The sequence below is a fragment of the Hemiscyllium ocellatum genome, chromosome 1, assembly GCF_020745735.1.
Source record: "Hemiscyllium ocellatum isolate sHemOce1 chromosome 1, sHemOce1.pat.X.cur, whole genome shotgun sequence".
Lineage (NCBI taxonomy): Eukaryota > Metazoa > Chordata > Chondrichthyes > Orectolobiformes > Hemiscylliidae > Hemiscyllium > Hemiscyllium ocellatum.
Window position 1 is genome coordinate 13892181 of NC_083401.1, and position 144179 is coordinate 14036359.

The 144179-nt window shown below is 42.4% G+C and overlaps 1 protein-coding gene across 1 annotated transcript; it reads right to left on the minus strand.

The window, feature by feature from the left end:
- Window positions 1-321: 321 nt before the first annotated feature.
- On the minus strand, window positions 322-90545 carry m1ap (meiosis 1 associated protein). The gene is made up of 9 exons (XM_060833190.1): window positions 90288-90545; window positions 89299-89484; window positions 70157-70346; window positions 67194-67355; window positions 53038-53194; window positions 52118-52259; window positions 25261-25467; window positions 23077-23241; window positions 322-495 (listed from the first exon to the last, which is right to left on the minus strand). Exons 1-9 carry the CDS (start codon window positions 90543-90545, stop codon window positions 322-324), a joined length of 1641 nt encoding a protein of 546 aa, XP_060689173.1.
- Between the last annotated feature and the right edge of the window lie 53634 nt (window positions 90546-144179).

Consider the following 144179-nt stretch of genomic DNA (forward strand, 5'->3'; position numbering starts at 1 on the left):
GTTTAAATTTGGAATTCAGAAATGAAGGAGAAGTGCTTGCAAGGTTAAGATCTGCGCAATGAAAATTTATCCAGAAAATAAATCTAGAAGCAACTTGTATCATAACAGGCAGCACTGACTAGATGTAACATCAGAACTCCCATCAGAAACTCTGTAACCAACTATCAGGAAAATGCCACTCTACGTTTTCAAGCCAGAAAAATAGTTCTCCAAACTAAAGCGAATGAAATTTTCAACCCCTCTCTCAGAATAGCTAGTGGTCTCAGAAAATTGCGTTCCAATGGTTTAATATCAGTATGTGGCAAATTAAAATAAGATGCATCAGAAGCCTGTCAGAAATTCATCATCATCCTCTGGAAATGGGGCTGTTCTAGAAGAGCAAGTGCTCATAGGCAATGCAGGCCGGAAAGTCTTAGGCTGATTGGTAGATTGACAGACTAATGGGAGGGGAGCCACAGTCGCTTTTATTTTACTTTGGTATGGCCTGTTCTGTTGCTGAAGGAAAAACAAAGTAGAGATGATTAACAGTGTGTGACCATAGCAACATAATAGCATTTCATATTGACATCTGTGCAATTGCTTTCCTGCTCGCTGAGAGATCCCAAGATTCTTTTTAATGCTGTTTTAGCTGATGGGGAACAACTGGAATACAATTAGTGTCCAGAATAGAGGGGAAGGGAGGGAAGATCAGCAGCAAATATTCAGCAACCATTGTGCCCCACTTCCGCAACACCACGACTTTCTCGAACACCTGTATTTTAGAATCTGGCTAGAAATGATGGTTGTCTGTGGTCAATAAGTCCATCTAGGCACACCAAGATACATTTATAGAGTTCCTTTAATGTTGCAAGAGACTTCAAAAAGGCATCAGTAAAATTGGACAATGAGCCACAGAGAAGACATTAGGGCCAGTCCAAAAGACCATTCAATTTAGGAGCAGAATTAGGCCATTCAACTCAGGAAGTCTGTTCCACCATTTGATCACAGTTGATATGTTTCTCAATTCCACCCCCATCCCTACCCCATTCTTCGGTTTTCTGCCCATAACCCTTAGTCCCCTTACTGATCAAAAGCCCATCTATCTCTGCCTACTTGGCCTCCATAGCCTTCTGTCACAATGCATTCTGCAGATTCACCACCCTCTGGCTGAAGAAATTCCTCCTCCCCTCAGGTCTAAAGGGTTGTCCCTTCATTCTGAGGCTGTACCCTTGGGTCCTCGTCTCCTCTACCAGTGGAAACATCTTCTCTACAAGCCTCTCTGGATTCTGTAAGTTCCAATCAGATTCCGTGCTGGAGGTGATTTCCTTGAATTCCAGGAGCAGCAATTACTGTTTTATATGCTGTTGCATTGTTTTGGAACTTTGGAAAAAGAAAGTCAAAACCACAGCAGTTTTAAAAGAGAGAAGACCAGACAAAGGAAGCACATGGTGAGGTCAGTGCAGGAGAGAGAGATAGAGAGAGAGAGAGAAAACCTGCACAGTTACAAACCTACAATTCAGTTGCTGTCTGAATTCGTGTATCGCTGAACATCAGAGTGCATCTGGGAAAATTAACAAACAGTGAAATTCACAACTAATCTTGGAGGAACTGTTGGGCAAAGTTAACAGCACAGAATCAGATAAGTTAATTGTTGTTTTAAGTCTGTCCTAGAGAAAGGCTGCACTAGTGGGTACAGTGGATTCTATCTTGATTATATGATTTTGGAGATAAGTCTCTTGATTAAATTTAAAATATAAGCTATAGCTATTAATTTAACCTTGTGCAGTGTTTTGTAGAGAAATAAGACGGTGTTATTTTCTGGGTCTGTAGATTGTGAAGGAGGAAAAATGGCCTTTACAGTGATATGTCCTTCTTGTCAGATGTGGGAGTTTAAAGAGGGTTTAGGGTTACTGCGGATTATATCTTCCATAAATGCTGTTCAATGCAAATCTTATCAGATCAAGTGGATCAGTTGGAGAGACAAATAGAAGCGATGAGGAATTTGCAACAGCAACAGTATGTGATGGATCGCAGTTATAGAAAGGGAGGAAAGTCTCAGATACAGTCACATAGATGGGTTAACTCCAGGAAGGGTAAGAGAGGTAGGCAACTAGAGCAGGAGTCTTTTGTGGATATACCCATTTCAAACAGGTATGCTGTTTTGGAAAATGTAGGGGGTGATGGATTCTCAGGGGAACGTAGCACGAACAGCCAAGTTTCTGGTATTGAAACTGGCTGTAATGCAACAAAGGGTACGTCGGCTTCCAAGAGATCAATTGTGTTAGGGGATTCTGTAGTCAGAGGGTACAGACAGACGTTTCTGTGGCCAGCAGAGAAAAAGCAGAATGGTGTATTATTTCCCTGGTGCCAGGATCAAGGATGTCTTGGAGAGGGTGCAGAATGTTCTCACGGGGGAGAGGGGCCAGCAGGAGGTCATTGTCCACATTGGAGCCAACGACATTGGAAGGGAAAAGGTTGAGACTCTGAAGGGAGATTACAGAGTTAGGTAGAAATTTAAAAAGGTTCTCAAGGGTAGTAATATCTGGATTACTCCCAGTGATACGAGCTAGTGAGGGCAGGAATAGGAGGATAGAGCAGATGAATGCATGGCTGAGGAGCTGACGTATGGGAGAAGGATTCACGTTTTTGGATCATTGGAATCTCTTTTGGGGTAGAAGTGACCTGTACAAGAAGGACGGATTGCACCTAAATTGGAAGGGGCCTAATATACTGGCAGGGAAATTTGCTAGAACTGCTTGGTAGGATTTAAACTAGTAAGGTTGGGGGGTGGGACCCAGGGAGATAGTGAGGAAAGAGATCGATCTGAGACGAGTACAGCTGAGAACAGAAGTGAGTCAAACAGTCAAGGCAGGCAGGGACAAGGTAGGACTAATAAATTAAACTGCATTTATTTCAATGCAAGGGGCCTAACAGGGAAGGCAGACGAACTCAGGGCATGGTTAGGAACATGGGACTGGGATATCATAACAATTATGGAAACGTGGCTCAGAGATGGGCAGGACTGGCAGCTGAATGTTCCAGGATACAAATGGTACAGGAAGGATAGAAAGGGAGGCAAAAGAGGAGTAGGAGTGGCATTTTTGATAAGGGATAGCATTACAGCTGTGCTAAGGGAGGATATTCCTGGAAATACATAGAGGGAAGTTATTTGGGTGGAACTGAGAAATAAGAAAGGGACAATCACCTTATTGGGATTGTATTATAGACCACCCAATAGTCAGAGGGAAATTGAGAAACAAACTTGTAAGGAGATCTCCGCTATCTGTCAGAATAATATGGTGGTTATGATAGGGGATTTTAACTTTCCAAACATCGACTGGGACTGCCATAGTGTTAAAGGTTTAGATGGAGAGGAATTTCTTGTGTGTACAAGACAATTTTCTGATTCAGTATGTGGATGCACCTACTAGAAAAGGTGCAAAACTTAACCTACTCTTGGGAAATAAGGCAGGGCAAGTGACTGAGGTGTCAGTGGGGGAGCACTTTGGGGCCAGCTACCATAACTCTTATTCGTTTTAAAATAGTGATGGAAAAGGATAGGCCAGATCTAAATGTTGAAGTTCTAAATTGGAGAAAGGCCAATTTTGACTGTATTAGGCAAGAACTTTCAAAAGCTGATTGGAGGCAGATGTTCGCAGGTAAAGGGATGGCTGGAAAATGGGAAGCCTTCAGAAATGAGAGAGCAAGAATCCAGAGAAAGTATATTCCTGTCAGGGTGAAAGGGAAGGCTGGATGACTAAAGAAATTGAGGGTTTGGTTAAGAAAAAGAAGGAAGCATATGTCGGGTATAGACAGGATAGATCGAGTGAATCCTTAGAGTATAAAGAAAGTAGGAGTATACCTAAGAGGGAAATCAGGAGGGCAAAACGTGTACATGAGATAGCTTTGGCAAATAGAATTAAGGAGAATCCAAAGGGTTTTTACAAATATATTAAGGACAAAAGAGTAACTAGGAAGAGAATAGGGCCCCTCAAGGATCAGCAAGGCGACCTTTGTGTGGAGCCACGGAAAATGGGGGAGATACTAAATGGATATTTTGCATCAGTATTTACTTTGGAAAAGGATATGGAAGATAGACTGTAGGGAAATAGATGGTGACATCTTGCAAAATCTCCAGATTACAGAGGAGGAAGTGCTGGATGTCTTGAAACTCATGAAGGTGGATAAATCCTCACGACCTGATCAGGTGTACCCAAGGTCTCTGTGGGAAGCTAGAGAAGTGATTGCTGGGCCTCTTGCTGAGATATTTGTATCATTGATAGTCACAGGTGAGGTGCTGAAAAAATGGAGGTTGGCAAATGGGGTGCCACTGTTTAAGAAAGGTGGTAAGGACAAGCCAGGGAACTATAGACCAGTGAGCCTGACCTCTGTGGTGTTGTCAAGTTGTTGGAGGGAATCCTGAGGGACAGGATGTACATGTATTTGGAAAGGCAAGGACTGATTCGGGATAGTCAACATGGCTTTGTGCGTGGGAAACCATGTCTCACAAACTTGACTGAGTTTTTTGAAGAAGTAACAAAGAAGATTGATGAGGGAAGAGTAGTAGATGTAATCTTTATGGACTTCAGTAAGGCGTTCAACAAGGTTCCCCATGGGAGACTGATTAGCAAGGTTAGATCTCATGGAATACAGGGAGAACTAGCCATTTGGATACAGAACTGGCTCAAAAGTAGAAGAGAGGGTGGTGGTGGAGGGTTGTTTTTCAGACTGGAAGCCTGTGACCAGCGGAGTGCCACAAGGATTGGTGCTGGGCCCTCTACTTTTTGTCATTTACATAAATGATTTTGATGCGAGCAAAAGAGGTACAGTTAGTGAGTTTGCAGATGACATCAAAATTGGAGGTGTAGTGGACAGCGAAGAGGGTTACCTCAGATTACAACAGGATCTGGACCAGATAGGCCAATGGGCTGAGAAGTGGCAGGTGGAGTTTAATTCAGATAAATGTGAGGTGCTGCATTTTGGGAAAGCAAATCTTAGCAGGACTTATACACTTAATGGTAAGGTCCTAGGGAGTGTTGCTGAACAAAGAGACCATGGAGTGCAGGTTCACAGTTCCTTGAAAGTGGAGTCGCAGGTAGTTAGGATAGTGAAGAAGGCGTTTGGTATGCTTTCCTTTATTGGTCAGAGTATTGAGTACAGGAGTTGGGAGATCATGTTGCAAGACATTGGTTAGGCCACTGTTGGAATATTGTGTGCAATTCTGGTCTCCTTCCTATTGGAAAGATGTTGTGAAACTTGAAAGGGTTCAGAAAAGATTTCCAAGGATGTTGCCAGGGTTGGAGGATCTGAGCTACAGGGAGAGGCTGAGCAGGCTGGGGCTGTTTTCCCTGGAGCATCGGAGGCTGAGGGGGTAACCTTTTATAGAGGTTTACAAAATTATGAGGGGCATGGATAGGATAAATAGGCAAAGTCTTTTTCCCTGGGTTTGGAGAGTCCAGAACTAGAGGGCATAGGTTTAGGGTGAGGGGAAAGATATAAAAGAGACCTAAGGAGCAACTTTTTCACACAGAGGGTGGTACGTGTAAGGATTGAGCTACCAGAGGATGTGGTGGAAGCTGGTACAATTGCAACATTTAAGAGGCATTTAGATGGGTATATGAATAGGAAGGGTTTGGAGGGATGTGGGCCGGGTGCTGGCAGGTGGGACTAGATTGGGTTGGGATATCTGGTCGGCATGGATGGGTTCGACTGAAGGGTCTGTTTCCATGCTGTACATCTCTATTACTCTTTGACTCTATCTTCTAAACTCCATCAGTACAGACTGTGTCCTCAACTGCTTCACATATGACAAACCCTTTGTATCCGGGATCATTCCTCTTCTGGATTCCCTTCTGGTTTTTCATTCTCTCACGAGTGGGAACAGTTTCTCCAAGTCCACTCTGTCCAGCCATCTCATGATTTTGAGAAATTCTATCAGTTCTTCTCTTAAAAGTCTCTCCAAGGAAAACAATTCTCAATTTCTGTAATCTATTGTTGCAAATGAAATTTCTCATTACTGGAACCATTCTCATCAACTTTACCTGCACTTCTCCAATCCATTGACATCTTTTCAAAAGTGTGGTGGCCAGACGTGTACACAAAAATCCAGCTGAGGTCTACCCAGGGTCTGATAGAAGTTCAACATAATCTCTCTGCTATATTCTATGCCCCTTTTAATGGAGTCTTGAATACTATATGCTTCATTAAAAATCTATCCGTCCTGCCACTTTTAATGACTTATGCACATGTACACCCTTGTCTCTTTGCTTTTGCTCCTGCTTACAATTTAGAATAATACCATCTATTTTATGACAGCCCTCCATATTCGTTGTACCAAAATGTATCGACTTGCACCTCGGCATTCAACTTCATTTGACATCTGTTTGCTCTCTTCAAAACTCATCAAAATCCTCCTCTGTTTACAATGCCTCCATGTTTTGTATCATCTGCAAACAGTGAAATTGTTCCCTGTACAACAAAACCGAAATCACTAATAAATATTGGGAAGACCAGGATCCCACTAGCAACCCCTGGGGAATTCCATTGCAAATCTTCCCCTGAAAAATAACCATGAACCACGACTGCCTGTTGTATCTATATTGCTACGGGCTCTTTAATCCCATAGCTATAACTTTTCTAACAAGCTTATTGTGTGGCACTGGCTGACATCTCTCGGAAAAAGTCCAGCAAGTTAGTTAGATGTGATTTTCCCATAATAATTCCATATTGGTTTTTCCATGTGATTATTAATTTAATTATTAATCCAAAATAATTGTTTCTGGAAGCTTTTTTCCAATCACCAAGGTTAAACTGACTTTTCTTTTGTGAAGACCTGCCATAATAAGAGCTAATCAGGCACTTAACTGTGTGGTGATGGTAAGGTCAAGAACTCAAGGGGTAGAAGTTCCAGGCTGCAAGACCCCTGTTTGCCATCAGACAGCGGTAGCTCTTCACTGCTCAGTAGTGTCACTGGTACAATAGTGACTGGTGCCAGTATGGCGCCAAGGTAAGAATCTCAAAGATCTGGATCACGTGAGTAATGGCAGAGCTGGGGTGGGGTGGGGCAGGGGCGGGTGCTTGGGCTTTGGCAGCAATGTGGCTGTCAACTCGCTCAATTAACAGAGAACAATTAAGAATTAAACACATTGCCTTGGGTCTGCACTCGCATGTTGGCCAGACTAGGTGAGGATGACAGATTTCCTTTCCTGAACTAGATGGGTTTTATGGCAATTGATTATTTTGTTATATGTTCTTCATTAGACTAGCTTTCTTTTATTCCAGTCTTTTTATTGACTTCAAAGTTCACCATCTGGCAAGGTGGGAATTAAACCCAAGAGCTCAGACCATTAGTCTGGGCTTCAGGAGTACTAAACAAAATACCAAAAGAACCACAGATGTTGAAATCAGAAACAAAAAAACATAATTTATGAGAAAAACTCAGCAGGTCTGGAAGCATCTCTGGAGAGAAATCAGAGTTAATGTTTCTGGTCCAGTGACCCTTCAGAACAGTTCTAAAATACTAGCCTAGTGACTTTACCACTACACCACAGCCTTCCCAGTGACACATGAAAGACTTATAAAAACTGACAAAAAAACATGTTTGTGATGCATTTTCTCCTCCTGTGTGAACTATGGCAAGAAATGTAATAAAATATTGTTGAAATAAATAGAACAGAATCTTGATATTGAGAGAAGGTTTGTGATTTTCCGCTAAGCTTTAAATGTGAACTTCTGAATCTCACAATTGAGCAGTGACTATCTTATTTCCATGCATTTGCATTTCATTAATAGGCAGACTCATCTTATTTATACACTACTTCCAATTCTCTTCTTCCTCCTGAGAAACTAGATATCACAGATTCCAGATATGAAAATCACAGTGAGGACACGATGGCTACAGATTACCAATTGCCTGTCCTTATCCATTATCCAATTATCTTAACACAATGTCCCTGTATACTCCATGAACACCATCCTCTATGACCCTTTGTCCATGCAAATTAGGCATCAGCAAACCATCTGTTTAATGACAGGAAGTGAGTTATTTGCTGCAGTATTCCTTGCCTCTAACCTGCCCTTGTAGCCGTTGTATTTATATGGTGAATCCAGTTGAGTTTCTGGTCAATGGTAACCCCAAGGATGTCGATAGTGGGGGATTCAGTGATGGTAACACAACTGAATACCAATGGTTGCTACCATGCGATGGGTAGATTGCTTCTTATTGGAGATAGTCATTGTCTGATATTTTTGTGGCATGAATGTTATTTGCCACTTGTCAGTTGATGCCTTGATATTGTGCAGATCTTGTTGCATTTGCAAATGGACTGCTTCAGTATCTGAGGAGTTGGGAATGATGCTAAGCGTTGAACAACCGTAAGTGCATATTCCCACTTCTGACTTTGAGGGAGGAAAGGTCATTGATGAAGCAGCTGAAGATGGTTGGGCCTAGGGCACTGCCGTGAAGAATTTCTACAGACATGTTGTGGAGTTGACTGACCTATAATAACCACAAACATCTTCCTATGTGCTGGGTATGATTCCAACCAGCAGAGGGATTGTCCTCTGATTCCCATTGATTTGAGTTTTGTTGGGGCTCCCTCGTGTTACACTTGGTCAAATCCAACCTTGATGTCAAAGTCTGTCACACTCCCCTCACTAATGGAATTCAGCTCCTTTGTCCATGTTTGAACCAAGACTCTAACGAGGTCAGGATCATTACCTTACGTCTCATGTTAGTTAAGCAAATGTATTTTGACGCAGGTCCTTTAAGGCATCATCTGAGTTCTCTATTTCAAAAACCCATTCCATCACTAGCACTGGAAGACAATGCTTTGAAGCTGCCACATTTGCCCATTGAACGTGTAAGAATATGGCCTGTGATATTCAAGCGAGCCCTTGGCTTACTGGCAAAATTTTACCCACCAACATAGCACAAATCTTTGGTTGTACATCTGGAAAAGGATTTTATTAAATTCATTCACAAGATGAGGGTATCATTGGCTAGGTCACCATTTATTGCCCATTTCTAATTAGCCAGGGTGCAGTTAAGAGTCAACCACATTGCTGTGGACCTGGACTCACATGTAGTCCAAACGAGGTAGGGATGGCAGTTTCCTTCCCTAAAGGAACCAGATGGGTTTTTTCAACAATTGAGAATGTCATATTAGACTCTTAATTTCAGCATCTTCCATGATTGGATTTTAATCTAGGTCCCCAGAGCATTATGTGGCTCTCTGGATTAAAAGCCAAATAATAATATCACTAGGCCATTGCCCTGCCTTAGAGCATCCTATGGATGCATGAAATTGGCATGCTTAGGAAACTTCCATGCCACACTCCTCAGTCTCAGATTCTCCCTCTCAATGCTCAAAAATAAAAGACATTGTAGTAGACAGCTCATAAAATAAGCAGCATTTGATTTTCAAGTTGCAAAGCTCTCCTGGTATTTTCAGTTGTAGCAATCCAAATTCTATTTTAGTTTACATTTCTGAAAAAAAAACGTGTTGTCTCTTTCAAAAAACGACAGCGATTACAGCTCCACCAGCAAGAACTATAGCCTCCAGAAACAGAAATAGCACACCAGTATCCACCAAAGAGGCAGAGAATAGTGAGACCACAGAAGAATGGCTTTCTCTGTAATTTTCTTCAACTCTCTGAATGATATTCAGTTATTGATTAAGGATTACCCCAGCCATCATTACCAAGCTACACCCATCTGTCAGGGGAGGACTTGTGTTCAGAAGTGGTTAACCTATTGCTGGTTCTGGGAGAAGAGTAAGTCCTGATGTTGCACCATTCCTTCAGGTACCCACTGGTACCCTATCTGCCAGTCTGTTGAAAAAGTCAGCAATCGTACAGTGCAGCTTTGGACTGACAGTCATCCTGGTGTACAATGAGCTTCGAAAGTTATAAAATACAAGGGATGCTGGTAAACTCCGGAATATCTGCTGAATGGTGAGTTATTCCAGGAATGGTGTATGGTAAGATGGGGCAGCATTTGGAAGTGAGAAGCACCATGGGTGGGTTTGGTAAAATACAGCAAGAGAACCCGCTCGGCCTCATGGTGAGATACCCTCCAATAAATCTGATGCAACTTGGACTTTGCCAAAAACAATGAGATTCAGCCCAAGATTTCTAATCTGATATTACTGTCTTGAGAACTATAGCCTGTTGTGGTGATCAGTTAGATAAAAGGCTGCCCTCCTCCAACATTTCTCATCATATTTTTTGAGCTGTGTGGCCTTCTGAAGTCCATGCACAGTGACTTCTGGCAGCAAAAATCAATATACCATTGTGCCAATTGTGCAAAACTACTGAGCAGCTTTGTAGCTATGAAGCTTAGACAAAATGCTGCTCTCCTGCCTGCCATCTCGCCCACAGGTTCCTCAGGTCCCTGCTTATGAAACCGGATCAGAGATCTCATTTCTGCATCATATTTTTGGTAATAATGATGGAATATTAGAATCAGAAATAATTCTTTACTTGCAATGTCTGATTTTCAATATGGCATCAGAATATCATGGCATCTTTGCCTCTCCTTCTGCGCAATTCCATGAGAATGGCCCCAAAAACTTGAGCATAATTAACAAAGTGAAGAATTGTGAGCCATGACAGGCTGGGTGCCATGAATCTCAGTTGATCAAACGCTTTAACAGCAATTCAGAAAATTCTGTCTTTGTTTTCATTTTGATTTAGTAGCTATCTAAGAACAGTCATGATATAACAATCTGAAGCTCCAAACTATAGGCCAATTTCAAATTTCAAACCTAATAATTAGCTTTAATGCTCACAAGGTTGGTAAAGTACTGAAAATAGAACAAAGAACCTTGAAATGTGATACAGGTATTTATAAATTACAATGGCACTTAAGCTTCTTTGCATGTAATTTTTATGATCATGTGAAATAGTATTCTACCTTGAAGATTGGTCATTCCTGCACGTTTGCAGAATGAATGTCACAAAATATTTGTGGCGGCACAGTGGTTAGCACTGCTGCCTCACAGCGCCAAAGACTCGGGTTCAATTCCCAACTCGGGAAACTGTCTGTGTGGAGTTTATGCATTCTCCCTGTGTCTGTGTGGCTTTCCTCCGGGTGCTCTGGTTTCCTCCCACAGTCCAAAGATGTGCAGGTTAGGTTAATTGACCATGCTAAATTGCCCATAGTATTAGGTGAAGGGGTAAATGTAGGGGATTGGGTCTGGATAGGTTGCTCTTCGGAGGGTCGGTGTGAACTTGTTGGGCCGAAGGGCCTGTTTCCACAATAAGTAATCTAATCTAATCTAAAATTTCCTCTTCTAATTTGTACTACTGCATTTGTATTTATTTTGGCCCCTGAGCTGCTGGCATGTTTTCTTAGCTGCAAGCTTTAATTGCTATGTTTAAGACATTATAAAAATTCAAGCTATTGCTGTTTACAGACTCAATGAAACAGATTTGTCAGTACTTTGTTGCTTCCTAGCTGTGCTAATGATCAGCATCAGACTTAACTCGCAGGAATGATTTTAACTGATCTGAATGGGTACTAAGGAAGTGGTAATACCTCAATGCCAATGAATCTCTTTTAGAAGAGCAACAGCTGAGTAACTATAGTACATAACCATTTCAAACATTGATCACCAGGTTTTGGGAAACTATGAAATATGTTGGATGTTAATTGATATTTTGGGATATAACTGGTTGGAGTGCTGACACAGTCATAGAGACCCTGTAAAGTTATTTTAAATTATTTTTGTTGAGGGTGCAAGTGCAGAGATTTTCCACTGGGTCTTGCAGAAATAATCAGGACCGGTGCTTTCTCAGCCTGAAATAACTTTACAGAGGTCAGTATCCCGTCACCAAGTCACCCTTTATTTATACCTGCACAGTATATGGCCAGCTAGATCAGAGCCAGTCCCTAGAGTGAGGAGGGTCTTGGAGATTCCTGTTAGTATTTGTCAGCCAGGGCTCCTTGAATAGCCCAGATTAACAACCCCAATCAAGGATTTCATACTCAATGGGATCCACCTTGCTGACATTCTAATTACCAAATCCCTCCACCCCTAATCTTCCATAGGCAATTTTATTATTTTATCTTCCATCACTACAATCAAATACCACAATATTTGAACAAAAGCAAAATAGTGCAGATGTTTGAGATTTGAAATAAAAACAGTGGAGAAGAAATTCAGCAGGTCTGGCAAAATTGATGGACAGAGGCACAGAATGAATACTTCAAGTCCAATATATTGCAATATTTTAATTTGTAATTTAGATTTCATACAAAGGTGAAATGGTGTTGTAGCGATAATGTCACTAGACCAACAATCCAGCAGCTTCTGGAAACATGAGTTCAAATCTCACCATGGCAGCTGGTTAAAATTTAAATTGGCTAAATAAGTTTTGAATTAAAAAGCTAGTTCCAGTCATGGTGACCAATGTCTCAAAATCTATCTGGATCATGAAGGGCCATTATGGAATGAAATCTGCCATTCTTACTTGGTTTGATCTGACTCCAGACCAATAGCAACTTGGGTGACTCTAAACAGCCCTCTGAAATGCAATGCAAGCTACTTAATGCAAAGGTGAATTAAACATAAGTAACAAATGCTGGTCATGCAGTTTTCTTTAACTGACTTGTGTGATATGGCTAGCAACATATATTCCCTGCCCTAGTTATCCTTGAGAAAGTGGTGGTGAGCTCCAACCTTTAACAACTACAGTCCACAATACCACTAGGGAGGGAATTCCATGAATGTGACCCAGTGACAATGAAACAATGGAGATATATTTCCAAGTCAGAATGCTGAATGGTTTGGAAGAGAATCATGTAACAACTTGGATTTCAGAGAGTTTTAAATCAGTTTGTTAAGGGAGAGGGTTTGATTGCTATTACCTAACATCTATTGCCTAACACTAGTTGCCCTTGAAAAAGTGGTGGTAAGCTGCCCGCTGCAGTCCATGTTCTGTAGGAGTACCCACAATGCCATTAGGAAGAGGTTCCAGGACTTTGACTCAGCGATACCGAAGGATTTAAAGTGGCTTGGAGGAGAATTGCAGCTGGTGCTGCTCTCCAGTATCTGCTGCCCTTGTCTTTCTAAATGGAAAAGGTTGTGGGTTTGGAAGATGCTGTCTAAATGTGATGGATTAGGACTCTGTTGCTGTTGATCAGTAGTGGTGCTGCTGAGCCACTCTTTGTGGTGGACATTCAAATTCCCCACCCAGACTACATTCTGCACCCTTGCTACCCTGATTGTTTCCTCCAAGTGTTGCTCAATATGGAAGAGTGCAGAGTCATCAGTGGAGGGAACATAGAAGGTGGTAACCAGCAGGATTTTTTTTTATCCATGTTTGGCCTGATGCCATGAGACTTCATAGGTGTCAGAGGTAAACATTGAGAACTCTCAGGGCATCTCCCTCCCAACTGTATATAACTATGATGTCACCGATGCTGGGCCTGTCCAGGACATACCCATGGATATTGATTGTACTGTCTGGGACATTTTTTGTAAATTCCCTGAGTATGACTATTATTTGACCAGTTTAGGAGACATTCCTTCAATTTGGCACGACCTCCACCCACCCATCCACTAATATAAGTGTGTTTTCATAAAAGAAAAATGAAAAAAAAATTGTTTTGTGTTCTGGGGCTGCTTCAGACACTGGGAGAATGTGCAAACTCCACACAGTCACCCGATGCTGGAATCAAACCCTGGTCACTGGTGCTGTGAGGCAGCAATGCTAACCACTGAGACACCATGAGAAAAAATTAGCTTAGAATATAAAGACAAAAGTTTCTGCTGAAGAAGGGCTCATGCCTGAAACGTCGATTCTCCATTCTCCTTGGATGCTGCCTGACCTGCTGCGCTTTTCCAGCAACACATTTTCAGCTCTACCACTCAATAGATCTTGGGTGATTTGTTCCTTAAATCTATCTACACAGCTTGGTTTTGTAATCCTTTAAACAGTTGCCTAATAAAAACTTAACAACTATCAGTTCTAATATTTTTACCTGATATCCCCTCTCCCAATTTCAATGTCTTTTGGGGCCAAGGTTTCCAGACTCTCTCAGAAAAGTTATTTCCTTATTTCACTTTCAAGGTAATAGCCTCTTGTGCCTGACCACTCTTCCAGAGGAGAGAGATTTGTTACATCTTGATAACTACTTCAAATGTCTTAAACCCTTCAATTAGCCTACTCACTACGGTGAATTTGGTCCTTAAACTGATTCTGTTTTCATAAATTTGAATTTTCATCTTATTGAGGTGATCCATTTGAGTGGAAATTTAGAAATTCTAAAAAGAAAAAAATCACTGATAGGTGTATGCTATCGGCCACCAAATAATATCACATTGGGTTGGGAAATAAACAAAGAAATAACTAATGCCTGTAAAAATGGTATGGCAATTATCATAGGGGATTTTAATTTACATTTTGATTGGTTAAACCAGGTCAATTAGGGCAGCCTTGAGGAGGAGTTCATTGAATGTATCAGCAATAGTTTCCTTGAATAGGATGGAATGGAATCTATGAGGGAACAAGCTGTCCTAGATCTGGGTCTGTGTAATGAGACAGGAATAATTAATAATGTTATAAATAGGGATCTTCTTGGAAGGAGCAATCACAGTATGGTTGAATTTAGAATACAGAATGGAAAGTGTGAAGATAAAATCCAATACAAGGGTTCTGTGCTGAAACCAGGGAGACTCTAATAGGATGAGGGAGGGGTTGGCGAAAGTAGACTGGAAGCAAAGTTTTTATGGTGAGATAGTTGACGAACAGAGGAGGACTTTCAAAGCAATTTTTCAAATTGCTGAGCAAAAGTATATATGACTGAAAAGGAAGGACTGTAGGAAAAGGGGTGTAAGGAAATTGATGTGTAAGGAAATAAGGGAGGCTATCAAATTGAAAGAGAAGACATAAAAAGTGGCCAAGATCAGCAGGAAACTAGAAGATTGGGAAAGCTTTAAAGGTCAACAGAAAGCACAAAAAGAGCAATAAAGAAAAGTAACAAATCCCTTTGGTGTAGAAACAGTCCATTTGGCCCAACAAGTCCACACCCACCCTCTGAAAAGTAACCCACCCAGACTTATTCCCCTCCCCTATTACTCTACATTTCCTGTAACTAATGCACCTAACCTACACATCCCTGAACACTATGGGCAATTTTAGTGTGGCCAATTCACCTAAGCTGCACACATTTAGACTGTGGGAGGCAACCAGAGCACCCAGAGGAAACCCACGCAGATATTGGGAGAATGTGCAAACTCCACACAGTCACCCGATGCTGGAATCAAACCTGGGTCCCTGGTGTTGTGAGGCAGCAATGCTAACCACTGAGACAGCATGAGAAAAAAACTAGCTTAGAATATAAAGACAAAAGTTTCTCTAAATATATGTAAAACAAAAAAGAGTGGCTAAAGTAAACATTGGCCCTTTAGATGATGAGAAGGGAGATTTAGCAATAGGATATAAAGAAATGGCCGAGGCATTGAATAGGTATTTTGTGTCAGTTTTCACAGTGGAGGCAATGGATAATACACCAGTAATAGACAAAGAGATGAAGGTAGGTGAAGACCTGGAAACAATCATTATCAGAAAAGAGGTAGTATTGGGCAAGCTAATGGAGCTAAGGGTAGACAATCTCCTGGCCCCAGTGGAATGCATCCCAGGATGCTAAAAAAAGTTGGCGGGAGAAATAATGAATGCACTTGTGGTAACTTTCCAAAATTCACTGAACTCTGGGGCAGTTTCAGCAGATTGGAAAACAGCAAATATGATGTGGGAATCATAGACCAGTTAGCTTAACTTCTGTAGTGGGGAAACTGCTTGAGATTATTATCAAGGAAGAAATAGCAAGACATCCAGATAGAAATTGTCCCATTGGGTGGATACAGTGTGGGTTCATGAGAGCAGGTCATATTTAACTAACCTTTTGGAATTCTATGAAGACATTGTGAACACGGTGGACAATGGGGACCAAGTAGATGCGGTGTATCTAGATTTCCAAAAGGCATTTGACAAGGTGTTGCACAAAAGGCTACTGCATAAGATAAAGATGCAAGATGTTACGGGCAAGGTATTAGCATGAATAGAGAATTGTTTAACCAACAGGAAGCAAAGACTAGGAATAAACCAGTGTTATTCAGGTTGGCAATCAGTGATTGGTTGGTGTCCTTCAGGGATCAGTGTTGGGACTGCAATTATTCACAATTTACATAGCTGATTTGGCATTGGGGACCACATGTAGTGTGTCAAAGTTTGTGGATGACACTAAGATGAGTGGTAGAGGAAAGTGTGCAGAGGACTGTGAAGCTTTGCAAAGGGACATAGTTTAAGTGAGTGGGCAAAGGTCTGGCAGAGAATACAATGTTAATAAATGTGAAGTCATCCATTTTCATAGGAATAACAGTAAAAAGGACTATTACTTGAATGGTAAGAAATTGCAGCTGTGCAAAGAGACTTCGGAGTCCTTGTGCATGAATCACAGAAGATTGATCTGCAGATACAACAGGCAATTAAGAAGGCATACAGAATTTTGTCCATCATTGCTAAAGGGATTGAGTTGAAAAGCAGGGAGGTTATGTTTCAGCTGTATAGGATGCTGGTGAGGCCACAACTGGAGTACTGCATGCAGTTTTGGTCTCCTTAGTTAAGAAAGGATGTACTGGCACGAGAAGGGTTGCAGAGGAGGTTTACTAAGTTGATTCCAAAGTTGAGGGAGTTGGTATATCAGGAGAGACTGAGTAGACTGGAATTATATTCATTGGAATTTAGAAAAATGAGAGGGGGGGAATCTTACAGAAAAATATAAAATTATGAAGGGAATAGATAAGGTAGGCATAGAGAGCATATTTCCACTGATGGGTGAAACTAAGACAGGAAGGCACATCTCAAAATTAGAGGGAGCAGATTTAGGATTGAATTGAGAAGGAACTTCACCCAGAGGGTTGTGAATCTATGGAATTCCCTGCTGAGTGAAATGGTTGAGACATTCTCAGTAAATGTTTTTAAAGCTAAGAAAACATTATGGCTGCAAGGTATTTTGTAAATGTCATTTGTTTTGTTCATTGTCTGTATAGTGTCTTTCAAGTTCATTAGCTGCTGTTTTAGTGTATTGGTGGGTTTGTGGCTACCATGATGCCAAGAGGTCTGAGTAGTCTGGCAGTCATTTCTGAGATGTCTTTGATGTAGGGGAGAGTGGCTAGGGTTTCTGGACGTGTTTTATTTGCTTTTTGGGGTTTGTTGCTGAGAAATCGGCAGACTGTGTTCATTGGGTACGCATTCTTTTTGAATACACTGTATCAATGATTTTCCTCTGTTCTGCATAGTTCCTCTGTGCTGCAGTGTGTGTGGCTCATTGAAACAATGTTTTAATGCAGCTTCATTAATGGGTGTTGGGATAATTGCTTCTGTAGTTCAATATTTGGTCAGTATGTGTTGTTTTCCTGTAGACGATGGTTTGAAGTTCCCCATTGGCTGTTTGCTTCTCTGCATTACTGCCTTTGCTAAGAACCGTGATATTGGAGATCCCATGGGTGTTCTGTTGGTTCATGTTGTTGAAAGTGAAGTGGCTGGTAAGGCATACATCCGTTTGCTTGACAATATTGTTTTTGCTGATGAAATTGATGGTGTTTGGTGTGTGTGTGCCTTTGGTTCTTCTAATAATGTAGTCAGTGTTTCCTTGGCCAAGTTGATGGCGATGGATGTGAACAGGGCTGTTACATCAAAGGATCATTATTTCATCCTCTTCTATCTTGGTGTCTTTGGTCTTCAGGAATTCTTGGGTGGAATGAATGGAGTGGCATGAGTCTTCTACTAAATGTTTTAGTCTTTGGTGTAGCGTCTTGGCCAATCTAAGTTGGTGTTCCAGCTAGCGAGACTATGGGTCTCAGGGGGGTTCCTGATTTGTGAATTTTTGGGTAATCCGTAGAAACGTGGTGTGTTGGATCTGTCTGGTTTCATTCATAAGGCCGCACCTGGATGTTTACATGCAGTTCTGGTCACAGCATTATAGGAAGGATTTAGAAACTTTGGAAAGGGTTCTGAGGAGATTTACTAGGATGTTGCTTGGTATGTAGGGAAGGTCTTACGAGGAAAGGCCGAGAGAACTGTGGCTGTTTTTGTTGGAGAGAAGAAGGTTGAGGAGTGACTTAATCAAGACTTATAAAATAATTAGAGGGTTAGATAGGGTTGATAGAGAGAGCCTTTTTCCACGGATGGTGAAGGCTAACATGAAGGGACATAGCTTTAAATTGAGGGATGATAGATTTAGGACAGATATTTGGGGGTAGTTTCTTCACTCAGAGAGTAGTAGAGGCATGAAATGGCCTGCCTACAAAAGTAGTAGACATACCGATATTAAGGGCATTTAAATGGGCATTGGACATACATAGTGGAACTGTGTAGGTTAGATGGACATCAGATTATTTTCACAGGTTGGCATAACATCGAGGGCCGAAAGGCCTGTACTGCACTGTAATGTTCTATGTTTTATGAATGTATAAGGGGTGTGATTTAAATATACTTTAATTTTTTTTTGACTTTGGAGTTTTTAACTTGAACTGATTGCATTTGGGTTCTGTATGGATTCTGAAATGGTTTAATGATTAACTTATAACTATTTTTATAGACATGATGATTTATTTTGAAACACAGTGTGAGAGAATTTTATGAGTGAAGAAGTTAAACAATTGTGCGTTAGGCTTCAATTTGGAAGGTCAGGGATTAATTACTTTCTGCAAGACTAGATATATAAATTGCTTCCCAAAAAGGGATTTGATAGTTTAAAATTTTTTAAAAATAGTTTAAGAGTTTAGTAAAAGTTCCAGAGTAGCAATGCTTGGTTAAATAATGAAGAGGTTATTAGACGCTGAGAAAGTTTGTTTTTATATGACAAATCAGGAATAGCATCAGCTGGGATCATAAGTCCCCATGGAAGCTATACCTCTCCACTCACTCCCATCTTGCCAAGCTATATCCTCCTACCTATTTCTCCATGCTCTAATGCCCCCAACGACAAGTTATGGCATTTCCATGCCCTTTTACTCGCTATATTGTGCAGAAGCAATCAAATCTCCAATAAAAATAGGATGTCAGAAAGAGCTTTTAAAATTATTCAATACTTTCCACCATGTTAAAAGATTTTTGAAACAGTTTGTGTTTTGTGGTCTGATTCAAGCAGAGAGTAGGCAGCCACGTTCCTCAGCTCTGCAGGTGTGTCTTCAGGTCAGCTTTGCCCAATGACAAATTTTTGCTTGGTTTTTCAACAAGGACCAGTTGTGTGTGTTCTCGACATGGTAACAACTTCTTGATTGTTTCCAAGGTGAATGGTCACACATTTGTGTTTGAACAATACAGGAGAAACATCCAGCCTGTGATAGAAAACACGTCACTCTTCCTCCTTCCCTTTTATGAGGAAATGAGCATTCCAAGAAATTAGCTACTCTTTTTTTTGAAAGGAAAAAGGATTTTAAAAAAAACTTTTCAGAGATACTAAACGAGTGAATCCTCAATGAATAATGCTCTGTTCACAATCCCAGGTCCCGAAAGGGATCGTAAGGGAAAAGAAGAACACTCCATAAACATCTGTGATCTGGACTAGTGCCAGAATTGTATTTCACTGATTTTTTTTTCTCTTCTTTCCCTACCTCTCTAATACTTGTCTCTTGTTTCTTAATGTCTGCCTATAGGTATTTTTTAGAAGTTAAAGAGGATTATGTTAGTATTTGTTTCTTTTACACTGAGTTTGTCAGTCAGGTAAATTGAGGAATTTGGACAGTTTGATTAAATCTTTTCACATCTGTGATGGCTCTTGGAATCAAATTATTTGATTTCCATTTCATTACACCAGTTTTTCATAATAAAGTTTGCAGGCTCTTCAGTTAGGACTTTGAAATAAAGACAATGTAAAAGTGGACATTGAATTGGAATAAGTGATTAGGTTAAATGGATAAAGTCCAGGTTTGGACCACAGAATTACCACAGACAATACTAGAAACTATTATAGCATTCCTTCAAGTGGAAGAGCTGTCAGTGACCACGTTAAAAGAGATCATAAAAGAAAGGTTAACTGAATTGTAAGATAAATTAGAAATGGAGTTGTTTGCCACAGCTAAGAATGCAAACATACCTGAAGAACTCGCACAACATTTGGGTTTAATAGAAATAAAAGAGAAACTGGACTCTCAAGTAATGAGGCATCAGAATGAGTTCATATTGAGTTACAATTTAAGCAGTTTGATTAAGAAAACGGAACTAGACCCTTAAAATATCTGAATTTCAGAGAGAAGAGTAAGATAAGAAAAGGGAGATGGAAGTGAAAGTGATGGAAGTAGAAAGGCTGGAATGAAGCATGTAAAAAAGAGAGTTATTCTTACCACTAAGATTCTGGTCTCAGTCAGTTCAGCTGGATCACATCCCAGCAGTATTGTTCCTTTCTGGACCAGTATTGGTGCCAGTGTTCCATGAAAAAGTACCCTTCCATCCAACGACACCTTCTTCAGCCATCACCATACCATATGTCAATTTGGATATGGCGTGGGACATAAGCTAGAGACTATAAGTTTTGAAGTCTTATACTTTAATTTACTTCCTAGTACTTTCATACAATACCTCTTGCCTACACTTCACTATGTTTTTGGTCCCAATATCTTGCCAATCTCTGTGGTGCAATTAGTCAGCACATTTGGCTGTTAACCGAAAGGTTGGAGGTTTGAAACCACCCAGGGATGGAGTGCTCAATGTTCTCACTCCAACTGCTTTCTTGGGGCGGCACTGTGGCTCAGTGGTTAGCACTGCTACCTCACAACACCAGGGACCCAGGTTCAATTCCAGCCTCGGGCGATTGTCTGTATGGAGTTTGCACATTCTCCCAGTGTCTGCGTGGGTTTCCTCCAGGTGCTCCGGTTTCCTCCCACAGTCCAAAGATGTGCAGGTCAGGTGAATTGGCCATTCTAAATCACCCATATTGTTATGTGCATTAGTCAGAGAGCAATGGGTCTGGGTGGGTTATTCTTTGGAGAGTTGGTGTGGACTTGTTGGGCTGAAGGGCCTGTTTCCACACTGTAGGGAATCTAATCTCATATGGATCACAATGGCTGGATCCACCCATTCCATCTTCATTATCTCTTTGAGTTTTCAGACCATGTCATATTGGCATGAGAAAGATAGCATGGGGAATTTATACAAAAAATAAACTTTGGCCACAAGTCTATTAGGCCATGATCAGCACATAATATCCTAGTGTTTTTTTTTCTTAAGATTCATCCTGAGCAGTTCTGTGATGTAGGACTCTGTTCTCCATAGGTCACAAACTATTCCTAAATGCATACCAAGATTAACATCAACTGCAGCTGGAGGTCTATCAATTAGGTGAAAGCTGCTCTATGGTCTGCCTGATACTTACTGGTCTTCCAATGACTGAGGTTGCAGACTGGAACATTCAAAGTGGAGGACTACGTACTCAGGGGTGCACTAAAGCTTTGTGTAGTCACCACAAGGATTCAGTGGGAAAACTCACTGTCTAACTTCATTTAAGCCATGATATGCTGAGGAACTCGAATGTGTAGAACCCATCTGGACTGTGTGCCTTACCAACAATGTATATTGTGAAGACTAACAATAGTGAGGGATCTCATATTAGAATTTCCAATTTGTACTGGTTTCCCATCAGGCTGTATGGCTGACTTTTTTTTGTTTCGTTATTCACTCATGAGATGAGGGCATTACTGGCTGGGTCAGCATTTGCTGTCCCTATGGAATGTATTTTGAAAATATTATGACTATTACAATCATACTGTATGGTCAAGTTAGACTTTATTGCAAATTCTGCAATATTCATTAAAATGTTTCGTAAAGCATTTTATTTTCAGTTTGAGAGTGGGAAACTTGGATTGGAAACAACTGTGATTAACCTCTCAGACAATGAACCGGGGGAATGGTTTTGAGGAACAAAGAAATGGCAGAGGAGTTAAATATGTATTTACCATCAGTCTTTATGGTGGAAGACCATAAGAAAGATAGCACAGAGGTGCAGCTGGTAAATAGGAAGCCTAATGAAATGTTGGCCCTTATTTCAAAGGGATTGTAGTATGAGATTAGGATAAGTCTCATCTGGATTCTGTGAGCAGTTTTGGTCTGCTTATTTAGGAAAGATATGATTTCATTAAAGACTTTTCACAGAAGGTCCACTGGGATGATCCCTAGTATGAAGGGACTGCCTTATGAGCAAAGACTAAACAGGTTGGATCTCTACTTACTGGAATTTAGAAGAATTTGAGGTGATTTTACTGAAACATGTGGGATTCTTAGGTGGCTTAATAAGGTAAATGCTCAGAAAAGGGTGCTAAATTAATTCTGCGATGAGGAGGAATGTCTTCTCTCAGAGAGTTGTGAATCTTTGGAACTCTTTGCAATAGAGAGCTGTGGGGAAGAATCCTTATGCATATTTAAGGCTGAGATAGATAGATTGGAATCAAGGGTTATAGGAAAGAGCAGGAAAGTGGATGAAAGAGGAATGTTGGATCAACCATGTTCCTACTGAATGATGAAGCAGGTTCAAGGTGCCAAATTGTCTATTCCTGTTCCTATTTCTGTGTTCTTATTTTCAAACTGTGTAAGTCAAAAAACAGCATAACATCTCGATTCTGCATCATTCTTACAGAGGGTGTACCTGTATCACTAATTACAGAATTTTCCACACCTGTTCATTTTACCCTCTTCTCCTCTCTCTGGACACCTCGCTCAGCAAGGTGAAATGGTCCACATTCTGCTCCTCGGATGCTGCCTGACCTGCTGTGCTTTTCCAGCACTACTCTAATCTAGATTCTGATTTCCAGCATCTGAAGTCCTCACTTTTGCCCATACAACTTTGTCTGCCATAGATTAGTCTATATTTTAGTTTGTTGTAAGTTTATTTATTTTTCTGTGCATGAGCCTGCTCTCAGCATTAGAACAGTGGACAAAAATTTTAAATATTTATTTCTTTAAGCTTACACAAGCCAGTACAAAAATTATTATGGAACAGGGTCTGCTTGTTACCTTCCAGGCAGGTTCAAAGGTGCACACCCAGACAAATTAGGAACACAGTGTGGGAAGCATGAATAAAGTGAATATAAATACCTGTCTGTATGGCTGTTCAGGATGATTTTGTTCCTTACGTTGTACTTGCTTTGGTTGCTGACGGTAAGGAGTTCTGACCAAAGTTCCTCTGAGATGTTTATACAGATTACTTTTGAGACACTGTGGGTTCAAAGTTGATTCCACATCTAGCCCTTCCAATATGCCCTGTAAGAATACCAAATAAACGTTGTTTTGTGAGGTTATGGATCGCAGAACACCTGAAGAGTCAGTGGGGAACATATTCCTGCTGGGACTGTGATGAAATGAATGTTCCCAAGAAGCTAGCTACTCTCTTTTTTTCTTTCTTGAACCTGTGCATTAACATATTACTTCCATATCTAAGCATCATACCAGCACTGAAATTCATATGCCTTAGTACTCACTGTCTACTGTAATAGTGCCAGATGATTGGAGGGTGGCAAATGTTATTCCCTTGTTCAAGGAAGGCAATTGGTATAACCCTGAGAATTACAGACCAGACAGTGGTGGGCAAATTATTGGAAAGGATTCTGAGACAGAGTTTATAATTATTTGGAAAAGCATAGTTTGATTAGAGGTAGTCAGCATGGCTTTGTGACGGGGACTGTATGTGTCACAAGCCATACTGAATTCTTTGAAGATGTGACAAAACACATTGATGAAGGTGGAGCAGTGGATGTGGTGTACATGGATTTTAGCAGGGGATTTGATAAGGTTCCCCATGGTAGGCTCATTCAGAACTGCAAATGTGTTGCTGGTCAAAGCACAGCAGGTTAGGCAGCATCTCATTCAGAAAGTAAGGAGGCAAGGGATAAAGGGAAATTTGTCTGTCTGGATACAGAATTGGCAGGACGATAGAAGACAGAGAGTGGTAGTAGGTGGAAAGTATTCAGCCTGGAGCTCGGTGACCAATGGTGTTCCATAAGGATCAATTCTGGGAACTCTTTGTGACTTTTATAAATGGATGAAGAAGTGAAAGGGTCAGTTAATAAATTTGCCAATGACATGAAGGTTGATGGAGTTGTGGATAGTGTGGAGGGGTGTTGTAGCTTGCAACGGGACATGACAGAATACAGAACTGGGCTGAGAAGTGGCAGATGGAGTTCAATCTGGAAAAGTGTGAAGTGATTCATTTTGGAAGGTCAAATTTGAATGCAGATTGCAGGGTTAAAAGCAGGATTCTTGGCAATGTGGGGGAACTGAGGAATCTTGGGGTCTGTATCCATAGAGCCTTCAAAGTTGTCATTCAAGTTGGTAGGGTTACTAAGAAGACATATGGTGTGTTGGCTTTCATTAGCAGTGGGATTGAGTGCAGTGGGATTGAGTTTAAGAGCCACAAGGTTATGCTGCAGCTCTATAAGAGCTATGGTTGGACAACACTTGGAATATTGTGTTCAGTTCTGGTCACCTCATTGTAGGAATGATGTGGATGCTTTTGAGAGGGTGCAGAGGAGATTTACCAGGATGCTGCCTGGACTAGAGGGCACATCTTATGAAGGAAAGTTGAGGGTTCTAGGGCTTTTCTCATTGGAGCGAAGAAGAATGAGAAGTGACTTGATAGATGTGTACAAGGTGATGAGAGGCAGAGAATAGAGTGGATAGCCAGAGACTTTTTCCCAGGGTGAAAATGGCTTTCATGAGGGGGTATAACTTTAAGGTGATTGGAGGAAGGTATAGGCAAGATGTCAGAGGTAGGTTCTTTACACAGAGAGTGGTGGGTGCATGGAATGCATTGCCAGCAGTGGTAGTAGAGTCAGATACAGTAGGAGAAAGTGAGGACTGCAGATGCTGGAGATCAGAGCTGAAAATGTGTTGCTGGAAAAGCGCAGCAGGTCAGGCAGCATCCAAGGAACAGGAGATTCGACGTTTCGGGCATAAGCCCTTCTTCAGAATGGATGCTGCCTGACCTGCTGCGCTTTTCCAGCAACACATTTTCAGCTCAGATACAGTAGGGCCATTTAAGTGACTCTTGGATAGGCACATGGATGAAAGTAAAATGTAGCGTATGTAGGTTAGTTTGATCTGAGAGGAGGATAAAAGATCGGCACAACATCGAGGGCTGAAGGGCCTGTCCTGTACTGTAATGTTCTATGTTTATTTGTGTGATAGCCAGACTTTTAAAAGTAAATTCTATTTGTATGGAAGTGTCAGTACCCTCTGTTACCTCCTTTCAAATCTACATGAATAATCCACACAGTCACTCACCTCTATATTATTTAGAGCTGTTTCTGGTGGTTCATCAGATCTGTAAGGAAGATCACAAGGTAGAAGGAGTTCTTGCACTGCTACAGGCTTCACCAGGAGTGTCAGTGAGGTGGAAGGCAATATGATGTAATAGGAGTTCACATGAACAGACCAACTGGGTCCCACAACCTGAGGTTCTGAACGAGCGAGAAGCATCAAGTCTTTTTTCTATGATATTAAAAGAAAAAATGCAGCAGTACACGCAACTCTCCAAACAACTTGGCAATCAATAAACACTTCTTGAAATGAAGTCCAATACAACAAGGCATTGATAACAAGATAATTTGTTTTTGTCATGGCTGTCCAGGGCTAACTCTCCAGCTCTTCTTTGAAATATTATCGGATTGCATACTGTGGCTATGTTGTGGCTTTCAAGGGTGTGTTTTGTCTTGGTTTCTTTTAGAAACAGATTGGGGGACCTGCGGCGGGCAGTCTATGAGAAGACTTCTGAGGCCTTGGGGATTTTTTTAAAAATTGGAACAATAGAAACAACCCGAGTGGGTGTAGTTAAACTGTCACAGATCAAGGATTTTTAGTTAGTTTTCAGCAGTTGGAGTTGAGATCTTGAAGAAGTGGAAGCTATTTCTCCCACTCTCGATTACAGAGAAAAGCTGGGGTTCTCCTCCTAGGTTACTGAATTGCATGTGAGACAAAATCTGATTTCTGAATTTGCCTTATTCCAAGGGTGTGTTTGTGGGATGTTAGTACATTGAAATAGTTAATTAGTTTTAGTTACTGTATATTACTCTGTTAAGTTTGCCAATAGAGTTGTTATTCCAAGTTCTTCTTTTCTTTGTTGTATTTTAACTATAGTTTAAATAAATTATGTTTTGCTTTATGTCCAGTAGTTTGACCAATCAAATTGCTTCCAGAACATAACTCCTGACATTTACCTTTCAAATAAGAAAAAGTTAGGGTGTAGGTTACATTCTTAATATATTTGAGTTGTTCTGATCTGGTCCATAATACTTACAAACATTGGAAAATGTGATGCTGGTGTTTATCATCTTATTTAAAAAATAGCATTTCCAGGGTATAGTACTGCCAGTGCAGATTATTTGTTCAAATCCCTAGACTGGGGCCTGAACCTATAACTAAATTCCTGACTTCAGAGGAGAGAGGGTTGAGGCACAGCTGAAAAATTGAAGAATTCAAGTTATTAACAACATTATTTCCTACCAGTTCAATGCAATATCATTGGATTTGTTCGCAAGCTATCAGGAAGCTAAATGGTGGCACAATGGTTAGCACTGCTGCCTCACAACGCCAGAGACCCTGGGTTCAATTCCCACCTCAGGTAACTCTGTGTGGATTTTGCACATTCTCCCTGTGTCTGTGTGGGTTTCCTCCAGGTGCTCTGGTTTCTTCCCACAGTCCAAACAAATGTGCAGGCTAGCTAAATTGCTCATAGTGTTAGGTGTAGGGGAATGGGTCTGGGTGGGTTGCTCTTCGGAGGGTTGGTGTGGACTTGTTGGGCCGAAGGGCCTGTTTCCATCCTGTAAATAATCTAGTCTAACATTGTCTCAGCCACAGATTTTCATTGATAGCATCTTAACAAACAACATCCTAACAAACGTACACCATCATTCAATGTGAAACTACAGATATTCTCTTTTACCAACGCTTGCAATTCTGACATGTATGTATCAATGTTATAGAGTCATAGAGTCACAGAAATGTACAGCATGGAAACAGACCCTTAGGTCTAATCTGTCCATGCTGACCAGATATCCCAACCCAATCTAGTCCCACCTGTCAGCACCCAGCCCATATCCCTCCAAACCCTTCCTATTCATATACCCATCCAAATGTTGCAATTGTACCAGCCTCCATCACTTCCTCTGGCAGCTCATTCCATACACATACCACCCTCTGCGTGAAAACGTTGCCCCTTAGGTCTCTTTAATATCTTTCCCCTCTCACCTTAAACCTATGCCTTCTAGTTCTGGAATCCCCAACCCCAGGGAAAAGACTTTGTCTATTTATCCTATTCATGCCCCTCATAATTTTGTAAACCTCTATAAGGTCACCCCTCAGCCTCCGACGCTCCAGGGAAAACAGCCCCAACCTGTTCAGCCTCTCCTTGTAACTCAAATCCTCCAACCCTGGCAACATCCTTGTAAATCTTTTCTGAACCCTTTCAAGTTTCACAACATCTTTCCAATAGGAAGGAGACCAGAAATGCATGCAATATTCCAACAGTGGCCTAACCAATGTCCTGCAACATGATCTCCCAACTCCTGTACTCAATACTCTGACCAATAAAGGAAAGCATACCAAATGCCTTGTTCACTATCCTATCTACCTGCGACTCCACTTTTAAGGAGCTATGAACCTGCACTCCAAGTTCTCTTTGTTGAGCAACATTCCCAAAACCTTATCATTAAGCGTATAAGTCCTGTTAAAATTTGCTTTCCCAAAATGCAGCACCTCGCATTTATCTGAATTAAACTCCATCTGCCACTTCTCAGCCCATTGGCCCATCTGGTCCAGATCCTGTTGTAATCTGAGGTAACCCTCTTTGCTGTCCACTACACCTCCAATTTTGGTGTCATCTGCAAACTTACTAACTGTACCTCTTCTGCTCACATCCAAATCATTTGTGTAAATGACAAAAAGTAGAGGGCCCAGCACCGATCCTTGTGGCACTCCACTGGTCACAGGCCTCCAGTCTGAAAAACAACCCTCCACCACCACCCTCTGTCTTCTACCTTTGAACCAGCAAACTGTACCCAAATGGTTAGTTCTCCCTGTATTCCATGAGATCTAACCTTGCTAATCAGTCTTCCATGGGGAACCTTGTCGAACGTCTTACTGAAGTCCAAATAGATCACATCTACCGCTCTGCCCTCATCAATCTTCTTTGTTACCTCTTCAAAAAACTCAGTCAAGTTTGTGAGACATGATTTCCCACGCACAAAGCCATGTTTACTATCCCGAATCAGTCCTTGCCTTTCCAAATATATGTACATCCTGTCCCTCAGAATTCCCTCCAACAACTTGTCCACCACTGAGGTCAGGCTCACTGGTCTATAGTTCCCTGGCTTGTCTTTACCGCCCTTCTTAAACAGTGGCACCACCACGTTAGCCAACCTCCAGCCTTCCGGCACCTCACCTGTGACTATTGATGATACAAATATCTCAGCAAGAGGCCCAGCAATCACTTCTCTAGCTTCCCACAGAGTTCTTGGGTACACCTGATCAAGTCCTGGGGATTTATCCACCTTTAACCGTTTCAAGACATCCAGCACTTCCTCCTCTGAAATCTGGACATTTTGCAAGATGTCATCATCTATTTCCCTACAGTCTATATCTTCCATATCCTTTTCCACAGTAAATACTGATGCAAAATATTCATTTAGTATCTCCCCCATTTCGTAAGGTGCTTTATATTTAATATTACTTGGAGGACTTAAACTTTTAAAGATTGTGGAAAGTTTATTTCATTCAAGTTCTGTGGACATACCTGGAATGGTTTGTTTACAAGAGGTCATTATAAGTTCACCGTGAACATTGAACTTTTTTAGAAACAAGGCTTCCTAGAAATCTGATAACTAGTGATAACGTTACTTTGCTGTAGATCCTGTTGGGGCTGTTTTGAATAAAGACTGGCTTGGACAGGTGTTTATTTTTTATGGTAAATTTGGAGAAAAGCCTGCTAAGAACCAGCTGATTGATTAATTATTTTTATATCATTCACAGGTTTTGGGTGTCACTGGCTAAGTTAGCATTTGTGGCTCACCCCTAATTGCCTAGAGAGTAGTTTAGATTCAATCACATTGCTGGGCTGTATTTGATGACACTGATGCATGCGTAACATGTACCACTTTGAATCACGAGTGTGAAGATTTTGAGGAGGTGCAGGCGGAGAAATCAACCCTGGTGTGCGGGCAGACAGGCATGGAGGAGAGATAGGGGAGGGAAGATCAGGATTAGTTGGAGGATGGGGAGCAGGAGTGGAAGGTGGGGAGAGATTCGGACAACCCGGTAAGAGGAAGAGGCAGGGAGATAGAGAGATATGGGGCAAAAAGGAGGGCCCAGGAGTTCAGGGATTGTGGAAGTGAGCCGGGGAGAGGGATTCTCAGCTCCTGGGCCATTCTTGTTGTCACCACCCCGCATCAGGTTTTCAAATCTTTCTGAAATAACTCCACAGAGGCCAGTATCCCATCACCAAGTCACCCTTTAATTACATGTGGAGACTCCGTAACACAGATCCAGCTCCCTCAGAGCCAGCTCTGAGTGAAAAGAACTTCTGACACTCCTATTTATTTTTAAAATTTCTTTCTGAGTCAAGCCTCCCAAAAATGGCATGATGCCAGAAATGCTTAGCCCAACTCAAAAACAACTCTTGCAAGTGAATTTCTTTAGGAGTGTGCTTTTCTCTCATCACCTTGAGAGGATTCCACTGAAGCCAGTATCCCACCACTAAGTCACCTTTTATTTACACGTGGAGAGTCCTTGACACTGATCCAGCTCCCTCAGAGCCAGCTCTCAGAGTGAAAAGAACTTCTGACACTCCTGTTTATATCTGTCAGCCAGGGCTTCCTAATTGGGGCTGCCAATCTGGTCCAATCAGGGAACATATATTCTATGAGGTCCACCTGGATAACAATCACTACAACCCTACCCCCTGAGTCTGAGGACTTAGGCCAATTTTTTTTTCTCTCTAGCTTCTTCTGGGGGATTTAGCATCAGGTCAAGTTCCTCCAACTCTGCCTCTAATACCAGTGCCATGTAACATACAGTAGCTTGCCTCTTGCGTCAGGAGGGTCTTGGAAAAAATCATTCTCCTTTTCAAGCAGCAAAGGCATCGAGGTAGTGATATTCATCCAGTCCATCTCACATTCTGAGGTATCTTCAATGCTAGATGGAGAGGGAGAACCCACAGATCCCAGAACAGATGGAAAGGTAGTCGAGGAGTTGGGCAAGTTTTGTTCCTGCACTGTTTGTGAGTTTGTCACTTTCATATGGTCCACGTGCATATTCAGGACCATCGCACCTACACAAACTTTATATGTCTCTGGACCTGACTTCATTTTCAACATGCCTCTTACCCATGCAGGGACATTCTCATGGTTAATTTGGACTGCTCTTTCTGCCACACGATTCGTTGATGGATGGTATAACCATGTCCTAATATGAAGAATAACATTTGACTTCGAAAATATTCAAATTCCCTGCTGGTAAACAATGGCCTATTATATGTAACTGACACTTCTGTGAGTCTCTGTATTGCAAAAGATGCATGCAGTTTTTCTATCATCATTCATGTGTTTGACAAATGAACTCCAAGCAAGTCCAGTCATTTTGAGTGGGCATCGATAATTACTAAGAGCATTGAGACAATGAAAGGACCTGCATAGTCGATATGTAATTGAGTCTCGGGTTCACCTGACTATTCCCATAAATGTGAAGGAACTGCTGGTGATAAGTTTTGTCCTAGTTGGCACTCTGGGCACAGCCCCACCAATGCAGCAATGTCTATATCCAATCCTGACCACCATACAAAATGTTTTACCAACATCTTCATTTTGGTAACCCCTAGGTGACCCTGGTGGAGTTTAGCCAATATCTGGAGGCAACCTTTGCTCAGGTCATTCAGTCTTGCTCCCAATAATAATATGCCATCCTGTACTGTGATCTGGTCTCTCTAGGTCCAAAACGGTTTCAATTCTGGTTGTGACGGCTCTTTGGTTTCTCCCATCACCACCAGCTGTTTCAATTTTGCCAAGACTGGATCTTTCTGCATCCAAAGTCTGATATTATCAGCTATGACCGGATGTGTGTCCAGAAAATTTAAACCATTATGGATTCTTCCATTAGCTGTAGTATCGGTGGTGTATCCGCCAGCAGAAGTGGCTCAATGCATCCACATTTGCTCCTTGGCCTCCCGGACACTTTTCTAAGTTGCAATTATACACACTTAGTATTAGATTCCATCACTGAATCTGGCCTGAAGCTATGGGTGGTACTGGCTTGTTCTCTTTAAAAATCACACAACACCAGGTTATAATCCAACAGATTTATTTGAAAGTACTAGCTTTCCGAGCGGTAGCTACCTGATGAAGAAGCAGTGCTCTGACAGCTAGTACTTCAAAATAAACCTGTTGGACTATAACCTGGTGCTGCGTGATTTTTAACTTTGTCCACCCCAGTCTAACACCAGCATCTCCACATCTTGTCCTCTTTAAGTAGACCTGGCAGGGGTTATTATTGCAAATTTACATCCATAAAAGCATTGGTGGAACTTTCTGACTCCAAATATGAGCGGCACGGTGGCACAGTGGTTAGCACTGCTGCCTCACAGCACCAGAGACCTGGGTTCAATTCCCGACTCAGGCGACTGACTGTGTGGAGTTTACACATTCTCCCTGTGTCTGCGTGGGTTTCCTCCGGGTGCTCCGGTTTCCTCCCACAGTCCAAAGATGTGCAGGTCAGGTGAATTGGCCATGCTAAATTGCCTATAGTGTAAGGTAAAAGGGGTGAAATGTAAGGGAATGGGTGGGTTGCACTTCGGCGGGTCGGTGTGGACTTGTTGGGCCGAAGCGCCTGTTTCCACACTGTAAGTAATCTAAATAAAAAAATGACTGCAAATCTTCCTTTTCTATGTAGGCATACTTATGCTTTGCATGAGCCAAAGTCCTGGATGAATACCCTATTGGGCGTTCCTCTCCATCGGCACCCGTGAGCTAATACTATCCCGACATCCTATGGGGAGGCATTGCATGTCAATACCAGATCTCGCTTGGGATCAGTGTGCCAACACCTTATAGGATAACAGCTGTTTCTTTACTTCTGTGAAGGTTATGGCTTGGCTACGTGACCATTTCCATGGCTGACCCTTTTTTAAGGTTTCATGCAAAGGATGGGGCCAGGAATGTATGAACTTTCCAGAATAGTTTAATACCACAAGGAGAGACCTAAGCTGCAGCACCAATGTGGAAGCTAGAGCACCTTTAATCACCCTCATTTTATCTTCCAATGGGTGTAATCTGGTCTTGTCAACTATCTAACCCCTGCTGGTCACTTGGGGTGCCTGAAATACACATTTTTCCCTTTTATGACATTTCCCCACCTAGGAGAAATGTCTAAGTACTATGTCCAAGTTCTCTAAGTGCTCCTGTTTGGTTTTCTCTGTTATTAGCACATCATCTAGATAACTGGTGATCTGGGGTAGATCTTGTAAAATGTTCTTCATCGTCCACTGAAAAATTGCATTGCTTGACAATACCCAAAACGGCAGTCTTGTATATTGGTACAAACCTTTATGAGTATTAATTGTAACATACTTCTGGAAATTGTCATCCAACTGCAATTGCAAGTAAGCATGGCTCATGTCCATCTTCATGAGGTCAGCCCCCCTGCCAGATCTGTGTATAAATGCTCTGTGCAAGGATTGGCTATTTATCTGGCTGTGAAAAGCTGTTGACCGTTTGTTTAAAATTCCCACAGAAGTAAACCGACACATCAGGCTTCACAATTGGTACAGCTGTTGCTGCCTGTTTCGCAAATTGGACTGGTTTGATGACTTGATTCTTTCATTTTCCAGCCTTCCAATTTCTGTCTCTACTTTTTCCTGTAAGGCAAATAGCAGAGGGCAGGCCTTGCAGAATCCTAGAAATGCTTTGTGATCAACGTGCAAGGTGGCCTTCGCTCCTTTGATAGTTCATAAACCTTCCTGAAAGGCTTTCTGGGTATTTAGTACCCAGAACTAGTTCTGGGACTTCACTCAGGCAGCCATTTTCTAATTGAAAAATGTTGTATCAATCTAGAATAATCTTTCTGAACCAATTTCACTCCATCAAGCTTAGACCCAAGCCTTTTCTTGCAAAATGGGAAGGATGTTGTGAAACTTGACAGGGTTCGGAAAAGATTTACTAGGATGTTGCCAGGGTTGGAGGGTTTGATCTATAGGGAGAGGCGAGGGCTGTTTTCCTTGGAGCTGAAGCGTGACCTTATTGAGGTTTATAAAATCATGAGGGACATGGATAGGGTAAATAGACATGGCCTTTTTTCTGGATTGGAAAAGTCTAGAACTAGAGGGCATAAGTTTAGGCTGAGAGAGGAAAGATTTAAAAGGGACCTAATGAGCAACTTTTTCACGCAGAGGGTGATGCGTGTATGGAATGAGCTGCCAGAGGAAGTGATGGAGGCTGGTACAATTGCAACATTTAAAAAGCATCTGGATGGGTACATGTATAGGAAGGGTTTAGAGGGATATGGGCCAAGTGCTGGCAAATCGTTATCTGGTTGGCATTGACAAGTTGAACAGAAGGGTCTGTTTCCGTGTGGTACATCTCTATGACTCTGCTTCTCATAAGAGACTGGAACCAAAGTTGTAATCTTAATCAGTAAAGATTCCCTGGTATACGTTCTGTCTAGCTTAAGAGTTGGAGTCCTGAGCAAATTTTGTTAAAGACTGTTTCTGCAATCACTGAAACAGCCACACCAGTATCAACCTCCATTCGAACTAGGTGACCATTTTACCAGTCGTTTATTTTGATATTGCTAAGCAATTTAACTGTTCCAAACCAGGGTGTGCACTCTCCTAAATGCCGCCTATGAGTTATCTTACTCAATTTAGGTCTAGTGGGACTCTTTTGCTGTCTCAAGTCTGCATAACAGCAACAACTTCAATGGCTTGTCAGCCCAGATCCTGAAGAAACTTTTAACTGTTTGACCAAAGCTTTGTTTTGGGATTTTGCTGTGGGCTGACCTAGAATCCCTCTGTTCAGGATGTGTTCCAAATGAGGCGATGCAATTGCTTTCACTCAAGTGGTGTTCTCCAAGCTCAGTCAGACTGGCGAGGTTGTCCACTTCCATTAAAATGCCCTAAACTCGTATGCTCCACTTTTCGCGTTTTCCAATGAAGTTCGGCAGCCAGTTGAACTGCCTGTTTGAAGTCAAGTTGGGCTTCAGCTAGAAGGCACTTTTGGATGGTTACATCATTAATCCCACATATCAGTGGTCTCTCAGCATCTCATTAAGGGTTAAATCAAAATCTTGATCTGGATTCAAATTACCAAGTAAAATGGTCGCATCTTAGAATTAGAGAAGGCTTGAGGTCATAATAGTCCTTGACTAAATGTATCAACCATTAAAAACTTTTGGTATCTGGCGCCTCAGGGAAAGTTAGGTTCCTAATAACTGAAAAAGCTGCTGGTCCACAAACTGTCAGGAAAATTACTCATTGTGTTTCATCTGCCCCAATGTCATTTGCCCAGAAAACACAAAGCATTCTTTCCATATACTCTACTCAGTTTTCGACGACAGAATACAATGAGTCAAGCTTCCCAAATAATGGCATGATGCCAGAAATGTATAATCCAACTTAAACATGGCAGTTGCAGTGAATTTCTTTGAGAGCATGCTTTTCCCTTGTTGCCACTGAAATAATTCAAGAGACTGATATCCAGTCACCAAGTCACCCTTTATTTTCATCTGGAGAATCCTTGACACTGATCCAACTCCCTCAGAGTGAATAGACCCTTGTACACTTGTGTTTATTTTTTTTTAAGGTGCACAAATCTTTATTTAATTTCCACCACCAGGAAGAAAGGAAACACCCGAGTGGCCAGTGACAAGCAGTGCCCTTCACATCAAAGGGCAATGCTGTGTGATCAAAACAGTGAAGGGGAGGGCAAGGACTAAATCAAAATAGAGTTGGAGGGGGAAATGATGCATTCCACTCCCACACTTGTGTTTCTATCTATCACCTTGGGCTCCCTGATTGGACCAGATTTATAGCCCCAATCAGGGAACTCATATTATATGAAGTCCACCTGGCTGATCAGATTACAATCACGACATTTTCTCTCAGAGAGTCCGTGTGCTTATGTCTTTGCATGTTGTGTTAGGGATATTTACTCCCCAGGGCCCAACCATTTACTATGTAATAACTGGATTTATTCATCTTACCAAATGCAACATCTTGCATTTGTCTAAACTAAACTCCATTTGCCACTCCTTGGCCCAATTAGAGTCATAGAGTCATAAAAATAGAGGCCTTTTGGTCCAACTTTACCATATGGACCCGATATCTCAACTTAATCTTGTCCCATTTGCCAGCACTGGGCCCATATCCCTCTAAACCCTTCCTTTTAATATACCCATCCAGATACATTTTAAATGTTATAATTGTAACAGTCTCCACCACTTCCTCTGGCAGCTCATTCCATATACACACCACCCTCTGCGTAAAAAGGCCCTTAGGTCCCTTTTAAATCTTTCCCCCTTCACCCTAAGCCTATGCCCTCTAGTTCAGGGAAAAGATGTTGTCTATTTACCCTATCCATGCCTCTCATGATTTTATAAACTTTTTGTAAGGTCACCACTTAGCCTCCAACTGTCCAGGGGAAACAGCCCCAGCCTATTCAGCCCATTCAGATAGAATAGTAAGAAGGCATTGGGTATACTTTCCTTTATTGGTCAGAGCATTCAGTAGAGGAGGTGAGAGGTCATGTTGCGACTGTACAGAACATTGATTAGGCCACTTTTGGAATATTGTGTGCAATTCTGTCTCCTTCCTATTGGAAGGGTGTTGTGAAGCTTGAAAAGGTTCAGAAAAGATTTAAAAGGATTTCCAGGGTTGGAGGGTTTGACTGATAAGGAGAGACTTAATGGGCTGAGGCTGTTTTCCCGGAACATCGGAGGATGAGAGGTGACGTTATAGAGGTTTATAAAATCATGAGGGGCATGGATAGGGTACATAGACAATGCCTGTTCCCTGGAATGGGGGAGTTCAGAACTAGAGGGCATAGGTTTAGAGTGAGAGGGGAGAAATTTAAAAGGACCTAAGGAGCAACGTTTTCATGCAGAAGGTGGTGCACGTATGAAATGAACTGCTAGAGGAAATGGTGGAAACTAAAACAATTACAACACTCAAAAGGCATTTGGATGAGTATATTAAAAGGAAGGGTTTAGAGGGGTATGGGCGAAGTGTTGCCAAATAGGACTAGATTAATTTAAGAATCTGGTCCACATGGACGAGTCAGACTGAAGGGTCTGTTTCCGTAATGTACATCTCTATGACTTTATGACTCTATTGTTCTGACCTCATCTATTTTCTTGGACACATCCTTAAAAAGCTCAATCAAATTTGTGAGACATGTTTTCCTACATGCAAAGCCATGCTGACTATCCCTAATCATTAATTGCCTCTCCAAATACATGTAAATCCTGTCTCTCAGAATTCCCTCCGACAACTTATCCACCAATGATGTCAGGCTCACTGTTCTACAGTTGAAGAGTGTAGTGCTGGAAAAACAAAGCTGGTCAGGTAGCATCCGAGGAGCAGGAGGATCGACGTTTTGGGCATAAGCCTTTCATTAGGAGTTATGCTCGAAATGTCAATTCTCCTGCTTCTCAGATGCCGTCTGACCAGCTGTGCTTTTCCAGCACTACACTCTTCAACTCTGATCTCCAGCATCTGCAGTGCTCGCTTTCTCCTCATTGGTCTACAGTTCCCAGGCTTCTGTTTGCAGCCACTCTTAAATAAAGGCACAACATTAGCCACCCTCCAGTTTTCCAACACCTCACCTGTGGCAATAAATGATATAAATATTTCTGCTAGCGGCCCCGCTTCCTACAAAGTCCTAGGATACACTTGATCAAGTCCCGGAGATTTGTGTAGCTTTATGCTTTTTAAGACCTCCACCATTACCTCTTCTATACTGTGGTCTGCACTCAAGACATCAATATTTACTTCCTTAAGTTTCCTAGCCCCCCCCCATGTGTTTCTGCACTGGAATTACTGACACAAATTATCCGTTTAGTAACTCTCCTATCTCCTCTAGTTCTACACATAGATAACTTTGTTGATCTTTAAGGGGCCTTATTCTCTCTCTCTCATTGATCTTTTGCTCTTAATGTACTGGCAGAGTCTCTTTTGGATTATCCTTAACTTTATCTGCTAAGGTTATCTCATATCCTTTTCTTGCCTATCCTGATTTCTCTCTTAAGAATGCCCGTACTTCCCTTATACTCTTCAAGAGATTCACTCGATCCCAGTTATTTATACTTGACCTATGTCTCTATTATTCATGACCAGAGCTTTAACATCTCTATTTGTCCATTGTTCCCTACTATTAGCAGAGTTACCCTTCATTCTAAGAGGAACGCACTGCTTCTGAACTCCTTTTATCTCATTTTTGAAAGCCTCCCACTTGCCAGCTGTCCTTTGCCTATGAACAGTCTACCCCAATCAACTTTTGAAAGTTTCTGTCTCATACATTCAAAATTGGCCTTACTCTAATTTTGAACTTTTAGAACACATTTAATAAATACCTTTCCATTCAAGTCTTTAACACTCTAGCAGTTCCAGTCTATGTTTGGCAAGTTGAACTCCCCAACTATTACAACCCTATTATTCTTACCAATATCTGAGTTTTCTTGACATATTTGCTCTTCAGTTTCCTGCTGATTATTAGGAGTCCTCTCGTACAATCCTGCCAAGGTGATCGTTCCCTTCTTATTTGTAAGTTTCACCCATATTACTTCACTGGACGATCCCCCAGCAATGTCCTCACTAAGTACAGCAGTAATGCTTTCCCTAATCAAAAACATCACCCCATTTCCCCCGCCCCTTGCCTCCCATTTTATTCCTCCTACAACATCTAAACCATTCAAGGCGATGGTGCCCTTCTTATTTGTAGGTTCCACCCATGTAGCTTCACTGAATGATCCCCGAGGAAGTTCCTCGCTAAGTACAGCAGTTATGTTTTCCCTTATCAAAAATATCACACCCCAACCCCGCCGCCCTTTCTATCCTTCCTATAACATCTAAACCATGGAACGTTGAGCTGCCAGTCCTATCCCTCCCTCACCGATGTCTCTATGATAACTGCGATATCCCAGTCTCATGTTCCTATAAATGCGCTGAGTTCATCCACCTTACCTGTCAGATCCCTTGCATTCTTTGAGCTACCTCATTTCTGACATGTCTTGCCTGTCTTATCTAATTAACTCTCTCTCTTTAACTTCCGAATCATCCTCAGCACTCTCACTGTTCTCACTACCACTTAGGATCACCCCTACTCACTCTCCATACTAGTTTAAAGGCTCCCAAGTAGCACCAGCAAATCTTCCTACCAGGATATTGGTCTCCTCCAGTTCATATGAAACCTGTCCCTTTTGAACAGGTCCCTTCTGCCCCAGAAGAAAACCCAATGATCCAAAAATCTAATTTCTTTTCCCTACACCATATCTTGAGCCCCTCATTTATCTGCGCCATCTTCCTATTCCAACTCTTACCAGCAAATGAGATTATTACCTTAGAGTTTATTCTTTTCAACCTCCTACCTAAGTTCCTACACTGTCTCTGAAAAAAACCTCATCCCTTTCCCTCTTTCCCTGTTGTTTGTACCAATGTGTACAATGACTCCAGCTGCTAAGTTTCCCCTTTAACAACTTGCTGCAACCTCTCCTGGATGTCCTGCAACCAGGAAGGCAAAACCCCATTCTGAAGTCTTGCTCACGGCCTGCAGAATCCCCTGTTTGTACTTCTGACTAGAGAGTCCCTTTAGATTAGATTAGATTCCCTACAGTATGGAAACAGGCCCTTCAGCCCAACAAGTCCACACCAACAATCCAAAGAGTAATGCACCCACACCCATATCCCTACTTTATATTTACCCCTAACTAATGTACCTAACACTATGGGCAATTTAGCATTGGCCAATTCACCTGACCTGCACATCTTTGGACTGTGGGAGGAAACCTATGCAGACACTGAGAGAATGTGCAAACTCCACACAGACTGTTGCCTGAGGCAGGAATCAAACCCAGGTCCCTGGCGCTGTGAGGCAGCAGTGCTAACCACTGAGCCACTGTGCCGTCCCTTATAATAATTGATTGCCTGAACCTTGACAAATCCCACTTAACAGAAGATTATTAACAGATTCATTACTCTTTGAGTGTTGACATTTTTCCTCATCCCATAAACTGGGGCATTTTTCGCTGGAGCAGTGGAGATTGAGGAGTAACCTTATTGATGTTTATAAAATCAAGAGGGGCATAGATAAGGTGAATAGCAAGGTCTTTTCTCTAGGGTTGGGAGTTCAAAGCTTGAGGGCATAGTTTTAAGATGAGAGGAGAAAGGTTTAAAAGGGACATGAGGGGCGTGAGTTTTTCACTTGGACAGTGGTTCAAATATGGAAATGAACTGCCAGAAGAAATGGTAGATGCAGGTAGAGTTACGATATTTAAAAGACAGTTGAACAGGTACATGAATAGGAAAGGTTTAGAATGATATAGGTCAAATGCAGGGAAGTGGGACTACTTTAGTTTGGTAAACTTGGACCAAGTTGGACCCAAGGGTCTGATTCCATGCTGTTTGATTTTATGACTATCTCAATCTGAAATGATCTACCAGCTGAGACTGTGTCCCTTGTTCTAGACTTCCCAACCAGGGAAATCATCCTCCCTGCCAGTCTGTCCAGCCCTGTTAGAACTTTTCAATCAGATCCTCTTTCATCCTTCTAAACCTTAATCAATACAGACCCTGTCAAACCAGTTCCTCATCATAGGACAGCTCTGCCAACCCCAATATCAGCCGAGTGAATCTCTGCAGCAGTCCCTCTATGGCAAGCATATCCTTTCTTCGGTAATATCAGACCAAGTTAGGAAAGAGTTGTTGAATTGGATAGGTAAATAGAAAAACAATGTGGAGAAGAAGGATAGATTAGATTGGTCAGAGAAAACTGGTCTGAGACTCAGAGGACAGTGAGCTTGAGACAAAGTAATGCCAAAAACCGAGGTGTCAGCAGGAGAGAGAATGAGAGAGATAGACAGAAAGAAAGAGAAAGAAAGGGATGGAATGATCCCAAAGGAAAACGCTGCCAGAAACTTAAATTAAAAAGCAATGATGGGCAATCAGCAAACGACAGAGTGGCAAACATAAGAGAAACAGTGCCAACTGGCAAAAGGGAGTCAGAGACAACACTGTTAGGACAGATCACTAGAAGAAGATTCAAGGAGTGAAGCTGCAGGTCCATCAAGTCAGTGATTGGTTTCTTGTGACCCTTAAAGAAAATGTAAGGGCGCAGTGGAGATTTACAAGGACGGTTCCTTGGATGAGGGATTTTAACCACAAGGTTCACTTGGAGAAGTTAGGGTTGTTCTCCCAGATTAAGAAATAAAAGCTGTTCATATTAGCTAATCATACAAGAACCAGATGCATGGATTTAAAGTTTTGGGCAAGAGATACACGAGGATATGAGAAAGAAACAGTGAATGGCAATGACCTGAGACTTGTTAAACATGAAGATGGCAGAAGAAAATATAATTTCAAAAGGAAATCAGATGTTTACTTGAGAAAAATAAATTTGAAGATATACAGCAGAATAATGATGCAATTCAATTGTTGGAGGGGAGGTGATGGCATTGTGGTATTATTGCTGGACTGTTAATCTAGACCTACGTAATGTTCTGGGGACAAGGATTCAAATCCTACCATGCAGATGGTGGACTTTGAATTCAATAAAAATCTGGAATTAACAGTCCAATGATGACCATGAAACTATTATTGACTGTCAGATGTCCTTTAGGATCTGATTCACTGATGTTTTTTAGGGAAGGAAACTGCCATCCTTATCTGGCCTGGCCTCAATGTGACTCCAGACCCACAACAACGTGGTTGACTCTTAACTGTAACACTTAGGATCGGCAATAAATATTGGGCCAGTCAACAATGCCCATGTCCTGTGAATGAATTTTTTAAAATGGAGGCAAGGTCATTGAATGCTTTTAAGCTAGAGGTGAATAGATTCTTGATGAACAATAGGGCTAAAGATTATCTGATGTACGTGGGAATATGGAGTTGAGGTCACAATCAGGTCAACCATAACCTTATTAAATGGTGCAGTAGTCACAAGGGGCCAAATAGCTTACTCTTGCTTATAATTTGTTCATCAATATGTGTTCAAATAACTATTGTAACAGCAATTGTGTACTTGCATCTCTACTTTTACCATATAGCTGTAATAAATATATCCTGCCACACGAGGTCCTCAGTAAGCTTTCATACGGTATAAACGTCCTCGAACAGAAAAGGTCTTTGTTGCATTTCAATTTGCTTCATAAGCTACATGAATGCAATAATTATATAGTGTACACAGCACAGAAATAGGTACTTCTATGCTGTGAACCAGGATCCTTTGAAAAGCTGAGCTGATGATGACTTCATCTCCTCCACTTCCCGCTCCTCCGCCCTTGAGCCCCGCTCCTCCAACCGCCACCAAGACAGAACCCCACTGGTTCTCACCTACCACCCCACCAACCTCTGCATACAACGTATCATCCGCCGTCATTTCCGCCACCTCCAAACAGACCCCACCACCAAGGATATATTTCCCTCCCCTCCCCTATCAGCGTTCCGCAAGGACCACTCCCTTCGTGACTCCCTCGTCAGATCCACACCCCCCACCAACCCAACCTCCACCCCCGGCACCTTCCCCTGCAACCGCAGGAAATGTAAAACTTGTGCCTACACCTCCACACTCACTTCCCTCCAAGGCCCCAAGGGATCCTTCCATATCCGTCACAAGTTCACCTGTACCTCCACACACATCATCTATTGCATCCGCTGCACCCGATGTGGCCTCCTCTATATTGGGGAGACAGGCCGCTTACTTGCGGAACGCTTCAGAGAACACCTCTGGGCCGCCCGGACCAACCAACCCAACCACCCCGTGGCTCAACACTTTAACTCTCCCTCCCACTCCACCGAGGACATGCAGGTCCTTGGACTCCTCCACCGGCAGAACATAACAACACGACGGCTGGAGGAGGAGCGCCTCATCTTCCGCCTGGGAACCCTCCAACCACAATGTATGAATTCAGACTTCTCCAGTTTCCTCATTTCCCCTCCCCCCACCTTGTCTCAGTCGGTTCCCTCAACTCAGCACCACCCTCCTAACCTGCAATCTCCTTCCTGACCTCTCCGCCCCCACCCCACTCCGGCCTATTACCCTCACCTTGACTTCCTTCCACCTATCCCACCTCCATCGCCCCTCCCCCAAGTCCCTCCTCCCTACCTTTTATCTTAGCCTGCTTGGCTACTCTCTCTCATTCCTGATGAAGGGCTTATGCTCGAAACGTCGAATTCCCTATTCCTGAGATGCTGCCTGGCCTGCTGTGCTTTGACCAGCAACACATTTTCAGCTGTGATCTCCAGCATCTGCAGACCTCATTTTTTACTCATGAAAATTGAGCAGAGTGGCCTAACATTACAATGGAGCTGGGCAAGTTGGATCACTGGCTGTCAGCTCATGGTCCAAATTTGCCATACTGGGAATAGGGTAAGGAATAATGGAATCAAGGCTTGCCAGCCATTTTAAAGGGCTTCCGAATTATTCCGACTCAATGAAAATCCAGGCTATTAACTCTGTTTCTCTCCACAGATGATGGCTGAATGTTTCCAGTAGTTTCTGTTTGCGTCCCAGATTTCCCCATGCTGCAATATTTTGTTTCTCTTCAACTGAATTGTTAGAAGCATCATAGCCAAAACATGGTTATGTATCCCTGTTACGTCATAATTAATCCATGTGCCACATAAGCTAGCAAATAAAATGAATTAATCAGAACAAGTGGCACAAAGGTCCAATAATTGTGAGAAAGGCAGCTGTGTAGGCTGAAACAGGCAAAGTAGAGAAATATGTGAGGCAAGGACTGTGATGCAATATGACATATGAACAGCAAGCAATTCAGGCTGCCAGATTACAAACAGCTAAAGTCTGGCTTCATATTAGGGAGGAGTGTTAATGTTGTGTCTGAGATCAGGAAAACCACCCACAAGGTGCAAAACATACATTTCCTGACACTAAGAGAGCCACAAAGGAAAATAATTGCAATGGAATGAGCTCAACAATACCTAGAAATGCATTTTGTTTCGTCAATTTGTCACATTATTATAATCACTGCTAATGCATTTATAAAGCATATTTTCCTTACATTGAGGTATTTTAGAATTTTTCTTAACCAGCCTGTTCAGAAGCATTATTACACATGTCTGGAGCAGACAGTAGTTAAATGAATGACTTCTGGCTTAGGGGTAGGAACACCATCACTGCACCACAAAAGCTCTCCCCCAAGCTGTTGTTATGCATATTTTCCCAGTAGTGAAAACTAGATACAGTTCCAAAGACATTTAGGGGTTCATGAACAGGACAATTTTGTAACCTTCGTACACAGATTGTGAAACCTCTCTGGAATATGGTACATAAGAACATAGGAATTAGGAGCAGGAGTAGGCATTTCAGCCCTTCAAGCCTACTCTGCCATTAAACATGATCATGGCTGATCTTAGCCTAGCCTGAATTAATCCAGTGAAAATCCTCTCAAGCTGCCTCCAGTGCTATCACATCCTTCCTTAAGTAAGGAGTGAAAAACTGTACATAATATTCTAGGTGTGGTCACACCACATTACCACAACACTGATCCCCAGGTCCCAATCATAGAAAGCAACTGTCTAGCCATGGCAAACCTCTCTGGACTGTAACTGGACTACGCTGTTGAATGACAGTGCTGAGATCTCCAACTGACCATGCTGACCACTGACTGGACTTAGGGCAATTCCTCTCAGACTTTAAGCCATGGTCACATGATAACATGGTCATAGCACATTCAGCGTAATTGCCAATGTAAGCAGTTGGTACATGCTTTGGTGTGATGTTGATGTTGCACAGTGACATACAGCAACATGTCCACTCCTATAACTGCTCATTGCTGGCAAACATGATATGATGCCTGGTTTTCTAAAAGGTAAAGCATGGTAGTGATGCTGTGAACATCCAAGCAAGCACAAAGTGATTGAGCACTAAGAAAGACAGCTCTTGAGATGCATCATATTCTGATCCATGAGTTGGGTGTTTGTCCAAGCAGCCAGTCCTTGTAGCAGCATTGTCAGTGAGTTCCAAAGTGCAGTATTGACATTCTTAATTGTATTGTAATTTACTCCAAGACTTGCCATGATAACGTGGTAAGGGTATCACTTTGTCAATGTCAACCTACATGGATGGAATATGCAGGCCATCACTGTATATGGATTATGTTCTGCACAACTGGAATGTGATGGCAAAGGTGGAGGCCCAGGGAAGATGAAGTGCAATACTAGGTTCATATTGGGAATTGGTGTCATGCAGTTTCTACATGGTACCTAGGAAAGTAGCAATCTACAAATAAATGAGGAGAAAGTGAGAGGTGCAGATGCTGGAGATCAGAGTCAAAAGGTGTGGTGCTGGAAAAGCACAGCCGTTCAGGCAGCCAAGGAACAGGAGAGTCAAAAGCTCATGCTTGAAACATCGGCTCTCCTGCTCCTTGGTGCTGCCTAAACGGCTGTGCTTTTCTAGCACCGTACCTTTTGATTCTGCAAATAAATGAGGCAAGTTTAGGTAATAATGAGATGTTAATGCATTTAAAAAGCACCTTAAGGATCACTAATATGATTCTCATCAATCCTTAAAAGCTTAAGTGAAGACTTTCTTTTCTCTCGATATTGCGAATCTCATATTTTTCATTCTCACCATTGTCATTGTTGTTCAGAGGATGAGAAAATTCCACCCATGGTTTTAGTTTAATTTTAGATTTGTTTGTGATTAGTGCCAGGACATCAGGAGTTTCTATGAATTTTAATGAGTCAGTTGAAACCTTGAAGTAAACAGTTTAGTGCATTAGGAAACAAAGAAAAATAAACTGCTGTTGCCTAGCACCATAAATCCAGTACGATAGAAAGACAGAACCATCTAGATGCAGTCAGGCAAAGTGCAAGTTTCAGTGACAGAGAAAAAGTCTGTAGTGGCTGTTAGTTGATTAGCCTCAAAAACCATCTGTCCAAAGTGACTTATAAGTCAATGAGAGAAAAGCTCCAGAAAAATAACAATGTCAATGAGATAAGTTTAAGGAATACACATAAAATAATCCTTGAGCTGCAGCAGCTTCTTTAATGATCTAAAGAAGGATATTAACGAAAGAAACTGATAATAAAACATTTATAGATATGCCACTTAACCAAGGAGTTTTCAGGTTTCTCACTTCAAATTAACATCTTGCTCTCCTGCTAACATTACTATCTTAGAATCCCTATACAAGCTGGAGGAACTGCACTGCATTTTCCCCTGAGGCAGTTTATAGCTTTCAGGGCAACATTGAGTTTAAAACTTCAAAGCTTGGACAGTGTGTTTCATTTTTATTACACCTCTTACCCCTCCCAGCAGAGCTGACCTATTTTCCACTATTCACATCAATCATTAACTCCTTTTCTGTATTTATATCCAGTTTTTATTACAATAAACACTCCCTTTGTCTTTTGCTCTGGGCTCCACTTGCTCCTCCTCCCACTTTGTGAACAGCATAAAAACAACCATTTCCCAGCCTCCTTAACTTTTAAAGATGAGCAATACTGGACTTGAAATGTGAACATGGTTTTTCTCTCTCCCCAGATGCTGCCAGACCTGCTGAGTTTCTCCAGCACTTTATTTGTAATTTCAGCTTTAAAATAGAGACGGGTGACCCTATACTTCGTTTTGAGTGTCGTTAAGGTTCTCTTTGAGGATAATAAATTTGAAATCTTACTTATAATATTTGTAATTAGAGTGCTTCAAATAGTTACTATACAACACAGCATGTATTTTCCTTTAGGTGCAATAAAATATTGAACGAGCTGCCAGAGGAAGTGGTGGAGGCAGTAACATTAAAAAGGGTATATACAGGATGGCTACATGAATAAAGAGGATTTAGAGGGATATGGGTCAAATGCTGGCAAATGGAACTAGATTAATTTAGGATATCTGGTCAGCATAAATTCTTTTATCTTTCTGAGTGTAAAGGGGAAGATATGGTAGTTAGGCCAGTGGTGTGCTCCTGCTCCCAGATGCAAGAGATCAGGGAGCAGTCTAGTGTCCTTAACGACTACGTCTGCAGGAAGTGTGACCAGCTGCAGTTCCTCACAGACTGCATTGTTCAGTTGGAATGGCAGTTGGACACACTGAGGATGAGGATATAAGGGCAGAGAGAGTGATAGACACCAGTTACAGGGAGGTGGTCACACTATAGGTTCAATCAGGTAGATGAGTGATGCCAGGAGAGGCAGGCAGGTAATGCAGGAGCCTCCTGTGGCTAATTCCTTCTCTAACAGGAATACCACTTTGGATACTGTTCGGGGTATAGACACTCAGTTGAGTATAACTGCAGCAGCCAGGCCTGTGGTACCACAACTGGTTCTGCTGTAGAACAGGGTTGGTTTAGATGCTGCCTGAACTGCTGTGCTCTTCCAGCACCACTGATCCAGAACAAGGTTCAAGCAAGTGATAGTGGTTGGCGACTTGCTAGTAGAAGGCACAGACAAATGTTTCTATGGCTGCGTTCGAGACTCCAGGATTTGGGGTGTTGCATGGCTGGTGCCAGCATCAAGGACATCTCTGAGCAGTTGCATGAAATTCTTAAGGGGGAGGGTGAGCAGTCAGGTGTAGTGGTGCACATTGATATCAATGACATAGGTAGAAAGAGGAATGAGATCCTGTGAAGTGAGTAAAGGGAGTTTGGAAAGAGCCTGAATAACAGGACTCGAGGTTAAAAATCTCTGTGTTATTGCCAGTGCCACATGCTAGTGAGGCATGGAATAGAAAGATAGGACAGATGAACACATGGCTAAGGAGCTGGTGCAGGGGCAGGGTTTCAGGTTCTTGGATCATTGGGACCTCTTCTGGGGCAGGGATGACCTGTACAAGAGGGATGGGTTACACCTAAACTAGAGCAGAACGAACATCCTCGCAGGGAGATTTGTTAGTGCAACTCGGGAGGATTAAACTAGAATGGCAGGGGGCTGGGAACCAGAGCAGCAGATCATGAAGTAGAGGGATTGAAGGGAAAGTAGATGTTAGCTCCAGTAAATCAGAAAAAAGGGACTGGCAGAGACAAGTAAATGAACACAATGGTACTAATGGACTGAAGTGTGTTTATTTCAATGCAAGGCGTATCACAGTTAAGGCAGATGAGCTTACAGCCTGGATCACTACATGGGACTATGATATTGTGGCCATTACAGAGACTTGGTAGAGAGAGGGACAGGACTGGCTGCTCAACGTTCCAGGGTTTCATTGTTTTAGGTGAGATAAAGAGGAAGGTAAAAGAGATGGAAGAGTTGCACTACTAATCAGGGAGAACGTTACATCTGCACATAGAGAGGACATACAGGAGGGATCATCCACTGAGGAAAGATAGGTGGAGCTCAAAAATAAGTGCAATCATTCTGATAGGATTATGCTATAGGCCCCCCAATAGCTACTGAGAGATTGGGGAACAAATATGTAGGTAGATTATGGAAAGATGCAATAAAACAGTTTTGTCACAGAGGGTGACTTCTACTTCCCCTATCTTGACTGGAACTCCTTTAGAGAAAGAGGCCTAAATGGTGCAGAATTTGTTCGTTGCATCCAAGAGAGTTTCTTCAAACAGTATGTGGATAGTCCAACTAGAGGAGGGCCATACTGGACCTTGTTTTGGCTAATGAACCTGGCCAGGTGACTAACCTTTCAGTGGGAGAGCATTTTAGAAACAGTGATTACAACTCCTTAAGTTTTATGGAGGAGAAAGTGAGGATTGCAGATGCTCGAGATCAGAGTCGAGAGTGTGCTAGGGCTGGATAAGCACAGTCGGTCAGGCAGCATCTGAGGAGCAGGAGAATTGATGTATCAAACATAAGCTCTTCATCAGGAATGAGGATTGTGGACCAAAGGGGCAGAGAGATCAAGCCTTATTCTTGAGGAAGAGCTAAGGTTCGAAACGTTGATTCTCCTCCTCCTCGGATGCTGCCTGACCAGCTGTGCTTTTCCTGTACCACATTCTTGACTCCTTAAGTTTTAAGATAGCTATGAAGGTTAAGTCAGGACTTTGCAGAAAGGTACTAAATTGGGGAAGGCAAATTACATTAGTGCTAGGCAGGAGCTAGGCAATGTTAATTGGGAGGAGCTATAATTAACAAGTCCAAATTTGACATATGAGTTGAGAGTGTAGTGCTGGAAAAGCACAGCAAGCCAGGCAGCATCCAAGAAGCAGGAGAATCAACATTTCAGGCATGAGCCCTTCATCAGGAAAGGAATTGACACGTGGGAATTGTTTAAGAACTTGCTGATAAGAGTTCAAGTGTGGCACGTTCCAAAAAGGGGGAACATAGAAGAACATAGAACAATACAGCGCAGAACATGCCCTTCGGCCCTCGATGTTGCACCAACCTATGAACTATTCTCAGCTCGTCCCCCTAGACTATCCCAAAATCATCCATGTGCTTATCTAAGGATTGTTTAAATCTCCTTAATGTGGCTGAGTTGGCTACATTAGCACAGAGGACATTCCACACCCTTACCACTCTCTGCGTAAAGAATCTGCCTCTGACATCTGTCTTAAATCTATCACCCCTCAATATGTAGTTATGCCCCCTCGTACACACTGATGTTATCATCCTAAGAAAAAGTCACAGAGTCATAGAGTCATAGAAATATACAGCATGGAAACAGACCCTTCGGTCCAACCTGTCCATGCCGAATAGATATCCCAACCCAATCTAGTCTCACCTGCCAGTACCTGGCCCATATCCCTCCAAACCCTTCCTATTCATATACCCATCCAAATGTCTCTTAAATGTTGCAATTGTACCAGCCTCCACTACTGGCAGCTCATTCCATACACGTACCACTCTCTGCATGAAAAAGTTGCCCCTTAGGTCTCTTTTATATCTTCCCCTCCTTCAGCACAGCTGTAATGCTATCCCTTATCAAAAATGCCACTCCCTCTCCTCTCTAGCCTCCCTTTCTATCCTTTCTGTAGCATTTGTATCCTGGAACATTAAGCTGCAGGTCCTACCCATTCCTGAGCCATGTTTCTGTAATTGCTATGATATCACAGTCCCATGTTCCTAACGATGCCCTGTCTACCCTATCTCATCCTCTGATCAACTTGTATGTCTCTATCAAATCCCCCTTAGCCTTCTTCTTTCCAATGAGAACAAACCCAAGTCTCTCAGCCTTTCCTCATAAGACCTTCCCTCCAGACCAGGCAACATCCTGGTAAATCTCCTTTGCACCTTTTCGAATGCTTCCATATCCTTTCTGTAATGGGGCGACCAGAACTGTACACAATATTCCAAGTGTGGCCGCACCAGCGTTTTGTATGGTTGCAGCATGGTATTGCGGTTCCGGAACTCAATCCCTCCACCAATGAAACCTAACACACCGTATGCCTTCTTAACAGCACTATCCATCTGAGTGGCAACTTTCAGAGGTCTATACGCATGGACTCCAAGATCCCTCTGCGCATCCACACTACCAAGAATCTTTCCATTGACCCAGTACTCTGCCTTCCTCTTATTCTTCCCAAAGTGCATCACCTCACATTTAGCTGCATTGAACTCCATTTGCCATCTCTCAGCCCAATTCTGCAGTTTAAGAAGAACAAGGATGGCAAAGTAAGGGACACTTGGAAAAAGAGGGAGGTTGTGAATTTAATCAAAAAGGAAAAAAGTAAGGATGAAGAAGAACAGGGCCCATGAGGAATATAGGGAAACCAGGAAAGTACTCAAGCAGGGAATTAGGAGAGCAAGAAGGGGCCATGAAATGACCTTGGCAGGTATAGTTAAAGAGCATCCCAAGGCATTCTATAGGTAAATTAAAAACAAGAGGATAACTTGGGAGAAGATAGGACCACTCAAGAATAAAGGAGGGATCTTGTGCTTGGAGACACAGGATGTGTGTTACATGCTAAATGAGTACTTTGCATCAGTATCCACCCAGGAGAGGGATATGGAGGACAGTGAGATTTGAGTGGAGCATACTAATATGCTGGGGCATTTGAAATCAAGAGAGAAGTGATGTTGACTCTCTTGGGGAGAATTAAGATGGATAAGACCCCAGGTTATTGAGAGAGGCAAGAGAGGAGATTGCTGGGGCCTTGATCAAGATCTTTGTATCCTCGCTTTGGAGAGATCCCAGAGGACTGGCAAGTAGTTAGTGTTCTTCCTCTGTTCAAGAAGAGAAATAGTGATAATCCAAGAAACTATATACTGGTGAGTCTCACTTTGGTGGTTGGGAGGCAATTAGGGAGAATTCTTAGGATAAATTTGAGCACATATGGAAAAGTATGGCTGAATTAGGGACAGTCAGCATGGCTTTGTACAGGGCAGATCATTGTTAGTTGCATCCAAGAGAGTTTCTTGAAACAATATGTGGATAATCTAACTAGAGGAGGGGCCACACTGGCCCTTGTTTTGGCTAATGAACCTGGACAGGTGACTGACCTGTCGATGGGAGAGCATTTTGGAAACAGTGATCACAACTCTTTAAGTTTTAAGTTTCCAGGAGGTGACAAAGGTGATCGATGTGGGTACAGCAGTGGATTTTGTTTACGTGGATTTTAGTAATGCTTTAGACAAGGTTCCTCATGATGGACCTATCTAAAAGATTAAGATGCATGGGATCCACGATGACTTGGCCATGTCGATTCTGAATTGGCTTGCTCATAGAAGACAGAGGGTAGTGGTGGAAAGGTATTTTTCTGACTGGAGGTCAGTGACTTATAAATGACTTAGATCAAACTGTAGATGGGTGAGTTAGTAAGTTTGCAGATGGTACAAAGATTGGTGAAGTTATAGAAGGTTGTCAAAGCAAGATATAGTTATGGGCAGAGTTGTAGTTATGGGCAGAGAAATGACAGATGGAGTTATATCTGTGTAAGTGTGAGGTGCATTTGGGAGGTCAAATGTTAAGGAAAAGTATGCAGTTAATAGCAGGACTCTGAACAGCATTGATGTAGAGAAGGATCTTGGGGTTCAAGTTCATAGCTCCCTGAAAGTAGCCATGCAAATAGATAGGGTGGTAAGTAAGATAGGGTGAAAGTGAGTACTGCAGATGCTAGAGATTAGAGTCAAGAGTGTGGTGCTGGAAAAGCACAGCAGGTCAGGCAATATCCGAAGAGCAGGAATATCAATGTTTCGGGCAAAAGCCCTTCATCAGTGAAGGTGTGTAGCATGTTTGCCTTTATTGATTGCGAACTGAGTACAAGATTCCGGGTGTCATGTTACCACTTTGGTTAGGCCAGACTTAGAATACTGTGTTCAATTCTGGTTGCCACATTATAGGAAGGATGTGGAGAAGGTGCGGAAGAGATTTACTAGGATGCTGCCTAGATTAGAAGATATGAGCTATAAGGAGCAGCTAGAAAAACTTGGATTGTTTTCTCTGGAGCTGCAAAGGCTGAGGGAAGATTTGATCGAAGTCTATAAAATTAAGAGATGCAGAGATAGATTCAAATCTTTTTCCCAAAGTTGAAACGTCTAATATTAGGGGCCATACATTTCAGGTGAGAGGGGGAAGTTCAAAGGAGACGTGAGGGGCAAGTTTTTACCCAGAGAGTGGTAGGAGTCTGGAACGCACTGCCAGGGGTGGTGGTGGAGGCATTTAAGGGACATTTAGATAAGCACATGAATATGCAAGGAATGAATTATATGGACCAAGGGCAAGCAGAAAGTATTAGTTTCACTTGGCATCATGTTTGGCACAACAACGTGGGCTAAAGGGTCCATTCCTGTGCTGTACTGTTCTATGTTCTATGGACGCAATCAACCGAAGGGTCTGTTTCCATGCTGTACAGCTCTATGACCCCATGACTCAATGACTCATGCTTTCTGTTAGACATAGTCAAAAGGTAAGCAAAAAATGCAATAATGAAATTAACTTTAGACTTTTCCAATTGCAGCTGCAAAATATTATTTTCCTACCTTTATTCTACTTGTGTAACTTGTACTTAGTGATGGATTTGTGCTTTTCTTTCCTACCTTCAAACTGTGACAGAGCGCATGAAAGTTTTGGTGGTTTATCTCCAATTCATCCCAGTCCAGTCTCCAACAGTTTGTGGGTCTGATGATAAGTGGGAGCCCATAGAATACAGATTCACAAACACCATCAGATTTCACAGCCCTATAAGGTAAACATTTTAATAAGCATCGAGACCTGGAAATTTGACAATTTGATTCTGAGTTGAGAAATTTGCATTCAATAATTATACTTTGACTTAGACTTAGGTTACTAGACTTTGACATCAAGTCAGAGAAAAGATATTAGGACAGGTGGTTAAACTCTTCATTTAAAAAGCTAAGTTGTAAGGAATTGTTTAAGAAACAGAGAAAAGAGAGCATGGCCAGCAATGGTGGATGTTACAGAATGTTACAGAAATATACAGGAGGTATCTTCATGGTCTAAAGTAGAAGCTTCAATATTAAACTGTCCTATATTGATAAAAATAAAAATATAGAAATATATGGGATAAGAGGAAGTTATTCATTGCATCCACCTCAGGTCAGAATAATAGTTATCCAGTTTAATCAACAAGTTGTAATTATCCTAATCTCCAGCTTTTGGCTCATAGAACTGATGTTATAGTACCACAAGTACTTTTAATATTTCAGATGCTGTCATTCCTGAAGTCTCCTTTTGCCCATTACTTTAAATCTATGTCTGCGGGTTATTGGCCTCTCCCTCATGAAAATAGTCCCCTCCTGTCCAATATCTAGGTCACTTATATTTTTATACCTCAATTAAGCCTCCCCTCAGTTACAAAGAAAACAACAATAGTTTATCCATTTTTCTTCAGCAATATTCACATAGATCTCCTTTAGGGACACCAATTCCTTCCATTAATACCTTAACCACAACTGCATGCAGTACTTTATAGTCCAAGGAGAAGAAGTCTACTTACTTTATAACTTGAAGTTTGTGCTGCAGGGGTCCTAAGTTTGTGGCTTTGTTTGTGTTCAGGAAGTCCCTGAGACTCTCGGTTTTCTCAGTTAAGCTAGTTGGTCCAGGAAGGAGGGCAGGACTAATGAGTCTCTCCTGAACATCACACTTTAGACAGGCTATAAGAAATAAATAGATAATATAAACCACATTATTTTTACACATAGTTCACTATACCTTACCCACACTGGTATCTAGTGGAGTAACATTGTGAAAATAAATGAATAAGAATATATTAGGAGTATAAGTAGTCTATTGATTCCTCAATACCTGTTCCTCCAGTCAATAAGATTGTGGTTTATCAGATTATGGCCTTTACTCCACTTTCTTGTCTTCCCCTTTAGCCCTTGGACTCCCTTGTCAATCAAAAATCTGTCTCGCCTTGAATACATCAAACAACCCAGCCTCTGCTGCTTGCTGGGGACAGAATTTTAAATACTAATGATCCTCTGAGAGAACATTTGTGCCACACAAGTGCCAGGCAGTGACCATCTCCAACAAGAGAGAATCCAACATTGAATCCATCACTTTCAACATTATGGGATTACCAGTGAACAGAAACTGAACTGAACCAGCTATATGTACTAAAACAGCAGGTCAGTTTGGGAATGTGCCGTGAATGATTCACCTCATGACTCCTCAAAACCTGTATACCAATTATTAGGTACAAGTCAGGGGTGTAATGGAATGATCACACTGACTTGGACAAGTTCAACTTCAAAACTATTTAAGAATCTTAATAGCAACCAGATGAAAGCAGTCTGTTTGATTGGCACTTCATCCACTACCTTCAAAATTCATTCCATTACTGATTCACAATGGCGGCAGTATGCAGATTCTACAATATGCTCTGCAACAACTCACCATTATTCCTTCCCCTGACTCTACTGCCTAAAAGACAAGGCTTGCATGAGATCATCACCACATACTATTCTGATTTGGAACTGTACCATTGTTCCTTCAGTGTGGGAGTCCTTTCCTAGAAGCACTCAAATGTACCCACCACACATGGACTGCAGCAGTTCAAGTAGACAGTTCATCGCTACCTTCTCAAGGACAATTAAGTCTGGGCAATAAAAGCTGGCTTAGCTAGTCATGATTTGAAGATGCCGGTGTTGGACTGGGGTGTACAAAGTTAAAAATCACACAACACCAGGTTATAGTCCAACAGGTTTAATTGAAAGCACATTAGCTTTCGGAGCGACGCTCCTTCATCAGGTGATAGTGGAGGGCTCGATCGTAACACATAATTTATAGCAAAAATTTGCAGTGTGATGTAACTGAAATTATACATTGAAAAATTGATTGTCTGTTAAGCCTTTTATCTGTTAAAATACATTGATAGTTACGCTTCTTTCATGTGTAAATCACAAAACCTTTTTTTTAAAGTTGCATTCTTGGGTTAGCTGTTAACAATGGTGACACTTAGCTAGTGACACTCATGAATGAATTGAAAAGTCTTTCTCATCTTCATCTTAAACGTGAAACACTTATTCACGTTTGGATTCTTTTGAGAATCAGGCATCACTGATACACACAGTTTCTTAGGTTAATAAGGCACTGACATTGGTCACAGAAGCCAACAATACCTTACTTATCACTAGGTTAAAAATCACACAACACCATGTTATAGTCCAACAGATTTATTTGGAGGCACTAACTTTTGAAGCACTGCTTTTTCATCAGGTGGTTGTCAAGCAAACATTGAAGTAGGCCTCACAAATGGAAGGTTCATTAGGATGGAATTTATAGCAAACAATTTCAGTGTCATGCAGCTGAAATTATATATTGAACTAACCTAGATTAAGTCTTTCATCTTTTTGACTGGGTTTGATAGTTTTGGTTCTTTAATATATAAATCCCAGAACTTCTTTTAAGTCACATTCTCAAGATAACTTCAGGTTTTTATAACAAAAGGTGCCATCTCAGCTCAGACAATGCATTAAAGGTGTGAGGTTAAAGTCTGTCTGATTAGATTGGTTTCCCTACACTATTGAAACAGGTCCTTCAGCCCAACAAGTCCATACTGATCCTCCGAAGAGTAATCTACCCAGACTCATTCCCCCACCCTATATTCATCCCTAAATATAACACTATTATAACAACATTAAATATAACAGCATCTAACACTACTGGCAATTTAGGATGGCCAATTCACCTGACCTGCACATCTTTTGGATTGTGGGAGGAAACCGGAGCACCTGGAGGAAACCCACGCAGGCACGAAGAGAACGTGCAAACTCCACATGGACAGACGACCAAGGCTGGAATCAAATCCAGGTCCCTGGCACTGTGAGGCTGCAGTGCTAACCACTGAGCCACTGTGCCACCCCAATCTGTGTCCCAATCTTGAGTCAAACTGGTTCTATTTCTAAACTGGAATTTACAAAATATTACATAGTTTGACTGCCTGTATGTTATGCACTTTTTGCACAAAATAGAATGTATATGCAAGTATAATTCTGTAAATATAAATTCACCCCATAAACCTGTAGTGTGTGCATGTGCAGGAGAGTGAGACAGAGTGAGTTTGTGCATGTGAGAATCATTACTTATCTCTGTTTTGACATTACAGATGTAAGGATATGTAACTGCATGGCAGATGGTATGTCAGCCTTCATAGTGAGAGGATTCAAGTATAGGAGCTGAGATACCATACTACAATTGTTCAGGGGCTTGATGAGCCCACACATGGAGTATTGTGTGCAGTTTTGGTCTCCTTATCTGAAGAATGATGTTTTAGCTATGGAGGGCGTGCAATAAAGGTTTACTAGACTGATTCCTAGGATGGCAGGACTAACTTATGAAAAGAGACTGGAACAGTCAGGAATATATTCATTGGAGTTTAGAAGAACGGATCTCATATAAATCTACATAACTCTAAAAAGACTAGGCTGGTGTTATGTCACAGGTATAGCAATCTAAACCTAAGCCAGGCTATCACTGGTGTCACAATGCAGTGAAATTAACACATTCAATGACTCACAAAATTGTTCAGTTGTTCTGAACCAGACTTTAGAATAACAAATCTTGCACTCCAAGTTTATAACTTAAACAAAAATTAACCATTTATTACTGATAATGTAACTTTAGCAAAACACAGATAAAGAGTTTCAGGATGGATATTATGGCTTCAGAGATACTAGGTAAATTGGTTTTCCACAGGCAAACAGAATTTTCAGGGAAGGGCTTTTGCCCGAAACATCAATTTTACTGCTCCTCGGATGCTGCCTGAACTGCTGTGCTTTTCCAGTACCATTCTAATCTAGACTCTGGTTTCCAGCATCTGCAGTCATTGTTTTTATCAAACAGAATTTTAAATTCATCAGTAATGCAAACAATTTAAGTAGACTTCTAGAAATAGTTACTTAGAACATAAAACAGTATAGCACAGTACAGGCCCTTCGGCCCACAATGTTGGGCCAAGCATTTATCTTACTTTACTTATTTTATACAAACTGGGATTCTTTTCTCAGAACATTCAACAATCAAATAACTGGGGAGAAACTGGAGAGGGAGAGTAAAACAAAGCATCTCAGTCTCCTGAAGTTTTAAAAGATTACCCTGCCTCTTGCAAAATCCCAATCAGAATTGGTTCTTTGTTTTCTCTTTTCAACCAACATTCTTTGTCGTTAGCACTAGTCCTCCCTGATTGATCAATTCAACATCTAATCAGTTACTAACCATGAGTAGGGACACATCTCAGTGCCAATTCATCTACAATTTCCTTAGGTCAGTAATTAAATTGCTTTATTTTCCAGGCCAGATGCCAACAGAAAATGTCTTTCTTTGTTCTCTTATATTTCAAAACAAATTGCTGCTCAAAGTTTAATTTGGTTGCAAACAAAAACTGAGAAAAATAATAGAAAAGTAGTGATGGTCTCAACTTAGGGTAAATATGGGGAGGATGTTCCTGATGTCTGGGGAGTCTAAAACCAGAAGTCACAGTTTAAAGCTATTTAGGACTGAGGAGAAATTTCTTCAGTCAGAGAGTAGTGAGCCTGTGGAATTCTCTGCCACAGAAACCAGTTGAGGGCAAAATATTGAATGGTCTCAATGAGTTAGATATAGTTCTGGGGGGCTAAAGGGATTAAAGGGCATAATCAGAAGCTGGGAACAGGGTACCATGTTGGATGATCAGCCATAGTCATGTTGAGCAGGCTCGAAAGGCCAAATGGCTTAAATTGTGTTTGTGGTTCACTAGAACCAAAAATATAATATGAAGTAGACAGAGGGTAAATTAGAATAGGGAATACTTTATTATGTGTCCTCTAAGCTCCATAGTTGGTCTTAGACTGCCTCCCCTAGTTCCTGTGCCAGGTCATTTGACCCACTTTCTCAATGGGGCAACATCACACAGCTGCATAACACTCCCACCTCCCTACCCCCCTTTATTTCCATATTCCCTTTAGATATATAGATACAAATATACATATATTTATATAGACAACTCAACAATTATAGTTAATATGTACACATCATCAGGAGCATTTACAAAAGAGAAAATGACCCTTCCACAATTTACATTGACATGATCAGTCTCTCATGGAGATACCAATCCTCAAAGATCTTCTCCATGTCTCAGGAACCTTTTCTAGCGTAGTCTCCTCCTGCTCGTCTGGAAGCTCCTGTTGTTCTGCAGATATGTCCCTCTCAAATTGACTGTTGTTGCCCTATGTCATTGCTAGAGAAAGTGAGGACTGCAGATGCTGGAGATCAGAGCTGAAAATGTGTTGCTGGAAAAGAGCAGCAGGTCAGGCAGCATCCATAGAGCAGGAGAATCGACGTTTCGGGCATAAGGGCTCATGCCCGAAACGTCGATTCTCCTGCTCTTTGGATGCTGCCTGACCTGCTGCGCTTTTCCAGCAACACATTTTCAGCTATGTCATTGCTGTTGACTTCTTCCTGGGAATAGCAAATCCTGGCTCGAAGACAGATGACACTGTTGACACCACTGGACCTATCTGGACCAGCTCAATATTCTGAGGGACTTCCCCCAGTTGGTGAGGTGTGGCGACTAGCTGGTCTGTGTGTCTCCTCCAAATCGGTTCATTCCCTAGCCTGTACTGTATTTAATATTGGTCCTGTTTGAGTCACCACCATTGCTGAAATCCACTTTTCCAGAGATGTATAACTCTGAGCCAACATAGTCACTTCTCTTTGAATTACTCTCAACAATGAGGTTCCTGTCCTTCTGACAATCTGTCATTCTTGTTTTTGCTCTGCCTCTTCTCTGGTCTCTTCTGGCTGCAGTAAGTCAAATACGGTTCTCAACTGATGGTTGAACATTAAGGAGCTGGTGAACACTGGGTCATTGCATGTAGTGTATTCCTATATATGCTGAGAAACTTGTTGAGTCACTGTCCTAATGAACCTTCCATTTGTGAGGCCTACTTCAATATTTGTACAAGTCTCTCTGCCTGGCTGTTTGTTGCAGGGTGATGCAAAACCAATTTTATATGTCTGACTCTGATCTTCCAGGTGCTCCTTGAATGCTTGCACACAAACTGTGAACCACTGTCATTTACGACTTGTTCAGGGTTCCTGAACATGGCAAATATTTAATTCAGTCAGTCTGTTGTTGCTTCTGCTGATGCTGACTTCATGACTGCCACTTGGAGTGGGCATCTATGATCACTAGTAATATCTGTCCTTCTACTGATCCTGACAATCAATGTGAATCTGCTGCCATGGCAGCTGAGGCCAGTCCCATGGGTGAAGGGGTGACAACAGTGGCACCATCCTTATTAATGCTCAGGATTTAAATGATCCAGCTTTCTCCTCAATCTGGGAGTCCACATTCAGCTTCCAAAAATGTCTCCTGGCTACTTTTTCATTCGCACTATGCCAGGTGTCCTTGTTCTGAGACAAAAAAAAATGCAGATGCTGGAATCCAAGAGAGACAAGCAGGAGACTAGAAGAACACAGCAAGCCAGACATCATCAGGAGGTGCAGAAGTCTTGGATGTAACCCTTCTTCAGGACTGGGGGTGGGTGTAAGGGGAGCCACAGATAAAGGGGATTGGAGGGGGGGGGGGCAAGGTGGTGAGGTGAACACAGGGAGTACGACCTGGTTGGTTGATGGGAAGAATGAATCTGGTTGGTAGCTGCAAGGGTCGATGAGAAGAATAGAAAGAAAGGGGAGGAGCTGGGAAGGGAGTTGGGTGATGGGAAGGGAGGTTATTTGAAATTGGAGAACTCAACAAGTTCTCACAGCCCCTCCCCTTCCATTCCTCTCATCAACCCTTCCTCCAGCTACCGACTGGATTTATTCCTCCCTTCGACCAACCAGGTTGTACCCTCTACCTGTGTTTACTTATCCCGACCTTACCACCCTGACCCTCCAACTCCTTTATCTGCAGCTCCCCTTACACCCACTCCCAGTCCTGAAGGGTTACACCCAAACCTTTGACTTCTCCACCTCCTGATGCTGCCTTGCTTGCTGTGTTCTTTCAGCCTCCTGCTTGTCTATCTAGGTGTCCTTGGTCCAGCAACTTTCCTCTGAGTAGGACCGGGATAACAACTCTCATTCACACAACAAATAATAATCTGACATGGGCAATGCCCATGTCCTGGATGGATAAGTGCGTAATTCTGAGCGCTTCCTATGACATGTTCTTCCTCTCAGGACTAAGTTCACCACAAGGCTCAAGGCCAGGTCATTCCAGGTAGTGTTCTGCACACAACTCACTAACACTGGAACCTTGCCTTCCTGGGAAAAGTGCATAATTTTCAGCTTCCTGTCAGGAACATCATTATTTCCCAGCAGTAGTAACCTTGATAAAACAATTGCATTGCTGTGTTTCTCTGACTGTCAGTATCTAATTTCATATGAGTAGGCTGACAGAGCCAATGACCACCTCTGCAGGCATGCTGCAGCCATTGATGGTTTGCCTGTATATGTGTCAAAAATAGAGGTGAGCAGCCTGTGGTCTGTCAGCAGCAGGAATTGACTGCTATAAAGGAAGCAGGTGAACTTCTTAACAAACATGATGTCTAATCATTCCTTTTCCACTTGGGCACACGTCTCCATCTTCTTTAGTGCCCTCAATGCAAACACAATGGACCTTTCTTCTCCATTGAGCAAGATGTGTGACAGTACAGTGCCAACCCCTGAAATCAAGGTGTTGCATACTACCTACAGTGGCAATTTGGGATCGAAATGAGCCAACACTTTCAATCCGTTTCAGACTTGCCTCTCCTCTCAGTAAGCCTCCTCACATTCCTGGGTCCCTTTTCTAGCAATCAATCCAGGGTTTTAGCCAGCTCCTTTACAAGTTTAAAGAACAATCTAAGTTGAGACAAATTCTTTTGCCTTGGAAGCTTTCATCTGCTTGGGCGCCTTGTGCAATTACATAGTCCAGGTGCTCTATGGAGACATTAAAAAACTCATATTTCTTCCTTTTTACTTGTAGGCCATGTTCCTGCAACTTGTTTAGGGTTTCTCAAAAACTCCTCTTTGGATGGTCCAGTAATCAAAATATCATCCACTCAAAGTTTAGTCCTCTGTAATGGAGCTGGCACTGACATGATGCCAAAGGAAAGTTGCTTGTAGCCGAACAGTCCCTTGTGTGTCATTATTATCAGCGACGGCTAGGACTTCTTCACAATCCCACTCTGCAAGTAGGCACATGACAGATCCATTTTTGACAATTCCTTTCCCCTAGCCAGTACATCGAACAGGTCCTTAATGGAAGTGGGTATTTATCCACACAGAAGGCTGAGTTGACCATGTCCTTAAAGTCACCACAAATACTTGCTATGCCATCTATTTTTAAGAGTGGGATGATCGGAGTGGTCCATTCACTGATGGTTACCAGTTCTAACACTCTCAGGTTCACTAGCCTTTCCAGTTTCACCTTCACTTTAAGCTGGATGGTGTGCAGTACAGGATGCATCTTTACATTCCTTGGACAAGCTTCTCAATTCAACCAATGTTTCGAGCAGGATATCCCTTATCCTGCAGCAACCATTTTTACATCCTGAGGACCTTGGAAGGACTCACTCAGACTGTGAGATTTGTATTGAAGAGTCATGGTAACTTCCAGGATATTTGGTATCACCTCCAACATTTGACATTGATGTTCACATGATGAAGTGGAAGCTTTTAAGTTGACAAACTCTGGAAAGTTTGTGAAAAGGCACACTACTATACAGCCCTGTCGTGATGGTGGAGGATCCCACTGGTTGAACTGCTCAGCTCTCATCACGGAGGAAGGCTCCATTTCATACAGTCATAGAGCTTTATAGCACAGAAATAGAACCTTTGGTCCAACTCATCTATGCTGACCAGATATTCTAAAATAATTTATTTCAGTTTGCCAGTATTTGGCCCATACCCCTCTAAACCCTTCCTATCATTGTACACATCCAGATGCCTTGTAAATGTTGTAATTGAATCTGCCTCCATCACTTCCTCTGGCAGCTCATTTCATGCACGTACCACCCTCTGCGGGAAGAAGTTGCCTCTCAGGTTCTTTTTAAATCTTTTCCCTCTCATGTCGAACCGATATCTTCTCGTCTTGGACTCCCCTAGCCTGAGAAAAATATCTTGATTATTCACCGTATACTTGCCCCTCATGATTTTATAAACCTCCTAGGTCATCTCTCAGCCTCTGACACCCCACAGAAAATAGCCCTAGCCTATTCAGCCTCTCCTTATAGTTCAAACCTTTCAATCCTGGCAACACTTGTGGATCTTTTCTGAACCTTTTTGAACTGTATACGTTCTGCCCTGATTTGCCTTATCAAAATATAATACCTCACATTTATCTAAATTAAAGTCCATCTGCCACTCTAGTCCATTGGCCCATCTGATCAAGGTCACGTTATACTCTGAGATAATCTTTTTCACTGTCCGTTACAGCATGAATTTTGGTGTTATCTGCAAACTTACTAACTATACCTCCTATATTCACATCAATGTGAATGTGGAGAATGTCAGATGTAGAACAGTATATCAGTAATACTACTCCTAAGCTTAGGTCAATCACAATGAAGCAACATGTTATTTCCTAACACAATGTGTTCTACAGGCTTCACAAGGAAGCCAATGCCATGCCTCCATAAGAAGTACGTAACTATGCAAATGAACGTTGCAAATCCAAACTGCTAGTCCAAAACATTGGGGCAGTGAATCTCAGACACCATGATGCGATCTGTCCCAAAAATATCACCCTTGAAATCACAGACCATACCTTTGCATTCGTATAGTTAGCTTTGCAAATTTGCAGCTGTGAAGCATTTTCTTCCAGTATCATTTATGTGAAGTGATGCAGAAGTGATAAACATAGGTGACACTTTTAAGATTGTGTCTGTAAGGATTTGATTGTCTGACACAAAAATGGAGACAATTGCTTGAGGCAATAATTTTAATGTTCATTCTTGCAAAAAGAATGAGATGACAATGAACTGCAATTTGCTTCCAGATGGGTGGTATCATACAATCAGTAGATGTATGATTAATACCATTGCCCCAAGCAGGGCCTCAAAGGAAAGAATCATATTCTGCCACTAAAGAGAAAGACTGTAACAACTCCACGTACTCAGCTTGCAGAGCAACCATTATATATCTCTGACTTAGAGTTAACTCAGAGTCATACAGTATAGAAACAGATCCTTTGACCCATAAAATCTATGTCGACCAACAAACACCAAACTATACTAATCTGATTTACCTGCACTTAGTCCATAGCCTACTTTGCCCTAGCATTTTAAATGTTCATCCAGATGCTTCTTAGATGTTGAGAGAGTACCTGCCTCCACTACCCTCTCAGGCAGCATGTTACATATTTCCTTTGAGTGAATGTTTCCCCCCCCCCCCCCCCCCGCAGATCTCCTCTAAGCTACTTACTCCTCAGCTTAAGCTTATGCCCTCTGATCTTAAGACACCTGCCATTGGGAAAAAATTCTCACAATCTATCCCATCTATGCCTCAGATCATTTTGTATTTTATCTGTGGTATTGAGCCAGGGCTGGGTCTTTCTTGCTAATTCTCCTGTTGCTCATTACAAAAAGGCTCAACAAGGTGGACATTGACAAGGTTATTCCCTTGGATGCAGAGTTCTGAAAATGGAGGGTATATTCTTATGATAGAAGAGTCTGAAATGAGGAGAAATATATTCATTCCGAAGATTGAATTCTTAGAACTCCCAATTCCGGAGCGTTATGGATACTCTATTGATGTGTACATCCAAGGCTGATGATTCAGAAAAAAAAGGATATTGGGAGCAGGTAGAAAAGAAAGTAAAAGATCAGCCATGATTGTATCAAATGGCAGATTAAACTCGAGGGGCTGAATGATCTGAAACTGCTTTTATTTCTTATAGTGTAATAGGTCTGAATAGAGCCAAGTAGAAAGAACAAGATAAAACCTAATTAAAATCAATTATATTTGCTATTCAACTTTCACAATTATCGACAAGGATTCACCATTTTGCTATGACAGCAAATAACTGGATTACTATCATGTGTTTTATCAGATGGTGGCAGTTATACTTTTAAATATAATACTTCCAAAAGGGATATTAAAGATCTCAGGTAGCCAGCATGAGTTAAAAATTCTATTTACAATAATTAATTAATTTACAGTCAATATGCTGTAACGCTGATTTTTTTAGAAATGATTACCAGTCTTTTTTATAAGACATAATAGTCATAGATTGTAACTGTTTGCTGTGAAATGATGTAATCAGATGTTTTACATACATAATATTTGCTTACATTTACAATAAATCTAGTGACACTTATTAATAACTAATTATCAGTCTCTAAGCATAACAGTTTCATGTTTTCAAGGTTAAGCACTTCTCCAGGGACATCATTCTGCAGAGTTCTACTGCAAGTTTAGAGTCCCTGAGCACAAACAGTGAATAGTAAATAGTTATAATTGGCCCTGGTTCTTCGATTTATGTTTACCATTAGGGAGCTTCATGCCAAAAACAGAACTTCTCCTCCTAGTTTAATAAAGAACAGAGAGATATATCTAAATCTGACAACTGAAGAAAACATGATTAATTTAAGATAAATAAGGTCACTACAAACTCAAATATCATAATCATCACTTCAAAAGTAATATTTATTTTTTGATCTTTTTCATCTCCCCTTTTTGTAGAAGTTGACTTATGTTAGGATAGATGGTTCCATGGGCTAGAGTGAACATTATTTGTGTCAGACCCAGAAAATTAATATTGACCTTGAGCATGTATCACAGACTAGCAATAAAACTTGTCTTCAGCTGGAAACCACAGCGTTGAAATTTTTTTTAGATTACTTACAGTGCGCAAGCAGGCCCTTCGGCCCAACAAGTCCACACTGACCTGCCTACATCTAACACTACAGGCAATTTAGCATGGCCAATTCACCTAACCTGCACATTTTTGGACTGTAGGAGGAAATGAAGCACCCGGAGGGGGGCAGACACAGGGAGAATGTGCAAACTCTGCATAGTCAGTCACCTGAGGCGGGAATTGAACCCGGGTCTCTAGCACTGTGAGGCAGCAGTGCTAACCACAGTGCCACCATGCCACCCATGGCCATTATGGCCATTGTTTAGAAATGTTTTTTCTGGTTAATTTTTTTCTACTCTCTTGCCCTGATCTGGTGAGGTCAATTCTAGCACTGTCCTTAGCATCATTAATGGTACAGTATGGAAGAAGCCATTCTTTAATGGAGCTACTCGATTAATTTCACTTACCCTGCTTTTTTCTATAGTCCTGTAAATTATTTTACTTGAAGTATTTATTGAAATCTCTTTTGAATCTGTTTTTATCATGTCTGTCTTTGTATGTCATTCTTTACTTCTTCTGGCTGCGGATCCTCTTATCACTGGAAACATCTTCCTTTATTTGCTTATATGAAACTTGCATGCTTTTCCAAACCTCTATATAATCTCCTCGTAAATACTTCTTCGCTAAGGAAAGAAACTCTCTTTTTCCAGCCTCTCCACATAAGATCCCCCATCCCCATTTTAACAAATCTGTTCTGTAGCTTCTCCTTAGCCTTGAAATACCTTCTTAAAGCAGAGGTAGCTTTGAATGTGGGGTGTTTTACAGAATAATGAATCAGGTTCACCCTCCAGGTAACTTAATGGCTAGTAACAGGCTACTAGGGTCAAGATTGAGGGGGTCAAGAGAATCTTATCAGTACCTAATGAACTTCAATCTGCACATGTCCAGTAGCCGTCAGGGCCAGAATCTGAGTGGGATTTCGAATGCTTTGCCAGGGTGTGGGAAGGTGAAAGTGAGGACTGCAGACGCTGGAGTGTCAGTTGAAAAGTGTGATGCTGAAAAAAATGCAACAGATCAGGCAGCGCCTGAGGAGCAGGAGAGTCGATGTTTCAGTCAGAAGCCCTTCATCAGGATCTGAGGAGGAGATTGACCCCAATGGTGTGCGGCTCGAAGGATTTCAGTTCATGTGCAGCTCTTGGTGTGGTATGGCTTGTTCATGACAGTGAAGATTAAAGGGCAGATTTGTTTGATGCATTAAAATTCAAGAAGTGTTTTGATTAAGTCATGAGAACTTGTTTCATATCGAGCAGAGGATTGGAAACTGGACCTCACAGGTTTAAGAGTTCTGGGTCTAGATTTGCCCTGTCTGAGAAGGAAGTTCAAAGGGCTTGCTCAGGGATGTTCGAAAGAACCCTTGTAAGGTGAAAAGAGCAAGGGGTGATGAGGTCAGAAACTTAGTCCCTCTCCCTCGAGCATGCTGGGTCCAATCCAGCCACAGACAGAAGGGCTGAGTATGTTTGTACGTATTTCCACGTATGGAGTCAGATATTACGAGGGGGCATAGCTTTAAATTAAGGGGTGGTAGATATAGGACAGACGTTAGGGGTAGATTCTTTACTCAGCGAGTCGTGAGTTCATGGAATGCCCTGCCAGTAACAGTGGTGGACTCTCCCTCTTTATGGGCATTTAAACGGGCTTTAGATAGGCATATGGAGGAAAGTGGGCTAGTGTAGGTTAGGTGGGCTTGGATCGGCGCAACATTGAGGGCCAAAGGGCCTGTACTGCACTGTATTTTTCTATGTTCTATGTAGCCTGGCAGATGTTTACAGGTGACTTTCAGTGAAACTTTTTCTACACTTTGCCCTGGAGCTGATGTTGCCACAGGTTCACTGATTCTTGCTTTCACAATAATGGTTTGGCAGGAGTGGCAACAAAAAAATTTTATGAATTTCACACATCTTCCACCTAGACGTACCATGCTATTCTCCTACCAGCAGTAGAAATGCGCTTCTCTCATACTGGGGCTACTGACAGAATAGCACTAGTAAGGTTACCTACCAAGGCACTAAAAGTGGGATTTGAATCTGTTTTAGGTCCTTACCTCAGGAAAATCTTAAAGATGGTAAAAATAATGCCAATTCAATCTTAATCAGTGAGAAAGGTTTAGCAAAACCTCTGCTTCAGTTTATTTTTCTTTATTAATTAAGCAAAGGATTTTATATATGCATGCAAAGCTCTCTATATTCTTATGTCCCTTTTATGTTTAGCTCTAAGCTATTCTTATTATTTCTATTTGCTCTTCACTAGATCTCATCTGTAGATTCTATATTGGTTCTCTACTGTTCTATGAACCGTACAATGTTAATAAACATCTTTCTCAGTCTCATTTAAACTCTATAATTTGAATAACACACCAAACTTTTACTCTAGGTGCCTTTCTTTTACACACATCCCTCCCCCCACTCATGGAATGTGTCTATTCTGTTTCTGAGCACTCTCTTTTTTGAAGATTCCCATTGTTACAATATTCTTTGGTCTATCCATTTTTGATTCCAATCTACCGATGTTAAATTCCTATTGCACCTACTGAAGTTAGCCTGAGGTAAGTATTTTTATGCTTGATTGCACAGCTACTCTAAACCTGATATATCTTCTAATCTTAAAATTAACAAATTCAAATGAAGTCAAATGATAAGATTCTCTTGGCACCCTCAATTTTGACCCTAGTAGCCTGTTACTAGTTCTATAGTCTGCTTGATACTATATTTACTAAGGGTATATTTGTATGCTATGATATATTGAATTCTGAAATTCTCCACATGATCGAAACAACTCTTAGGTGTAGCTTTAATCAATCTTTTTTGCAAGTCATCACTCATAACACTGATTACTTCTTCCTGTAGAGCTGGGAAGACGTACTGCTGGAAACAGCAAATGAAGATGCTCCTTGTCCGTTCCATGATTGTGTAACCAACTCTTGAAGAAACTATCCAGGCTGATTGCGTCATTCTCAACTGTTTGCAGATCGATGTCTGTCCCCAGTATGGAGCATTCTATTCAGTAAAAATGGTATCCATTAAATAATTAACTGGAGCAATACCAGTGGTAATCACTTTTAAGTTATCTGCAATGATATTTACCAGCATAAAACTGTTTACCAACAACTGGCAAACTAATATTTCTGTGGTAAAATTAGATGGTCCAGCCAACTCAATCTGGGTCAAATACAGTCATAGTACATAAAATGAATTTCATTTTTCATCAAGTGGCCTTGAAGTGCACCACCAAGTCTGGAAATTGCTTAATCAGCTCATGGTCTTATGTGAATGGTGGATTGTGCAAAAACACTGCAATCATAATCACTGAGCTGTAAAAGAAGCAGGCAGTACTGTTGTAATCTTATCAAAGAAAAGGAGATTAGAATCATTCATGGCACCCTGGATGAATGCTAATCTTTAACAGCAAAAGCAATGGACAGACTTTATGATGGACTATATTCCCTGTCCCCAACCTATCCTAATTAAAAACTTGTTAGGGAACTGTTAAGAACAAGTTAGCTTCCCAGCAGCCACTTTACACTGGAAACAGCATTAGTTGCCAGCATTAGTTGAGAATATTTGCACCCATTGGGGAAGGAGGTACTGCCTTATGGAATCTGATTATTTGTCAGCTCTGTAATCCCAGCAGTGCCAGGTTGGAGCAGTGGCCATTGGTGGGACCACAGACATCCTGAAGGGAAGGCTATGGGGTTAGACTTCAAGGTAAATCCAGAGTATGGTATACTCCAGCAAGGGGAATGAGAGGCTGTGTCTCAGAGGCCAGGGTGAGAGTAATGATCTCTGAATGGTACATGAGGAATATCCATAGATGACCTCCAGAGCAAGATCCCCTGGCCTTGCGTGATGCCAGCTCAGGCAATCTGCCGTGGGCAAAATATCAGCAGAAGTGGAATGAGAAACCTCACTTCAAAACCACAATGGCCTCAAAAGTGAGCAGTTTGCCTCATGCCTCCACTAACCACAGTAAAATGGGATTCAGAATGGGGGCAGAATGGAATCAGTGAGAAAGTCACGTGCTGCCTTTTACAAGCCTTCTAACATGTTAACAGGGGGCAGTAGAGGAGCAATGTCAGAAACATTTCGATGGTGTAAAGTACTGATCAAATAGAATAGTTTTAAGTCAAAGAATGGAGGTGAAAACTGCACTTCATTCAGAAACAAATGGACAGTAACAATGGGATACTGACATCTTCCTAGATGAATAGATTACAGAAATCAAACTCTGAAGGAAAACTTTAGCTATTTAATACATCTTTGTTGGAACCAACCAATCATGTCACAGATTGGCCACTGAAAAACAACTTTTATCCTGGTGAAGGTTACAGGTAAGCCTACATACATTGTTTTTCATGCCAAGTTCTTACATTCTATTGGGTTACATCTGGAATTATGCAGTATAAGGAAGAAAGTGTTAGAAAGTGTCATATTGGCAGTCTTGTGACACACTATGCCTGTCACGGTTAAATAGTTGAAAATGTGTTGCTGGAAAAGCGCAGGTCAGGCAGCATCCAAGGAGCAGGAGAATCAACGTTTCAGGCATGAGCCCTTCTTCAGGAATGATTCCTGAAGAAGGGCTCATGCCCGAAACGTCGATTCTCCTGCTTCTTGGATGCTGACTGACCTGCTGCGCTTTTCCAGTAACACATTTTCAGCTCCAATCTCCAGCATCTGCAGTCCTCACTTTTTCCTCGATGGTTAAATAGTTGGCTTGCAGTGTGGAAAATGTGTGATGAAGAATGAGATATTCAACAATGGTGACAGTTGAATATGCGGTGAGTCACTTGCGAAGTTAAGTGTGGTGTAATAACCACTGATGAATCCAGAGAAGCAGAGCAGGTGAGCTGTTGTGAGTGTTGAGGCCATGTGGAGCGGTGAGAAGAGAGTAGCTATAATGAAATCACAGAATATTTTGCAGCATGGCAAACATATCCTGAAAGTTGGGCCTCCTTCCTCCTCTCTGATTTCCTCCCACTAACAGCAATGGAATTACCTGGAGGGCTTTCTGATCCTGAGACGAAACAAGATCTTTCTTCTCATGTGCCCCACTTGCCTGAGCAGCCCTAATATATAATTTAAGAACCTGGAGCCATGTCTGAATTGTTCTGAGCCATATTTCACCTAGGGGTGTACCATCTCTTTCGGAGATGCTGGCTATCTTTCCGAGACACACCATATCTAACCCCAACTGCCCAAAGAGGCATAGATCAGACATCTGAATCATTTCAATGAGGTTTCAGCAGGCTTTTAGATACGATGCACCAAAGTTTTAGGCTGGTATTTCCAGATGAGGGAAGCAAATGGAAAGAAAAATAAGTCTAAAATCCCATCTTCAAACTATAAATGAAGGAGCATTTATCCCAGAAACCCAAAGGAGCAAACAAAATTAAGCATATAAAGTAATACAAATTGTTTAGAGAAGGTTAAAACATGACCATGGTTATGAATCTGCCTGGACCATCTGATGGTAATGTTTTAAATGAATTACAGTCGTGAAAATAAAAATGGAGAGAGATGCAAAATGCGCTGACAATTTGCTCTCACTCTTTTTGTATTATTACGCCAAGTAAAATTCTAGCCTGTTATGTCATGAGTAGGTGGTAAAAATAATGGAATCAGGATATCAAGCTTCCCTGCTAGCTGAATATGTGCTGCTTAGCTAAACAGACCAACAAGATCTCAAATTTAATCAGCTTACTGAATTACCTATTTTAACAATTTGGTAAGGACAAATAACAACTGTAAACAAAAATCCAATCACTTAATAAAACAGGCTCCAATTACTTGTAAGTACAGACCATCAAGGTTATTTTCTTTGCTAGATAGGGCTGACTCTGTGTTCCACGCCATGTCCATCAATTCCACTGGGTTACATCTGGAAATGTGCAGTACTTGTAATCGCCTAAGGCTGACTAAATCTGTTTCACTGAGGCCTGACTCTAGCTGCTTCACCACATGCTTCCCAGGCTGGCTGGTGAGTACAGTAATCTGAAAGGGTAGAAATAAATGAGGGTTATTAAAGGTCAATGTTTAATTCATCCACATTTAGAATCACATTTTTCAGCTGAATGAGTGCTAACAACCTTTGCTGTTTCATATGGTTTTCTGGATTCACTATTTTTAAATATTTTAGTTACATGATTTTCCTCCTCAAATTTTTCTCATAACTTGCTAAAGAATTGATTATGCTGAGATGCAATTCCACGTGCGTTGGACATGCTCTAGAACTCATGATTATTTTTCATACATGAGGCTGAAGAACTTCAATAAATTATTCCAGCATCACTAGTGAACCAACCTTATTATTCTTTCATGCAAACATTACTACATCTAGCTGATTTCCTCAGTTTTATTTGGTTAAAGCCACATGAACTATTGTAGTGCCCAACTGTTGCCTTCGCTGTTATGGGTAACCTCCAGCACAGACCAAAGATCTATTTTTCTCTACAGATACAGTGTTTTTCTGTTTTTGCTCTTACTCATAGATTTGTATGTCCTGGGAGGTGATTTTAATATATTAGACTGCTGGGATGACTTAAACTACTAGATTTAATGGGCTAATTTTCACTCATTGGGTGGAACCTACAGGATTATGTGGAATGCTGGTTTTACAGTCTTTTAGGTTGTGTGGGATGGGAGTGGAAAGTTGAAAGTCCACAGTGGGAATTAATTCTGGGTGGAAACTTATTGGGCCCTAAACATCGTAGGCTCTGAAGAGAAATCTCACAGAGTTACATGAGATGTCAGACAACACCATTTTTGACATCAGGAGCAAAATGTCCCATTTTCCAACAAAACTCTGGATGTCAAGATGAGATTCTCATTAGGGAATTACAAGATTTCTATTAATGGCGACAATTGCTCATTTTTACCCTTATTTACACTGAATCCCACTTTATTAAGATGCAGATTCCTATGTTACCTATAGAAAATAGACAGCCGAAAATCCTAACATGAAAGTCAGAATGGATATCTGACAATTCCAGCTAACTGCTTGCTCCTCTAGATTGGAGACAAAAAAAAACTGCAGTTGCTAGAATCCAAAGTAGACAGGCAGGAGGCTGAAAAAACACAGCAAGCCAACATCAGGAGGTGCAGAAGTCAACATTTCTGTTGCAACCCTTATGTAGGACTGTAGGTGGATGTGGGGACAGCTGCAGATAAAGGGAGATGCAGGGGCAGGGTGGTGAGATGGGGATAGAGGAGACCAAACGTAAACTTAGGGAACGGCCCACTGAGCATCACAGCCGGGTCCACAGGGGACGACTGGACCTCCCAGTCACTGCCCATTTCAATTCTCCCAATCACTCCCTCTCCAACATGATCATCCTTGGCCTCCTCCATTGACAAAGCAAAACACAATGCCTATTGGGGGAATAACTTATCTTTTGCATCCTACAGCCCGGAGGACTCAACATTGAGATCTCCAATTCCAAATAACTTCTGTCCCCATCCCACAATTCCCTTCCCAGCCATTCCCCTTCCCTGCTACGGCTCCCTGAAACCAACCAGATTCATTCCTCCCATTGACCAACCAGGTCGAACCCTCTACCTGTCTTCAACTATCCCCACATCACCACCCTGCCCTTGCCTCCATCCTTTATCTGCAGCTCCCCCCGCACCCACCCCAAGTCCTGAAGATGGGTTATATCTGAAACTTCGACTTCTGCACCTCTTGATGCTGCCTTGCTTGCTGTGTTCTTCCAGCCTCCTGCTCTTCTGCATTGTCACCTTGTTACCCTGCATCAATGTCTCAGGGTGTGTTCCAAGGGCAGAGATTGCATGCAACACATCCACTAGCTTTGGCATCCAACATGTGTCAGTCTCACCACATCATCAAGGCACTTCTCTCATATGGTTCTGCACTGTAACCCCACTATTGCAGTTAGTAGGCACCTTTCATTGCAATTCTGCTATAAGGATTTTATGTGTGCAGGGACTGGCATCCCACTTGTGGATTGGAAAGGCTGCATCTCAGGGTTGGTGAAGGTGACGATTGCAGATGCTGGAGATTAGAGTCAAGAGTGTGGTGCTGGATAAGCACAGCAGGTCAGACAGCATCCGAGGAACAGGAGAGTCAATATTTTGGGCAGCAGCCCTTTATCAGGAATGAGGCCGTGAGCCGAGAGGGTGGTGAGATAAATGGGAGTGGGGTGGGGCTGGGGGGAAGGTAGCTGAGAGTGAGATAGGATGGAAGAAGGGCAATGGTGATAGGTCAGAGAGAAGGGTAGACTGGATAGGTGGGGAGGAAGATGGACAGGTAGGAGAAGTCATGAGGGCAGTGCCAAGTTGGAAAGTTGGATCTGGGATAAGACGGGGGATGGGGAAATGAGAAAACTGGTGAAACTGGTGCATCTCAGGGTTGCTCATTCGCTCTCCTAGTGCCTGCTTGGATGCTCATTTCATACCTAATTTTAACTTTGTCCCCTTAGCCAGAACTGAAAAGCTCATAGAACTGTCGAACTTCATTGCTTCTTTGTATGGGCACAGAGCTAGGCAGCTTGCCATGCTGGTTAGCAGTCATCATTCAAGAAGGTGGACACATTGCGATAAAAGCAAAGTTGCCATAGTCCCAAAGGAGAATGTTCTCACAAGGGATAGGGGCTAACAAGAAGTCATTGTCCAAATTGGAACGATATAGGAAGGGAGAATGTTGAGATTCTGTAGGGAGTTTACAGAGAGTTAGGCAGAAATTTAAAAAGGAGGTCCTCAAGGGGAGTAATATCTGGATTACTCCAAGTGGTACGACCTAGTGAGGGCAGGAATAGGAGGATAGAGCAGATGAATGCATGGCTGAGGAGCTGGTATATGGGAGAAGGATTCACATTTTTGGATCATTGAATCTCTTTTGGGGTAGAAGTGACCTGTACAAGAAGGACGGATTGCACCTAAATTGGAAGTGGACTAATATACTGGCAGGAAAATTTGCTAGAACTGCTTGGGAGGATTTAAACTAATATGGTGGAGGGGGGGGGGGGGAGGTGGGACCCAGGGAGATAGTCAGGTAAGAGATCAATCTGAGACTGGTACAGTTGAGAACAGAAGTGAGTCAAACACTCAGGGCAGGCAGGGACAAGGTAGGACTAATAAATTAAACTGCATTTATTTCAATGCAAGGGACCTAACAGGGAAGGCAGATGAACTCAGGGCATGGTTAGGGATATGGGACTGGGATATCATAGAAATTACAGAAACATGGCTCAGGGATGGGCAGGACTGGCAGCTTAATGTTCCAGGATACAAATGCTACAGGAAGGATAGAAAGGGAGGCAAGAGAGGAGGGGGAGTGGCATTTTTGCATTAGTGGGATAGCATTACAGCTGTGCTGAGGGAAGATATTCCCGGAAATACATCAAGGGAAGTTATTTGGGTGGAACTGTGAAATAGGAAATGGATGATCACCTTATTGGGATTGTATTATAGACCACCTAATAGTCAGAGGGAAATTGAGAAACAAACTTGCAAGGAGATCTCAGCTATCTGTAACAATAATAGGGTAGTTCTGGTAGGGGATTTTAACTTTCCAATGAAAATAATGATATATTTCCAAGTAAGGTGAGTGGCTTGGAGGGGAACTTTAAGATAGTGGTTTTCTCCTTTATCTATTACCCTTGTGCTACCAGATAGAAGTGGTTGTGGGTTTGCAAGTTGCTATCTGACAATCTTAGGTGAACCTCTGCACTAGATAGTACACACTTCTACTACTGGGTGTCGGTGGTAGAGGGAATGGATACTTACAGTCATACAATCATAGAGATGTACAGCACGGAAACAGATCCTTCGGCCCAACTCGTCCATGCCAATCAGATATCCTAACCTAATCTTTTGCCATTTGCCAGCAGTTGGCCCATATACCTCCAAACCCTTCCTATTCATATACCTATCCAGATGCCTGTAAATGCTGCAATTGTATACCACTCTCCACCATTTCCTTTGGCAGCTCATTCTACCATCTGTGTGAAAACGTTTCCTCTTGGACCCTTTTAAACCTTTCCCCTCTCATCCTAAACTTCTAACCTCTAGTTCTGGACTCCCTCACCCCATGGAAAAGACTTTGTCTATTTATCCTATCCATGGCCCTCATGATTTTGTAAACTTCTATAAGGTCACCCCTCAGCCTCCCAAGCTCCAGGGAAAACAGCCCTAGCCTATTCAACCTCTCTCTGTAGCTCAGCCTTGTAAATCTTTTCCAAACTCTTTCAAGTTTCACAACATCCTTCCGATAAAAAGATCAGAATGATGCAATATTCCAAAAGTTGCCGAGCAATATCCTGTACAGATGCAGCATGACCTCCCAACTCCTATACTCAATACTCTGACCAATAAAGGAAAGCATACCAAACGCCTTCTTCACTATCCTATCCTATCTACCTTCGAATCCACTTTCAAGGAATTATGAACCTGCACTATAAAGTCTCTTTGTTCAGCCACACTCCCTAGACCTAACCTTAAGTGTATAAGTCCTGCTAAGATTTGCTTTTCCAAAATGCAGCACCTCCCATTTATCTACATTAAACTCCACCTTCCACTCCTCAGCCCTTTGGCCCATTTGATCAAGTACCCATTGTACTCTGAGGTAATCTTCTTTGCTGTCCACCACATTTCCAATTTTGGTGTCATCTGCAAACTTACTAACTATACCTCCTGTGTTCACACCAAAATTAGTTATATAAATGATGAAAAGTAGTCGACCCAGCACCAATCCTTGTGGCACTCCACTGGTCACAGACCTCCAGTTTGAAAAGTAACCCTCCACCACCACTCTCTGTCTTCTACCTTTGAGCGAGTTCTGAATCCAAATGGCTAGTTCTCTTTGTATTCCATGAGATCCAACCTTGCTATCTAGTCTCCCAGGGGTAATCTTGTCAAACACCTTACTAAGGTCCATATAGATCATGTCCACCATTCCCCCTCATCAATCCTCTTTGTTACTTCTTCAAAAAACTCAATCAAGTTTGTCAGACATGATTTCCCACACACAAACGGGGTGGCATGGTGGCTCAGTAGTTAGCACTGCTGCCTTAAAGCGCCAGGGACCCGGGTTCAATTCCAGCCTCGGGCGACTGTGTGGAGTTTGCAAATTTGCTCAGTGTCTTCATGGTTTCCTCCGGATGTCCGGTTTCCACACACGATCCAAAGATGTGCAGGTTAGGTGAATTGGCCATGCTAAAGTCCCCATAGCGTTAGGTGCATTAGTCAGGGGTAAATGGAGGGGAAGCGGTCTGAGTGGATTACTCTTTGGAGGATTGGTGTGGACGTGTTGAGCTGAATGGCCTGTTTCAAAGCCAAGCGGACTATCCCTAATCAGTCCTTGCCTTTCCAAATACATGTAAACCATGTCCCTCAGGATTCCCTCCAACAATTTGCCCACCATTTCCTTACCATTTTTCTTAAATAGTGGTACAATGTTAGCCAACCTCCAGGCTTCCGGCACCTTACCTGTGACTATCGATGATACAAATATCTCAGCAAGGGGCCCAGCAATCACTTCCCTAGCTTCCCACAGAGTTCTCAGGTACACCTGATCAAGTCCTGGGGATTTAGAACAAGAACAAAGAATAAAGTACCTTACAGCACAGGAACAGGCCCTTCGGCCCTCCAGACCTGCGCTAATCCAGATCCTCTACCTAAATCTGCCACCTATTTTCTAAGGAACTGTATCCCTTTGCTCCCTGCCCATTCATATATCTGTCTAGATAGATCTTCAATGATGCTATCGTTCTGCGCTGGCAATGCATTCCAGGCACCCACCATCCTCTGCATAAAGAACTTTCCACATATATCTCCTCTAAACATTTCCCCTCTCACTTTGAACTCATAACTGATTTCTCCACTCTGGGAAAAGGTTTCTTGCTATCCATTCTGTCTGCACCTCTCATGATTTTGTAGGCCTCGATCAGGTCCCCTTTCAACCTCCTTCTTTCCAATGAAAATAATCCTAATCTACTCAACCTCTCCTCACAGGTAGCATGCTCCATACCAGGCAACATCCTAGTGAACCTCCTCTGCACCCTCTCCAAAGTATCCACATCCTTTAGGTAATGTGGTGACCAGAACAGTATGCAGTATTCCAAATATGGTCTCTTCAACTGTAACATGACCTGCCAATTCTTATACTCAATACCCCATCCGATGAAGGAAGACATGCCTTCTTGACCACTCGACTAATCTGTATTGTGACCTTCAGGGAACACCCAAATCTCTCTGTACATGAGTTTTCCCCAAGACTTTTCCATTTACTGCACAGTTCGCTCTTGAAATGCTTCTTCTAAAATGCATCATCTCACATTTGTCTGAATTGAACCCAATCTGCCACTTCTCTGCCCAACTCTCCAATCTATCTATATTCTGCTGTATTCTCTTGACAGCCCCCTGCACGATCTACTACTCATAGAACATAGAACATAGAAGGATACAACGCAGTACAGGCCCTTCGGCCCTCGATGTTGCGCCGACCGAATCCTACCTAACCTATACTAGCCCAATAACTTCCAAATGCCTATCCAATGCCCGCTTAAATGACCATAAAGAAGGAGAGTTCACCACTGATACGGGCAGGGCATTCCATGAACTCACAACCCGCTGTGTGAAGAATCTACCCCTAACATCTGTCCTATACCTACCACCCCTTAATTTAAAGCTATGTCCCCTAGTAACACCTGACTCCATTAGCGGTAAAAGGTTCTTAGTATCTACCCTATCTAAACCCCTAATCATCTTATACACTTCTATCAGATCTCCCCTAAACCTTCTCTTCTCCAATGAGAACACCCCAAGTGCCTCAGCCTTTCCTCATAAGATTTTCCTACCATTCCAGGCAACATCCTGGTAAACCTCCTCTGCACTCGTTCTAAAGCTTCCACATCCTTCCTATAGTATGGCGACCAAAACTGCACACAATACTCCAGATGAGGCCTCACCAGAGTCTTATACAACTGCAACATGACCTCAGGACTCCGGAACTCAATTCCTCTGCCAATAAAGCCCAGTACACCATATGCCTTCCTCACAGCACTATTTACCTAGGTGGCAACTTTCAGAGATCTGTGTACATGGACACCAAGATCCCTCTGCTCATCCACACTACCAAGTAGCCTACCATTAGCCCAGTAATCCATCATCTTGTTATTCCTACCAAAGTGAACGACTTCGCACTTAGCTACATTGAATTCCATTTGCCACATTTCCGCCCAGCTCTGCAACTTATCTATATCCCGCTGTAACCTACCACTTCCTTCCTCACTATCCACAACTCCACCGACTTTTGTGTCATCCGCAAACTTGCTTACCCAGCTTTCAAGTCCTTCCTCTAGATCATTTATAAAGATAACAAAAAGCAATGGTCCCAAAACAGATCCTTGTGGTACACCGCTAGTAACTGCGCTCCAAGATGAACATAATCCATCAACTACTACCCTCTGTCTCCTTCCAGCCAGCCAATTCCTAATCCAAACCTCTAATGTATCCTCAATGCCATACCTCCGTAGTTTTAGCATTAGCCTACCATGGGGAACCTTATCGAACGCCTTACTAAAATCCATATACACAACATCTACTGCTTTACCCTCGTCCACTTCCTTAGTCACCTTCTCAAAGAACTCAATAAGGTTTGTGAGGCACGACCTGCCCTTCACAAAACCATGCTGGCTATCCCTGATCACGTTATTCCTACCCAGATGTTCATAAATCTTATCCCTTACCATTCTCTCTAAGACTTTGCCCACCACTGAAGTCAGACTCACTGGCCTATAGTTACTAGGGCTATCCCTACTCCCTTTCTTGAACAATGGGACCACATTCGCTATCCTCCAGTCCTCTGGTACTATTCCCATTGACAATGACGACATAAAAATCCAGGCCAATGGCTCTGCTATCTCCTCCCTAGCTTCCCATAGGATCCTGGGGTAAATGCCATCAGGCCCAGGAGACGTATCTATATTCATCCTTTCCAATATTCCCAAAACCTCTTCCCTGCATATTTCCAGGGCATCCATTCTAATTATTTGTGATTCCATATTCACATCAGCAACAGTGTCCTGTTCCTGAGTGAATACTGATGAAAAGTACTGATTTAATGTCTCTCCAATCTCCTCCGCCTCCACACACAACTTCCCACTACTATCCTTGACTGGACCGATACCTACCCTAGTCATCCTTTTATTCTTGACATACCTATAGAAAGCCTTTGGGTTTTCCCTAATCCTACCAGCTAAAGACTTTTCATGTCCCCTTCTCGCTTCTCTTAGCTCCCTCTTTAGCTCCTTCCTGGCTACCTTATAACTCTCAATCGCCCCTACTGAACCTTCACGCCTCATCTTTACATATGCCGCCTTCTTCCCTTTCACAAGGGACTCCAATTCCTTACTAAACCACGGCTGCCTCACAAGGCCCTTTACACTATGCCTGACTGGTACATACCTATCGAGGACACGCAGTAGCTGCTCCTTGAACAATCCCCACATCTCATTAGTGTTCTTCTCTTGAAGCCTGTTTTTCCAATCCACACATCCTAAGTCATGCCTCACTGCATCATAATTTCCCTGCCCCCAGCTATAACTCTTGCCCTGCGGCGCACGATTATCCCTCTCCATCACTAAAGTAAAAGTCACCGAGTTGTGGTCACTGTCCCCGAAGTGCTCACCTACCTCCAAGTCTAACACCTGGCCTGGTTCATTACCTAGAACCAAATCCAATATAGCCTCCCCTCTTGTTGGCCTGTCGACATATTGTGTCAGGAAACCCTCCTGCACACATTGTACAAACACCGACCCATCTAATGAACTCGAGCTATAGCTCTCCCAGTCAATATCTGGGAAGTTAAAGTCCCCCATAACAACCACCCTGCTACCTTCACTCTTTTCCTGAATCATCCTCGCAATATTATCCTCTACTTCTCTAGGACTATTAGGAGGCCTGTAGGAAACACCTAACAGGGTGACCTCACCTTTCCTATTTCTAACCTCAGCCCAAACTACCTCAGATGGCATGTCCTCTTCCATCGTCCATTCCACTGCTGTGATACTATCTTTGACAAGTAATGCCACGCCTCCCCCTTTTTTACCCCCATGTCTGATCCTACTAAAACATTTGAACCCTGGAACGTGCAACAGCCATTCTTGTCCCTGTTCTACCCACGTCTCTGTAATGGCCACAACATCGAAGTCCCAGGTACCAACCCACGCTGCAAGTTCACCTACCTTATTCCTTATACTTCTGGCATTGAAGTATACACACTTCAATCCACCCTTCTGGTTACAGGCACCCTCCTTAGAGATCACTGCATTATTCCTAACCTCCCTACACTCAAGGTCCTGTACCCTAAAGCTACAGTCCTGGTTCCCATGCCCCCACGGAGTTAGTTTAAACCCTCCACTTCTCTTAATGTCATCTGCAAACTTGCTAATGAGGCAACCTACACTTTCCTCCAAATCATTTATGCATACCACAAACAACACTGGTCACAGGTCTCCATTTTGAGAAGGTCCCTTCCACTACTACTCTCTGTCTCTTGTTGTCCAACTAGTTCTCTATCCATCTGGCTGGAACATCCTGGACCCTCTGTGACACCACCTTTTTCATCAGCCTATCATGGGGGAACCTTATCAAACGCCTTACTAAAGTCCATGTCTGTGACATTTACGTCCCTTCCCTCATCAATCAACTTTGTCACCTCTTCAAAGAATTTTACTAGGTTTGTAAGACATGACCTTCCCTGCACAAAACCATGTTGCCTATTACTGATAAGCCCATTTTCTTCCAAATGGGTATATATCCTATCCCTTAGTATCTTCTCCAGTAGCTTTGCTATCACTGATATCAGGCTCCCAGGTCTGTAATTATCTGGATTATTCCCGCTACCCTCCTTCGACAAGGGGACAACAATAGTAATTCTCCAGTCCTCTGGGACCTCCCCCATGTTCAAGGATGCTGCAAAGATATCTAGCTATTTCCTCTCTCGCTTCCCTCAGTAACCTGTGACAGATCCCATCCGGACCTGGGAACTTGTCCACCTTAATGCCTTTTAGAATACCCAACACTTCCTCCCTCCTTATACTGACTTGACCTTAAGTAAGGATCTATCCCTAACTTCAACATCTACCATGTCCCTCTCCTCGGTGAATACCTATGTAAAGTATTCATTAAGAATCTCACCCATTTTTTCTGACTCCAAGCATATCTTTGCTCCTTTTTCCTTGAGTGGGCCAACCCTTACCTAGTTGCGTTCTTGATCCTCATATCTGAATAAAAGGCTTTGGGGTTTCCCTTAACCCTGCTTGCTAAGGATATCTCATGACACCTTTTAGCCCTCTTAAGTCGTTTCAGATTGGTCTTACATTCCCAATAATCTTCCAAAGCTTCGTCTGTCTTTAGACCTTATGTACGCATCCTTTATCCTATTAGCTAGTGTCACAATTTCACCTATCATCCATGGTTCCCTAATCTTGCCATTTCTATCCCTCATCCTGACAGGAACCTACCTCTCTTGACCTCTAATCAACCTCTCTTTAAAAGCCTCCCACATATCGAATGGGGATTTCCATTAAAACAGCTGCTCCCAATCTACATTCCCCAGCTCCTGCTGAAATTTGGTATAGTTGGCCTTCCCCTAATTTAGCACTCTTCCTTTAGGACTACTCTCATCTTTGTCCATGAGTATTCTAAAACTTATGGAATTGTGATCATTATTCCCAAGTAATCCCCTACTGAAACTTCAACCACCTGGCGGGCTCATTTCCCAACACCAGGTCCAGTATGGCTCCTTCTCAAGTTGGACTATTTACATACCGTTCTCGAAAGCCCTCCTGGATGCTCTTTACAAATTCTGCTCCATCCAGACCTCTAACACTAAGTGAATCCCGGTCAATGTTGGGAAAATTAAAATCTCCTATCACCAGCACCCTGTTGCTCCTACATCTTTGTATGACCTCTCTACATATTTGTACCTCGTTCTCATTTGGGCCTTGGCAATACCCTGAGGAACTCCTGCAGAAGTGTCCTATCAGGTAATATTGCAACCATTGGAAAGTTTGCTCTTGATAGTCATTGAGTGGCCTGTAGTACAATCCCCTTCTATCCACTTTTGTACATTTCAAGACATCCAGTATTTGCTCCTCTGCAATATGGACATTTTTCAAGATGTCACCATCTATTTCTGCATATTCTATATCTTCCATGTCCTTCTCCACAGTAAGCATTGTTGCAAAATACTTGTTTAGTATCTCCTGCGGCTCCATACATAGGCTGCCTTGCAGGTCTTTGAGGGGCCTATTCTCTCCCCAGTTATCCTTTTGTCCTTAATGTACTTTTAAAAACCCTTTGGATTCTCTTTAGCCCTATTTGCCAAAGCTATTTCATGTCCCCTTTTTGCCTTCCTGATTTCCCTCTTAAGTATACTCCTACTGCCTTTCTACACTTTTAATGATTCTCTCGATCTCTCATGTCTGTACCTGACATATGCTTCCTTCTTTATCTGAACCAAACACTCAATTTTTCCAGTCATCCAGCATTCCCTATACCTACCAGCCTTTCCTTTCACCCTAACAGGAATACATTATCGCTGGACTCTCGTTATCACATTTCTGAAGGCTTTCCATTTTCCAGCCGTCCCTTTGCCTGCCAACATCTGCCCCCAATCAGCTTTTGAAAGTTCTTGCCGTATACCATCAAAATTGGCCTTCGTCCAATTTAGAACTTCAACTTTTAGATCTGGTTTATCCTTTTCCATCACTATTTTAAAACTAATAGAATTATGGTTGCTGCCCCCAAAGTGCCTTCCCATTGACAGCTCAGTTACCTGCCCTGCTTTATTTCCCAAGTGTAGGTCAAGTTTTGCACCTTCTCTAGTACTGAATCAGAAAACTTTCTTGGACAAAATAAACAAATTGTCAATGTAGTGCCAATCAAGCAGGCTGCTCTGTCCTGGATGGTGTCAAGCTTCTTGAGTGAAGTTGAGGCTGCACTCATCTAAGCAGGTAGGGAGAATTCCATCAGATTCCTGACTTGTGTCTTGTGCTTTGGGGAATCAGGAGGCGAGTTACTCACTGCAGCATTCCTCGCCTCTAACCTGCTCTTGTTGCCATTTAAATGCTAAGTCCAGTTGAGTTTCTATAAATGATAATTCTCAGAATATTGATAATGGGGGATTCAGTGATGGTAACACCATTGAATGTCAAGGGGTAGTGATCAGATCGTCTCTTATTGGTCATGCTCATAGCCTGGCATTTGTGTGGGGTGAATGTTATTTGCCACTTCTTAGCCCAAGCCCAGTATATTGTCCAGATCTTGCTGCATTTGGACGTGGACTGCTTCAATGTCTGAGGAGTCATGAATGGTACTGAACATCATGCAATCATCCATAAACATCCCCCCCCAAAAAAAACCTTATGATGGAGGGGAGGTCATTGATGAAGCAACTGAAGATAGTTGGGCCTTGGCAATACCCTGAGGAACTCATGAAGAGGTCTCCTATCAGGTAATATTGCAACCATTGGAAAGTTTGCCCCCGATACCCATTGATTCCGGTTTTGCTAAAGCTCCTTGATACCACACTTGGTTGAATGCAGCCTTGCTGTCAAGAGCTGTCATTCTCACCTCACCTCCCCACTAGCATTCAGCTCTTTTGTTCATGTTTGAACCAAGGTTGTAATGAAATCAGGAGCTGAGTGGCCTTTGTGGAACCCAAACTGGGTGATACGGAGCAGTTTATTGCTGAGCAAGTGCTGCTTGATAGCACTGATATCCTTAAACTGTGACTCCTGGGGTTCTGGACTCCCCTGTCATCAAGAATATTCTTCTTGTCTTTACACTGTCTAGTTCTGTTAGAATTTGACATCTGTCCTGCCATCAAAGGAAGCAATCTGGTATAACTTTATTATACTTCCTTCCTTAGGTAAGGAGACCAAAATTGCATACAATAAACCAGGTGTGAACTCACCAAGGCCCGTACAATTGCAGTAAGACAATCCTGCTCCTGTCCTCAAATCCTCCAGCTCTATAAGCCAACATACCACTACCCTTCTTCACCTCCTGGTGTATCTGCATGCTTACTTTCTGTGATTGGTATACAAGGACACCCAAGTTTCATGGCACTTCACCGGTTTCCAAGCTATAGTCATTAGTTAATAATCTGTCTCAATGTTTTTGCTACCACTTTAGCTCATATTTATCCACATTATATTTCATCTGCCATGCATTTGCCCACTTACTTGTACAAGGCACACTGAAGCATCTCTGCATCCTCCTCAAAGGTCAAACTACCATCTTTGTGTTGCCTGCAAACTTGCAGTTTTAGTTCTCTCATCTAAACAAGAGAATGATCAGAGATAGGGTAGGGTCGATCAGGGATAGTGGAGGGAACTTGTGCCTGGAGTCTAAAGAGGTAAGGGAGGCCCTAACTGAGCTTTTTCCTTCAGTATTTGCTCGAGAGAGGAACCTTGTTGATAGTGAGAACACCATGGAGGAAGTTAACAGGTTTGAACAGATTGATATCAAGTAAGTGGATGTGTTGAGAATTCTGGGAAGCATCAAGATAGATAAGTCCCCAGGGCCAGACCAGATAACCAAGGTTACCACAGGAAGAGAGGAATGAGATTACTGCACTTCAGGTGATAATCTTTGTATCCTCACTCTTCACGGAGTAGTAGTGGCTAATTGGAGGGAAGCGAATGTTATTCCTCTGTTCAAGAAAGGAAATAGGAAAATCCCTGAGAATTACAGACCAGTTAGTCTTATGTCTGTGGTAAGCAAGGCACTGGAAAGGATTCTGAGAGATAGGATTCATGATTATTAACGAGTATAGTTTATTTAAAGATAGTCAGCATGGCTTTGTGAGGGGCAGATCATGCCTCACAAACCTTACTGAGTTCTTTGAGGATGTGATAAGACATGTTGACGAAGGTCGAGCAGTGGATGTGGTATATTTGGATTTAAGAAAGGCATTTAATCAGGTTCCCCATGGTAGGCTCATTTAGAAAGTTAGGAGATACGGGATTCAGGGAAGTTTGGCTGTCTGGATACAGAACTGGCTGGCCGAAAGAAGACAGCGATTGGTAGTGGATGGAGAGTATTCCAACTGGAGGTTGGTGACCAGTGGTGTCCCACAGGGATCTGTTCTTGGGCATCTGCTCTTTGTAGTCTTTATAAATGACTTGGATGAAGAAGTGGATGGGTGGCTTAGTAAGTTTGCCGATGACACCAAGATTGGTGGTGTTGTAGGTAGTGTCGAGGGTTGCTGCAGGCTACAACAAGACATTGACAGGATGCAAAGCTAGAAATGGCAGATAGAGTTCAATCTGGATAACTGTGAAGTGATTCATTTTGGAAGGTTGAATTTGAATGCTGAATAAAGGGTCAAAGACAGGATTATTGACAGTGTGGGATCTTGGGGTCCATGTATGTAGATCCCTCAAAGCTGCCACCCAAGTTGATAGGGTTGTTAAGAAATCATTTGGTGTTTTTACTTTCATTACTGGGGGATTTAGTTTAAGAGCTGCGAGGTTTTGCTGCAGCTCTATAAAACCCTGGTTATATAAACCACAGTTGGAATATTGTGTCCAGTTGTGGTTGTCTCATTATAAGAAGGATGTAGATGCTTTCGAGAGGGTGCAGAGGAGATTTACCAGGATGCTGCCTCGATTGGAGGACTAGGGCTTTTCACACTGGAGAGAAGAAGGAAGAGAAGTGACTTCATAGAGGTGTACAAGGTAATGAGACACATAGATGGAGTAGATGACAGAGACTTTCCCCCAGGGCAGAAATGGCTGACATAAGGGTCATAGTTTTAAGGTGATTGGAGGAAGGTATAGGGGAGATGTCAGAGGTAGGTTTTACGCAGAGATTGATGGGTGCGTGGAATGCACTGCCAGCGGTGGTAGTAGAGTCAGATACATTAGGGAATTTAAGCGATAGCTGGACAAGCACATGGACAGCAGTAAATTGAGGGGTGTGTAGATTAGGTGTGTTGGTTAGAATAAGATAAATGCTCAGTACAATATCATGGGCTGAAGTGCCTGTACTGTGCTGTACTGTTGTATGTTCGAAATCATTAACATATATTGTAAATTGCTGGGGTTCAGGAACTCACTCATACTGGGCTTAAAATATTTATTTCTCCAAAGATATTGCTTGTCCTGTAGAATTTCTCTAGCACTTCATAGAGGTGTACAAGGTAATGAGACACATAGATGGAGTAGATGACAGAGATTTTCCCCCAGGGCAGAAATGGCTGACATAAGGGTCATAGTTTTAAGGTGATTGGAGGAAGGTATAGGGGAGATGTCAGAGGTAGGTTTTACGCAGAGATTGATGGGTGCGTGGAATGCACTGCCAGCGGTGGTAGTAGAGTCAGATACATTAGGGAATTTAAGCGATAGCTGGACAAGCACATGGACAGCAGTAAATTGAGGGGTGTGTAGATTAGGTGTGTTGGTTAGAATAAGATAAATGCTCAGTACAATATCATGGGCTGAAGTGCCTGTACTGTGCTGTACTGTTGTATGTTCGAAATCATTAACATATATTGTAAATTGCTGGGGTTCAGGAACTCACTCATACTGGGCTTAAAATATTTATTTCTCCAAAGATATTGCTTGTCCTGTAGAATTTCTCTAGCACTCTCTATGCTTGTTTCTACCCTTCAGACAATTTGATTCACATCAAGTGAGATAAACAAACAGCTGGAGGCTCTGGATACTGAAAAGACTATGGGTCCTGACAGCATTGCAGCGCTGACACTGTAGACTTGTGCTGCAGAACTAACTATGTCCCTAGTCAAATTTTCCAGAACAGATACAACAATAAAATCTACCCAACAATTAGACATTTATGCAGGTATGCCCTGTACATAAAATGCTATCAAGCTGCAGTTATTTGGCAATAACTTGTTCACCGACGCTCAGTTTGGGATCTGTCAGGTCCACTGCGCTCTTAATTCAAGGGAGGACATGAGGGTAACTGGCTTTGATGTCAAGGCAACATTTGATGGACAGTGCCATCAAGAAGCCCTTGCAAAACTGTCAATAGGAATCAGAAAACACTCTGCTGGTTTGACTCACACCTAATACAAAGTCGACGATTATTGTTGAAGCTTAGTCATAGACTATCAGGAGGTATCCTACACTCACACATCCTTAGCTGCTTCATCAATGAACAATTTTCCATCATAAGATCAGAGATGGGAGCTGTTGATTAAATAGTGTTCAGCACAATCCATAACTCCTCGGATACTAATACACTCCATGTCCATATGCAGCAAAGAGGTAATGGATTAATGAATGCCTAATAGAAAAAAAGACAGTAAAACAAATAGGTCATTCTTATGTTGGTAGGCTGCCACTAGTTGGAGATGGTAAAGATCAGTACTTGGGCCCAATCTGTTCACAATATATTAATGATTTGGAGTTGGGACCAAATTTGTGGATGATACAAAATTAAGTCAGAATGTTGTTGTCAGTAAGATATAAGATTACTTCAGGAAGATTTGTATAGGCTTGGTGAATGGGCAAAAACATGGCGGATGCAATATAATTTGAAAAAATGCAAGGTTTTTCACTTTATTGGGAGAAATAGATGTCCAGAATATTTCCTAAATGGTAAGTGTAAATTTACAAAGGGACCCAAGGTGTCCTTTGTCAATAAGTCACTGAAGGTTAACATTCAGGTACAGCAAGTTATTTGAAGGAGGCTAGGGAAATGTTAGCCTTTATTGCAAGGGGATTTGAGTACAATACAGGAATACTGAAGTCTTACTTCAATTGTACAAGAACTTGGTTAGACCGCACCTGGAGTTGCGTGTTCAGTTTCAGTTTCTTTGTCTCAGGAAAGTTATTATTGTCACAGTGAAAATGGAACTTATTTGTGAGATGGTGAGACTGTCCTATGAAGAGATTTGATTTGATTTGTTATTGTCACATGCACTGACATACAGTGAAAATTATTATTTTGCACATTAACCAGATAAATTATACTTTACCTAAGTACATCAGGGCAATAAGAACAGAATGCAGAATATAGTGTTCCAGCTACAGACAAGGTACAGAGAAAGAACCATTCAAATATGAGGGGTCTGCTCATAGGTCAGATAACAGAGGGGAAGTAGCAGATTGGAAACAAGAGATGATTGAATTTTGCTTGGAAGGTTGTGAACCTTTGAAATTCTCTAACAGAGGGCTGTGGAAGCTTAGTATTTGAGTATGTTTAAGTTGAAAATTGATTAGTTTCTGGTTACTAGTGGTGTACAGATTTATGGAATTGTGGTGGGTAAAAGAACATTGAAGTGGTTGATGAGCCATGATCCTACTTAATGGTGGGGAAGGCTCAACAGCTCTTGTGTTCCAATGTCCTCTCCTTCACTGTTATTGGGATGAAATCTGGAATACCCTCTCGATAACAGCACTGCAGGCATGCCTACACCAAAGAGATTGCAGTGGTTCAAGAATGCAGCTCACCACCAGCTTCTCAAAGGCAGTTAGGGATGAGATATAAATGTTAACCTGGCTAGTCACATCAACATTCCTTGAATGAATAAATTTAAAATGCCTAATGAATTAACGTAACCTATACCTATTGCTAACACACAATAATTACCTTGGTATGCAAAATCTGTTGAAACTCATGGTCTATCATCTGCCATTGTTATGGACGAGGCCTTTACATTGAACATAGAAAAGAGGGTTGGTAGCAATTACCACTGTCACAGATAAGCAATGGTGGCAAAGCACCACAGTTGCTGACATGCTTAGAGGTCAGCTCAGAAGAAAAGAAAATCAGAGGCTACATTGTTTGAGATCATGGGCTGTGCTGCTTTTCCAGCCCCGAAATCACTCCACCTTAGAAGCTATTTCAAAAACATAAGATCATCTTCCCACTCCCCCTTCCCAGTTCTACCAAAATATCCTTAATGATATTCAAATGCAGAACTGTTCTTACATGCAAATAAATATCATAGCTTTCCTTATTCATTGAATAATACTAAGGGCCAGAATTACCATGGTTTCCACCAGTCTACTGCCATTGTCTTGGAGTACGAATGGGAGAAATGTCATCATAGACATTGCAGTAGATTGCCCTTATTTCAGTAGGTCCCAATTAGAAATAATTTCATTTTCTATGTATCCTCTTACACAGAAATCATACCAAATCAACTTAAAGGTCGCTTTTAGCCATGTATGCCTTTTTTTTCCAGAAATTCTACACAGGTATAGGTGTAGATCTCCATTAATTTGTACTTCATGCATATGACAGTGTTTCCAGTTTTCAAAACAAAACTGAAGTACATAGGTAAGGGAAAATAAGATGAAGACTCACATTTTACAGAATAATTGACAGAGCTAGGCAATCCAATCCCTCAAACAAATAGGAACATCCCAACATATCAATGAGTAAAAGTAGAATTTCATACAATCCATATGGTGTAGAAACAGGTCATTCAGCCCATCAAGTCCACACTGACCATTCAAAGAGTATCCCACCCAGAACCTCCCCACTTCTGCATTTCCCATGGCTAATCACTTAGCTTGCACACTACAGGGTAATTTAGCCAATCCACCTAATTTACATATTTCAAGGTTGTGGTAGGAAATCCATACAGAAATAGGGAGAATATGCAAACTCCACAGTCACCTGCAGGTAGAATCGAGTCTAGATCCCTGGTGCTGTGAGCAGCAGCACTAACCAATGAGCCACTATGATTTATTGATATTAAGTTGCTGTAGGCCAGTCATTCTGATTTTATTCCCTAAATGGCATGAGCACTCTAATTGTTATAAAACACAAATAATTTGACTCACCCTGACTAATCTCTTAGGAAAGTTTACTGATAATGTAAGTTAGAAAATTTTTATAATGTCAGCTTTGCCTCTAAATAAAGTATGTAATTGAAATGGGATAGCAACCAGCTGTTGGGTAATAAATATCATTAATAGCAAATGTAAGCACACATTACCTCCACTGAACAGCTATTAAGTGATCCTCCCACTGTCACATGCCTCATGTACTGTTTAAACTGTAAAAGGCCATCCTCCACAGCATGCTTTAAAGAGCCTGTATTTTCACGTATACAACCCTGTTTTGGCATTGACCTCAGTTCAGCAACACAAGAATGGAGCCTAGAAAAATTTCCTTTAATTTGCTGCAGCACAAAAAAAGGTATTGAAGAAATACACTGTTAAAGACCAATGATATCATCTGACTATCTAGAGTAAAATTCTCCATGTTATTCTTATCCATTAGTTAGAGTTCCTCTTAATTTTTTAGGTGTTTCCCCTTCAGAAATCAAGAAAACTACTAGTAAAGTCTCTCTAAGATAGTCAATAAGGCTTAAAATTACCAGTTTAAAATTATTAAAATGTACTGCCAATCTTTCTGACAAAAGAAATGGAAAATATTTCTGTCTTAGAATGCTTGGCCAGTTAAATTTTCAAAACCTTAATTGAATACTATGCCACATTTGCTAATTCAAAAACTGTAAATTGTTACTTCATTACAATTTTTAAAAGATGTTTTATCTCCTGCTGATCTGCTACGCTCATGTATTTACACTTAATAACGTTTCTCATCCATCTTCATGAAAACAACTTATTTTCAAAGGCAACAAACTAAAATTTAGAGGAAATATTCTTGAGAAACATTCAGTAGGTTGCACTTTAAACAGTCCTTGAAACCTCAATGTTTGTTTATGTTTCCAACTGAAGGGTACAGCCAGATTTTGTGGTTTGCATGAATTGCTCTGGCCTCTGACCAACTGGAAATAATAGTTTTATGCAATGAAATATGTTATCATCTGACTAATAACTTAACACAAAATGCATCATTATAATTAATGAGTCAGCTTGTGAACTTTCAATTCAAACATAATTACAATTTCAGATAACTATATGGCAAGTAACTGAACGAGAGCCAGCTGCATTGCCTGGGTTTGATAGTCCTACATACCACAAAAGGCAGAAGACATTCCTGTTGGTTATGAGCCACATATAGACTGAAGAGAGGAAGACGAGGTGGCCCTCCCAAACTGCAGACTAAAGCAAAAAAATTTTCCAGGGCTTCGCAGAGATTAGTACAAACTTCTGACCAAAATGGAAGTGTCACATCCACCACAAGGATTCGGGGTGGTTGCCTTGCAGTGATAGCAGAGTTGGTTTTGTCAGTAAAGCTGCTTCTGTTCTCCGATATTGACCTTTCTGAATTCATTATAATGGTATATATATTTCCAACACTCCGACAGCTGAAAAACCACGAGAATGTAAAAAAAAACCTTTACATTAGATTCTGAATTTTGGTGGTGTCAAATTTTGGTTCACCAAAACTGTTCCTACTGATGCAACATAATCTGTGGGTATTCATCCTCTTCCATCACCAAAATTTCTTAATGACATTAAAAGAAGAATAAAATCAACTTAAAAAATAAATCAGGGAAAGAAACTGCAACAACAACTACTTTACTGTACAATGCTATTGCTGCTCTAAAATATACCAAAGTTTTTCAATGGATTGTCATTAAGGAAAATTTAACTTAGCCACACAGAGAGATGTTAGGACCAAAATCAAAAATAAAGATGGATGGAAGAACTCATATCAAACATCATAATTGGCTGGAATCTTCCCATTTCCAGTTTACAAATGACATGGAATGATTTCATGGGGAAATAACTGCACAAAGGCTGTTATCCTGTCACCAAGTCACCCTTTATTTACATGTACACAGTACATGGGCTCTGACCAGCCAGTTCCTATAATAAGGAGACTCTCTGAATCTCCTGTTTAGCCAGGGCTCCCTGATTGGCCTAGATTAATATCTCCGATCAGTAGTCAATGAGATCCACCAGGCCCATGTTCCAATCACTACACATTGCATCAACTCTTTTATAGCCAGATGCCAATTTTCTCATGCAATCATCCACTTTTCACTTCTGCTACTTCACAGTCCAATGGCCATTACTTACTCTAACTCCACTGCTGTACATGCATCTCACCAACAGTGATGGACTATATTACTTAGTATTGCATCATACCAAACTTATCCTTCAGAAGTAGAAAATATTTCTATTCTTATGTCCTTCCGACTGCTTCACTAATTGCTCTTGTATCCACTTCCATAATAGGTAAAAACAATGACTGCAGCTGCTGGAAACCAGATTCTGGATCAGTGGTGCTGGAAGAGCACAGCAGTTCAGGCAGCATCCAACGAGCAGCGAAATCGACATTTCGGGCAAAAGCCCTTCATCAGGAATAAAGGCAGTGAGCTGGAAGCATGGAGAGATAAGCTAGAGGAGGGTGGGATGGGGAGAGAGTAGCATAGAGTACAATGGGTGAGTGGGGGAGGTGATGAAGATGATAGGTCAGGGAGGAGAGGGTGGAGTGGATAGGTGGAAAAGAAGATAGGCAGGTAGGACAAGTCCGGACAAGTCATGGGGACAGTGCTGAACTGGAAGTTTGAAACTAGGATGAGGTTGAGGAAGGGGAAATGAGGAAGCTGTTGAAGTCCACATTGATGCCCTGGGATTGAAGTGTTCCGAGGCGGAAGATGAGGCGTTCTTCCTCCAGGCGTCTGGTGGTGAGGGAGCGGCGGTGAAGGAGGCCCAGGACCTCCATGTCCTCAGCAGAGTGTGAGGGGGAGTTGAAATGTTGGGCCACGGGGCGGTGTGGTTGTCTGCTGAGGACATGGATATCTTCTTTTCCACCTATCCACTCCACCCTCTCCTCCCTGACCTATCACCTTCATCTCCTCCCCCACTCACCCACTGTACTCTATGCTACTCTCTCCCCATCCCACCCTCCTCTAGCTTATTTCTCCATGCTTCCAGCTCACTGCCTTTATTCCTGATGAAGGGCTTTTGCCCGAAACGTCGATTTCGCTGCTCGCTGGATGCTGCCTGAACTGCTGTGCTCTTCCAGCACCACTGATCCAGAATCCACTTCCATTATATTCAATTCATCGCTTTGCCTCATTGCAGATAAACTGTTCATGATTGGTCATTTCTGGATGGAAGGAGCAGATCTAATACAGAATAGCAGAGTGGGGGCTGGACATATAGCGCCAGGGAGACATGAGTGGGTAACAACCTCAGTAAACCTCAATTTGCTGTTCTCCTGTTACCAACAAAACTAACTCATTCTTCTGCACAAGCTTCAATTTAGCTTAGACAATGACTTCCCTCCCTTCTTTCATGCAGGTATTAGTGGCACCCATGGATCTCTGCAAGAATGAGAGTAGTGCCAGAGATTCTCAGCCCTACCTCCAGCTGTGAAGAGAAAACCAGGAAAACAATCTAGATGAAGAAACTGTGGGCATTGTCGCTAAATTTACAGGTGACACAAAGATAGGTGAAGGACAGGTAATGTTGAGGGAGCAGGTAGAAGAATTTGAACAGGCTAGAAGAGTTGGCAAAGAAGTGGCAGATGGAAGACAATGTGGGAAAGTGTGAACTTATGCACTTTGGTAGGAAAAATTGATGCATAGATTATTTTCTAAATGGGGAAAGGCTTCAGAAATATGAAGAACAAAGGAACTTGGGAGTGCTATTTCCCTATTCTCTTAAGGTTAATGTGCAGGTTTATTTGGCATTTAGGAAGGCAAATATATTGTTAGCATTCACTTCTACTTTCTAATTTAGCCCCTAGCTGCTCATATTCCCTCACCAAAACTTCTTTCCACTTTCTACCTATTTTGTTGATATCTAAGTGGACCATGACAACTAGATGTTTCTCCCTCCACGCCAAGTTCCTTTCTAACCCAGCTGAAATATCCTGAATCCAGACAATAGGCAGGCAACACAGCCATTTGCGATTCTTGATTCTGGCCACAGAGAACAGTGTCTATTCCTCTGACTATATATCCCTGATTATAATGACATTTCTCTTTTCTCCCCTCTCTTGAATGGCTCCCTGCACCATGATCAGTTTGCTCATTCTCCCCACAACCCCAACACCGAGCAAGAATCTCAAACCTGTTAGATAAGCACTACCCTCTGGATCCCTCTATCTGCCTTGCTCATAGGCATATCTTCCTGTCTGTGACCACTGACTGAATTAAACAGGGTTGTAACTGCACCCTGAAACTCTCCCCTTCACTGATATCGTGGAGTGTTTGAAGCTCAGATGCCAACTCATCAACTCTGAGCTGGAGTTCAAGAAATCAACATTTGCTACAGACGCAATCACAATGAACCAGAACTGGGCAATGAACCATGATGCAGTTATATCACATCACCTGGCCCAGCATCACTATTTTAATTACTGAGTAAAATAACTTCACAGAAGCCAGTATTCTGTCACCAAATCACTCTTTATTTGCACGTGCATAGCACTTGACACTGATCCAGCTTCATCAGAGCCAGTTCATAGAGTGAGCAGAACCTCTGACACTCCTGTTTATACATGCCATCCATATATTGGACCAGGTAAACAGCCCCAGTCAGGGAACTCATATTCTAGGACCATTAGAACAGGGTGACCATTTAACCAGACAATTATTTTAATTGGTTCAGAATTGGATGTCACTATGCAACTTAACTGTTCAAAGCTAGATGTAGGCAGGCTTTCCAAGGTGTGTACTCTCCTGGATATCAGCCTGTATGTTCTCTTACTCAATTGAGGCCTTCTGGGACTTTTTTGCTGTGTCGAGTCTGCATACCAGCAGCAACTACCAATGAACTTACGGTTCACCTGTGATCTCATTCTTTTATGCTGGGCCTCTGATCCTGGGTTTCAATCTAGCCTGTTCAATAAACTCACAGAGTATAAGCCAATAAAAACAAGCAAAAAGCACCACTTTCCTTCTACACTGAATTCCCATGTTGCCTCCAAATTCCCCTAACTATATACTCACTTGGACAATGTCTTACTCTGGATGGGATCTCTCCTTTCTGACCATGCAAAGCTTACTTGGACGTTCTGGTCCCAAAAGCATCAAGGAATGAATGCCCCAGTCTTCCAGGCTAAAAGAGCAAACCACAGAGCAGGCTCTTTTCACCTTTTACATCAGCTACAGAAGCCAGATCTGCACCTAGACATAGTGAAACGGAGAGGAAGAACAAAACGAAGTAAGGACACATAGCTGGCACAGTTGGTATACCATTCTAATAACATACTATTTTTATTAATATATTTCCATTAACATATTTTGGAGGGATATGGACCTGTGCTTGGTCCATATCCCTCCAAACATTTCTTATTCATGTACTTATCCAAATGCCTTTTAAAAGTTGTAACTGTATCACTTCCTCTGGAAGTTCATACCACACATGAACCACTCTCTACTTAAAAAAATTGCACCTCATGTCTTTTTAACAGTTTTCTCCACTTACATTAAAAATATGCTCCCTAGTTTTGAACTTCCCCACTCCCCACGCCTGCTATTCATCTTACCTATACCCCTCATGATTTTAAAAACATCTGTAAGGTCAACCTCTGTGTTCCAATGAAAAAAGTCCTAGCCTATCCAGCCTCTCCCTATAATTCAAACCTTCCATTGCAGCAACATCCTGGTAAACTGACACACAGTGAGATCTGGATGTACAGGTCTACAGATCCCTGAAAGTGGCAACACAGGTGGATAAGGTGGTCAAGAAGGCATACAGCACACTTACCTTCATTGGCATAAGAGGCGTGGATAGAGTGGATAGTCAGAGGCTTTTTCCCAGGGTGGAAATGTCAACTACAAGAGGGCATTGGTTCACCGTGAGAAAGGGCAAGTTTAGGGGAGAAGTGTAGGGAAATTTTCTAACACAGGAAGTGATGGGCACTGCCAGCGGAAATGGCATAAGCAGAGCAGGCACACTAGCAACGTTTAAGGTGTATGTTCACAGACACATGGAATGTGATGTGAACAGAGAGATAGAAACTGTGCAATTTGTAGCGGGTCTAAATAAGGAACAGGAATTAGCGGAGACTTAGTGTGCCGAAAGGCCTCCTCCTCTGCTATATTTCTTTGCATATTGTATACTTTAAATTAACTTCCACTTCAGAACTAATGCAAATTGTACAGAACTATTGCAAATTAACAGCCGGTTGAAAGTTCAAATAAAAAGGTAAGTTTCACTTTCAGTAGTTGATGCAACAAAGATAAGTCTAAAAGAAACAACATGAAGCGTTCACATCACTCACACGCAAAGAGGAGGTGATGGCCCAGTGGTATTATTGCTGGATTGTTAATTTGGAGATCCAGGTAATATTCTGGGGACCTGAATTTGAATCCTATTATGGCAGATGGTGACATTTGAATTCAATAAAAATCTGGAATTAAGCTTCTAATAATGACAATTAATCTACAGTAGCGCCTCGACTTACGAACTTAATCCGTTCCGACACCCGGTTTGCGAACTGAATCAATTTTTCCCATTGTTCAGATAGCGTAAGAATGCTTGGACGGCTGTTCACAGCGCACGTGCCAAAAGCGAACTGAATGAGAGCACGTGGGGCCTGAGAGATTTTGCGTTTAACAAGCGCGTAGCAAAGCAGAACAATGAAGCCACGTGGTCGCACATGGGCTTTTTGCGTTCATGCCTTTGTTCTTACCTTGAATTTTGTACATACGATGAAGCAAATTTTACGTACAATTCTGTTCGTAAACCGATTTGTTCGTGAACGGGGTCATTCGTATGTCGAGGCAGGCGCTACTGTATTTTGGATTGTCAGGAAAAACCTGTCTGGTTCACTAATGTACTTTAGGGAAAACTGCTATCCTTACGTGGTCTGGCCTATATGTAATAATGATAATTTATTGTTTCATGTATTTATAACAATACAGTAAAATGTGTATAAGTCACCATAAGACAGCACCATTTTAATTACATAAATTATAAAAATAAATAAATCATATAAAGATGAGACTAATGTCAATTTCTGTTCCATCCACAGCTTCTTGATTTCCTAAGTGGCTTAGAGATGCCCCTGAGGTTGCAACACCAAGAGGAAGCACATTGAAGTGGTTCTAGCCACCAGTGACCAGACCAAGAAGGTTGCCTCTGTGAAAACCACCTCATCACTGCTGATACTCCAGCAGCTACCATACTCAGGAGACTGTCCCAGCTCGAGACACACGCCAACCTCAACTTCCAAGAACTGACTGACCTCCCGAAGATGGAAAAATTATTCACTTGAGAGATCATTTACTCTGCCACCATTGCATATGGCACCAAAACATCAGAGGAAAACAATGCACCCCAATTCATCAATACTGGACCAATTGCTCAAGCTGGGACCACCATGGTCATAAGGAATGGACCAGATCTGCAGCTCAACAGCTCCCCGCAACTTTTCTCCACTACTGCAGCCACAGAAAGAAAAGATAAATTTGTTTAAAAAGTTGAATGAAGAAAATATAATTTAAAGCAAAGAAAAAAAATGAGGTCAGTCACACGAGGGCAGTCTCAACACCTCTCACTTGCCATCTCTGCCAGTCTATCATACATATGTAACTCCAGACCCACAGCAATCTGGTTGACTCTTACTGCCCAAAGAGCATTAAATGCTGTCCTCATCCTGTGAAGGAATAAAAAAAGTGGCACTCCATTGCTACACAATTCCATAATACATTGTTCTTTATTAATGCAGGAGGGGGCAGGAATCCCGTGTGAATAAAGCTTTAATCTTTTATACAATTATCATCAGAAAATACACCTCTGTGAACTTTCTTATCCCTCCGTCATGAAGGTGCGGACAGTGTCATTTTCTAGAGTTCCTTTTCAACTGACCAATCAATAACATCCTGCTTAACAGTTTGGTTATTTCTGTGTGATGATCCCAGCTGATGGTAACACTGGACAAGTCAGATCCCGGCTCTTTAGATCATAAGTTTTATTTTTGCAATTTGATTACATGGTGGTTAGTCATTGAACACATTTACAAGAGGTTGCAAACATATTACTAATGGCAGAATGTAAGATTATCATGTAAAATAAGATAAAAAGTGCTCTTTCTTTCTATACTGAATCTGCTTCTGGTGTCTCAGCTTTGCCTTTTGTGGTTTGAGAAAGCTCAACCTTTTTCTTATTAATTCACGGAATTCAAGTATCACTGATATTTATTTCCTATCTCTGGTTTCCCTTCAGAAGGTAGCGGTGCTATAGGTATAACTGTAATGTCACCAAGGGTATGTGAGTTCCAGGATTTTGACCCAATAAAGGAATGTTAATGTATTTCCAAGTCAGAATGCTGTGTCTTTGAGGAAAACTCGCAGATGGTGGTATTCCTATATATTTACTGCCCTTATACTTCTGGCTAGAAATGGCTGTGGGTTTGGATGCTATTTTCAAAAGAGACTTGGTGAATTTCTAAGGTAGCCTGATAGAGCTTACAAAACACTTCAGCAGTTATCTCACCAGACGGTTTGTCTAGTCAATTATCTTAAGTCACATGATTTCGTAAAATCTTAAGTTAAAAATCACACAACACCAGGTTATAGTCCAACAGGTTTAATTGGAAGCACACTAGCTTTCAGAGTGCCGCTCCTTCATCAGGTGATTCATCTGATGAAGGAGCGGTGCTCCAAAAGCTAGTGTGCTTCCAATTAAACCTGTTGGACTATAACCTAGTGTTGTGTGATTTTTATCTTTGTACACCCCAGTCCAACACTGGCATCTCCAAATCATGCTTAAAATCTTAGAGTCTTCTTCAAACATTTTTTTAAATTTACAGATTCAAGATACATTTTAAAGGAGTTATGAATTTTCATAACTTCACGAATTCTGGATCAAATTCACACCTGATTTGAAGTTGATTTTCTTGTGGTATTATACATGTTTTGGAGATCTATAACAGGTTTCAAGCATTTTCCGCAATTTTGCTGAAAGTTCTGATTTTCTGTTTTAATGCTGCTTTTCTTACTGTGTTATGCATGTTTTTGAGATCTACAACTGGTTTCAAGTGCATGCGAGCATTTTCTGCAATTCTTATGCACTTCTTATGTTCTTCCAAGAAACCATCTCTTTAGAAATAGGTGGAAAATATTGGGAACAAGAAATTGCTGGCAACTGTACTTCCAAACTCATCTCTGCATCAGGGAATAAATAGCTCAGAGTTGAAAATGACTCAGTTAGACAGGGAAGATCTAAAAATATCAAAAGTCAACATGCAATTAAAAAAAGCATGTGACACCAGCTACTGAAACAGATTTCTTTTTCTTCACAACATATCAAGCTGTCTTTGTAATTTAATAGAACTTTATACACAAAAAAGAAAGCAAAACAAATTATTTTTACGGCTTAGTTGATAAAAGCAGTATGTGCAGAGCTCATACAGGCCAAAGACCTGGGTCTTCCTTAGTTAACTTGATTTGATTAGTGAAATGGTTTTGTTTTGTGTGCAGTACAGGCAGATCATAGCAAACAAGGACATACAGATCACAGGGTGCTTAGACAGAGTGAGGACATACAGCTGCACAGGAGGTGCACAAAGCAAGATTAACATTATCAAAATCACTATTATTTGAAGTCAGAGAAGTCCATTCAGCAGTCTAATAACAGCAGGAAAGAAGAAGTTGTGTGTGTGTGTGTGTGTGTGTTCAAGCTTCTATATCCTCTGCTTGATGGAAGAGATTGAAAGAGAGAACTACCGGCGTGGGTGGGGTCCTTGATGATGCTGGCAGCCTTTCCGCAGCAATGAGAAGTATAAATGGAGTCCACGATGGGAGGTTGGCTTCCCTGACAGTCTGGGATGTGCTCACAACTCTCTGTAGTTTCTTACAATCCTGGGCAGGGCAGTTGCTGTTCCAGACATTATGCACCCAGATAGAATGCTTCTCAGTGACGTTAACTGAGTTGTAGTAGGGTAGCTTTAATGCCATTGTTTACTTTGATTCCAAAAATTCAAGTGAATCCTTTACTGTTCATATTGTTCAGTCCTTCCTGAAAAATGAACAGCTGAGGACTAACTGTGATATCCTTGCAGGTGAACAGCTAGCATGTACATTTCATGAATCAGTCTATATACATAGAAATCAGCGAACTGACAATTTAGATCCACACTTCTATGAATCCTGGCAATTTATATTTGAAAATCTCTGTAAGCATAAATGTTCAATTTACTCTGAACAACAGACTTGTGCTCCAATAGTACATTTCATGATTTCAGGATGTCCCAAAGCGTCTTACAGTCAGATACTTTTAAAATGTAGTTACTATTGCAGTGTTACACATAGCAACATTCCATGTGCAGTAATGATATAAATGATTAAATCAGTATTTAGTGAGGGGTAAATATTAGCCATGACATCAGGAAAAATCAGCTGAAAATGTGTTGCTGGTTAAAGCACAGCAGGTTAGGCAGCATCCAAGGAATAGGAAATTCGACGTTTCGGGCATAAGCCCTTAAAATCACCCTTCTTTAAAATAATGTCATTATGTCTAGTACAAAATATGGCATCTCAAGAACAGAACCACACTCTCTTCTGAAGAAGTCATTGTACTAGACATGCTAACTCTGTTTCTCTCTCCACAGATGCAGCCAGACCTGCTGAGTTTCTCCCACAGTTTATTGCATTCTTTCAATATAACAGTGAAGTATAAAAATCTAAATTACACAACTCTTGAGAGACTTGAAACCACAATTTCCTGATTTAGAGATTAAGATATTGTAGCCTTGAGCTACAGTGACAGTGCTGTCTGCAAGCACATTGAAGTGCCATTGTTGGCTTATAAAAACACAACTTCCAGACTCTGGGCTTAAATAGGATCTAAAAAGAAATAGATAGTCAAAGAGAGTTGATTCATGGGTTTTAACTTTCCAAAATTCCCTTGTATTGGTCTCATTATTTTAGAAAGGAAAGGCATTGTACAAAGTTATGTACATCTCTAATATAACCTCCCCTACTCTTATAATCTATTCAACCACTGATAAAGTCAAGTGTCCTTCTGAAGTAGCTGAATAACTATTCAACACGTCTTTCATTTCCTCATAGTCATTAACAACATCTCCACTTTCAGGATAGTAATGATAGGGTAGTAATATAATCATGTGTCACAGAGTCATAGAGTCATAGGGATGTACAGCATGGAAACAGACCCTTCGGTCCAACCTGTCCACGCCGACCAGATATCCCAACCCAATCTAGTCCCACCTGCCAGCACCCGGACCATATCCCTCCAAACCCTTCCTATTCATATACCCATCCAAATGCCTCTTAAATGCTGCAATTGTACCAGCCTCCACCATCTCCTCTGGCAGCTCATTCCATAGATGTACCACCCTCTGTGTGAAAAGATTGCCCCTTAGGTATCTTTTATATCTTTTTTCTCTCACCCTAAACCTATGCTCTCTACTCCTGGACTCCCCAACCCCAGGGAAAAGACTTTGCCTAATTACCCTATCCATGCCCCTCATAATTTTGTAAACCTCGATTAAGGTCACCCCTCACCCTCCGACGCTCCAGGGAAAACAGCCCCAGCCTGTTCAGCCTCTCCCTATAGCTCAAATCCTCCAACCCTGGCAACATCCTTGGAAATCTTTTCCGAACCCTTTCAAGTTTCACAACAACTTTCTGATAGGAAGGAGACCAGAATTGCACGCAATATTTCGACAGTGGCCTAACCAATGACCTGTACAGCAGCAACATGACTTCCCAACTCCTGTACTCAATACTCTGACCCCAATAAAGGAAAGCATACCAAACGCCTTCTTCACTATCCTATCTACCTGCGACTCCACTTTCAAGTAGCTATGAACCTGCACTCCAAGGTCTCTTTGTTCAGCAACACTCCCTAGGACCTTACTATTAAGTGTATAAGTCCTGCTAAGATTTGCTTTCCCAAAATGCAGCATCTCACATTTATCTGAATTAAACTCCATCTGCCACTTCTCAGCCTTATTGGCTCATCTGGTCAAGATCCTGGTGTAATCTGAAGTAATCCTCTTCGCTGTCCACTACACCTCCAATTTTGGTGTCATCTGTAAACTTGCTAACTATACCTCTTATGCTCACATCCAAATCATTTATGTAAATAACAAAAAGTAGAGGGCCCAGCACCGATCCTTGTGGCACTCCACAGGGGTCCAGTGTGAAAAACAGCCCTTCACCACCATCCTCTGTCTTCTACCTTGGAGCCAGTTCTGTATCCAAATGGCTAGTTCTCCCTGTACTCCATGAGATCTAACCTTGCTAATCAGTCTCCCATGGGGAACCTTGTCAAACGTCTTACTGAAGTCCATATAGATCACAGCTACCGCTCTGCCCTCATCAATCCTCTTTGTTACTTCCTCAAAAAACTGCTCCTATTATTCCAACCTTCTGCCTTCTTATAAATTAGCCCAAAATCCTCTATCCATATTAATATACTACCTCAAACATTATCTTATTAAATAGTCTTAAGTATTGTACTTGAACAAACACCTGTTGGAAACACAGATAAATTATGCCTACTGTTTCCTTTTTGTCTATCCTGCTTATTAACTCTTCATAAAATATTGATAAATTTGTTAAGTGTAATTTTCCCTTTGTGAAGACATGCTGACTGTGCTTGATCATACTTAGCATTTCTAAATGCTCCACTATTACATCCTTAATAAATACACAAACATTTTCCAAATAACAGTTGCTAAGCTAACTGGACTATAGTTCCCTTTTCTGGTCTCCTTCCCAATTATGAATTACAAATTATTCACAGTTTGTTTATACTGGAAATCAAAAGCTAGAAAATACAGCAAAAATGCACAGGCTGTCCAGGTACTTCTGGAAAGGGAAAAGACTGGGTGATTCACATGTAGAGTACAGACTCTGTATCGGATCCAGTAAAATTCAAATAAACTTCATCCAAATAAAACACTGAACTATCTTTTCTCCTTTGCAGTATTCATGATTTAACTGTTGTCAATTTCATGCATATACTGTCCATTAAAAAAAAGGACTTGCAGTGAAAAGGCACCTTTCACGATGTCAGCACATCCTAATGCGCTGTCCAATCAATTTAGTATTTATTTGAAATGTTGATCATTATTGCAATGTGGAAAAAGCTGGGGTCAATTGCACACAACAAGGTCCTATAAGCAGTGTGATGTTCATTGAGGGATAAAAGCTGGCTAGAACACCAAGGAGAACAAGCTTGCTGTTTTAGAGGCAAAAGCGCTGCCCATGAACTGGGTAATCCCAGGGTTTCTTCTTCCACTGTGGAGTATCCCACTGGCTTCTCTGTAATGCATTTTCAAAAGCTTCATGGTTTTCCATTTAGTTTTAGGAGCAGAGAACGCCATTACTGCTGTACCTTTGCTGTTCTTGACAGAACATGTCCTTGCACTACTATGTGGTAAATGATGCATACTTTTGCAAACTTACTATTACCAAGATTTATCACTAAACCAGCTACTATAATTTTCCAAAGAAGGCTACTGGTTGTTTCAAGTAGTGTTTCCAAAGCCACTCTACACCAGCACATCATCAACATAAACCACATCGTTAGGGAACACTGGCTACCACTTCATTCATTTATCTCAGGAAATTTATTGCAGCTTTTTTTAAAGCCCAAATGGCATCACTCAAATCAGAAAAAACAATCTGTGTGAAAAAGACTCATATCTCAGGAAGTAGGTTTGTTCGCTGAGCTGGAAAGTCCACTTTCAGACATTTCGTCACCATACTAGATAACATCATTAGTGAGCCTCCGGATGAAGCGCTGCCAATGATACCGGTGGTAAACCAGAACTCTATCAACAAACACATTGACTTGGACCCGATTTCCCACCTCCTGAGAAAAAGAACAGGAAATGACATCACCATAGGAAATTACATCACCAATCCAAAGAAACCCAAACATGTAAATACAAGCAGGAAACATCAGCAGTGCTTCGTTCGGAGGCTCAGTGAAAATGTTATCTAGTATGATGACGAAACATCTGAAAATGAACCTTCCAGCTCAGCGAGCAAACCTACATCCAGAACCTCAACCTGAGCTACCAGTCTTCTCAAAACTAACTAACTCATATCTCATTTGCTTAAGAGTGTTAAAAGATCTGTCAATATCCCTTTAACATTCTATTTCAAGAATATAAGAACAGCAGGAGTAAACGATTCAGCCGAATTAATTTGGTCAACTATTTAATACGATCATGGATGATTATCTTGGTTTCAGCTCCTGCCTGTTCCCCATAACCTTTTTCCCATTTCTAATTTAAAATCTATCTATCTCCTCCTTAAAGTTACTCAGTGTCCTGGCATCTAACACAGTCTAAGGCAGTGAATTCCATAGTTTCGTCATCCTCTGAGGTTAGTAATTCCTCCTCTGACAATGTGGAAAATTGGCCAGGTATATCCTGTACACAAAAAGCAGAACAAATTTAATCTCACTAACTACTCCCCCATTAGCCTATTGTCAATCATTAGTAAAGTGATGGAAGGGTTATCAACAGTGCTTTCAAGCAGTACTTAATCCATTTTATATCTGCTTGATTAACTTCGAAAAATACAGCATATAAATACTTTGGTCCACCACATCTATGACAACCAATTTAAGATTGAAATTCTGACCTTGAATGTGGCCCACTTACATGCATGCAAAGATATGTATATTAACACATTAGGCCCTGCTGACAGAAAGAGAATGTACATGCACTTTGCCTGTGTCAATCAGCAAAGTATGTGACAGCCATTTGCTGGTTCATTTCTCAGGCAATACCCTGACCAATCAAAGTCAGCCTGCCAGGTTTAAAATTAAACAAAGCTTGAGTCTTAAATCTCTAATGCATGCTTTCGTTATGGCAATGCCTCCAACAATCAGTTAAAAATCACACAACATCAGGTCATCAGGTGAAGGAGCGGTGCTCCGAAAGCTAGTGTGCTTCCAATTAAACCTTTGGACTATAACCTGATGTTGTGTAATTTTTAACTTTGTACACCCCAGTCCAACACCGGCATCTCCAAATCATGACGACTTCCAACAATCAGAGTCCACTAGCCAACCGATCAGAACTTTCCTCTCATGAAGTACAAACTTTGGTTTTCCCCTTGAATTTATATTCTTGCAAAATATTCTGAGAAGGGCAAGATGAAAAACTTCAGCAAAATGTGTCCTTTTTCAGCAACACTAATGGTCTGTGCTAGCAAGTAAGTATTTGTAACTTCAGTGAAATATTGGGTATCAACCTATACCCAGTTCTTATTCGGTGCCTTTGGAGAGGAAAACTGAGGAAAGTTGGGTTGAAGCTGATTTTGGCACTGTATCGCTGTACTGTATAGACCAAACAAGTCTCATATATTCCATTTTAAATTATTTTGTAGTAAACCAAATAAAATCAGTCCAACTCACTTTAAAAGTGAAAATTACCAGCTATAGTTTCGCAAACAGTGACTTCAGTTTTACTTTGTTTTAGTCTGGATACATCAGTCCTTCAAAATGTGCAACATTAACATTCTATGTGGTAATTAACGTTCTATGTGTCTATATTAAATTCTTGCATTCTATTATGATATTACAAATATGGGAAAAGGGAAAAGTCAGGAGGCTTACAAAAACAATGGAAACAGTCCCCTTGCTAGGAGAATTAGTCGGAGCAGATATAATAGTAAAGTTTAAGAGACATTAGATAGATACAAGAACAGGCAGGGAATTGAGCGATACAATGGTTAACAGTAAATTGTGAGACTTTGATCTGAGGCTGCAGTAAAAAATTATTGTATTGGCCTGGTTAAAATATTCTAGCTATTGTTGTGGTTCTGTTCGCTGAGCTGGAAGTTTTTGTTGCAAACGTTTCGTCCCCTGGCTAGGCGACATCATCAGTGCTCTGGAGCTTCCTGCGAAGCACTTCTTTGATGTTTCTTCCGGTATTTATAGTGGTCTGTCCTTGCCGCTTCCGGGTGGTTTGTGTAAGGAACGATAAGAACATAATCATACTACCAGCAGATAAAGGCAGAATGACGGTCATCCTAGACAAATCAGATTACATCAAGAAAGCACAACAACTACTCGCAGATACCAACACCTACCAAATGAAGGATTCTGACCCCACACCACAACTCACCAATAGAATAAATAACACACTAAGGAATCTACAAAAAAACAGACAGATAACCAAAGCTGACCTACAAAGAATGAAACCGAAAGCAACAACACCCCCAGATTCTATGGACTACCCAAAGTACACAAACCAGACATCCCACTCAGACCCATAGTATCACTACCAGGGACACCAGCATACAAACTGGCCAAAGAACTACAACAGAAACTGAAACACCTGGTCAGCAGATCCAAACACTCCATATAATCAACACAGGAATTCTTGGACGTCATCAGGAATACACACATAGACAAAGAAGAAACCATGATCTCATTCGATGTGACGGCACTGTTTACTTCGATTGACAAAACCCTAGCCAGAGAAACAATAGCCAACCTACTGGACATACAGAACAGAAAACAGGAGGCCGAACCTATCAACAAAGACAGCATACTTAAACTACTGGACTTGTGCCTCACTACACACTTTACATTCAACAATCAGATATACGAACAAATCAACGGAACACCCATGGGATCACCAATCTCGGGACTCATAGCAGAGGCAGTTATGCAAAGGTTAGAACAAACAGCCCTACCACAAATTCAACCCAAACTCTGGGTCAGATATGTCGATGACACGTTCGTAATCATCAAAAACACGGAAATAGAAAAAAACACACCGGATCATCAACGCCACACTCACAGGAATCCGATTCACGAGAGAAGAAGAAAAGGATAGCCAACTCCCATTCCTAGACGTGATAGTACAGAGAACACCGAACGGAGAATTCACCACAAGGGTACACAGAAAAACAACACACACAGACCAAGTCCTAAACTATGAACAAACGAAGCTGCATTAGGACACTATTCAAAAGAGCCACAACACACTGTAGTACACCAGAACTGCAAAAAGAGGAAGAGGAACACCTATACAAGGTGTTCGCCAAAAACGGATACCCGCGCAACTTTATCAACAGATGCCTAAGAGACAGACCACGGAACGAGGACATGCCACAACCAAAAGGACTAGCCACACTACCATACATCAGGAGCGTTTCAGAACTGACAGCCAGACTACTGCGACCCTTAGGACTCATAACGGCACACAAACCAACAGCCACGCTCAGACAACAACTCACTAGAACAAAGGACCCGATACCCAACATGAGCAAAACTAATGTAGTTTACAAAATACCATGCAAGGACTGCACAAAACACTATATAGGACAAACAGGAAGACAGCTAACAATCCGCATACATGAACATCAACTAGCCACAAAACGACACGACCAGCTATCCCTAGTAGCCACACACGCAGACAACAAGCAACATGAATTCGACTGGGAAAACACTACTATCATAGGGCAAGCCAGACAGAGAACAGCCAGGGAATTCCTAGAGGCATGGCATTCATCCACAAACTCCATCAACAAACACATCGACCTGGACCCAACATACCAACCACTACAGCGGACAGCTGAAACTGACACCCGGAAGCGGCAAGGACAGACCACTATAAATACCGGAAGAAACATCAAAGAAGCGCTTCGCAGGAGGCTCCAGAGCACAACAACGAGCACCCGAGCTACAAATCTTCGCATAAACCTTGAATATTCTAGCTATGTGAATATATGATGTAAACACATTAGCTGCAATCACACCAATTTGAAAGATGTGCTTAAAAAAAGTACAAAAGAATAAAGAACAATACAGTTGAGGAATAGGACCTTCGGTCCACCAAGACAATGCCGACACATGATGTGTTTCTAAACTAAAAAATCTTTTGCCTCTACATGGTCTTATCCTGTTATTCCCTGCCTATTCATTTATTTGTCAAGATGACTCTCAAGCATTATTATTATATCAAACTCCACCTCCTCGCATTCCAGACATTTATTATATACTGTGTAAAAATCTTGCCTGGCACATCTCCTTTAAAGTTACCCCCTTTTACCTTAATTGATTTTTCCACTCTGGGGAAAAGACTCTGACTATCCATTTTAACCATGCCTCTCATAATTTTGTTAACTTCCAATACCCTCATCCTTTTGTAAACTTTGCCCCACATCCTTCATTGTTCAAGTGAAAACAAAACAAGCTTGTCCAATCTCTCCTCATAGCTAATACCCTCCAAACTAGGCAACATCTGGTAACCATTTTTGTATCTTCTCCACAATCTACACATCCTTCTTGTAATGTGGTGACAGAACTGCACACTATATTTCAAATGTGACCTAACTAATGTTGTATAGAGGTACAACATAACTTGCCACATTCTATACAGTATGTCCAACTGATTAAGACAAATATGCCATGAGACTTCTTAAAAATCACACAACATCAGGTTATAGTCCAACAGGTTTAATTGGAAGCAAACCTGTTGGACTATAACCTGGTGTTGTGTGATTTTTAACTTTGTACACTTCAGTCCAACACCAGCATCTCCAAATCATGAGCCTTCTTGACCACCTTATGCACTTGTGTTGTCATTTTCAGGGAACTGTTAACCCAAACACCTGCACCCCTCTGTATGTTGATACTACAAAGATTAGATTTATATTTTAGATTTTATTATCTCGTGTACTCAAGTACAGAAGTACAGTGAAACGTATGTAATGTCACCACACATAGCGGCATCCTAAGTACCAAAGTACCTAGGTACAAAAAAAGGCTTAGGTACAAGCTAGTAAAAAAAGCAGGGATTAAAACGTTAAGCATTATTTCACAGAATAATAGAAAATAAATAAATAGGTAATAGTTTACATTAAAGTCTTTCGTAGTTTAAACCATATAATTAAAGAAATAAATTAAAAGTTCAACAGTCTTTAATGAGTCCTCCGCCTATCCTGCTCTGCTGTCTGTCTTGACACCACTACTGCAGATACTGTTGCTGCTGCTTAAACTGCTGCGTCTGTCATCTCCCCCAGGAATATGCCTGGGCAGGATCCAATTGTACACCAAGACAAGACACCATCATAAGTCACCAAGAGACCTAGCTGAGGCTCACCACGAACTGCCAAGATCTGGCTGTGTAACGATGCTGTCACTTTTTAAAGGTTATTGTATCCTTGGGTTTTTCTTAAAAGAGGATGTAAAGGCAGAAAACGGATGCAAAAGCTGAGGTGATAAAGAGTCTAGTTTAACACTGGGGAGGGGGTGGGTTGTTGGCCAGTTCTCCCAGTTCAGGTTTTCTCTCGTTTGTTTTAGCTGTAGCAGTCACAAGATGTGAGAGTCCAGGGAGTTACAAGCTTCAGTAAACAATACTTCTGACTTTCTCTGAAATCTCTCTCAGTTGTTCCTTCCTGCCTGTAAAAATCTGTGTTTGAATGTACCTTTTTACAAAGGGGTGTGTTTATGGAGTGTTGCTGTATTGGAACAGTTAATTAGTAATAGTTACTATATCTGGTCCACTAAGTTTTCCACCAGTTAAGTTATTCTAAATTCTGCTTTCTTTTATTCATGCTTCAACTGTTTTGCTTAAAGCCAAGTGGTTTGACCAGTTACATCATACCTAGAACACCCACTTCACAACTGCCTTTAAAATAAGAAAACGTTAGGGTCTGGGCTACTTTCTTAAAATATTTTGAGGGGGTCTGGCCTGGTCCACAACAGACAGGGGGCTCTTGTCAGGACAATCTATTTTTCCAATATGAGCTTGGGATTGTTGAACTAAAAGGTGGCGAGTGGTAGGTATTAGAGTCTTGTACTCTGGATGTAGAATTTGGTTGGTTTAAACAGTGCTTCATGTAGTAATGGCTCTTGTACCAATTGTAGAGGAGTATGTCTATAAAGTAAATGCAGTTACAGAGTCTGATTCACATCAGATTCCACCTTTGGAAGACTGCATTGAGAAGGTGGAACATGCAACTTATATTTCTAAGTTGGATTTATTCAGAGGATATTGGCAGGTACCTTTATGCAAAACAGCTTCCAGAACTACGAATGGACTATACCAATATAAAGTCATGCCATTTGGTATGAAAAATATGCGAGCCACATTTCAAAGACTAACCAATAAAGTCATTTCTAGATTACCCAATTGTGTGGGGGACATCAACAACTGGGTGATTTTTAGCCCCACATGGAAGGAATGCTTGCAGCATTTATTGGAATTATTTGATCGACTTCAGGAGGTGATAAACCTGGCTAAGTGTGAATTTACCAAGTCCAAGTCATATTCCCGGGCCATGTTACTGGCCCCACGGAATGTGAACACAAAGATTATAAGGGGGTTTCCCATACCATCAACAAAGAGAGCAGTACAGGTTCTGCTATCACGTGACAGTTGTGTTTCTCTGCAACCTCACGCTATAGAAAACTGCACCATTGAAAACCACGATAGAAAATCACGCTGTAAGATCGCTAACAGAGAATCTACCTATTCAGTAGAAAGTTCACATTATCCAAACAACGTCCACAATTCATCAATCGCTTACATGAAATTCAAGCTGACCAAATGCATATTATAGGAGAACAAACTATACTACGATTCTTGTAATTGATTGAGTTTTTTCGGAAATTTGTGCCAAATTTTGTCAATGTGGTTGCTCCATCCACTGACATTAAAAGATGTGCAAAAGATTTCAGTGGATGGAGGAATGTTAGAAGGCATTTCACAGCCTGTAAGCTGTGTTAACCACTGTCCCAGTATTAGACACACCTAATTATGCAAAGGCATTCATGGTGGCAATCAAAGTAAGTTGATAGCGTTGTACTCTTACAAGAAGATGATGAACAGATAGAAACACCTATTGGATATTTCTCCCTGAAACTGAGTATTCATCAACAGAAATATTCCACATTGCAAAGGAGACCTTGAGTTTGGTTTTGGTGTTACAACATTTCAACACTTATACTGCCAGTAATATGACTAATACAATTGTATATACTGATCATAATCAATTAAAATTTTTGGAAATGTAAGAACAAAAATTCCAGACTGTTTAGAAAGAGCTTATTCCTGGAGCCATTTAATTTGAAAATTATACACATGGCAGAATGAGAAATGCAATTGCTGATGCATTGTCAAGACTTGGATAAAGAAAGACAGAAGGATTCAGTGGCAGGAGTTAATGGACTGAAATAGAATATAATAGTGAATGTTTGCATATTTAGAGATAATGTGTCAGACTAACAGGTTTAAAATGAAGCCATCCTGGTATATTGATGGTTCTTTTAATGGGGGAAGGTGTGTGATGATGCTGTCACATGTAAAAGGTTATTTTGTCCTTGGTTTTCTTGAAGAGACATTGTAAAGGCAGAGATGCCAAAGAGCCTAGTTTAACAATGGAAGGAGAGTGGCCAGTTCTTCCAGTTCAGATTTTTTTCTAGTTTGGTTTAACTAGAGCAGTCACAAGATGTGTGAGTCCAGGAGATTTGCAAACTTCAGTCAGGAATTCCTCTGACTTTCCCTGAAACCTCTGTCTGGATGTTATTCCTTTCTGCCTGTACGAATTTGTGTTTGAATTTACCTTTTTGCGAATGGGTGTGTTTATGGGATTGTACTATATTGGAACAGTTAATTAGCAATAGTTGCTGTATCAGGTCAGTTAAGTTTTTAATTAGTTATTCTAAATTCTGCTTTCTTTTGTTCATATTTCAACTGCAGTTCTTAAATAAGTTCTATTTTGCTTAAAGCCAGGTGGTTTAACCATTTGCATCACACCTGGAACACCTACTTCACATCTGCCTTTAAAATAAGAAAAAGTTAGGGTCTATCCTTCCTTCTGAAAAACTTTGAGGGGGTCCATAACAGCTGAGACCCACCATGAACTGCCTATAGACCAGGCCAGGAGCCACCATGAGTTGCCAGGAAACCAGGCTGAGAGCCGCCAAAAGGCTAAACGTGAGAAAAAGGAGAGAAAGTAAAGGGGAAAAAAAGGGAAGGAAATGGAAGAAGCGAAAAAGTGCTCCTGTTGGAGCATCCTACTCCCCCGTTATCTTGACTGCAAGGATTCTGCCATTGACTATATTCTTCCCTCCTTCGTTAGGTCTTCCAAAATGTATCCCCTCACATTTGTCCGGAGTTAATAAAAACTCCATCTGCTATTTCTCTGATAAGGATCCAGCCTATATCCTGCCGTATCCTCTAGCAGTCCTCACTGTACAAAGCTCCCCCAATCTTTGTGTTGTCCACAAACTTATTGATTAAACCACCTACATTCTCCTCTAAATTATTTTGTATATATTACAAACAATAGAGGTCCCAGCACTGATCTGTGCAGAATATCACTGGTCACAGATCTTCACTCAAAAAAACATTCTCAGTATGTTCTGACTAAGCTGGTTCTGTATTCATCTTACCAGCTACCACAGATTTTATGTGACCTCATCTTTTGTATCAGTTTACCAAGAAGGATCTTGACAAAGGCTTTGCTAAGGTTCACAATGACAAAATCTACCACCCTGCCCATATCAATTATCTTCATTATTTCTTCAAAAACTCAATCAAGTTTTTGAGACATGACCTTCTCTTCATAACGCCATGGCGCTTATCGCTAATAAGATCATATTTTTTTGAAATGTGAGGAAATCCTATCCCTAATAATCTTGTGCAATAATTTCCCTAACACTGATGTAAGGCTCACCAGCCTGTAATTTCCTGCATTGTCCCCATTGTCCTTCTTAAACAAAGGAACCACCTTGGTTATTCTCCAGTGCTCTAGGATATCTTCTGTGACTTTAGAGAATACAAAGATTTTGTATGAGAAATATACGATTCAATTTACATGACGGATTGTTATGTGTGTAAGAGTGTTTCGGCGATTTTCAGAAATAACGTGGCTGATAACTTAGTTGTTGTCTTGTGCTAATTCATATGCTCTGCTACATATGAAATCTTTTAAAAATTCATTCTTCGAATGTGAGTGTTGTCAGCTAGGCCAGCATTTATTGCCCATTCTTAGTTGCACTTGTGAAGTTAGTGGTGATCTGCTTTCTGAGCAGCTGAAGTTCAGTTATTGCAGAGACCAACATTGGCATGAGGGAGGGAGTTCCAGGATTTTCAGCCAATTACACTGAAGGAATGGTAAGATATTTCCAAGTCGAAATGATTTGGAAGAGGACTTTAAGGTGATAGAATTCCCATGTGTCTACAGCACTTGTTCATAAGAGCACAACACAGCCCATCCAACCTGCTTCACCTTTCAATGAGATCATGGCTGATCTGATAATCTTCAACTTCATTTCCCTGCTTTCTTTCCATAACCCTTGATTCTTTACTCATTAAAACTATCCAACTCAAACCATAACTTAGCCTCAACAACCCAAAGAGGTAAAGAACTCCAGATTCGCAACCCTGTGAGAAGAAATTCCTCATTTCTCTCAAATGTGACCCTTTTCTCTCGCAAAAAAGGAAAAATAACATCTCCACATCTACCATATCAATGTAGATTGTATGCGTTTCAACAAAGTTGTCTCTCATTCTTCTATATTTTGTGTACAGGCTGTCTCCTTAATCTCTCCTGATAATCTACTCAATCTATCTTCATAAACAATTCCTCCATACTCTCAACTCCACTTTCCTGTCTTTTCCCTATAACCCTTGATTCCCTATTAATGACTTCGCTGCAACAATCCTCTGTGGTTAAGATCTTCACAGGTTCACTACTCTCCAAGGAAAGATCTTGTTCTGACATTGTGCCTGATGATTGAGAGTGGACTGAGGGGGTTGTAATTGACCAGATTGGATTTAGCATGCTTTTTGTGTATAGGACATAAATGGATAAAATTTCTGCAGTCAGGAAGATGTGAGTATTGTAGCTATACTGGAACAGCTAGGCAGGGACACAAAATTTGGAGTGCAAGTCTTCAGTGTCATTGTCAGAATGTTGTCAGGGTCCATAACCTATTGAGTGAGAGCTGATCTTGATAGTGGAATGGGTGATACGTCAGCCATGAGTTTGAAGATTGTGTTGGAGTACAATTCAGCTGCTGCTAGCCCACAGCACCTCATAAATGCCCAATCTTGAGCTGCCAGATTTGTTTGATGTCTAGCATGGTGATAGTCCCACACAACAGAAAGGCGAACATTTTCAATGTGAAAGCAGGACTTTATCTCCAACAGGACTAAGTGATGGTTGTTCTCAATGATTAGTCACCAATAGATCCATCTCTGGCATGTGGATTTGTGATTATTTTCCATCTTATTCATTCTCTTACCAACTGTCACAGACCCATTTTAACAGCTGTGCTCTTTAAGACCCAACCAGCTCAATCATTAGTAGGACCCCACATCTGCATCCTTGCCAGCTTCTGTGCTTCGTACAGCAGCATTCCACATTAAGGACTAATGATTCATCAACCAAGGAGGATGGTGCATGGTGAACAGCAAGTTTCCTTTCCTACGTTTCAGCTGAAGCCATGAAACTGGAGTCAATGGTTGTAGGTTTGCTCGCTGAGCTGGGAGGTTCGTTTCCAGACATTTTGTCACCATACTAGGTAATATCTTCAGTGAGCCTCCGAATTAAGCACTGGCGGTGTAGCCCGCTTTCTATGTATATGTTTGGTTTCCTTGGGTTAGTGGTGTCATTTCTTGTGGTGACATCATTTCCTATGGTGATGTAATTTCCTGTTCCTTTTCTCAGGAGGTGGTAAATGGGATCCAAGACTATGTGTTTATTGATAGAGTTTCAGTTGGATTGCCATGCTTCTAGGAATTCTCGTGTTGTGTCTCTATTTGAACAATCACAAATAGAGACATGCATGAGAATTCCTAGAAGCATGGCATTCTAACTGAAACTCTATCAATAAACACATTGTCATAGATCCCATTTACCATCCCAAAAAAGAACGGGAAATGACATCACCACAGGAAATGTTACCATAGGAAATGACATCACCAACTCAAGGAAACCCAAACATATAAATAGAAAGCGGGCTACACCACCAGTGCTTCATTCAGAGGCTCACTGAAGATGTTACCTAGTCTGGTGATGAAACATCTGAAAACGAACCTTCCAGCTCAGTGAGCAAACTTACATCCAGAATCTTAATCTGAGCTACAAACGTTCTCAAAACCTGCTAAGTGGAGTCAATGTTGAGGACTCCTTTGGGTAGCCCCCTTCCAACTGTACACCACTTTGCTGGTGATGTGTTGCCAGTGGGACAGAACATAACCAGGTGTGACAGTGTTATTGGGAACTTCATTCCATGAGGTGAATCCATATGTCAGACTGTGCCACACAAGTCCTTAATTTGTATCAACCACTAAAAAGTATCAGTGAAGGAATCAAACTGGGAAGCTAGCTGATGTTGACTAACGGATTGGAAAAACTAAAGGCAAATTCAGCCCTATTATTCCTGCAAATGCCCTCTTACTAATACTGGGGACTCGTGTCAAAATTGGTGGAGCTATCTCAGATTTAACAAGCTATGCTCTGACCTTTAAGTGCTTATGCAGCTGCTTCTTAAGTATTGTGTTGGCACCTGCCCTGACTACTCTCTCACATTTTATCAACCATTTGGATCATTTTTTTCCCTTCAGATCTCTCCTCTTAAAGCATGGTGCCCAAGAATGGCCACAATCCTCCACTTGAGGCTAAACCAGTAATTTGCAAAAGATTTTGCTGAATATTTTTGCTTGTGTACTTTATTCCTTTGTTCATAAGTTCATAGGGGTCATCCATTTGAGAATATGAACATCCAATGTTCGTGGGAGATGTGTTCCTGGAAAATATGCAGTGATTTTCACAAGTGCCAAACATGAGGGACTGGTCATGGAATGTGTGATACATATATAGCCACAGTTTTAGTTCAAGACGCAATTACTCTTTATTTTTGTTGAAAACTGTGTATTAGCAAACATTGGATTTACAATCAAGAAAAAAAAGTTTTGCAGTACTGCACAATTGAGCAAATTTTGGCAGACGCAGATGGTAGAACATCATTGTATCAGCAAACTGAGTAACAATGAAGGGGTCATCCAGCAAATGCACACTGTTATACTTATAGACTTCCACACACTTGTGATCACTAAACAATTAGAAAATGAAACATCTGAATTTTCTCCTTTCCAGAACTATTAGCTGTTCTAAACACCAACAAACTCACCAGCAACGGGGCCAAAAGCAGGTATCTAATGACTTGTAGGGCTTGGTACCACTTACCATCAGGCTGAGGTAAGTGTTTTGCACAATGAAATCTCTATATTAAGAAATAGCACATGAATTATAACTCATTTTGTAAGAGTGCCTTGTAAATATAAAATTACACGATAAAGAATAAGAACTTTGCTACATCACACATACCACGAATACTCACGCCAAATAATAAATAACTTAGTATCCAAAGACATGAAAAGATATCTTGCAATTTTCAATTTGGCGCCTTATCAATTTAATTTTTAGAACTGTCACTTTTGGAGACAGAAACAAAACCCTTTTAGACTCCACCGTCCACCACAAACATACGGATATACAGGCAGGGTCAGCACTGCAATAATTTAGAAGGATTTTCCTGAACAGTGGGGAATATCTCTGAAATTAATACAATCGGCTTCTAAAATCAAAATAAATATCGATTTCAGAACCCTAACCTCCCAGCTGTGCTTAGAACAACGAATCGTCTATTTTCATCTCTTTTGACCCTGGAGCGGACAACAGACGCCAAATCTATTTCCCGCCTCTTTCTTTGGTTTTGGCGGGAATACGTATGCAGCCGGGGCCACGCGGGTCGCGACAGTTGGAGGGCAGCGCACGCGCCGTAATTGACCGTTATTCAGGAATTCCAAACTCCCCTCCCCCACCCCCCAGCACGACTGCCCTTTCCCTCCCCGACCCATTCCTTCCTCCCCTTTCCCTCTCCTCCCACACACCCAACCCCTTCCTTTGGCCCTTTCTTTCCCCTCCCCATCCCACCCCACTCCTTCTAACCTTCCCTCCCATCCCCTCCCCACCCCATTCCTTCTGCCCCATCCTCCCCTCCCCATCCCACCTCACTCCTTGTGCCCTTTCCTCCCGTCCCATCCCATCCCACCCCACTCCTTCTGCCCTTTCACTCTCCTCCTCTCCCCATCCCACCTCACTCCTTGTGCCCTTTCCCTCCCCTCCCATCCCATCCCACCCCACTCCTTCTGCCCTTCCCTCCCCTCCCCTCCCGTACCCATCCCACCCTACTCCTTCTGCCCTTTCACTCTCCTCCCCTCCCCATCCCACCCCATTCCTTCTGCCCTTTCCTTCCGCTCCTGTCCCCATCCCACCCCACTCCTTCTGCTCTTTCCCTTCTCTCCCATCCCCACTCGACTCCACTCTTTCTGCCCTTTCCTTCCCCTTTCGTTCCCATCCCACCCCACTCCTTCTGCCTTTTCACTCTCCTGCCCTCCCCATCCCACCCTATTCCTTCTGCCCTTTCCTTTCCCTCCTGTCCCCATCCGACACCACTCTTTCTGCCCTTTCCCTTCCCTCCCATTCCACCCCACTCCTTCTACCGTTTCCCTCCCCTCCCCTCCCTATCCCACCACATTCCTTCTGCCCTTTCACTCCCCATCCCACCTTCTCTGCCACTTCTGTTCTGTCTACCCCTGTCCTTTCCTTCACTCCCTTCACCTCCCAGACGCCCCTTTTCTCTCCTCCCTTTCCTCTCCCCTGCCCCTCTCTTCTCACTGATCCTTCCCTCCCACCCCCATCATTTTCATATTTCTGCCTTCTTTCATTTCCAACAATGCCATATCTATCCCTCTTCTGGCATTTGTATTTTCTCTCTCCCAAAATTTCCTCGAGCCATCCAACACCCTTTCCCCTACTTCCCTCACCTAATGCTTTCATCCTAATTCGCATTCCCATTATTTCTGCTCTTTTCCTCCCATCCCTATGCCTTCCTCACCCGTCCTGTCCAATCATGTACTGTTTTACCACTGATAAAACAGTCTGAGGCTGGAGGTATTTCAGAGGTGAGGGAATGGAAGAGAGGAACAAGGTTTATAATCAAGGTTTGGAGGATTCCACCATGGGTGGGGTGTGTGAGTTAGCTATGTTGCATGATTTTGTTGGAGTCGCAGTAAAAATGAAAGGCCATTCTCTGTACCTGGAGAATGTGGGAATACTGCCTAAAATTTCTTGGATAAGCAGAGTGTCTTCCTGCCCACCTGTATGGAATAGGTTTGAACTTGATCTGAGTAAACCTTGTACGTTATACATGTAAAACTTTGTGACCTTGATCTTCAGCATTGCCCAAGCTTCATAATCTGTCAAGGACCCAACTGAATTCCATCATAGCTGTCCTTATTGAGCAGGTTTACACAGAGCTGAGCCTGTGGTTGTTTAGTTTTGGTCCTACTGTGTGGCTTGTATTGAATGTGTTTATGAAAGATCCTAGCTCCACATAACAAACCCAGAATCTTTGCACTGGTAGGATTCAGGAAAATCTTCCTGCCATTTCTAAGTGGGCTCCTAGAGTCATAAAGTCATTAAGATCTACAGCATCCTTTGGTCCAACTGTCCAAGCCAGTTTTCATAATACACTAGTCCTATTTATCTGCATTTGGTCCATATCCTTCCATACCCATTTCATCTATGTACTTATCTAAATGTTTTTTAAATGACAAAATTGTACTTGCTTCCACCTTACCTTTGGCGGCCCATACCAATCTCTCATGCCCTCGATGAAGAAATTGCCTCTCTGGACCCTCTTGTATCTCTCCCTTCTCACCTTAAACCTATACCCTCTATTTTCGTGCTCCCCTACCATGGGAAAATGCTATTAGTTATCTCCTCATCTGTGCCTCTCATGATTTTATAGACCTCTGTAAGGTCACCCGTCAGTCTCCTACGCTTCCAAGAGAAAAGTCCCAGCCTGTCCAACCACTCAAACCTTCTAGTCTAGGTCGCATCCTAGTAAATCTTTTCTGCACTCTTTCTAGTTTAATAATAACCCTTATATAGGAGAGCAACCAAAACCGCACACAGAACTCCAACTGTGGCTTCACCAACATTTTGTATACCTGCAACAAGACGACGGAACTCCTATACTCAGTGCTCTGACTGATGACAGCAAACATGCTAAAAGACCTCTTCACCATCCTGTCTATCTGTGGCTCCACTTTCAAGGAGCTATAAATCTGAATTCCTAGATCTTTTGGTTCAATAACACATTCCAGGGCCCTACCATTGACGGTGTTTGTCTTGAGATAAGGTTTCCCTCACAACACCTTACATTTATCTAAACTAAACTCCATCTGCCAATATCCATCCACTGGCCCAGTCGATCAAGATCTTGCTACATTCCCAAATAACCTTCTTCGCTCTCCACTATACCACCAATCTTGGTGTCATTTGCAAACTTAATAACCATACCTCCCAAATTCTCATCCAAATCATCTATATAAATGATGAATAATAGTGGACCCAGCACCAATTCCTGTGGCACACCTTTGGCCACTGGCCTCCCGTCTGAAAAACAACCTTCTACCACCTTCCTGTATCTTCAACCATCCAGCCATTTTTTTTTTATCCAATTGGTTAGCTCTCCCTGGGTTCCATGAGATTTAACTTTACTCAACAATCTATTATGTGGTGCCTTTTGAAAAAGACTTGCTAAAGTCTATGCCGACAGCATCTACCACACTGCCCTCATCTACTTTATTGGCCAACCCTTCAAAAAACCCAAAAAATTTGTGAAACACGATTTTCCACACACAAAGCCTTGCTGACCATCTCAAATGAGTCTCCAAATGCCTGCCGATCCTATGTCTCAGAATTCCCTCTGACAACTTAACCACCACAGACATTAGGTTCACTGGTCTACAGTTCTCAGGCATTTCCTACAGCCTTTGTGAAATAATGGCACAACATTGGCCACCCTCCAATCTTTGGCTACTTCACCTGTGGCTGTTGATGATACAAATGTTCTCGCTAGGAGCCTGACAATTCACTTACTAGCCTCCCACAAAGTCCTGGGATACACTTCTTTAGGTCTCGGGGATTTATCTACCTTAATGCGTTTTAAGACTTTCAGCACTTCCTCTCAGTAATGTGGGCTCTCTTCAAGACATCACTGTTTATTTCCCCAAATTCCCTAGCATCCATACTTTTCTTGACTGTAAATACTGGTGAGAAATATTAATTTAGGATCTCGCCCACCTCTTGTGGCTCTGCACATAGAAGACGTCATTGATTTTTAAGAGGCCCTAGTCTTTTCCTAGTTACTCTTTTGACCTTCAAGTACTTGGAGAATTTTTTGGGATTCTCCTTTACTTTATCTGCCAACATCATTGCATGTCCCCTTTTAGCTCTTCTGATTTCTCGCATATGTGTACCCTCTATACTTCTTCCCAGCTGTCTATGCATGTCATACGCCTCATTTTTCTCAACCACGTCCTCAATAACTCTAGCCATCCAGGGTTCCCTACTCCTACCAGCCTTACCCTTCACTTAAATAGGAACATGCTGACCCTGAACCCTCATTAACACACTTTTGGAAGCGTCCCACTTACCAGATATTCTTTTGCTTGCAAACAACCTCCCTCAATGAACTTCTGAAAATTCCTGCCTAAGACTATCAAGATTGGCCTTGCCCCAATTCAACTTTACCTTGTGGACCTAACCTCTCCATTCCCATAGTGTTTTCACACTAATGGAATTATGGTCTCTAGTCTCAAAGTGTTCCGTCATTAACACTTCATCTCTTGCTCTGCCTTATTTCCTAAGAGGAGGTCAAGTTTTGCCTCTTCTCTAGTAGTGCCATTTAGTGTACATACTGCATGAGAAATTTTTCCTGAACACACTTAACAAATTTCTGTCCGTTCAAGCACTTAACACTCTGGCAATTCCAGGTGATGTTAGTAAAGTTAAAATACCCTACTGTTACTACCCTATTACTCTTGCAACGATCTGCGATCTCCTTACATAGTTACCCCCTCAATCTCCCTCTGACTATTGGGGGACCTAAAGTACAATGCTTTCAAAGTGATCTCCTGCATTTTATTTCTCAGTGCTACCCAAGTAGGCTCAGTGGACAGACTCTCAAGAATGTCTTCTCTCAATACTGCTGTGATGTTCTACCTAATCAAAAACGCGACTCACCCTCCTGTTGCCTCCTTTTCTATCCTTCTTATAGCATCTGAACCCAGAATATTGAGCTTCTAGTTCTGTCCTTCCCTCAGCCATGTTTCTGTAATAGCTATCTCAGTCCTATGTACCAGTCCATGCCCTGAGTTCATTTGCCTTCCCTGTCAGACCTCTTGCATTGAAACAAATGCAGTTTAACCCAGACTCCCTGCCTTGCTATTGCCTGCCCTGTCTGGTACTAGGATGATCAAAGTTAAAAATCGCACAACACCAGATTGTAGTCCAACAGGTTTAATTGGAATCACTAGCTTTCAGAGCGCTGCCCCTTCATCAGGTGGTTGTGGAGTACACAATTATTAGAGAGAATTTATAGCAAAAGTTTACAGTGTGATGTAACTGAAATTATACATTGAAAAATACCTTGATTGTTATGGTCATTCTAACAGATGGGAGACTTAACAAACAATCATGGTATTTTTCAATGTATAATTTCAGTTACATCACACTGTAAACTTTTGCGATAAATTCTGTCTCTTACAATTGTGTACTCCACAACCACCTGATGAAGGAGCAGCGCTCCGAAAGCTAGTGCTTCCAATTAAACCTGTTGGACTATAACCTGGTGTTGTGTGATTTTTAACTTTGTACATCCCAGTCCAATACCAGCATCTCCAAATTAGGATTATCAACACTGCTTTTACTAATTAACTTGCTCTCAGTAGCTTCTGTACTGTCCTCAACTTTTGTTTCATCTCCCAACTGCTTTGGATTCCACCCTCTGGCAGACTGGTTTAAACCCTCCTGAGTGGCTGTCACAAATCTCCCCCCAGGATATTGGTCCCCTCCAGTTCAGGTGCAACTCGTCCCACTTGTTCAGGTCATTTGTACCCTAGAGAGAGCCCAATGATCCAAGAATCTGAATCCCTGCCCCCTGCACCAGCTCACAAGCCATGCATTCATCTGCCAACTCCTCCTGTTCCTACTCTTGCTAACGTATGGCACCACAAGTAGTCCAGAAATGACTACTCTTGAGATCCTGCATTTTAACCTTCTGCCTAACTCCCTATAATCTCTCTTCAGGAACTCATTCTTCTTCCTCCCTATTTTGTTGGTGTCAGTATGATCTCTCGCTACTCACTCTCCCCCTTAAGAATTTTATGCAACTGCTCAGAGGCATCCTTTACTCTGGAGTTTTGATTGCAGCCACAGAAACACCTGTCAGTGCCCTGACTAGCGAGTCCCCTACTATTACAGCTTTCTTGGACTTTGCTTGATCCTGATCTAAAGCAGACCGAGTCATGGTGTCACAGGCCTGGCTGCTGCTGTTGTAGTCGCTGAGAGGCTATCCCCCGCAACAGTACTCAAAACAGTTTATTGTGTTGACATCTCAACTGCAAACTAATTAAATAGCCATTAATTTTATTAACAAGTAGCCTGATTAACAAATTGCAACATAGAAAATATTTCATAGAAAGATAGAAACTAAGAACAAGAGTAGTCCATTTAATCCTTTAAGCCTGCTCCATCATTCAATATGATGATGGCTGATCAGCCAATTCAGTACTCCATTCCTGCATGTGTCTCAGACCTTTTGATCCCTTTGGCCATATGAACTATATCTAACTCTTCCTTGACAACTGTATTGTCAGTATTGTGGCCTCACACATTTTCTGTAGTGAGAATTCCACAGTCTCGCTACTCTCTAGTGAAGAAAGTTGTCCTCATCTCAGTCCAAAGTAGCCATTCTGTATCCTTGGATTGTGACCCCTAGTTCTGGACTTCCTAGTCATTGGGAAATTCTTCCTGCATTTACTCTGTCTGGTTTGTGTTAGATTTGTATAGGTTTCTATAAACCTATTCATTCTTTTAAACTCCAGTCAACTATAGTCCTAACCGAGCCAGGCACTTCATATGTCAGTCTTGCCATCCCAGGAATCAGTCTGGTAAACCTTTGTTGTACTCCATCCATGGCCAGAGCATCTTGCTCAGATAAAGAGTCTAAAACTGCATATAATACTTCAATTGTGGTACACCAAGGCTTTTTGTAATTGCAGCAAAATATCTCACTTATTTACTCAAATCCTTGTCCATTGAAGGCCAATATACCATTTGCTGCCTTCACCTCCTGCTGTATTTGCATGCTACTTTCAGCAACTATTGCACAAGGATAATCTGGGTCATTCACCATGCACAACCCTCTATCTATATTCAGATGATAACCTGCCTTTCTGGTTTTGCTACCAAAGTGGATAATCTCACATTTATATACACTATACCTCATCTAGGACCATATGAAATAGAGACAGGAGCCCCTTGAGCTTGCTTTGCCATTCAGTAGAATCATAGCTAATCTGACAGACAGTGGTAGGTGCCTGAATGCATTGCCAGGATATTGGTGGAGGCTGATATGACAGAGGCATTTAAGGGGCTTTTAGATAGGCACATGAATAAGCAAGGAATGGAGGGATATGGACAGTGGGCAGGCAAAGAGATTAGTTTAATTTGGCATCATGTTTGGCACAACATTGTGTGCACTTATCCACATTATACTTTATCTGCCATGCATTTTCCTTCTTACACAACTCCTCTAATCTTCCTGCCAAAGTACAAAACCTCATTTATTCCCACAATATGTTATATCTGGCAAATTGATACACATTCACTTAATATGCCTATATCTCTGTAGACGCTTTGTGTCAGCCACTGAAGGGGAGGTTCTGGTCTAATAGTATTGTCATTGAATTGGTAACATTCTGGGGATCTGGGATTTAATCAGCCATGACAGATGGTAGAATTTGAATTTAAAGAATATCTAGAATTAAGAGTCCAATGATGACCATGAATCGGTTGCCGATTGTCAGAAAAATCCACCTAGTTCACTAATTTCCTTTAGGGAAAGAAACTGCCATTCTTAGTCTGGCTTACATTTAACTCCAGACCCACACCAATGGGTTTGACTCTTAACTACCCCCAGGGCAATGAATGATAGGCAATAAATGTGGACCTAGCCAGCGATATACTCATCCTGTGAATGAATAAGGAAAAAAATCCTCTTGATTTGAATGATTTTCTACCAATGTTTGTGTCACACACAAATGTTGTTCCTTTAACAAGGTTATGCTATCGTTGGCTTTTATTTCAGAGAGGTTGTAAAAGTAGCAATTCTAAAAATTCTGGGTTTGAAGAGTTTTAGGGCCAGTTTGATTATAGCTAACAGATACTGCCTCAAGAAAAAGGCCTTCAAATTTAAAACAAAACACTGTACAATGAAAGGGGAGTGGCCAGTTCTCCCAGTTCAGCTTTTCTTTGGTTTGGTTTTGTTTTAGCACTCTGGCAGTTCACTAAGCAGGCAGTCAGTTTTGAGGCTGCTGATCTAAGAAACAGCTACATAGAAGAGGGTGTTCCATGCTGAATTGCTCTGCCATCTCTCCTATAAGACTCTGTGTTTGATTTTACTTTTTGTACCAAAGAGTGTTTATGGGGATTGTTGCAAGTATTTGAAACAGCATCATTAAGTTAGGATAATCTGTTGGGTTTTTGGATATGTTAAGTTATTTTATATTCTGTTCTCTTTTGTTTGTGTTTCATTCAGTAATCTTGAAAATAAATTCTGTTTTGCTTAAGGCTAAGCTGTTTGACCAGCTGCATCACTCCTGGAATATCAGTTATACACCTGCTTAAAACAACTTGCAATGTTAGGGTCTGAGCTACTTTCTTGAAATCTGTTGAGGGGGTCTGGCCTTACACCTGGCAATGGTAAATCCTTTTCCCTCATCCAAGTCATAGATATATGTTGTAAATAATTGTAGCCCCAGCATTGATCCCTGTGGCCTCCATTAATTCATGTTGCCGTCCTGAAAATTCCCTCTTTATCCCAACTCTCTATTTTCTATTAGTAAGCCAATCTCCTGTCCATGTTAATATACTATCTCCAACATCCATATAAGACATAGGAGTGGAAGTAAGGCCATTCAGCCTATCGAGTCCACTCCGCCATTCAATCATGGCTGATGGGCATTTCAACTCCACTTATCCACATTCTCCCCGTAGCCCTTAATTCTTGTGACATGAAGAACTTATCAATCTATTATGCAGTATCTTATCAAATAGTTTTGTAAATCCAAACATCAACTGGTTTCCCTTTACCTACCCTGCTTGTTGCCTCCTCAATTAACTGTAATACATTTGTCAGGCAAGATTTCTCCTTCCTGAAGCTACTTTGTTGACTCTGTTTGATTATATTGTGTATTTCTAAATGTTGTGTTCTTGCACCTTTATTGCAATATCCATTTTCCCAGTAACAGATGTTAACCTAACTGACTAATAGTTACCTTTACTTTTATCTCCCTCTCTTTTTAAATAAAGGTGTTGCGTTGCCAGCTTTCCAATCCTTTTAGACTTTTTTAGTATCTAAGGATTCTTGGAAGATTACCAGTGCATCAACCTTCGCTGCCTTTAGTCTCATTAGTTTGCCTACTACATTTTCTCTAGTGTTAATTATTGTGTTTATTTCCCCCTCCTTTAGCTCATAGGACATAGAATAGTACAGCACAGTACAGGCACTTTGGTCTTCGATGTTGTGTCGACCTTTTATCCTGCTCTAAGATCAAAGTAACCTACATACCCTTCATTTTACTTTGATCCATATGCCTATCCAACAGTTGCTTAAATGTCCCTCATGTATCTGACTCCACTACGACTGCTGGCAGTGCATTCCATGCACTCACCATTCCCTGTGTAAAGAACCCACTTCTGAAATCTGCCCTAAACCTTCCTCCAATCACCTTAAAATTATGTCCCCTCTTGATAGCCATTCCGCCCCGGAAAAAGTCTCTGGCTATTCACTCTATCTATCTATGCCTCTCATGATCTTGTACACCTCTATCCAATCACTTCTCATCTTTCTTCAATTTAATGATAAAAGCTCTCGCTCCCTCAACCTTTGTTCATAAGACATGCCTTCCAGGCAAGGCAGTATCCTTCTGCACTCTTTCTAAAGCTTCCATATCCTTCATATAATGAGGTGACCAGAACTGAAGGCAAGATTTCAGGTGTGGTCTAACCAGGGCATTATAGAGCTGCAGCATAACCTTGCAGCTCTGAAATCCAATTCCCCAGCTAATGAAAGCCAATACATCATACACCTTTTTAATAATCCTATCAACTTGGATGGCAGCTTTGAGGGATCGATTCACGTGGACCCCAAGATCTCTCTGTTCTACCAGACTGCCAAGAATCCTGCCTTTAACCCTATGTTCAGCATTCAAATTTAACCTTCCAAAATGAATAAATTCACACTTTTCCAGGTTGAACTCCATCTGCCACTTCTCGGTCCAGCTCTGCATCCTGTTAATGTCCCAATGCAAACTATAATATCCCTCCACACTATCCAGAACTCCACCAATCTTCATGTCATCAGCAAACATACTAACCTGTCCTTCCACTTCCTCATCCAATTCAAAAATCACAAAGAGCAGAGGTCCCAGAATAGATTCCTGCAGAACTGTTCACCAAGCTCCAGGCTAAATACTTTCCATCAACTACCATCTTCTGTTCTCTATTGGCCAGCTAATTTTGTATCCAAACAGCCAAATTTCCTCGTATCCTATCTCTCAGTACTTTCTGAATGAGCCTACCATGGGGAACCTTATTAAACGCCTTTCTAAAATTCATATGCACCACATCCACTGCTCTACCTTCATCAATGTATTTTGTCACATCCTCAAAGAATTCAATAAGGCTTGTGAGGCATGACTTGCCCCTCATAAAACCATGCAGACTATCTGTCAGCAAACTATGCTTTTCCAAATAATCATAAATCCTGTCTCTCGGAATCCTCTCCAATAATTTGCCCACCACTGACGTAAGACTGACTGGTCTGTAATTCCCAGGGTTATCCCTATTCCCTTTCTTGAACAAGGGAATAGCATTTATCACACTCCAAAATAATCTGGTACTACTCCAGTGGACAGTGTGATCATTACCAAAGGTGCAACAAGCTCTTCCCTTGCTTCCTGTAAGGGTATATCCCGTCTGGGTCCTTGATTATTTAGTCTTTTTGGGATGGTATTACTATCCTCTAATTAGAAGACTGGTGCAAACTATTTGTATAAGATTCAATGATCAGTCTTTTAGCTTTTGAAAATCCTTTGGGACTGAACCTTTTTTTGGCTTAAGTCTTTGGTTGAATTTGGGGAATGATTTTCACGGTGAGATCTAGCGAGTTTTATTGCCATATTTTACTAAGTTTTCCACATTAATTACCAACCCCTTCCCTATGGCATCCATCATTTTTTTTTTGGCCCTATCTTACCACACCTCCTTCTAAGAACAACTCGACACACAACTGAAATTCCTGAATTTGGCAGCAGCTCTTTTGTGCCTGCCATCTTTAAAAGCCTGTTGTGTGGGGATCTAAGATGGCAGTGACCTAGGACGATCGTGTTTGCCACAACATCGGCAGGACAGAACTATAGCCCGCCCCATCCTCTTACTGTGAGTAAAAAAACTGTAAAAGAGCTACAGAATCTGAAAATTTTACTTAGCATTGTTTTTGCTGTGGGAGAATGTCGAAAAAAGGAAGTTCACCCGGGGCCGGGGCCGTGGCCGTGGTGTGAGGCCGAGGAGCTTGCCAAATCTTGCCAGGTCTTCAGGTAGCAGATTGAAGAAAAAAAATCAAGGAAAAGCTGGCCCTGATCTTTGCTATGCTGCAAGACCTGGGGAAAAGAATTGATGAGTTCAAGTGCCAGACACAGGGGTGGAGGCAGAGGCTGATTCATCCAAGAATCGGATTGATGCCCTGGAAACACAGGTCTATGGTTTGCTGGATCTGGTGGATGATCTTGAGAACAGGGGCAGAAGAAAGAACCTTTGTGTTGTTGGCATGCCGGAGTTGACAGAAGGTGAGTGGCCAGTGGAATTCTTTGAGAAAGGGTTCCTGGAATTCCTTAGTTTGGAGGCTGAAAAGGGAAGGATAAAAATTGAGAGAGTCCACTGGGTCGAGGCACAAAGACCAGGAATGGACCAGCACTCTCGCCCTGTCCTGGTACGGTTCCATCGTTATAAAGACAAACAGAGACTCATGGAAGTTTCCAGAGCCCAAGGGAAGGATCCGAGAGTGTTGGCATGTGAGGGCTGCAAATGTGTTGCTGGTCAAAGCACAGCAGGTTAGGCAGCATCTCAGGAATAGAGAATTCGACGTTTCGAGCATAAGCCCTTCATCAGGAAAGCATGTGAGGGCTCCAGGGTCATGCTTTTCCAAGACTTTACAATGGCGGTGATTTGGAAAAGGAAGTCCTATGAAAGCATCAAGAAGAGTCTGAGAGAGCTCAGGATCCAGTACTCTCTAAGGTGTCCCAGCAGTGCTTCGGATTAATTATGATGGATCTGTACGTTTATTTGATTCGCCAGACAAAGCGAGGAACTTTGTGGACACGCTGATTTAAACTGGACAATTGAAAAGGCACAGCTAACAGAGTTGTTCGGGTTTTTCCTACTATAGAGAGGACTTGGTGTACTCTCCTTTTGTGTGGAATAAGTTGCGCTAAATTATGCTCGGGATGGATAGAGTATTTATCTTTAATTTCTAAGTTATACCAAGGGATGGTTGACGTACCTACTTTTAACTTATTTGTGTATATTACTAATCTTGTTGTTTCCAACTGGGAACCCTAGTTAGTAGGAGTTAAGAGGGTAGTGGGGATGGTTAGTAGGGTTTTGGCATGTGTAGGTGCCATTGAATGGGGGGGAAGGGGGTGGTAGGGGTAAATTCTTCTAATCAGTGCCTTTGGGGCTTTTTTGTTTTTCTGTTTTTGGTGTACATAGGTTTTGCAAGTTTTGTAGGTTTGTGGGTTGTAACTGTTTCAGTTTATGTAGTTTTTGTGTTTTATGGACCTTCTTGTACTGAAGTTCAATGATTCGTAGTTCGAATTCTCTCTCTCTCTGGAGTCTAAATGGTGCTATAGAATGTCATTGTGGTGCTGGAAAAGCACAGCAGGTCAGGCAGCATCTGAGAATGGCTGATTCCTGATAAAGCGCTTTTACCCGAAACGTCAATTTTCCTGCTCCTTGGATGCTGCCTGACCTGCTGTGCTTTTCCAGCACCACTCTAATCTTGTCTCTGATCTCTAGCATCTGCAGTCCTCACTTTCACCCTGTAGAAGATTATGACTAAGGATATGTTCACATTGTGAACCTGGGACATTAAGGCGAGTCACTTGCCAGTCAAGAGGAAGAAGGTACTTTCCAGTCTTAAAAAGGAGAGGGCGGATGTTGACTTTTGCAAGAAACACACCCAGATGATGCAGAGCATCTGAAACTGCAACAGAATGGTGAAGAATATGGGACCTTAAATGTTTTTGTCGTCCAGCTCACCCCCTCAAGTTCTTGGTAGATGCATTTTCTCAACTGGTTAACCTCGCATTTCAGCATATTATCAAGGTGGGCGGGGGGGGGGGGTGGTGGGTGTGTGATTTTAATTTCTAATAGACCCTATGGTGGGTAGATTGCCCCCCGATATCTTCTTCACAATCTAAGCAATTAAGGGAAGTGTGTGTTGAACTAGTACTGCGTAGATGTTTGGAGGCACCTTCAACCTACTTGCAGAGATTTTACGTTTTTCTTGAATCCGCACAAATGCCATACCAGGGTTGATCTCTTTTGGACTTCCACTGTACATTTGGCCTCGATGATGTCGTGTACAATTGGCAATATCACTATCATGCTCCAATGTATCTAATGATCGAGTCAGGATACCACGGTAGGTTCAAGGCACTGGCGACTATAGCAAGTTTACTGAATTCTTTTCTGCTGAATTTAGGCTTTTTCAAACATAAATTCAGACTTGGACAGTAATCCATCCATTCTCTGGGAAACTTCTAAAGCCTATGCTAGGGGTTAGTTATTTCCTATTCTGCCAGTAAGAAATGGCAGAAGGGTGAGCAGCAAGACCCTTGCTTAAGACACATTTGAAGGCAGCTGAAAAGAAATACTTTGATAGCCCCTCATTGGCTAAACTGAAAAGGATCACAGCGCTTCAGTCCACAATGAACTCCAAGTTCACACAGACAGCTAAGTGCGATCTTACATTTGCAAAACAAAGGCTGTTTGAACATGGGGATAAGCTGGGCAAGTACTTAGCATATCTTGCCAGGAAAAGGAAATTAAACCCATGATTCTAAAAAGATCAATGTGGCATTTCAGAAATTTTACTCCGAACTGTACCAATCTGAAAGTTATGAGGATGGGCGGGTTAAGATGGAGTATTTTTTTCAGAATTTGGACCTCGCCGGCAGTGACTCCAGAGCAAGAGTCTCTCCTTAGTGGTTTGTTGTCAGTGCAAGAGGTGCAGGAGGCTGTGAGGCAGCTTCAGAATGAAAAGGCACCTGGTCCTGACATACTTCTAAGTAAGTTTTTTAAGGAATTTATCATTACAGGGGAACCTCGATTATCCGAACAAGACGGGCGGGCACTATTTCATTTGGATAATCGATTATTTGGTCAATTGATTAAATGCCTTTCCTTTGGGGCTCGGAGTTTTTGAAATCTGCTTCCCATTCAGGAGTCTGCAGAAGCACACAGAGTGCAAGCCCCCCCACCCCCCACCCCACCACCCCCGACCCTGTCCAACACTGCCCACCTGTCCCCAGCCAACACCGCCCCTCGCCTCCCGCTTGCCACCCAACTGTCCATCATCTCCCCATACCCTGACACCGTCCATGCCCCACAACCCCATCCAACTCTTTGCCAACCAACCAACACTGCTCCCCCCTCTGCCCCAACCATCCATCGCCTCCCCCAACCTCCAACCCCATCCCATCACCTACCCCCACTCCAACCTCGTCCAACACCACACCCCACCCCTCCAACCCCATCCATCACCTCCCCCCGTCGGATAACCGTCCATCACCTCCCCCCACTTTCAACCCCGTCCATCACCAACCCCCACCCAACAACCGTCCATCACCTCCCCCTGCCCCCACCCCTCAACCACTGTCCTTCACCTATCCCACCCCCCAACCATGTCCAACACCACCCCATGCCCCCCCAAACCCGTCCAACACTGCCTCCCAACTGCCCAACACTGCTCCCAACCCTGTCCAACACCACCCCGCCCCCAACCACATCCCCCAGCTATCCAACAGCATCATCCGCCCCCCCCAACCGCATCCAACACGTCTCCCACCCCCCAACCCCATCCAACATCTCCCTCACCCTCCCAACCCTGTCCAACAGCACCCCCATCCCCCAAGCCCATCCAACACCACCCTCGTCCCCCAATCCCATCCAACACCACCCCCCAGCCGTCCAACACCTCCCCCCATCCAACACCACTCCCCAAACGTCCAACACTGCTGCCCACCCCCTAACCCCGAGCAACACCATCCCCCAGCCGTCCAACACTTCCCCGTCCAACACCGCTCTCCAACCGTCCAACACCGCTCCCTGCCCCTCAACCCCATCCAACACCTCCCCGTACCCTCAACCCTGTCCAACACCTCCTCCTGTCCCCAACCCCATCCAACACTGCCCCCTGACCCTGTCAAACACCACTTCCCAACCGTTCACACCTCCCCCGTCCAACACTGCCCTCCCCAACCGTCCAACATCTCCCTCGTCCCCTCCAACTCTGTCCAACACCTCTCCATTCAACAAAGCCTCGCCTCCCCACCCCGTTCAACACCAGCCCCCTATCCCAAACTCCGTCCAACACTGCCTCATCCCCACGTCCCATCACCACCACCCACCCCACTCCCCAACACCGCCTCCTGCATTCCCCCAACCCCGTCCAAACCTGCCCCCCCCGTCCGCCCCCATACTCTTCCAACACTGCCCCCGTCCCCTCTCCCGTGCAGCTGGACTGGACACCAACAATAAGACTGCTGCTGTTGCCTTTGTGGGGTAAGCCTTCAAATAACACACACACACAGCAACCTTTTGACAGGTTCCACCTTTTGACAGGTTCCACCTCTGCCCTGCACAGGACAATGGTGGTCAGATTATCTGGAGAAGGCGGGACGGTGGGGGGGGGAGGAGTGGCGGTTTAGAACTCTGTAGAACTCCAGGGAAAGTGTGGGGAGAGAGTAGGGACCAGAGGTCAGTCATTTGGAGATGGTGCCTGTTTAATCCTATAAACAAAAGACGTGATCACTGTTAGAAGCATGTCTTTGATGTTATGTTACTATCGGGACCTCGAGATCTCCTTTGGATTATCCAGTTTTCGGATAATTGATATTTGGATCATCGATGTTCCTCTGTAATGAGTTCAACACGCGGCGAGATATTGAACAATTCTTCCACCGCCTTCGCCTCCGTGCCTACTTTCACAACCAAGACTCCCGCCCACCCTCTGACGACCCCTTCTCCCGCCTCCAACACACCCCATCCACCTGGACACCCCGTGCTGGCCTCCTACCCACCCTCGACCTCTTTATAGCCAACTGCCGCCGTGACGTTAACTGACTCAACCTGTCCACCCCTCTCACCCACTCCAACCTCTCACCCTCAGAACGTGCAGCCCTCCACTCCCTCCGCTCCAATCCCAACCTCACCATCAAACCCGCAGACAAGGGAGGCGCGGTGGTAGTTTGGCGCACTGACCTGTATACCGCTGAAGCCAAACGCCAGCTCGCGGACGCCTCCTCTTATCGCCCCCTTGACCACGACCCCACCTCCCACCACCAAACCATCATCTCCCAGACCATCCAGGACCTCATCACCTCAGGGGATCTCCCATCCACCGCCTCCAACCTCATAGTCCCACAACCCCGCACCGCCCGTTTCTACCTCCTGCCCAAAATCCACAAACCTGCCTGCCCCGGCCGACCCATTGTCTCAGCCTGCTCCTGCCCCACCGAACTCATCTCCCAATACCTAGACACGGTCCTGTCCCCTTTAGTCCAAGAACTCCCCACCTACGTTCGGGACACCACCCACGCCCTCCACCTCCTCCAGGATTTTCGCTTCCCCGGTCCCCAACGCCTTATTTTCACTATGGACATCCAGTCCCTGTACACCTCCATCCCCCATCACGAAGGACTCAAAGCCCTCCGCTTCTTCCTTTCCCGCCGCACCAACCAGTACCCTTCCACTGACACCCTCCTTCGACTGACTGAACTGGTCCTCACCCTGAATAACTTCTCTTTTCAATCCTCCCACTTCCTCCAAACTAAAGGAGTTGCCATGGGCACCCGCATGGGCCCCAGCTATGCCTGCCTCTTCGTAGGATATGTGGAACAGTCCATCTTCCGCAACTACACTGGCACCACCCCCCACCTTTTCCTCCGCTACATCGATGACTGTATCGGCGCTGCCTCGTGCTCCCACGAGGAGGTTGAACAGTTCATCAACTTTACTAACACCTTCCATCCCGACCTGAAATTCACCTGGACTGTCTCAGACTCCTCCCTCCCCTTCCTAGACCTTTCCATTTCTATCTCGGGCGACCGACTCAACACAGACATCTATTATAAACCGACTGACTCCCACAGCTACCTGGACTACACCTCCTCCCACCCTGCCCCCTGTAAAAACACCATCCCATATTCCCAATTCCTTCGTCTCCGCCGCATCTGCTCCCAGGAGGACCAATTCCAACACCGCACAGCCCAGATGGCCTCCTTCTTCAAGGACCGCAGATTCCCCCCAGACGTGATCGACGATGCCCTCCACCGCATCTCCTCCACTTCCCGCTCCTCCGCCCTTGAGCCCCGCTCCTCCAACCGCCACCAAGACATTAAAGTAAAGCAAGCATAAATTGATAAATTGTATTTGAGATTACAGAGAGCAAGAAATATTGCAATATTTCTTTTAAAAATACTCAAGGTCTAAACAAAACATTGGGTGATGAGGAATGGCCATGAGGTGGCTCTAAAGCTGTTCAGTTGGTTAAATCGGCTCAGCAATTGGTCTGGCAACGTAAGATGAGAAGCAAAAACAGAAGGCAAAAATGATAGTCATGGTTGATGAGGTAATAAAGAAAAGGACAAAACTAAAAGGAGAAGGAAACCAGAATGGTGGCGGGCAACATGTTGAAAATAAAGGGAGGAGAAGGGATCGGGGAGAAGATGTTAAGGGTAAGATGTTAAGGTAGACAGGAACAAGGATCAAAGTGGAAATCCCACAGGCGGGACGTTATTACTGTGGAAAGACAGGTCACTTTAAGAGAGAGTGTCCAGATCCGAAAAAGGAAGTAAAGGCAGTGCCGTTTATGAACCTTGATAAAATAGGGGTGTCAGGTGTTCCTGCCCCCAGGGACCCACCAGGAACCCTTGATAAATTTAAAGGTGGGACCTTACAAAGAGGACGTAGTTTTCCTAGTTGATACGGGGGCAGCCAGGTCATCCTTAAAATTTAAGCCCAAGGGAGTGGGAACGAAAAAGTTAATTGGATTATGGCAACAGTTTTGTGATGAGAGGCAAGAAGAATCAGTTTTGTGCTCATGACGAGATATTGTCACCAAATTGGGGATTGAATTAACTGCAAATGGTGCTATGGAATCTGTTGAGGTTCTTAAAAATGAATGTGCTCGAGCAAAACAATTACAGAAACAGAATGAGAAGTCACAAGTGACTAGTAAACAAACAGAACTGCGCGATTACAGTTGTTAAAATATTTTAGTCACTTGTTGCGTTTCCACCCTGAATTATATAATATATATAATTAATAATTAATATTTATAATAAATCAATTGTATTAGCCTGAATCAACATTAATTGGCAGGATTCCTTCTCAGTGACCTGTCATATTGATTCATGGTTAATTTAAAACATGACTGCATTAATTCATTGTTAATTAAAGATTGGAAAGCTACATTACTGGCCAGAGTGTGCGCAGGCAGTGGTAGCAACAGGCTTATTGGTAGAGGAGAGTCGGAAACTTACTTTTGGGGGAGCCTTAATAGTCAGCACCCCACATCAGGTACGGACCATACTAAATCAGAAAGCAGGACCATGGCTCACAGACTCTAGGATCTTGAAATATGAGACAATCTTAATAGAACAGGATGACCTTGTATTAGTCACAGACAGTTGCTTGAATCCAGCTGCATTTCTGTGGTGGGGAGAGGGGATGGCCCTTGGTTGCCTTGATATTATTGAATACCAGACTAAAGTGTGAATGGAATTAAGAGACATACCGTTGCATGCGGGAGCTTGGTTGTTTATCGACGGGCCTTCCTGGATAATTTAGGGTAAAAGGCACAATTGATATGCTGTAGTAGACGGGATAGAGGGAAGCGTTATCGAGGCTGAAAGACTGCCTAACAGCTGGTCAGCCCAAACTTGTGAACTCTTTGCCCTAGAAAGAGCTCTCAGAACCTTAAAAAGCAAAAAGGAACGATATGTACAGACTCCAAATATGCGTTTGGAGTGGTAAATACCTTCGGAAAAATTTGGCAAGAAAGAGGACTGATAAATAGCAGAGGAAAAGAACTAGCTCATGAGAAATTGATAAAACAAGTGCTGGAATCCCTGTTACTCCTGAGAGAAATAGCGATAGTTACATCAGAAGGGGAACGAACCGGAAGTAAGAGGAAATAGACTTACCGATAGTTAAAGAAGTGACCCTGAGTCCGCAAGGAGCAGTGATATACTCCCTAATACCTACAATTTCAGATCTTCAGGGTGCCCCGTTGTTTACTGCAAAGGAGGAAAAAGGACTAAAAGATTTAGGAGCCCCATGTTACCCGATGGGAGGGAAATGTTGAATAAAATGATGATGCAATAGATTATGGCTGTTCTACATCAGGGGAGTCACTGAGGAGCGCAAGCTATGTGTGACATTGCATTAAGGAAGTACGGATGTAAAGGGATATACACCTTAACCAAGCAGGTGTGTGCAGGATGCCCGACATGCCAAAAGATTAATAAGAAAGTAACAAGAGGGGAATTACCAACTATAGCGTTCAATGATAAGTTTTTAAAGAACTATATTGTGGCGCTCGGCTCTTATTTATCTGTCCTTAGGAAGAAGGGTCTGTTGACCCAGACACCTCCACTTGAGTTCGACAACCGGGTGATTGGGTCCTGATCAAGACCTGGAAAGATACCAAACTGCACTCGAGCTGGGAGGGACCATTCCTAACCCTCCTGACTACTGAGACAGCTATCCGAACTGCTGAGAAAGGGTGGAGTCATCACACTCGCATTATGAACGCCTCATTGGCGGAGTGGCACGCTCATCCTACAGACAACCTCTGAAAATTAAGCTAAGAAAGAAGGAATGAACTGAGATAAAAGACTCTTTCACTCTTTTTAACGTTTGATGATAGATAGATATAGATATATATATATAGTTATTGATTGTAAGGGCTGTGTGGACTCACCTCTCCCTGGTGCCTAAAAGATTAAGACAGATAGATAGGCAAGGGTCAGAGATGGGCGGGTACTGGTATAGTATTGTAAAGTTAGTAGTACTAACTGTTCAAGGAGTCGGGAAAAATCACTTCACTACACTATGCCAAAATTATGCTGAACAAGAGGGACTTGCCGACTGTTGGGTCTGTGCAGAGGTCCCACGCCATGGCGAATCTGGGATCCCCACCTCGGAAATACCGCTCACCAAAAGAGAAGTGTACGACGTATAACAATTTGACTAGGGCTCAAATGATACAAAGTGGAGGTCTGACAGGGTAAATATAACTTTGCGGGATGGTTCCCTAGACCAGCCCCGAAAACTCTGAGTGCTATCGATGGCTTTAGAGTTTCCCCACCGAAAGGAGCAGTAAATACCACCTGTTTCTGTAATCAGAATGATACCGCACCCTTCCAATTAGGAAAATCATCTTGTGTCTACACCAGCCAAGCCACTGCCACGACCATTCCCCGAATATTAAACGGAATATATTGGATATGCGGCCTGAAGGCCTATCCATTTATTCCCAGGGAAAAATACATTCGCGTGACCGAATGTATAGGAAACACTGCCTCAATACCAGAAAGGCTGGAGTGGCTGCTGTTACCTCGCTTATATAATCCCTCACCTCCAAATAGAAAAGCATGAGCCCAACCTTCCAGCTCATCACTGTCCTCCCTGCCAATCTCCCTTCCCACCTATCTGCTCCACCCTCCATTCTGACCTATCACCTCCATCCCCACCCCCATTCCCCTATTGTACTATTTGCTACCTTCTCCCCTGCTGCACCCCCCCCCCCCCACCACCACTATTTATTTCTCCACCCTGGAGGATTCCTGCCTCTATTCCTGATAAAGGGCTTTTGCCAAAACGTCGATGTTCCTGCTCCTCGGATGCTGCCTGACCTGTGTGTTTCCAGCACCACTCTGATCTAAACTCTGGTTTCCAGCATCTGTAGTTCTCTCCTTTGCCAGGTAGGACACACCCCTAGCTGTCCATAGTTTAAACCCCTGGGATTCATCATCCCTGGCTGAAAAGCTGGCATAACAACTATGTTTGTGAAAAAAAGATGTATGGCAATATTGTCCTCACAGTGATGTATTGCCTTCCATGCCTTAACAGTATTAACAACTATTGGGAGTTGGCAATATTCCTTAACTATCCTCATTTTGTCCAAGAACAGTAAGCTAGCAAGGGGGCATCTCTCCTGAGATGCATCAATGTCCAACCATAGTGAGTGAGGATCTCCTCCGGGTGCAGTCAATCACGTAGGATAGCAAAGAGCTTAACTGTTAGTTTTTGATATGAGAGAGGTCAATTCCTCCCAGTCTGTGGGGTAGCTGCAGTTTAGTCAGTTAAAGGATAGCAGATAAAGGAACTTCACCAGCTGTTCAGTCTTCTAAATGTTTGCTTAGTAAAAAGCAGAGGAAGTACTTACATAGGATCTAGCAGACAAGGGAAAATGTTCATTTTAATGAGGGCTATCTGAACTAACCAAGAGATCAGAAGCGCCACCCATCTTTGAAGGTCTTGTTTGATTCTATCGAATCAACGGGCAAAATCGGTATTAACTTTTTTAGATTAGATTACTTACCGTGTGGAAACAGGCCCATCAGCCCAACAAGTCCACACCGACCCGCCGAAGCGCAACCCACTCAGACCCATTCCCCTATATTTACCCTTTCACCTAACACTATGGGCAATTTAGCATGGCCAATTCACCTAACCTGCACATTTTTGGACTGTGGGAGGAAACCAGAGCACCCGGAGGAAACCCACGCAGACACGGGGAGAATGTGCAAATTCCACAGTCAGTCGCCTGAGGCGGGAATTGACCCGGGTATCTGGCGCTGTGAGGCAGCAGTGCTAACCACTGTGCCACCGATTAAAGATGGGAGTAATGAATATACCTAAGTAGAGGAAGCCCTCCTGTGACCATCTTGTTATGACACAGGGTAAACCCCTCTGCTAATTTAAACCAGCCACACAGAAAAATCTCACCCCTTGCTGTAATCTGTTAAAACTTGAGAGGCAAAGAGCTATCCCCAAAGTCACTATTTAAAGTACAAAAAATTTAAGAACTATATTCTTTCAGTCTAACAGAGAATATTAACTAACAACTATTGACAACTCCTTTCTCTTAATCTGACTTTTACCTCTCCCTCTACAGGGCCAAGAAGATGAGATACCGAGTCCATCTCCAACTCTGACCTCAAGACCCTCTCTATTTTGTCTGCCACACTGCCCACAGCCTGATGCAAGACCAGAGACAATGAGTGAGCATACCTATTTTGCATTTAGGACACGTTGGAGACACTCCCACTTTAAATTTTGAAAGGTGGTCTGGAGCGAAGTGAACTCTGGAGAATTTTCAATTGCTATGCATGGGTCCTGTTGCAAATCAAGATCCTCCTTGCATCTTCCCAGATATCTTCCATACTTTAGAAGAGATCTCAAGGTCCATCTCCCTTTCCCATACCTTACAGAGACGTTCAGACTCATCTGAGGGATTCTCTCCCAATAGGTGATACACATCATTGACAGAAAGCATGTTCTCAGCACTCAGCATCCATTTCTCCATGTCAGATTGATAAGAATCAGTTAGAAGTATGGTCTGTTTTTGTATGAAACTGCTAATTTGAAAAAATTGTATTTCTGAGCCAACTGGTCAGTAGATCCCCCTCAAATAAGTCACCCAGATAGGACATCACTGTGCTTCCTCACTGTGCCAGTTTAAGTGCCACTGTCTTCTCTCTGATACCTCACACTTATTTCGATACCTGATAATGTAGGTATCTCCCACAAAACCAATGCACTGCAAATCTTATGAATGACTGCAACATCTTCCGCAGCTGAATGTCCCTCACACAACACCTGAAGCCACTAACTCTGCACATTCTCTGTGTACCTAATTATTAATTCAGAAAACAGACCTCAAAAGGGCAGAGAAAATCAAGGCAGGTAATGGACTGCCAGATATTCATCTCATCCCTTACATAGAATAGAATATGCTTTATTGTCAAATTTACCGCATTGTAGAATGTTATAAAACAGAGGTTGACCCCCCCCCCGAGAATTAAAACTGAAAAACCCAAATAGGCTCACCTTGCCCTATAATCTGTAAAAAAGAGTGTGAAAAATAGTGTAACCTGCTTTTCAGCAACTTCTAGTATATAAATAAAATAAATCCCTGATACTAGTTTAAAATCAACACGTAACAATTTATTAATCTAACTCTAACAGTGAACAAATTAACTAAACTATTAACAAACAAAATAAATCCCTTCTAACTCCTATTTCTGAATAAAGCTGTTCTGTGTCTTCTCTATTGATTTTTCTGTCAAATTGATTGGCTAAATTCAAAAGCCTGTTGTCTTGGTAAAAACTGCTGCTTGGCTTGCTAACTGTATGACCTTATGATACAAATGTTTCACTTCAGGCTCTTTGTGTATCTGCAAATGTTCGAGCTGCTACTCACAGACATCAAAAAAAACACCATCTTTTAAAGGGACCATGCAAAGCTCCCCTTGCCCCCCGCTTAGCATTTTACAATTTTACAAACACCAAATTCCACCTTCCTTCCTTCCAAACTGCAATTGCTCTGCCCAACTTTGCAACAAGAATTACAGAGACAAAATTTTACAATGTCTGCCTCTTTTGGCTCCATCTCAGGTACAAGTACCTAGGTACAAATCTTGGAATCAAAAAAAAAGTAATTGCATTACTTTACGGAGTTTTAAAAATAGGTTAGAAATAGGCTATTATTAAAAGATTAACATTACAGTCAGGTAAAAAATTTCACATAGACATAATTGTAGCAGCTCAGTGCAGGGCTTCTGCACGTGTTCTGACAGCCTGCGCCAGACCCCAATCCAACAGTGGTCCTCACTCCACTCCAGGGCTCCAAACCATGCCATACCAGCACTCAGCTGCTCCATGCTAGGTTCTAGGATTGCTTCTCCCACGCTGATCCCTGCCTGGAACTCACTGCCCTTACTGCTCTGGGATTCCCTTTGCTCACACTGCTCTGGGATTCCCTGCCGGCATGATTCACCAGAGCTCACTACCTGCACTTCTCCAGGGTAGCTTCCCCAAGTGCTGGTCTGGGATTCACAGCCTCACTGCTTTAGGAGTTGCTGCCTGCATGCTGCTCCATGGCTCACTGCCCACTCTGCTCTGGAGCTTACAGCCCTCGCTGCTCCGAGGCTCACTGACTGCACTATTGCAAGGCTGCTTCCCCACTGGTTGCTCCAGGACTCACTGCCTCTCTACTCTGGGACTCGATGCTCACGTGCTGCTCCAGGCTCACTGCCCATGCACTGCTGTGGCACGCACTTCCCTCACACTGCTCTGGGACTCCCTGCCTGCGTGCTTCTCTGGGACTCACTGCCCACACTTCTCCAGGGCAGCTTCACTAAATGCTGTTCTGGGATTCATAGCCTTTGCTGCAGTGGAGTCGCTGCCTGCATGCTGCTCCAGGGCTCACCATGGGCACTGTGCTACCCTCACTGCTCTGCAACTCGCTGCCAATCTGTTCCAAGGCTGCTTCCTCACTCGCTGTTCCAGGACTCATTGCCTCACTGCTCCGGAGCTCACTGCCTGTGCTGCTCTGAGGCCGCTTCCCCACACGCAGTTCCAGGGCTCGCTGCCCACATGTTGCTCCAGGGCTCACTGCCCATGCTCTGCTCTGGTACTCGCTTCCCTCACACTGCTTTGGGACTCCCTGCCCACATGCTTCTCTGGGACTCTCTGCCCGCGCTGCTCCAGGGCAGCTTCCCCATGTACTGCTCTGGGACTCGCAGCAAGCATGCTTCTCCAGGGCTTGCTGCTTCAGGGCAGCTTCCCTGCGTGCAGTTCCAGGGCTCGCTTCCCATGTGCTGCACTGGGCCTTGCTGCCCATGTGCTGCTCTGGGACTCCCTGCCCATGTGATGTTACAGGGCCACTGCCCATGTGCTGTTACAGGGCTCACTGCCGACGCATTACTCTGGGACTCACTTCCTTCACACTGTTCTGGGACTCCCTGCCTGCGTGCTTCTCCGGGACTCACCAGCTCAAAGGCAGCTTTTCTATGTGCTGCTCTGGGTTTCTCACCCTGTGTGTTGTTGCGGAGCTCTCTGCCCTCGCTGCTCTGGGACTCACTGTCTGCACTTATCTGGAGCTGCTTCCCCATGCACTGTACCAGGGCTCGCTGCCCATGTTGTTCCGGGACCCACAGCTCATGCACTGCATTAGGGCTCACTGCCCTCACTGCTCTGGGACTCTCTGCCTGCACTTGCGCTGCTCCAGAATTTGCCTCTGCAGCTAAGGGGAGAGGAAAAGACAAGAAAAAAGGGGGAAAAAAGTTGAAAAAGAACAAGTGGAGTGTCTTATCCTGCTGTTAGTTTGCTGATAAAATTGACACAGTCATGACCCTCCTGCCCTGAATGACTGACTGATTGTTTCCAAGTACCTGGACTGATATGGGATATTGCATTGATTTACTGTGGCAGGAAACTGAAGGGTCTCTCCCATGATTTGTCTAAGGCTTGCTATCAACCAAGCAAGCTCCCTGTCTTTCTGTCTGTGCCAAATGGCAAGACAAGACAGAAATAATGTGAACCTGCTATTTCTGATGGTGTTGGCAAAGTGTAAAAGCAATGTAAGACAAGGATATTGTGAGCATTCAGATAGACTCAAGAGTGAGTGAGTGCTGTCATAAAGAGCAAAGAGCCCAGAGACAAAGCCTAATCCAGTTCATGAGCTGGGTGCATATCTTTGAGTGAATGGTGCCTTTGCTGTAGCAACACAGTGATGGTTGCTGGAGGTTCCAATGTACAGTACTGAAGTGAAGAAGCACCCTTAAAGCAGATCAGAGATATTCCCTGAGAATTGTTAGAGATTGACACATGTTGGAGGCCGTTCTTGGTGAATGTGGGGTGCATGGGGCCAGTGCCGCTAGAGCATGCCCTGAGATGTTGTTGTCCAACATGGAGATCCTTCGGAATAAGCGGTAAGCTGAATTCACCAGTAACTGCTCTGAATTTTGAGCTTTGTCAATGTCTACCTTGTTTGGTGTATTTGATAAGATAAGCAGCTAAGAGGAATTTATCCTTTAAGAATCAATGTCATGTTAATTGGCAAATCACCACTCAGTGAGAAACATCCAGGGACGGCCAGGGACTCCATCTGAGCCTATGCGTTCCTAGCCTTTACTCTTAGGAAGGCCATGCTGACATCTACAGCGGTGACAGATGGAACAGGCGCATCTAGGGCTGGTGGGCAGATGACACCAGGCCACTGGCATTCTGCTCAAACCAGGCATCAAAAGTATTGAGTGCAGCAGGGAGGGATATGGTTTTCGTTTGCTATCTTGCTTTGCTTCATTTTGTATCCTGTTATGTTGTGTAGGCCTTGCCACTGGCAGCAAGGGTGTATATATTTGGTTTGCTACTGCCTCTTAGCACCTCTAATGGATTTGCAGATTTTGTGTATAGGTCTGCATCATCCGATTTGATTGCTGCACAGCTGGCCTTCAGTAGACAGCTGTCTTCCATCCTGGAGGCTTCCTGACTCTATTCCTGATGAAGGGCTTTTGCCCGAAACGTCGATTTTCCTGCTCCTCAGATGCTGCCTGACCTACTGTGCTTTTCCAGCACCACTCTGATCTAAACTCTGGTTTCCAGCATCTGCAGTCCTCACTTTTGCCTAATGAATTTCCTGGCTCATCCAAGGTTTCCAGCTGGGAAACAAATGGATTGACTTGTTTATGCACTTGATAATGAAGTCCATAACGGTGGTGACATACTAATCTAGGTTGTATGCTGAATTCCTGAACTGAAATTTTACACTGAAACAACCTGCTAACTGTTTTCAACAAACTCCTATCTTCAGAAGAGACTTTTCTTACACCTGACTCCAGCCATGTCTGCTGTGAGCTCAAAGTAAAAGTTTTCATATCTAGGGCTTGAACGCTGTGGTTATGACAAGATTTGTGGCAGAATAAGGCAAAATATTTGGTGAGGCCCATTTGGATGTCAGGGGTATCTCACTCTTTCTTTTATGTTTTTGACAAGTGCACAACATGTTTCTCACTGAGTGGTGATTTGCCAATTAACATGACATTGATTGACCCCACATTCACCAAGAATGGCCTCCAACATGTGCCAATCTCTAATAATTCTCAGGGAATATCTCTGATCTGCTTTAAGGGTGCTTCTTCACTTCAGTACTGTACATTGGAACCCCCAGCAACCATCACTTAAATTCTGTGCAGTTCTGCTGGCATAAGTATTTGCTGACATCTTCACCTCTCCTTGCTACGCTGTGAAGTCCCAACCTGTTTCATGAAAGCCACCATCATCTCTATACCAAAGAAAACACATGCAATGTGCTTTAATGACTACCACCCACTGGCTCTGACCTCCATAATCATGAAGTGCTTCAAGAAGCTGGTCATGGCCCACATCAACTCTAGCCTCCCAGCCTGCCTTGATCCTCTGCAACTTAGATCAGAGTGGTGCTGGAAAAGCACAGCAGGTTGGGCAGCAACAGAGGAGCAGGGAAATCGACGTTTCGGGCGAAAGCCCTTCATCAGGAATGGAGGCAGGGAGCCTCCAGGGTGGACAGATAAATGGGGGTGTGGGGCTGGGGAGAAGGTAGCAAAGAGTACAATAGGTGAATGGGGGTGGGGATGGAGGTGATAGGTCAGAGGGGAGGGTGGGGGAAGGTAGCAAAGAGCACAATAGGTGAATGGGAGGTGTGGATGGAGGTGATAGGTCAGAGGGGAGGGTGAAGCGGGTAGATGGGAAGAGAGATTGGCGGGTAGGACTGCTCATGGGAACAGTGCTGAGCTAGAAGGTTGGAACTGGGGTAAGGTGGGGGGAGGGGAAATGAGAAAATTGGTGAAATCCACATTGATGCCCTGGGGTTGAAGTGTTCCGAGGTGGAAGATGAGGCATTCTTCCTCCAGGCGTCGGGTGGTGAGGGAGTGGCGGTGGAGGAGGCCCAGGACATGCATCTCCTCGGCACAGTGGGAGGGGGAGAAAAGTTGGGCCACTGGGCCGTGGGGTTGATTGGTGCAGGTGTCTTTCAATGCAAGGTGCCTAACAGGGAAGGCAGATAAACTCAGGGCATGGTTAGGAACATGGGACTGGGATATCATAGCAATTACAGAAACATGGCTCAGTGTTGGGCAGGACTGGCAGCTGAATGTTCCAGGATACAAGTGCTACAGGAAGGATAGAAAGGGAGGCAAAAGAGGAGGGGGAATGGCATTTTTGATCAGGGATAGCATTACTGCTTTGCTAAGGGCGATATTCCTGGAAATACATTGAGGGAAGTTATTTGGGTGGAACTGAGAAATAAGAAAGGGATTATCATCTTATTGGGATTATATTATAGACCTCCCCCAATAGTCAGAGGGAAATTGAGAAACAAACTTGTAAGGAGATCTCAGCTATCTGTAAGAATAATATGGTAGTTATGGTAGGGGATTTTAATTTTCCAAACATCGACTGTGACTGCCATAGTATTAAAGGTTTAGATGGAGAGGAATTTCTTAAGTGTGGAC

Excerpts from the sequence above, each read along its gene's own strand:
- m1ap (XM_060833190.1), bottom strand. The coding sequence starts at position 90,545 with ATGAATTCAGAAAGGTCAATATCGGAGAACAGAAGCAGCTTTACTGAC. Across the intron at positions 67,356-70,156 it reads CAAAGAAAATAACCTTGATG|AATGCTCCATACTGGGGACA; the intron begins GTCTGTACTTAC and ends TTTACTGAATAG. Across the intron at positions 496-23,076 it reads CTGAACAGCCATACAGACAG|CAACAGAACAGGCCATACCA; the intron begins GTATTTATATTC and ends TTTTTCCTTCAG.